This window comes from Mustela erminea, chromosome 9 (genome assembly GCF_009829155.1).
Source record: "Mustela erminea isolate mMusErm1 chromosome 9, mMusErm1.Pri, whole genome shotgun sequence".
In the NCBI taxonomy this organism is placed as follows: domain Eukaryota; kingdom Metazoa; phylum Chordata; class Mammalia; order Carnivora; family Mustelidae; genus Mustela; species Mustela erminea.
Genome location: NC_045622.1, coordinates 41167920 through 41312098, shown reverse-complemented (window position 1 = coordinate 41312098; position 144179 = coordinate 41167920). Strand labels below are relative to the sequence as shown.

The following is a 144179-nucleotide window of genomic DNA, read 5'->3' as shown; positions in this document are numbered from 1 at the left end:
ACAAAAATGTTCTCTGAATTTTCCTACTTGGATTCTGTTAACTCAAGCCTGTAATTTATTATAATATTACATATAAATGTAATAAGCGCGAACATAGTAGGGAGTCATAACATCACCAACATACGAAAGGGAGAAAATGCTGTTTTACTTAGGATACATATGGGGAAATAGGGACTTGAGTAAAAGTCTTGACTTTCAATTAATCTTTCAGGTTACTTCAAATGCATTCCATTAAAAACTGTATGCTGGGGTGCCTGGGTGGCTCAGTGGTTAAAGCCTCTGCTTTCAGCTCAGGTCATGATCCCAGGGTCCTGGGATCGAGCCCCACATTGGGCTCTGCACTTACTGGGGAGCCTACTTCCCCCCCTCTCTCTCCCCGTGCTTCTCTGCCTACTTGTGATCTCTCTCTGTCAAATAAGTAAAATATTTTTTTAAAAACACAACTGTATGCTAGCTGAGATAAAACTTCTAATGTCTATAGAGGAAGAAAGAGGCTAATGATTGAGTTTTGTTTCTGATGCAAGTGACTGTGTCTAAAACTTAGGGAAACAATGACTCAATCTTTTTTTTTTTTTTTTTGAACCACTTATTGAACTGTAATTGACATGTAATTGACTCAGTAATTGAGTTCGGTAAGTTTTGGCCAATGTATACATGTATAAAACACAACCCTACCAGAAAGTTTCCCCCTCCCATTTTTTGCTCTCCTTCCCCTGACCATTCAGGCTGCCCCTTTCTAGGCAACCAGGGATCTGCCTTTTGTCACTGGAGATGAGCTTGCATTTTCTAGATTGTGTATACATACCTCATATAGCTGTTTCTGCCAAGTTGTTTCCACTTAACATTTACTTTGAGATCTGTCTGTGTTGTTATGGGCATAATTTTATTGCTGAAAGCTATTTGATTGAATGGATGCAACAACGTCTAACCACGTACTTGTTAATGCAAATACTGTTTCCAGTTTGAGACAGACCTAAGAACAAAATGGATGAAACCCATGTCTCTGCTTGCTGACAGCATCCAGTTAGAGCTATCCTCTTTTTCCTTCAATTCTCCTTCAAACCTATCAGCCAAAACTCCAGTCCTACAATAGGTTCTCTCTAATACTCTATTCCTCACACCTCCTCAGGGTTCCCCTTGGCATGAGTTTTCCCTCATCGAAAGGAGTTTTAAATGTAACTTGTTCAATTACAAGTGTGTTCCTGGTGGTCTTTAGCTAACATTCCTTTCTAGGGCTTTTTCTGTGTTGTCTAAATTGCCTAATATATTGGCAGAAAGTTGTTCATAATATTTTCTTACTATTTTCATTTAGTATCTGTATAATCAACAGCGATGTTACTGAGTTTACCAAGTTTATTGATCTTCTCCAGGACCAGTAGGTTTTGTGGTTTTTGTTTTGTTTTCTCCATTGTTTTCTGTATAACACTGGTGTCTGTTCATACTATTTTTGTGCTTCTTACTTTGGCTTTAATTTCTTTTTTTTTATTATTATTCTTAAATATGAAGTCACTGATTTGAGACCTTTTTTTCCTAATTGTGGAGGCTGTTAGTGTCAGACATTTATTTTTTTAAGTGTTACTAAATCCTACAGATTTTGGTATGCTGTGTTTTTATTCTAATCAAGCTTAAGCCATTTTCCAATTTTCCTTTACATTTCTTTTTTTTTTTTAATTTTATTTATTTATGTGACACAGAGAGAGATCACAAGTAGGCAGAGAGGCAGGCAAAGACAAAGAGGGGGAGGCAGGCTCTCTGCAAAGCGGAGAGCCCGATGCGGGGCTCAATCCCAGGACCCTGAGATCATGACCTGAGCTGAAGACAGAGGCCCTAACCCACTGAGCCACCCAGGTGCCCCTACATTTCTTTTTTGAATTATAAGTTGTTTAGAAATGTCACTTAGCTTCTAAATAATTGGAGATTTTTCCAAATCTTTGTTATTGGTTTTTAGTGTAATTCCATTATTCTCAGAAAACATACTATGTGGATTTTTATCATTTTAAAGTTGTTTAGATTAATTTTATGGCCTAGAATATGAACTTCCTTGTTAAATGTGCACAATTGAAAAGAATAATCTGCTGTTATTGGGTGCTGTGTTTCTTTTTTTTTTTTAAAGATTATTTATTTATTTATTTGATAGAGATTACAAGTAGGCAGAGAGGCAGGCAGAGAGAGAGGAGGAAGCAGGCTCCCCACTGATTGGAGAGCCTGATATGGGGCTCGATCCCAGGACCCTGGGATCATGACCTGAGCCAAAGGCAGAGGCTTTAACCCACTGAGCCACCCAGGTGCCCTGAGTGCTGTGTTTCTTAAATGTTAATGTGTCATTCATCTTCTACATGTATTTTTAAAGTATAGTTAATATACAATGTTATTAGTTTCAGGTGCACAACATAGAAATTTGACAATTCAATACATTACATAGTGCTCACCACTGTTCAGGATAGTCACCATTTTCTATATCTGTTTATTTCATATCTGTTCTGTCAAATATTGACAAAGGAGTATCAAAATCTCCTACTATAATTGTGGGTTTATTTCCTTTTGCAATTCTATCTGTATTTGCCTCGTGAATTTTGAAGGTCTGTTAGTAGGTGCATAAGTGTTTAGGATCATTATACCCCCTTGGTGAATTGAACATTTTATCTTTCTAAAATAGCCTATTTACCACAATTAAATAATTGGGAAAAAATTATTGAAATGTCCAAAAAGGCAATAAAAAGAAAATAACAAGTTTTAAATTTTTATGATAGGCCAATATATATACTAAAATAATTATCTACCTATCCTTTAAACTTTAGTTCTAAGACATACTTTCTCTGATATAGTAAAAGCCAATCTTGATTTTTTTTTTTTTGGCTTAGCATTATCAAGTTGTTATACCTTTTTTTCATACTTTAATCCTTAACCAATTTATCTTTACACTTAAAGCACATTTCTTATAGGACACATATAGACTAGACTTTTTATTACTATTTTTTAAAAAGATTTTATTTATTTATTTGACAGAGAGATAACAAGTAGGCAGAGAGGCAGGCAGAGAGAGGTGGGGAGAAGCAGGCTCCCCGCTGAGCAGAGAGCCAGATGCTGGGACTCAATCCTAGAACCCTGGGATTGTGACCTGAGCCGAAGGCAGAGGCTTTAACCCACCGAGCCACCCAGGCACCCTATTACTATTTTTATACATTTTATTTTTATGTATATTATAAAACCCATACTACACTGGTATTATTTTTTCTTAAACAGTCAAATACATTTAAAGAGATTTGAACATGAACAATGATCTATTGGTGACCCAAGAACTCTAATCCTGTCTCCTACTTTACTGCCTTAGGTGTATATTTTCTATCTATTTTCTCTCTCACTCCCCATTGCATATAAAATGTAAGCAGGGTATAATGTTGGTGGCTATCTTTCCAGTTTTCACGGGATAAGACCCTTTAGATGGACCCATCATGGAACTAGACAAAGAACGAGCATTGCCCAGAAATACTAGACTTGCAGGTGGTGTCAGGAACTGGGACTTTATTCCTCCATCCTGTAAATCTGTAAAAACACCTCTCTTTCTCTTTGGCTGTCAACATCAATCTCTCTACACCGGTGGTTCTCAAACTTGAGCATGGCCAGAATACAGTCAGGGATTTGTGAAACACAGATTGCTAAGTTTCCAATTGAATAATTCTAGGTTTGGCTTGAGGATTTGCACTTTTCATAAGCTTCCAAGTGATAACAATGCTTTTAGTGGGGTGACCTCACTTTGAAAACCACTTCCCTAGATAGTACTCTAACACATTTTTTTCTGTTTAGAGAAGGAATGAGTAGACTCTTGTTAAGTGTGAAAATCATAAGACTATAGAGAATTTTTTTTGGAAATATAGCTATAGGAAGACTGATGTATATGGATGTTGGGCAGGAAAGAATGGACTATTTGATTATTTGCTGGCATGTTTTTGGTTGTCTAGTATTTGAAACCCTTAGCTCTGTTTGAGGAATATTCCACTCTGTGATAATTCAGGGCTCCGGGATTCTTTTTCACTAGAGAAGCTATAAGGTCTAGACCTTTCTGTTCCCTGACCTTGAAAGCTAGAGCACAGACACATGATCTAAGTGTTTCCATGGTGGGAGTAAAGATGGTCTCCTAAGCAAAGTGCTGCAGAGCAGCATGGTTAGTGTGATCTGTTTCCCTGCTGCTACAGCCATACTATCTTTGCCATTTTACTCCCATGACATAAATTTTGCCATAGTTATGGATGCCCGATTGCCTTGATTTCTGCCCACTTTAACGTTTTTGATATTTTCTTATCTTTCCAGAGATTGTGAGTTATGATTACTTTCCTGTTCAAGTTAGTCCAAGTCAGTGCATATTGCTTGCAAAAAGGAACCTTATTGGTATCAAAGATATAGGTTAGTAGCAATGATGTAGGTTGCAGATGAGCTGCTTCAGTTTTAGTTCATGTTTCTGATTGGCCTTTTAGTTCTTTTGCTTGTATAACTGTTCTAGCTATGACTTCCAATTCTGTTGAATAAAAGTGACCAGAGCAGGCATTCCTGGGCATCTGGGTGGCTCAGTCGGTTAAGCAACCGCCTTCCGCTCAGATCATGATCCCATGGTACTGGGATCAAGCCCTGCACTAGGCGCCATGCTCAGGGTTGGGGGTGGGGAGGAATCTGCTTCTTCTCCCTCTGCTGCTCCACTACTTGTGCTCTCGCTCCCTCTGTGTCAAACAAATAAAAATTAAATCTTTAAAAAAAAAAAAAAAAAGGAGTGGGCATCCTTGTCTTATTCCTGAGATTACAGGAAAAGTTAATCAGCTTTTTGCCATTGAGTAGGACATTAGCTGTAGACCATAAATATGGCCTTTATTATGGTGAGGTATATTCCCTCTGTAGTTACTTTGTTGAGAGTTTTGATCATGAAAGGATTTTTAATTTTATCCAATTATCTTTCTGCACCTATTGAGATTGATCATACAATTTTTATCCTTCATTTTATTAATGAGGTGTATCATGTTGATTGATTTGCAGGTACTGAGCCATCTTTACACCCCGGGAATATATCTCACCTAATTATGATGAATGATCCTTTTAGTGTATTGTTGAATTTGGTTTGCTAATATTTTGTTCAAGATTTTTGCATCTATATTCATCAGGAATATTGGCCTATAGTTTCATTAGTTTTTTGGTGTGACTTTGTCTGATTTTGGTATTAGGGTAACTGTGGCCTCATAGAATCAATTTGGAAGTCTTCTAGCTTTCGAATAGTTTGAAAAGGATAGGTAGTAATTCTTTTCTAAATGTTTGGTAAAATGTACCCATGAAGCCATTTGGGCCTGGACCTTTTGTTTGTTGGGAGTTGGGTTTCTTTTTGTTTTTCTTTTTGTTTTGGTTTTTAACCAATTTAGTTTTTTTGTTTGTTTGTTTTGTTTTGTTTTAAACCAAGTCAGTTTTATTATTAGTCACCAGTCTGTTTAAATTTCTGTTTCTTCAGTCTTGGAAGATAGTATGTTTCTAGAAATGTACCCATTTCTGTTAGGTTGTCTAATTTGTTGGCATGCGATTTTTCATTGTAGTCTCCCATTATCCTTTGTATTTCTGTCATGTTGGTTGTAACTTCTCTTTCATTTCTGATTTTGGTTCCTCTCAATTTTTCTTGAGTATTCTGGCTAAAGATTTATCTGTTCTGTTTATCTTTACAAGAACCAGCCCTAGTTTTATTGAGTCTTTTTTTCTGTGAGTCTTTTTTTTTCTTATTTTTTCTGTGAGTCTTTATTTCATTTATTTCTGCTCTGATATTATTACTTCTTTTGAACAATTTTAGACTTTGTTCTTTCCCTGTTCCTTTGGTGTACGGTTAGATTGTTTATTTGAAATTTTTGTTTCTTGAGGTAGGGCAATAGAGCTATAATCTTCCTGAGTTTTAAACTGTAGTGTTTCTATTTTCATTTGTCTCCAGGTTTTTTATCTCCTCTTTAATTTCTTTGACTCAGTAGTTGTTGAGTAGCATGTTGTTAAGTCTTGACATGATCTTCTTCCAGTTGTCTTGTAATTGATTCCTAGTTTCATACTATCGTGGTTGGAATAGATGATTAATATGATTTCAATCTTTTTACATTTATTGACACTTGTTTTGTGGCCTACCAGGAGATCTATCCTAGAGAATGTTCTATGTGAACATTGAAAAGAAGCTTGAAAAGAACATGTGCTCTGCTGTTTTTGGATGGAAAGTTCTGTATATATCTGTTAAGTCCAATGTGTTATTCAAAAATACTGTTTCTTTACTGATTTCCCATTCAGATGATATCTACATTGATGTAAGTGGGGGTATTAAAGTCCCCCGCTATTCTTGTATTACTGTCAATTTCTTCCTTTATGTCTGTTAATATTTATCTATTGAGATGTTCCAATGTTGGGTGCATAGATATTTACATTGTTTTATCCTCTTGTTAAATTGACCCCCCAACATTATGTTGTGCTCCTCTTTGTCTCTTGTACAGACTTTATTTTAAAATCTGTTTTGTGAGTATTGCTACCCTGGCATTTTTCTGCTTCCATGTGCATGGAATCTCTTTTTCCATCCTTCACTTGTGGTCCGTATATGTCTTAGGTCTTTTGATTGGAGACTTACTCCATTTACATTTAAAGTATCGATAGCTATGTATTTATTGCCATTTGTTAATTGTTTTCTGGCTGTTTTTGTAGTTCTTCTCTGTTCCTTTCTTATCTTTCCTTGTAGTTGAATTAGTTGAATGACTTTCTTTTTTTATTTTTAATTTATTTCTTTTCAGTGTAACAGAATTCATTGTTTATGCACCACACCCAGTGTTCCATGCAATACATGCCCTCCATAATACGCACCACCTGGCTCCCCCAACCTCCTACCCCCCACCCCTTCAAAACCCTCAGATTATTTTTCATAGTCCATAGTCTCTCATGGTTCATTTCCCCTTACAATCTCCCTCAACTCCCTTCTCTCCACCTCCCCATGTCCTCCATGCTATTTGTTATGCCCCACAAATAAGTGAAACCATATGATAATTGACTCTCTCTGCTTGACTTATTTCACTCAGCATAATCTCTTCCAGTCCGGTCCATGTTGCTACAAAAGTTGGGTATTCGTCCTTTCTGATGGAGGCATAATACTCCATAGTGTATATGGACCACATCTTCCTTATCCATTCGTCCATTGAAGGGCATCTTGGTTCTTTTTACAGTTTGGCGACCATGGCCATCGCTGCTATAAACATTGGGATACAGATGGCCCTCTTTTTCACTACATCTGTATCTCTGGGGCAAATACCTAGTTGTGCAATTGCAGGGTCATAGGGAAGCTCTATTTTTAATTTCTTAAGGAATCTCCACACTGTTTTCCAAAGTGGCTGCACCAACTTGCATTCCCACCAACAGTATAAGAGGGTTCCCCTCTCTCCACATCCTCTCCAACACATGTTGTTTCCAGTATTGCTAATTTTGGCCATTCTAACTGGTATAAGATGGTATCTCAATGTGGTTTTAATTTGAATTTCCCTGATGGCTAGTGATGATGAACATTTTTTCGGTGTGTCTGATAGCCATTTGTATGTCCTCATTGGAGAAGTGTCTGTTCATGTCTTCTGCCCATTTTTTGACATGATCATCTGTTTTGTGTAAGTTGAGTTTAAGAAGTTCTTTGTAGATCCTGGATATCAACCTTTTTTCTTTACTGTCATTTGTGAATATATTCTCCCATTCTGTGGGTTGCCTCTTTGTTTTGTTGATTGTTTCCTTTGTTGTGCAGAAGCTTTTGATCTTGATGAAGTCCCAAAAGTTCATTTTTGCTTTTGCTTCCTTTGCCTTTGGAGACATATCTTGAAAGAAGTTGCTGTGGTTGATATCAAAGAGGTTACTACCTATGTTCTCCTCTAGGATTCTGATGGATTCCTGTCTGACGTTGAGGTCTTTTATCCATTTCGAGCTTATCTTTGTGTACAGTGTAAGAGAATGGTCGAGTTTCATTCTTCTACATATAGCTGTCCAGTTTTCCTAGCACCATTTATCAAAGAGACTGTCTTTTTTCCACTGTATATTTTTTCCTGCTATGTTGAAGATTATTTGATCATAGAGTTGAGGGTCCATATCTGGGCTCTCTACTCTGTTCCACTGGTCTATGCGTCTGTTTTTATGCCAGTACCATGCTGTCTTGGTGATCACAGCTTTGTAGTAAAGCTTGAAATCAGGTAACGTGATGCCTCCAGTTTTGTTTTTCGTTTTCAACATTTCCTTAGCAATTCGGGGTCTCTTCTGATTCCATACAAATTTTTGGATTATTTGCTCCAGCTCTTTGAAGAATACCGGTGGAATTTTGATCGGAATGGCATTAAAAGTATAGATTGCTCTAGGCAGTAGAGACATTTTAACAATGTTTATTCTTCCGATCCAAGAGCATGGAATGGTCTTCCATCTTTTTGTGTCTTCTTCAATTTCTTTCCTGAGTGTTCTGTAGTTCCTTGAGTACAGATCCTTTACCTCTTTGGTTAGGTTTATTCCCAGGTATCTTGTGATCCTTGGTGCTATAGTAAATAGGATAGATTCTCTAATTTCCCTTTCTGTATTTTCATTGTTAGTCTATAAGAAAGCAACTGATTTCTGTACATTGACTTTGTATCCTGCCACATTACTGATTGCTGTATGAGTTCTAGTAGTTTGGGGGTGGAGTCTTTTGGGTTTTCCATATAAAGTATCAACAAATTAAAACAACTCCACACACAGGAAAGGAAATAATGAAGATTAGAGCAGAGATCAATGAGATCGAAACTAGAGATACAGTAGAATGTATCAATGAAACTAGAAGCTGGTCTTTTGAAAGAATCAGTAAGATTGATAAGCCATTGGCCACACTAATCCAAAAGAAAAGAGAGAAAGCTCAGATTAATAAAATTATGAATGAAAAGGGAGAGATCACAACTAACACCAAGGAAATAGAAACAATCATCAGAAGTTATTACCAACAGTTATATGCCAATAAGTTAAGAAATCTAGACAAAATGGCTGCATTCCTGGAAAACTATAAACTCCCAAAATTGAACCAGGAAGAAATTGACAACCTGAATAGACTGATATCTAGTAACGAGATTGAAGCAGTGATCAAAAACTTCCCAAAAAAACAAGAGCCCAGGACCTGATGGATTCCCTGGGGAGTTCTACCAGACTTCAAAGAAGAAATAACACCTATTCTCCTGAAGCTGTTTCAAAAAATTGAAGCAGAAGGAAAACTTCCAGACTCTTTTTATGAAGCCAGCATTACCCTGATCCCCAAACCAGGCAAAGACCCCACCAAAAAGGAGAATTTCAGCACAGTATCACTGATGAATATGAATGCTAAGATTCTCAACAAGATCCTAGCAAATAGGATCCAACAGCATATTAAAAAGATTATCCACCATGACCAGGTGGGATTCATCCATGGTTTACAAGGGTGGATCAACATTCGCAAATCAATCAATGTGATAGAACAAATCAATAAGAGAAGAGAGAAGAACCACATGGTCCTCTCAATTGATGCAGAAAAAGCATTTGACAAAATCCAGCATCGGTTCTTGATTAAAATACTTCAAAGTATAGGGATAGAGGGAACATTCCTGAACTTCATAAAATCTATCTATGAAAAACCCACAGCAAATATCATCCTCAATGGGAAAAAGCTCACAGTCTTCCTGTTGAGATCAGGAATACGAAAAGGATACCCACTCTCACCACTCTTGTCCAACATAGTATTAGAAGTCCTAGCCACAGCAATAAGACAACAAAGAGAAATAAAAGGTATCCAAATTGGCAATGAAGAAGTCAAACTGTCTCTCTTCACAGATGACATGATACTTTATATGAATGACTTTCTTTAATGCTTTCTCTTTGTGGGGGGTGTGTGTTTCTGAATCTATTATAAAGTTTTGGTTTGTGGTTACCATGAGGTTCATATATAACATCCTGTGTAGATAGCAGTCTATATTAAGTTAATGGTTGCTTAAGTTTGAACACATGCTAAAGGAGCTACATGTTTACACCCCCCTCTACCTTTTATGTACAGGATATCATATTTTACATATTTTATTTCATGTATCCCTTATCCAACTTTTGTAGCTATTACTAGTAATACTACTTTTGTATTTTAACAGTCATATTAGCTTCATAAATGATCTACTACTTCTACTGTGTGTTTGCTTTTACCAGTGAAATATTTTTCTTCTCATAATTTTCTTCTACTTATAGCCTTTTCTTTTGTAGTTTAACCCATTTAGTGGTGATGAAGTCCTTTACCTTTTGTTTATCTGAGAAACTCCTTATCTCTCCTTTAATTCTGAATGGTAACTTGCTGGGCAGGCTATTCTTGGTTGAAGGATTTTTTCTCTTTCAGCACATTGAATATATCATGCTACTCTCTTATGATCTGCAAAGTTTCTGCTGAAAAAGCAGCTGATGGCTTTATGTGGTTTTCCTTGTTCATAACAATTTGCTTTTCTTTTGCTGCTTTTAGGGTTTTCTCTTTATTTTTAATTTTATTCTAATTTTTTTAAAAGATTTTATTTATTAGGGACAGAGAGAGAGAGAGGGAGGATGAGTGGGGGGGGGGAGGAACACAGGGAGAGGGAGAAGTAGACTCCCCACTGAGCAGGGATCCTAATGTGGGGCTCGACCCCAGGACCCAAAGAACATGACCTGAGGTGAAGGCAGAGGCTTAACCGACTAAGCCACCCAGGTGCCCCAATTTTTCCATTTTGATTATTATGCTTCTTGCTGTGGCCCTTTTTCAGTTCATCTTATTTAGGAACTTCTCTGCTTCCTGAACTTAGTGAATCTTTGTTTCCTTCCTGAGATTAGGGGAGTTTTCAGGTATTCTTTCTTATTTCTGACAATATTTTCTTCTTAGTTGAAATATTATGTTCATGTTTTAGTGTAAGTACTTATATATTTAAGCTTAATTACCCACTTTGTATATACATATTTTGAAATTTATTATTGAAGTATAGCTGACATAAAATGTTATATTAGTTTCAGGTGCACAGCATAGTGATTTGACAATTTTATACATTACTCATTGCTCACCATGATAAGTATCATCACCATCTGTCTCCATATGACATTATTATAATATTAACTGTATTCCTTATGTTGTACTTTTCATCCCTGTGACATATTTTATGACTGGAAGTTTGTACCTCTTAATCCCCTTCACCTGTCTCACTATTCCCCCAACCACTTCTCTTCCAACAACCACCAGTTTGTTCTCTGTTCTTTTGAGTCTGTATGGGCTTTTTGTCTTTTTTTTTTTTTTTTGTGGTTTTCTTGTTTAGGTTTTGTTTTTTTGTTTTGTTTTGTTTGTTTGTTTTTTAGATTTCACATGCAAGTGGAATCATATGATATTTTTTTTCTGACTTATTTCACTTAACGTATTACCTGCTAAGTACATTCATGTTGTCATGAATGGCAAGATCTCATTCATTTTTATGGCTAGTATTGCATTGTACATATATACCACATATTCTTTATCCACTCATCTATCAGTGGATACTTGTCTCCTTATCTTGGCTATTATAAATAATGCTACAATAAACATAGAGATGTGTATATCTCTTCAAGTTACTGTTTGCATTATTTTTGGACAAATTCCAGTAGTGGAATTACTCGATTACATGGTATCTTTATTTTAATTTTTTGAGAAACCTCCATACTGTTTTCCATAATAGTTGCTTCAGTTTGCATTCCTACCCACCAGTACATGAGGGCTCCCTTTACTCCACATTCTCACTAATACTTGTTATTTGTTGTCTTTTATTTATTAGCAATTCACATATGTGAGGTGATATCTCATTGTGGTTTTTATTTCATTTCCCTGAGGATGAGTGATGTAAAGCATCCTTTCATGTGTTTGCTGGCCATTTGTATATTATCTTTGGGAAAATACCTATTTAGGTACTCTGCCCTCCTTTTTTTTTTTTTTTCTTTCTTAGAAATAGGGGAGAGGCAGAGAGAGAGGGAGAAAGAAGTTTATGCTTCGTGAGGAGCCCAGCACAGGGATCCTAAGATCCCTGAAATCATAACTTGAGCCAAAATCAAGAGTTGGATGCTTAACCACCTGAGCCACCCAGGCACCCCGCCCATTTTTAAGCAGTTTTTTGTTTGTTTGTTTGTTTGTTTGTTTTGTTTTTATTATGAGTTAAATCAGTTCTTTATATATTTTGGATATTAACCCCTTGTTGAATAAATCATTTGTGAATATTTTCTCCCACTCAGTAGATTCCCTTTCTGTTTTGTTGGTGATTTCCTTTGCTGTGCAAAACAACTTTTTATTTTGGTGTAGTCCCAATTATTTATTTATTTTTGCTTTTATTTCCTTTGCCTGAAGAGATATATCCGGAAAAATATTGTACAGGTGATATCCAAGGGATTACTGTCTACATTTCATTTTAAGAGTTTTATGGCTTTAGGTCTCACATTTAGGTCTTTAATCTATTTTAAGTTTATTTTCACATATGGTGTAAGAAAGTGGTCTAGCTTTATTCTTTGACATGTAGCGGTCCATCTTTCCCAGTAGTTTCCTACAAGATGATCTTTTCCCCATTGTATATTCTTGCCTCCTTTGTTGTAATTAATTGACTATATAAGTGTGAGTTTATTTCTGAGCTCTCTATCCTGTTCCACTTATCTATGTGCCTATATTTGCACCAATACAAGCCTGTTTGGATTATTATAGCTTTGTAGTATAGTTTGGAAATTTAGGATTGTGATATCTTCAGTTTTGTTCTTTTAGGAAATTGTTTTCATTGTTTAGGTTTTTTTGTGGTTCCATACAAATTTTAGGATTATTCTAGTCTGTAAAATAATGTTTTGCTCTAGGTATTTTCATGGGGATTACATTGAATCTGTAGATTGCTTTGGATAGTATGGGCATTTTTGATATGTTTATTCTTCCAATCCATGAGCATAGTATATCTTTCATTGTTTGTGTTGTTCTTCTTTCTTTCATCAATGTCTTAATTTTCAGAGCACAGGTTTTCAGTTTCTTGGTTAAATTCATTTTTTGGTGTTTTATTGTTGGTATAATTGTAAATGGGATTGTTTACTTAATTTCTCTTTCTGCTACTTTGTTATCAACCTATAGAAATGGGAAATTTTCTGTTTATTGAGTTTGAATCCTATAACTTTACTGAATTTTATTTCAATTTTCATAGATTTTCGGTGAAACTTCAGGGCTTTCTATATAGTATCATGTCATCAGTAAATAGTGAAAGTTTTGCTTCTCCCTTACCAATATGGATGTGTTTTATATCATTTTATTGTCTTACTGCTGTGACTAGGACTTCCAGAGATATGATGAATGAAAGTGGTGAAAGTGGAAATTCTTGTCTTGTTCCTGATCTAAGAAGAATGGTTTTCAGCTTTTCATCATTGAGTACAAAGTTAGCTGTGGGTTTTCATATATGGCCTTCATTATGTTGAGATATGTTCCATCTAAACCCACTTTGTTGAGGGTTTTGTTTTGTTTTGTTTTAATCATAAATAGGTGTTGTATTTTGTCAAATATTTTTCTCCTTCTATTGAGATGATCATATGGTTTTTATCTTTCCTCTTATTAACATGATGGATCACATTGACTGATATGAAGATATGATTCCATCCCTAGAATAAGGCCCACTTGATTGTGGCAAATGATCATTTTAATGTATTATTGAATTCAATTTGCTAATATTTTGTTGAGGATTTTTGCATCTATGCTTATCAGAGATATCTGTCAATAATTTTCTTTTTTGTAGTGTCTTTGTCCTCTTTTGGTATTGGGATAATGCTGGTCTCATAGAATGAATTAGGAAATTCTTCTTTCTCTTCCACTGTTTGTAATATTTTGAGAAGAATAGGTATTAACTCCTCTTTAAATATTGGTAGAATTCACCTGTGAAGCCATCTGATCCTGGATTTTTGTTGGTTTTATTTTTTATTTTGATTACTGATTCAATTTTATTACTAGTAGCTGGACTGTTCAAATTGTCTATTTCTTTCTGATTCAGTGTCAGAAGATTGTGTGTTCCTAGAAATTTATCCTACATATTTATCCAGTTATTGTTTCATTTTTTTCCAAGATTTTATTTTTTATTTGACAGAATGAGATCACAAGTAGGCAGAGAGGCAGGCAGGGGTGGGGAGCATACTTGCCTCTAAGCAGAGAGCCCACTGTGGGGCTTGATCCCAGGACCCTGGGATCATGACCTGAGCCGAAGGCAGAGGTTTAACCCACTAAGCCACCTAGGTGCCCCACTGTTATTGTTTCTTTAAGATTTTTCTCCCACTTTCTTTTCTCCTTCTGGAACCCCTATAATATAAATGTTGCTATGATTGATTTTTGTTGCAGATGTCCTAGTCTGTCTGCATTTTTTAAATGCTTTTTTTTTTCTTTTTGCTGTTCAGCTTAGCTGCTTTCTACTACCATGTCTTCCAGATTGCTGATCTGTTCTTCTGCATCCTTTAATCTGCTGTTGATTTTCTCTAACATATTTTAAATTTTCAGCTATTCTTCAGTTCTGATTGGTTCTTTGTTTTATTTTCTATCTCTCTGAAGTTCTCACTAGGTTCATTCTCTAAAGTCCATAGAGTATCTTTGTGACCATTACATTGAAATTTTTTTCAGGTAGATTGCTTATCTCCATTTCATTTAGTTCTTTTTCTGTGTTTTTATCACATAATTTTATTTGGAACATGTTCTCTGTCTCATTTTGTCTTTCTGTTTTTTTTTTTTTCCTTTGTATTGTATAGTTCCACTACTTCTCTTGGTTTTAAAAGTAGTGACCTTATGTAGAAGGTGTCCAGTGATGCCCTGTAACACAACCCCCCCCCCCATCACCAAAACCAGAAGCTCCAAGGGTGTCCCCTGTGTGGCCTGTGTTTGCCCCCTGTGTGACTCAGCCTCAGCTCTTTGGGTGCACTGGTGGATAGGGCTTGTCCCCTGCATGGCTGACTGAGAAGCCCTGTTGCAGCCGCAGTAAGTGTGTGTGTGTGGGGGTCACCCCTCATCTCATCCCTTCTGTCCACAGTGATCAGCTGCATGTGCTGCTGATGCATGGGTGGAGCAGGCTTTGCTCCTGGCACAGCTAGCTGAAAAGCCCAGCTACAGCTACTGCAGGCACACCAGTGTGTGGGATTAGTTTTTCTCATCCCTTTGGAGGGGAAGCCATCCTAGCTGAGGCCACCTCTCCAGTGTTGCAGGGCAGAAGTCACTATGGAGGGACACCAGTTCTTACTGGAGCTGCCTGCTAGGTGAGGCAGGGCAGGAGCTGTTTGGAGGGGTTGCCTGCTGAGGTAAGCAGATGGGGTGGGGCAGGTCTATAGGGAAATGTCAGGGCAGGCAATTGCTGCTGCTAACTAGGTAAATGGAGAGTGTCCGAACTGGTGCTGCAACCATTGGTTATCTAGGCTGAAGGAGGGCAAGAAAAACGGCACCTGCTAGCACTCCTGTTTCAAGAGAAAGCTCCTGCAGATCCCTGACTCTCTGGCATATGTCCTAAAATTAATCAATAAATTTTCTTTATGTATAACTCAGATGATTTTCAAACTGCTGCTCCAGTGCTGGGTCCTCTGCCAAGGTGTGTCTGTAGGAGGCAGTGACTCAGGATCAGAATACTCTGTCATCTTCCTTCTCTCACGTTTTCTCCCCCCACCCCCCACTTAGGTTCAATTAGCCAGCATATAGTACATCATTAGTTTTTAATGTAGTGTTCAACAATTCATTAGTTGCATAAAACACTCAGTGCTCATCACAATACATGTCTTCCTTAATACCCATCAATTCATCCATCCATGGGCATGCAGTTTGTTTCTGTTTCTTGACTATTGTAAATAATGCTGCCATGATTATGGGGCTGCAGATATCTTTTTGAACTAGTGTTTTCATCTTCATCAAATACTCAGAAGTGGAATTACTGGATCAATATGGTAATTACATTTTTAATTTTTAAGTTGTTTTAAGTATAGTCAACACCCTTTCATTTGGGTCAGATGCTCCCAATGCCTAGAGAGCAAGTATCCAAAGGAAATTTTAAAATGGAATGTAAATAAGAATTATCTCACTCTAAGTTCTGTATTTCTGGATTAGTTTTAAATTTGGTTTCACCAAAACTAACTAAGAAATAGTATAAAATTCATTAGAGCTGATTGTCCACTAGGATAGAGTATCTCTCCTTGGTTGTATTTTGCTTGGGGAAGGGAAGAGATCATGTGTCTCCCGAGGCCAATAAATTGCAAGGACAGTTTTCTCTAAGCAGTACGGAAAACACAATGTTTGGATACTAAGATGTTGTCTTTATAGTAAGCCTGCTCACCACACCCTTTTTCTTCAAAAGATAACAGGCATGACTGGTGTAACAGTTGTGGCATTTATCAATCTTTCCAAGTTTGTTGCAGTTTAGTGCTCTTTAAATTTTTTGGAAGTAAACGTTCTGAGAATGTCTTTTAATTTTTTATGCATCTTGAGTCCAGTTTTACGGATTTAGTTGTAGGGACTTCTACCCTATTCTGCAAGATGTAAGGTACCCTCAGATATTTTGTATCAACATAAAGTAACTTTTATAAAATATCCTAATAGCATTCTTACTTACGAAAAGAGACTTTAAGAAAAAGTAAATAAAATGTCTATGTTGGTTAAAAATTGAGTGTTGTTGAGAGAATGACCTGTGTTTTAAGAGGTAGGGTAGATAGGTTGTTAAAATTTTGGTCTTTGTAAAAGCCAGAGAGCATTCATTGAATCAGTTATTTCACAGTCTCTTGGAACACACCATGGTTCTTTTATCCTTTTGTCTCTTCTCCCCTGGAACTTTTCCTACCTTCTTTCTCTGAGCCAAGGTAATAACTTCACCACTTGGTTATCTGAAAACCTCTTTCACTTACTCATGAACACCCTTGCTTGTGTGGGTCTAAGAAAAAGAAGGCCTTCTACATGAAAGCTAAGGGTACTGAGAAGCCTGGTAAATGTCTAGAAGCCTTTCTCGGGATGGTTTGAGATTTAGAAGAGATGAAGCACTGAGTCCCAAATACTGGCAATGAAACTTAGGAAACTGTAGGATCGAGCTTCATTATGTCTAAGGCTTATAGAATAGTGATCATATTGTCATATTGTCCTTGGTCAGTTTGAGAGGTCAAGAGGAGTTATTTAATAACTGGAATAAAGACATTTTAGTTTTTCCAATAACAATTTCCAATTCCAAAATTGTTGAATACTCCTTTCTTGCTGTTTTACCTTGTTAGGGTCCCTTGGGTGATAGTGTGGAAGAAAGTTAGGAACTTTCTTGGCCATTTACTGTTTACCAAGCCTCTTTCATCTGTAGACAAATGGGTGTGCCACACTTACACTCTCATCGGTATGGCATAGTACCACAGGCCTCCCTTTGGGGGTGTCTGGTTCTTTGTGATGCTGGTGATCTCTGCTGATGTGGTAGTTTCCTGTGTCTCTATGAATTTGGCTTGGATAGGTTTCCTTAGTGTTGCCTTATACTGAAGGGAGGGGAGATTTAAAACTAGATCGAGTGTTTTGGCTGTCACTCTAGAAGTCTGAATTTTGTTTTTAAGTGTAATGGAAAACTTTGAATGATAGTAACAAAATCTGATTGCTACTTTAGGAAGAAAACTCAGCTAAGTCAGAGATGGTCTATGCAGGAGCAACCGTGGAAGCAGAGGCCAGTTAGGGGGCTGATGCAAAGGTCTAGATGAGAGATGATTGCGGCTAAGATTAGAACACTGGTGAAGTGGCTGGATTCAAGCTCCAATTTGATTGCAGAGCCAGTAGAACTTACTGGTGGATTGGATTCAAGTGTGGAAGAAAACAATGAGCATAGTCCCAGAAGTGCACCCAGAATCTACAAGGAAGCCATTAAAACCATTGCTACAGGTGGGAGAACATCTTGGCACTCAGCTGGGTTTAAGAATGAGAATAGTACACAAATGATAAAATCAGAGGGTAGCAACTTCAAAAAAGCATACACAGTGGAATAATGATGCAAAGCAAAGGGTCATCCTTGCTCTCTGACCCCATGAATTATGATGGGACTCATTTCCATTTCCCAATGAAATGGAAATCTGTCTGGTTTTAGGAAAGGGGTATCATCCAGTGAAAACTGGTGTTAGGTAAGATGGAGTAGAGAAAGGGTTAGAAGACAGGTCAAAAATCTAGAGAGAATTATTCTTAATTGAATGATACTGAAGATACCGGATAATAGAGGGTGATAAATGAGGCTGGGTGATGAGAGTGTTGCAAGAAAAAGCACGAGGAGTCCCCTAATCTTAGCATTATTAGGTAAAAGCTGTCATGGAAAATGGGCTGAAGGCACATGTTCATGATAAGGGATGAGAAATGCTGAGAAGGAAAATTTACCTTAAAGGCCAAATAATATACTTATCAGTACCAAGCTTCTGTCTGGAATGTTAGCATCATGGTTACACACATCCTATGTTGATGGGAAGGCCTGGGTGGAGGCCCAGTCTCTGTGGGTCTTTTCTAATGTCTACATTTACTGTTGAGTAGAGTAATTGTGACATCAGAAGAAAATCACCCAATCATGGTTTTCTGCTTTTCTTTTAAAATTTGTTTCCACTTTTATTAGTCTTTTGCACTTTTCTCACCATCATACTTCTTCTACTTCTCACTTGCCTTATAGATCATAGCATACCATACAATGCATTAACATTCTAACATCTTATTTTAAGTTTGAAACTGATTTTTGGCAGTTTTTGCACCCAGAATTTTAGAAATGCTCAACTGGGATGTATCTATTGTCACTAATTATAGTCATCATGATAACTGCCTTTCAGTTGTTTGAAAATGAACCTTGCTATCTGGATAAACAGATCATCCCATCACCTTGTGACATCATTAATGGCATAATGTCCATATCTGTACAATGGACATCTAGGTGATCCCTTTCATGTGAAAGATAAGACAACATCTTCAGACAAAACATGAAATGTGTGGCACAGCTAAACACCATTCCTTCTCTATTAAATCTTAATTATTGGCTGTTCCTTTTCTATTAAATCCTAATTATTGGTATGTTAAAGAATTTATATATACCACTTTATTAGTACATATCACACCTTGTTTTCAAGTCTTACTGTGACCCATTTGATGGAATTTGAGCTTTGAAGATATAAGATTGGCCCTTTTAGCATGTGAGAAGGGGGAGGGAGAAAAGATATAAAAGCAATTTAACCTACTAATGAATTTGTATCCATATTAACAAAAAGCCAAAGACTTGCTGAACCAGCTAACCAGACTTTTTTACAATGGATTGGCAAGATAAAGATTGCAGATACCGCCTGCTGAGGCAGCGACGACCTTCAGAAATAAGGTAATACTGCTTCTTCTTAGAAATATTCACATTTAATTACATATTCGATGTTTACCTTGTCCTTGTATCGTAGGCTTTCTAAAGGCAAAGATCATAGCCAGGGGATTTTTCACAATGACTGGCATACTAGGGCCCCCTCTCAGGTCCCCTCCCTCCTCAGGAGCTTTGTATTATCCATTTGCTATTATTCAGTAAACTTTCTTTGCTGTTTAAAAAAAAAAATGTCTGGCATGCTTTAATCTTTCAGTAAATATTTATTGAAAAAATAATTTTAATTTGGGAAGATCAAGTTGGGAAATAATGCTGATTAATATGCTGATGTCTTCTAGTAGTCAAACTTTAGTTAGCTAAAAAATTGAATTAGGAATATGAAAACAAATTTCTGAAATAAGTTCTTTTCTTAAGCTTCCACCCCCCCCTTTTTTTTTCTATAGGCTCCTTGCTCAGCATGGAGCCCAACACAGGGCTTGAATTTGTAACCCAGAGATTAAGCCTTGAGCTGAGATGAAGAGTCAGACACTTAACCAACTAAGCCATGCAGGCACCCCTCAAATAAGTCCTTTTATTCATTAGTTCCCACCTTCTTTCTCCATCTAGAGATGAGAGAGATGTAGTCAATAGCCAGCAGTCCCTTGTGTGGCAGATAGAAAAAGCTAAGGTTCTGGAGATAAATGATGTAATAGGTCCTCAAAGTAGATGCATAGCATGTTTTTGTGTATACTGATACACAGAATGTCCGATATTGTTTGTTACCCAGAGAGGACCCTTGTCAACCCAATATTTATTTAAATTCCAATATTATTTATTTATTTATTAAAATTCCAATATTTTTAAGTAAAAACAATAATGGATATTCTGGGGAAAATGTTTCTTAAACTCTGAGGAGTGTAGTTACTTCATTGGCTATTGCTTCTGTTTGAATAACTTCATTCTAGTTGGCTATATATGCAGTTGCAGTGTGGGGGGGACTTGTTTTGTTATAAAACTAATATATTTTTGAAGTCATTCGTCTCTAAACTAGAAAATGCTAGAGTCATCAGTTAAAGTATGGTAACGGACTGCGAGAGCTGGGGTCTCTCGAGTTAGGGCTCTTTGGGAATATAAAAGTGTTTTTAAAATCTTTGTTATTGGAGTGTAATCAACATACAGTGTAATATTAGTTACAGGTAAGCAACGTATTTATTCAGTGATTCTCCACTCAGTGCTCACTACAGGAAGTGTAGTCACAGTCGGCTACCATACAGTGTTATTACCATGTTGACCATATTCCCTATGCTGCACTTTTTATCTCTCTAACTTTTTGTATAGCTGGAACTTAGTACCTCTTAATCTCCTTCACCTATTTTGCCCATGATTTCACATATAAGTGAAATCATACGGTATTTGTCTTTCTGTGACTTATTTCACTTATCATAATACCCTCTAAATACATCCATGTCATCACAAATGACAAATTCTTTCTGTAGCCAAGTAATTTCATGGTGTATATATACTACTTTTTATCCATTTATCTCTGGATGGACATTTGGGTTGCTTGCATATCTTGGCTATTCTACAATAAACATAGGGGTGCATGTATCTTTTCAAATTAGTGTTTGAGTTTTCTTCGGGCAAATATCCAGCAGTGAAATTACTGGATCATATGGTATTTCTATTTTCAATTTTTTGGAAACCTCCATCCTGTTTTCCACACTGGCTGCATCAATTTACATTCCCACCAACAGTGAACAAGGGCTCCCTTTTATCCACATCCTTGTCAACACTTGTTATTTTCTGTGTTTTTTATTTTAGCCAGGTTCACAAGTGTGAGGTGATATCTCATTACAGATTTGATTTGCATTTCCCTGATGATAAGTGATGTTGAACATCTTTTCATGTGTCTGTTGGACATCTGTATGTTGTCTTAGGAAAAATGTCTATTCAGGTCCTCTGCCCATTTTGTAATCAGATAATTTTGGGTTTTTGGGATTGAATTACGTATATATATATATATTTTTTTAAAAGATTTTATTTATTTATTTGACAGAGATCACAAGTAGTCAAAGAGGCAGGCAGAGAAAGAGAGGAGGAAGCAGGCTCCCTGCCAAGCAGAGAGCCAGATGTGGGACTCAATCTCGGGATCCTGAGATCATGACCTGATCCGAAGGCAGAAGCTTAACACACTGAGCCACCCAGGTGCCCCTGAATTACATATATTTTTAGATCAATTAGTTTGACTAAAGATAATTTGGTTCAATGTTAACTCTCATGGATTCTACAAAAGTTCCAAGGGAAAATCCATCAAATATATCTAGCAGCAATTATAGTTCACTAGAAATGAATTTAGACTCCTCTAGCAACTTATTAGGACCAAAGAGAGATGCTTTAACTAAGATCATCAAGGCCACAGACAATGCAATAAAGATCGAGAGTATAACCATAGATGTACTGTCCCCTTCATAATTTGCTTAGCAGGCATGTTTGGTTTGGCAGCAAAACTGCTTTTGGTTAGATACAAGGAATTCAGTCATGAATTGCTAAATATTTTCTTTGGGATGAAACAGATGGATGCAGGAGTCCTATTAACAGAGACTACCATTTTGCAAACCTTCCAGACACTTAAAAATATATATTTATTTTAGAGAGCACGTGCACATGCACAAACAGGAAGGGGCAGAGGGAGGAGGAGAGAATCTTAAGCAGAATCCATACTGAGTGTGTTGCCTGATGTGGGGCTTGCTCTCACTTCCTGGAGATCATGACCTGAGCCAAAATCAAGAATCAGATGCTTAACGAACTGAGCCACCCAGGCACCACCCCCTTCTAAATTTTTTTAAAGAGAAATGCTCTATAACTGATAAGGGGATGACAGGGAGGCTGATGTTTGTTGAGAACCTACTGTCCATTATGGCACTAGGCACTTAAAGTGGTTAATCTTACTACTTTGAACCTACACTATTTTAGTAAGGTAGGGGAAAACTCTAGTACAGAAGAAGAAACTGAGAATTACAGAAACTTGATGTCTTGCTCAGGTAGAGATTGACAGAACAACTGAATCCCATCGGATTTTTTATGTTGATATACGGTTAGGGAACTAATGTGGTGCAGTGGAGCAGCCAGGATCAGAAATGCTTCCCGAGTGTGACCAGTTAGGAATTAGGACAGAACTGGGCAACAGGGAAGAAAAAGCAGTATTTAAATACACCTTGCTGCTGAAATTCAAGCAATTCCTGGAATGGGGGTGGCAAAGAGACAGTTCAATAGTGTGAAAATTAATAAAGGGGAATCTCCCTAAAATGGAGAGGGGAGGACAGCGGGGGCGGGGGGGGGGGGGCTCTAATGTTGTACCACTCATGGCCAATTGGAGACCTTAACAGGAATAGGTGTATCTTTCTAGTCCTACTACTTTACTATTCCAGCAGGAATGAAAAAGCTCACAACCCACCCCAACAGCCCAGCCAATGAGATACTGTCACAGTCAGCCAATGAGAAGCCACTATGCTTCAAACTCCCAGTTTACTCCAACAGACTTTTCATTTGCAACAGCAAGTCCTCTTCCTCCCTCTTTGCCCGCCCCCATAAAAGAACCTTCTTCTCCTTTGTTCTCTAGCAGCTTGCGTGTCCCGCCCGAATTGGAGTTTTGTGCAACTCCTCATCAACCCATTTTTGTTCGTGAAATAACTGACAGCTGACTTTTAAGGTTGACATTACTTGGTTAGGAGATATGGGACCCCAAGAAGACCCCCCCAATAACTCCAAGGCTGGTGAGCAAACAGGTGCCAGACCCCAAAGAGCCAATTGAGCTCACTGCTTTATTGCCGACCCTGGAGTTTGAGGGTAAGTTTTCTCCTGGATTGGATCTCTGCTCTTCGTGTTTGTGTTGATCTCTAGGGGCTTTATTTGGAATCTGTGTTAAGGTCTTGTCTCTTCTGAGAGTACTTGATCAGCATTTGGTCTCTTTGGAACTGGACTGTGCCTCTTAGAACTGTGCTGTGCTTTGGTGAGACTCCTTTTTGGAATCCGGATGTTCCTGTTGGAACTGTGCTGTTCAGGAATTTTTCTTTTTGCTCTAGAGAACACTTCTGAAAAAATGGGATTTTAAAATGCTTTGAGGTGGTCCTTCCTTCTGGCACCCCTCCTGTTTAAAACAGAAATTTCTGTTTAAAAACAGAAATCCCTCCTCATGTGCATTTCTAATTAAATGGAGCAACTTAATCACAAGCTTTTTGGGAACTTTAGTGGCCATTATGGGGAACTTATGATGTCTTCAGTCAGAAAGTCCCAGCTAAGCAAAAAACTGAATGGGATGCCTCTTTAATTGGTACCTTGAAGCTTCCAAGTGTTTTTAGGGTTCTAAGTTTGCTTCTTTGTGAAATACTACTTCTGAATTAACTGAGGCAAACAATTGAAAGGGATCAAAATGGCTTCTGAGAACTTTCTTCCCCCTCCCCCTCTGTCTCCAGACATGTGGGCTCCACCTTGTGCACAGGCCCTTCCTCCAGCGGTATTTTCCTCTGTTCCTTTGTGCCTGCCTTTCCTCCTTCTGGCCCCCTCCCCATTCTAATCCTCTTGTTGAATTGCATTTTTCCTCCACATCTCTAATCAGTACTTCCTATCCCAAATGTATTAAAATCTACCCTCTAAAGTTAAGTCTTTGGAGAATCTAACTAAATTTCAAATGTCTTAACATTCCTTGGACTAAGGCTGAATTTTAGGCCATAGTTTCCTAAAGTAACCAAAGACCCCTTTAGGTCTGCTGAAGAATTTAGCATAGTTATTTAAATGTACAACCTAGCTTCTTGATTTTTATCTGTCCACATGCCTGAGAGCCAGGTCAAATACAAGAAAAGATTAGCTCAGTGAGAACATCCTGAAAGGGATTTGGAGAAATAAACCCTAACTTTTGGCAAAATGCTTGAACACTCACAAGAAATGTCCACCAAGCAATTAGAGTGGCTTTTCCTAAGCCTGTTAATTGGAACAAAATTCATGTTTATACACAAAAGCCTGGTGAAACTATCTATTATAGTCAAGTGCAAATAATCTTTAAAGGAAATTCTGGTGTTTGTTTAGTTGTTGAATCCACTTGGGTAGCATTTAATTCTGCTTATTAATGGATTGAAAGAGGCTCTTTCTCTTATAGTTAAAAGGATGATGATGGAATGAGAAACCGTGTGCACTCCAGATTTAGTCAATTTGGCAAACTAGCTTACTCCTATCCCAGATAAGTCACCTATAAGAAAGATGTCTACCAGTCTCAATTTTCAGTTCTGGAAAATTAAGTCTCCTCTACAGAACCAAAAATCCTAGTTTCTGCCATTATTGCAAAGGGCCAGGACATTGGACAAAATAACTTACAAATTTAAGCATACCAGGTGTCATCAGTCCCCAGGCCAGCCTTTCCAATGTCTTCCTAATTCCCAGTAATGGCACTCGGTGGAAATACAGGGGCTCTTCCCAATCCTCCCTCTTAATCTGCTTGGAAAAACCACTCTCCGGGGTTGGGGATCTATTTGTCCTGATTAACCTTGGAGTGGCATGCTCAGTGGTAACCCCACCGCTCTAAAGCAGCTTCTGTTTCCGAGTACTAAGGGTCTTTAATAAACCTCAACAGGTTCCTATCTGTCTGTCTCTCCTTTTGTCTAGGCCCTTTGTGAGATGCACACTCTTCTCCTTAGTTCCTCCAGCCTTACTCATTTATTGGGCCAAGATTGCTTAGAAAATAACCATACTGGAATTTTTCTCCCAAAAGGAAGAAATAATTCTGGAATCTGACAGTAGTAATCTAAGTAGCCAACCAGGGAAATTAAATAACTCTTTGATAGCTCTTATTTACTTTGTTTCTGATATCACTGTGGCTGAATCTGCAGACAGTGAACATTTGTTCTTACTGGATCAGCTACCAGCCTTTTTATGGGCAGGCTTTTCAGATTATATTGGCAGAATCCACAGTGCACTTCCCATCAAGATTCAGATGCATCAGAACTTCTCCTCAGAATTAATAAAGCTTTACTAATCAATTCAATTAATAAACTAACCTATATATAAAGAAGCCCTCTAAGGCATCAGTCACCTAATATAACATTGCAAGGCCCAGGGCCTCATGATCCCCTGAACGAGTCCTTATAATGCCCCTCTTTTACCTGTGAGAGAACCCAATGGCAGAGGATGGAGGTTTGTCCAGGACCTCTGAACAATAAATAACACTGTTATCCCCTGGCACCCTGTTATTCCTAATCCATGCTCTACTGATACCCATTCCCACCGAAAGCAAATTTTTCACTATTGCAGTGCATTTCTTAGTATCCCTATTAATAAGGATAGCCAGTATCTTTTTGCTTTCACTTGGGAAGAGTGGAATTATGCCTGGGCAGTAATGCTCCAGGGTTGTAATTAGTTTTTCCTTTTCACAAAACTCAAAAGCTGATTTGGATAATACAAAGTTTTCTGCAGGCTCTGTTTGTTACAATGCATAGATGATTTGCTTCTCTGCTCCCCTTCTCAAACATCTTTACAGGAAGACAGCATCTGCCAGTTAAAATTTCTGGCCTTACAGGGGCAGAAAGGCTCCAAAGAAAAAATGCAGTTTGCTCAAACTCAGTTTCGATACTTAGAGTATCTGATCTCAGAATAAGGACTACATTTGGATCCAGGTAGGCTCATAGAATCCTGAACTTCCCAAAACCTAAAACTAAGTGCCATTTATGATGTCTCCTTGGACTGGCTGTCTAATGTTGAAATTGGATTCCAAACTTCTCTCTTAAGGCTCAACTTCCATATGTTTTATTTAAAAATGACCCTAATATTTGGAAAGATCATGATGGCATAGTTTTGGGGACCTTAAAGAAAAGCCTAATAAAGCTCCCTGTCTTCAGACATCCTGATTATCAACTTCCCCTTTTCCTCATTGTATGTGAGGGGGAAGGGAATGCCCTTGGAGTACTCACCCCAAAATAGGGGAACATCATCAACCAATAGGGCGTTATAACCAACAATTGGACCCTGTAGCAGGGGGATAACCCCCTTGCCTTAGAGTCATTCCTGCCATTGCCCTTTTGCTTAAGGGCCACTCTGGAGAAATAATCACAGGATCCTCTTTAACCGTCCTGTGTCCTATGTAGCAGAACTCCCTTGCTACCCGTGCCCCACCCCAACAATTCTCATCACACTGAACACTAAGTCAGTTGCCTTGCCTCCTAGGACATCTTCCTGCTAACTGCTACTCATATCATTCTTCTCACTGTAGTAACCTTAGCCCTGCTATTAACCTCTCCGTCATGGATGAGATCCCTCATGATTGCCTAATGCTGACAGATAACTTTTGACTCCCTTTGACAATTTATAGGAAACTCCTCTAACCAATGCATATTTTTCATGGTTTAATGATGGTTTTTCTATAAAGGCTGAAAATGGAGAATATTGTTTGGTGCTTGTCACAACTCCTTTGGAAGTCACCGAGTCCATACTTTTACCTGTGGCTATTTTGGCCTAGCAGGTTTAGTTATGTGCCATGCTTGGGCTTGTACAGCCAAGGGTAGAGTCACAAACATTTATACCAATAGTCGGTATGCCTTTGGAGTAGCTCATGACTTTAGAAGTGCTGTGGAAGCAATGCAGTTTGTTTACCTAAACAATGGGAATAAAATTAAAAATGGCTCCAATGTCCCAAATTTATTAGATGCCATACTATTGCCTGCAGCTCTGCCTATTACTAAGCTTTCTGGGTCTTCCAGACTCAAACTCCTAGAGTCCAAAGGAAACCACCTCACTGATATTTGCAACAAAACACTGTTCTTAAGGAAACCAAGACCAAAACCTGTCATGGTTGAAAGGGATGTTCTCTCAAATGATGAGTTGGGGAAAAAATGACAAGAGTTATTCAATAATTGACACTAGAGAGAGAAAAATAGTGGAAATCTAATAAGTATTGGTTTCATTAAAAAAAGAAAAAAAAAGATAACTCTGGTATAGACCCAACGCTCCTGCCTTTCTAGAAGTCCTAGAATTCCCACTACTTAACATCTCACCATCATTAAACCATTAGCCTACTGATAAAATCGGTCTTTGGGAATATTAGTGGGGAAATATTAAGGCTGCAAACAGTGCCTACATTACTTGTCACACCTGTCTGAAGTATAATCCAAAAAATCCTGTTCACAAACGAACTTTATACAGCTTCCCTGTCTCATGGATATAAATGTCTTTTCATTATTGTGCTTCATTATCTCACTGGACCAAGGCTTTTACCTTGTAGACAGACCAATGCTTATCCTGTGGCTAAAATTCTCTTAGGAAAAGATTATCCCTGGCGTGCCTGGGTGGCTCAGTCAGCTAAGTGTCTGCCTTCAAAGCTCAGGTCATGATCCCAGAGTCCTGGGATCAAGCCCCATGATGTGCTCCCTGCTTAGAGGGAAGCCTGTTTCTCCCTCTCACTGTGCCCTACCCCCTGCTTGCATTTTCTGTTTGTCTCTCTCAAATAAATAAAACCTTGAAAAAAAAATAGAAAAGGTTACCCTCCCTGGGGAACACCCCCTCCCCTTGGAACTTCACAGTGATTAGGGAGGTCATTTAACCAGGCAGATGCTTCAGCAAGTCTGTGTTGTTTGGCCAGTTTTACAGCTTTCATTGTGCATACCATCTTCAGTCCTTGGGGTTGATTAGTTGCACTAACAGCACTAACTGACAAATTTTTTACAGAGTCTCCAGATATTTTGGCTGAAAACATTGCTGTTGGTCTTCTAAATTTCAGATCCACCCACCTTGGGATTCCTAAACTCTCACCCTTTGAGAAAGTCACAGGATATCCTAAGCATTTGGCCCCTGCCTCCTTTGACATGGAGTTGATAGAAGGGGATCTCCTTTAACATTGTTAAAGGCCTAGTTGCTTCTGCTGAAGATAAGCATGATTTTTGGTAGAGCAATCTTTTCACCATGTACTCAAGTACATGGGAGACAGACTTCAAGTACTCTGCAACTTGGAGATTTCATCTATTGAAATAGATACTTCCAGAGAAACTTATCAACCTCACTGGAATGGTCCTTATCAGGAACTGCTAACCAACCCTTGGGCCATCAAAGTCCGGGGAATAGATTCTTGGGCTCATATGACACATCAAAGAAAGCTACGAACCCTGGCTGGATCTGCACACCAGCTGGTGATCTGAAAGTGAAGATTTCCTGGAATTGAAGCAGATGACATTTGATGAGACCACTTTCCCATAAGGTCCAGACCAGGACTGTGTCCCTTTTCCTTACTACTTTCTCTTTTATGAAAAGAAAATGCTCTATATTTCCCAAACTCTTGCAAAAGTGAGAAATGTCTCCTTTTGACAGGACCTTTTGGAAACAGCCTTCTCACAATCCTGAGAGCTTTCTCTGAAGGGTGAGAAGGTCAGAACTCACAGAATTCTTTCATCTGAACCATGACCTGACTCCTGAGTCTTACCCAAATTCATGGTTTCTGAATTTACAACTTTACGTCGATATTATTGATGACACATTTGCTTCAAAACACTTCTTTTGAGATAGTACCATTTTAAAACATCTTTGAAGTGTTAGTTTTGCAACAAGTTCATCAGCTCCTGCTTCATGTTTATACCTGCCCTGTATCTTCCCAAAGGCACTCCATTAATTCTTTCCATGTGCTTTTGTTCACCGGCTTTCATGGTTGCTTTAAGCGGAGACTTCCAGGAAACGTATTACTACAGGCTTGTTTTTGTAAGGGGAACCTTATGTAGGAGAAACTCCCCTAGGTTGGAATAAGTGTCAATAAGCATGTTATTTGGCTACTCTCAGACCTAGGGTACCAGTTGTCCTCTCTTCTACAATTTGAAATTGTCATGCTTTGTATAATTCAAGTGTTGTATTTTGTTCCCGGTCACACTTTTGTAAAAATCAATGTACTCAAAATGGTGATGCTGGTGACTCAGTACTTCAAGATGATTTCCAATGTTTATAACCTTGAGAAGATACAGACTTGAAATGGGAAGTGCCTGAGAGTTCTCTCTCCAAACCTTCCCTGTTACTATAATGTGGCCTTAAGTGGAACATGGGACATAACAACATGGGACTTAGGAAAGGTCCATCCTGGACACAAGGGACAAAAACCACGAAATGTGGAAAACCTGACTTGTAATCATTGATGCTTTTGAGGGAAGGTCTTGATTAAAGGGAGGAAATGTAAATATTAATAAAGATAAACTTCACTCAATGGAGTGGGGAAGCCAGAAGAAGGAAGCTCACCTACCACTCACCACCAATTGGAGATGCCAACAGGAAGAGATATAACTTGCAAGTAGATACCATTTTACTCCCCAGCAGGAGGAATAAAGGTTTTCTCCTCCCCCAGCAACAGCTCAGCCAATGAAAGGCCACTATACTTTAAACTCCATAGTGTACGCTGATGGACTTTTTTTTTTTTTTTAACAACAGCCCTACCAAATACCTCCGGCTTTCCCCTATAAAAGACCAGCGCTCTGCTTTGTTCTCCCCCTTGCCTGTGGCTTTGCTGTAGCCTGCATGTTTGGAATGGTAATTGTCTGCTATTCTTCAACCATTTTTGTTGGTAAAACAGCATAGTTTTATTTTTAAAGTTAACAACTAGTTCTTTAGGAAACCATTAGGGACACATTTCCTTAGCCACCCATTCCATATTCCCCACAGCAGACTGTCCTGGTTACTGCAGAATCAACATTATGGAAGTTGCCTGCCAACAACAAGTCTCTGTCTCCTCCCCTAGCCGGACTTCCTCTTTCCCTTTAAAGCCCCCTCAGGACCAGAGGGGACTGGAGTTGTTTGCTGTGCTTTGGAGGGCAGTACAGCAGCCCCTGCTTTGCAGAAAGCTGCTGATGGGCAGGTACTCACCCCGTCCCCTGCTGTGCCCTCTGTTTGGCCTGCAGGCTAGAGGCTGGCTCTTTCCCGAACACCAAGCTCCGTCCCCAGGGAGTCATGGCTACGTCCAGGGGCCGTCTCTATCTTTGGATGTACTTGGCTGCAGCGCTGGCATCTTTCCTGGCAGGATTTATGGTCGGTAAGTATGAACCCCTTCTCCCCAGTGCAGGGCTGGCACTTCACCCTATCGAGGCTGGGGAGGAAGGAGAGAAAGCAACCCTGGAGGCTGTGTGGGCTCCCTGAGCTCCCTGCGTGTGGCCAACTCCAGGGATTTCAGCCCAACTGGAAACCGAATGGAATGCATTTTGACCTTTTTAATGAAGTGTGACTGAAATTCAAATTCATTAAAGGTTCAGTGAGCTCAGGATACTTGTCAGGAGCTGTTCGGTCAGAGCTATCATTCCCCACAGGCATGAAAAAGGTGGTTTCATTTACAAGCACTATTAATGAGTCAAAACTAGCAAATAATATGAACAGCAGTGCAAAAATTGCCCTTCCTTCATCATTTACTAAATAAATATTTGTGGAATGTTTCTTGTGTGTCAGACGCTGTACTACGAACTAGATCACCCCAAGGAGAAAAAGAAAGTTAGAGTCCCATGCCTTGGTGTAGGAAAATGAAAAGAGTATCTCCTAAAACTAGTTTTAACCAACTCAAAATTACACAGCATAGCAGAATTTGAAGGATTTCTATACTTAATAGGAATATTTTTGTAAAGCTCACCTTGAGCTATTTCTGAAGTAAGGACAATTTTTGGGCTTCTAATTTTTGTAAAGTCAAAAGCAATTATATAAGTATATGGCAAGTATAGATGCATGAATTATCTCCCCTAGGCTGGTTTATTAAGCCTTTGAAAGAAACTACAACTTCACCGCCCTATCATCAAAGTACACGGTGGAAACTCGTATCTGAGATGAAAGCTGAAAATATCAAATCATTTCTTCGGTAAGTTTGTTTTGATGTTTGGTCTTAAAAATGTTGAAAATATCTCAGAGGGAGAAGCATATTACAACTGGTCATATTCACCTGGGTAATCTTTATGTAAAATTATACCATCTCACATTAATTTATGTAGTTCAGAATGTCCCTTTTAACCACTCAGGGTAAAATGTATCTGAATGTTGCAAAAGTGGGTCTTGGGTCTTTCTTTAACTTCATGTACAGAAAAAGGATCTGGTTGCTTTTTAAAGAGATGTTTCAACTTCATGTAACTTTAGACAGCAACTGAATCTTGTTTCTCCCTTATGCCTGCTTTTAATCAGCAATTTTATTTGAAGGTCATTTTGTCAGGAAGACTTAGATGGTTGTAAACTCAGATTTAAAGGAGGGGAGATTAAAGTTTCAGACTGTCTGCCACAAATTAAACCTTTATGCCACATTGCAAATATAAGTAACACAAACTAGACAAAATGAGAGCAAAAGGATCAGTGCAAATCCACCATCCTCTAAGCATGAAAAAGCGTGACATTTCAGGGAAATGATAATGAACTCCTTAAAGGCAGTCACCATGATGTTTGTTTCTATATTCAGACTCTCTCAAAGGAGGGTCATTAAAAGAAACAAAAATAACAACAAACTCAGCTTTATTGAAGTATAATTTATGTAAAAGGAACTGCATCATATAAAACCTTAAGTTTGACAGTATTGATGGATATATAGTAGACTCAGCAAACCAATTCTTGAGTCAGGATACAGAAATTTTACATCATGCCCTTTGCAGTTTATTCCTGTCATTACCTTTAGCCCTACGCATCAACTATCAGTTTTATGTCATTGAGTTTCTCTGCATTTTTTGAGAATTTTATATAAATGGAATCATACAATATGTACTATTCTGTGTCTGTTTTCTATCATTCAGCTAATAATTTTGGAATTCATCAAGGTTGTTGCACATATCAGTTTATTGCTTTTATTGCTGACTAGTATTCCATTGTATGGATATCTTGTAATGTGCAGTTGTTGGACTTTTGGGTTGTTTTTTATTTTTGATGATGATAAACAAAGCTGCTATGAACATGTGTTTATAAGTTTTTGTGTGGACATACATTTTCATTTCTCTTGGAATGGCTGTATTGGATGATAAGCATTATGTTTAGCTTTTTAAGAGAATGTCAAACAGATTTCAAAAGTGGTAACAGTTTTACACTCCTGTGCACTATGCATGAATGCACCAGCTGCAGCACATCCCGGTCAACACTTAGTTTTGTCTGTTGTTTTAGTTGATTTGCATCTTCCGTATAATGAGTGATGTTAAGCATCATCTCCTATGTTTATTGGACATTTGCCCATTTCAAAAAGCATCTGTTCACATATTTTCCTATTTTATTTATTTATTTATTTAAGATTTTATTTATTTGTTTGACAGACAGAGATCACAAGTAGCCAGAGAGGCAGGCAGAGAGAGAAAGAGGAAGGAAGCAGGCTTCCCGCTGAGCAGAGAGCCCAATGCGGGAATTGATCCCAGGACCCTGAGATCATGACCTGAGCAGAAGGCAGGGGCTTTAACCCAGGCACCCCCTATTTTCCTATTTTAAATTGTTTTCTTATTGAGTTGTAGGAGTTCTTTATTTATTCTGAGTACAATTCCTTTGTCGGACATGTATTGTGAATATTTTATTCTGTTCTTTGGCTGGACTTTTTTGTTAGTGGAGTTTTTGAAGTGCAGAAATTTTTAATTTTGGTAAAGTCCAGTTGACCAAGTTTTGATTTTCTTTCTTTCTTTTTTTTTTTTTTTTAAGATTTTATTTATTTATTTGCCAGAGAGAGAGAGCGAGCACACAAGCGGGAGGAGCGGCAGGCTGAGGGAGAAGCAGACTCCACACTGAGCGAGGAGAGTGATGTGGGACTTGATCCCAGGATCCTGGGATCATGACTTGAGCTGAAGGCAGACCCTTAACCAACTGAGCCACCCAGGCGCCCCAATTTTTGTTTTTTTGTTTCATAGTCTATGTTCTATCTCACTTTGGCTATTAGAAGTATGAAGATTTCCTTCTATGTTTTCTTTTAGATTTTTTTTTTTAGAAGTTTTATAACTGTAGCTTGTATTTAGGTCATTGGTCTACTTCAAGTTAATTTTTGTGTATGATATGGTGTAAGAGTTGAAATATTCAATTATTTCTGCAACACTTGTTGAAAAACATTTATTTCCATATTTTATTGCTTTGGCATATTTGTCCAAAGTTACTTGACCATATATGTGTGGCCTGGTTTTGGATTTTTACGTTTTCTTTTATTGATCCATAGATCTCAACACTACATACTGCTGGCTAGTGTAGCTTAATAATAAGTCTGAGAATCCAGGGGAGTTAATCCTATAAACTTTTATTCTCAAAAATTGCTTTGACTACTTTGGGCCATTTGTATTCTACATTAATTTTAGAATCATCTTCTGAATTCCTACAAAAAACCTGGAATTTTTAATAAACTCTTTTACTAAACTCTTTTACTCAACTCTATAGATAAATTTGGAAGACAAGTAACATCTTTAAAATATAGAGTCTGCCAGTCTCTTTTTTTATTTGTCATGGGGGGGGTACTATAGTTTAACTTTTCAACCATGGAGGGACATTTACGATTAGTTTTTGGATATTATGATTAATGTTGCTATTCACATTTATGTACAGGTTTTACATAAGCATAGGTTTTCATTTCTGTGGCATAAATGCCCAAGGATTAAAAACTGCTAAGTTGTGGGCGCCTGGGTGGCTCAGTGGGTTAAGCCGCTGCCTTTGGCTCAGGTCATGATCTCGGGGTCCTGGGATCGAGTCCCGCATTGGGCTCTCTGCTCAGCAGGGAGCCTGCTTCCCTCTCTCTCTCTGCCTGCCTTTCCATCTACTTGTGATTTCTCTCTGTCAAATAAATACATAAAATCTTTAAAAAAAAAACTGCTAAGTTGTATGGTAAATACATTTTTAGTTTTAGAAGAGTTTGCCTGCTTTCCAGTATAAGTGTATTGTTTAGTGTTTTCCATTGACATCATTTTTTTAATTTTACCCCTTCTCACAGGTGCATAGTGATACCTCATTATGGTTTTAAACTGTAGTCCCCTAATAATTAATGATATTGAACATCATTTTATGTGTTTATTCATCATTTGTATACTCTCTTCAGTGAAATGTCTGTTCATGTCTTTGACCTATTTTCTATTTGGATAGTTTTATTTGTTTTTTTTCCTCTTGAGATTTGAGAGTTCTTTATATTTTCTAGATAAGTCTTTTGTCAGCTTTGTGGTATTCAAATATTTTCCCCCTCTCTGTTATTTGTCTCTTCATGTCTTTAACAGAGTTATTTGTAGATTAGAAGTTTTAAATTTTAATGAGGTCCAGTTTATTGCTTTTTCCTTTTATGGATCATGCATTTGGGTTCATATCTAAGAACGCTTAGACTAGATCTCTTTTCCCCTCTCTCCCCTCCACCCTGAAACTTTATAGTTTACATTTTACATGAATTTTGTGATTCATTTAATTTTTGCATAAGACATAATGTGAGGCTGTGGTGCATTATTTTGCCTGTAGATGTCCAATTGCTTTGGCATTATTTGTTGAAAGGCTATTCTTCTATTTAATTGCTTTTCACCTTTGTCAAAGATCGGTGGGCATATTTGTGTGAGTCTATTTCTGGCTTCTCTATTCTGCTCTGTTAATCTGTGTGTCATCTCTCTGCACGTACCACATAGCCTTGATTGTTGAAACCATATAGTAAGGCTTAGTAATGTGTAGAATGATTCCTCTCATCTTGTTTTTCTAAACAATTGTTTTAGCTATTCCATATCCTTTTCCTTTTCATATAAAATATAGACTAAACATATTTACATCTCTGTGGGATTTTGAAAGTATTTGTCTTAATCTTATAGAACAATTCAGGGTACTTGACATTTTTCCTATGTCCAGTCTTCTAATCCATAAACATAGTCTGTTCAGTTATTTAGATCTCCTTTGTTTGCTTTTATAACATTTTGTAATTTTATAGGATGCAGATTCTGGATATGTACTATTCAATTTACATCCAAGTATTTCGTTTTCATTGGAGTGGTTGTAAGTCATATTGTGTATAATTTCAGTTTCTATGTGTTTGTTGTTAATATATAGAAATACTGTTGATTTTTGTGTTGATTTTGTATCCTGTGGCTTGTTTAAATTCACGTCTTTAGGAGTTTCTGGTTGATTCATTGGGATTTTCATGCCATCTTCAAATAGGTACACTTTTATTTCTATCTTTCTAAACTGTATGCATTTTACACTTGGGTTTTTCTGTTTGTCTGATTTTTGTTTGTCTTGTTCTTATTGTGCTGACTGAAATTCCAGTAGTATGTTGAATAGGAATGAGAGTGAGTATCTTTTGTTGTTGTTATTTCTAAGATTAGGGGGAAAACATTCAGAATTTCTTGATTAAGTATGATAATGTTCATAGATTTGTTGTAGGGGACCTATGTGTCTCAGTTGACTGAGCATCTGACTCTTGACTTTGGCTCAGGTCATGATCTTGGGGTCCTGGGGTTGAGCTCTGGTGGGCGTGGGACTCCATGCTCAGTGGGGAATCTGCGTGGGAGTCTCCCTCTTCCTCTTTCTCTCTCCCTCCCTCCATCTCTCCCTCTCTCTACCCGTTTCCGCACCTGTGCTCTCTCTCTCTCCCTTTCAAATAAATAAAAATCTTAAAAAAATTAAAAATTTGTTGTAGATGTTCTTTATCAAGTTAAGAAAACTCCCCTCTATTCCAAGATTGCTAAGCATTTTCTTTTATCCTGAATGGATATTGATATTGTCAAAAGATTATTTTTCCACATCAGTTTCTATGATCATGATTTTTTTTCTTTATCTGGTTTGGAATCTAGTTATTCCTTTACTGATTTTAGGGACATTGGAATCAAATTATATCAAGAAAGGAGTCACAATCTCCAGGAGTATGAAAATGCATATCTTTCCCCATTAATTATGTAAATCTCTGCTTTATATATTATGAAGACCATTGACTAGGCATATACATGTTAATGTTAGTTTTTTTTTTTTTTAAGATTTATTTATTCATTTATTTGACAGACTGAGATCACAAGTAGGCAGAGAGGCAGATAGAGAGGGGGAAGCAGGCTCCTGGCTGTGCAGAGAGATGTGAGGCTCTATTCCAGGACCCTGCGATCACAACCTGAGCCAAAGGCAGAGGCTTTAACCCACTGAGCCACCCGGGTCCCCCTGTTGTTAGGTCTTTAAGACAGACTTTTTTATCTTTATGAAACATCCTTATCTTTGGTAATCGCTATCTTTAAGTCTATTTTATTTGGTAGAAATATTGTCACATCAGCCTCCTTACACTTATGTATACATCGTATATCTTCTTCCATCTACTTTTAATCCATTATTTTCTTCAGAACTTTTCTGTTCACTGTAGAAAATAAGACAATAATTATATAAAGTAGAAATTAAATATCTCAAACCCCACTCTTTTTTAATGTATACAAAATAACTTCTGTCTATAAACACAATACTTTTAAAAAATATGCTAAGATATTAAATATCCATAACCTGTAGATTTCATTTAATGATATAGAAAGGGAAAGCTTAATAGGAGAAGATGCTGGAGGAGTCCTCGTGGGTGATAAGTAGCTTGCTTTCTCTTGTGGAAAAGGAGAATGAAAGAAGTGGTAACAGGGAGACTGAGGTAGATGGGACAACATTTATGTCTCAGAGAAGACCTTGTGCAAAGGTAATAGATGGCCACTGCAGGAGGAAAAGGAGTCTACCAAATGCCGTGGGGCAGAGATTTTTTTTTTTTTTTAAGGGTGGAGAATTTTATATGGAGAGTGGTGGGAAATGAAAATGGAAAGGTGGAAGGGTGGCTCAGATAAAAAAGGGCCCAATATGCTATGCTTGAATGTGAACTTTATAAAAACTCACGATATAGAGAGCCATACAAGGAGTTCAGGCAATTGAATAATATCAGATGAATGATTTCAAATTATCACTATTTCTCAAGGTCAGACAACTATGACTTTCATATTTTAGTCCCAGCATTTAATGACTGACATTATGAGGAAATTATTTAACTATCCTCTCAGTTCCCTTACTTGCAAAATGAGGACAGTGGGAGAAGGGTTGTGAAGGCTGCACGAGGTAACCCAGGTGAAAGTGCCTGGTCGCATGCCTGGGATGTAGTAAGTTCTCAGCAAACGTCTGGTTTCCTTTACTGCCTATCTTGTTTTGGTTGTGTCCTGGTTGGCTAAAAAAACCAATTTATAAAAGTATTCTCTTACTGAAGGGGTGGTGGGGTGGAGAAAGGTGATAAATTATTTTTAAAATATTATTTACCTTCATGTAAAATCAGCCTATATAAAAACAATTTTTGTGAGGTCCCTTAAATGCTGCAACCCATTTATACACAGAACCAAGAGAACATTGCCCTAATTCAGTTCAACAAACCTGTTGTATAATATCTGAATAATCGGCAGCAACTAAGCAGTAGGCAACATAAAAATAAAAAGGTGTGGACTTTTAACTTGAATGAGATCAATAAAAAACAATAAATACAACAACAGTGGAAGTGTACAGTTTAGACTGCCCCGCTGGTCTCTGGCAAACATTATGAACTGCCCTCCCCCCTCTAACACCCAAAGTCTCCCCGCTTACTGATGATCAGCAGGAAGGAGCACCATTCGTATGGAGGCCTGATCTTCTCCCAAGGTGCTTTCTCATACTGCTGACTGCCTGTGTTTACCGTGTTTACCATGGCATATGTTCTTTTCCGGGGGATCATGTTGTGAATATTGTATTTAAACACAATTTTTAAAATGGAATACCTAGAAATTGATATCATTAGCTTTTTAAAAAATCTTTGAGGTAGAAATGATAATACCTAAAGGATGAGTGATGCATCTAGAATAGTACTGAGGCATATTGTCTGAATATAGTCTTTAATTCCCACTTGTATCTTGTTTTCATTGTAGTTCTTTTACAAAGCTCCCTCATCTGGCAGGAACAGAACAAAATTTACTTCTTGCCAAGAAAATCCAAACCCAGTGGAAGAAATTTGGACTGGATTCAGCCAAGTTGGTTCATTATGATGTTCTCCTATCCTACCCTAATGAGACAAATGCCAACTATATATCAATCATGGATGAACATGGAATTGAGGTGATGTGCAATTGTTGGTACTTCTTGTGGTTTATAATCCCTGTTGTTCATGTGAATTGGGATGTAGAGTCAAGTAAAAATAGAAATTGGCTAATAGTGCAGTGGAGCTCATATTTTTTGGAAAACTGATAAGTTGCAAACTAATGATTCAGTGTCTACTATATATTAGGCACAGTGCTAAGTTTTAAAGATGGAATGAAGCCTAGGAACAGGATTCTTTTTACATTAAGTAAGTCAAGGCAGTTGTTGGAACACATCATTTTAAATCAATAAGGTGAGTGTTATGAAGAATATGTTTTGGGATCTTTACACAGAAAAGATTCACCTAGCCCAGTCTGGGACTTAGAGAAGGTTTCCTGAAAGAAAACCTTTCTGATATAAGAGTCATGAAAGATCCTAAGGAGTTAACCACATGAAAAAGCAAAGTAGGGGGCAGGCACTTGGATGACTCAGTTGGTTAAGCCTCTGCCTTTGGCTCAGGTCCTGATCTCAGGTTCCTGCTTCCCCGCCTCTCTCTGCCTGTCTTTTTGCCTCCTTATGATCTCTCTGTGTCAAATAAATAAATCTTAAAAAAAAGAAAAAGCAAAGTAGAAGAATCCAGGCAGAAGAGAAAATAATGGCAAAGGTTTGGAGACCCGTAACTAACTTAGTATTACTGGGGAACTTAAAAATTTTCTGTATTTCAAAAATGTAAAGTACACATTGGGCCACAGTAGGAGATAAACCAGTATATATATTTTGGGGGCAGGTCACAGAATGGCTTATACATTGTCCTAAGGGGCTTAGAATTCAGCTTCAGTCAATGGAAACCATTGACAAGTCCTAAGCAATGGAAGGATGTGACAAGAGAGGCATTATTTAGATAGTTTGGGTCATCTGCAGGTTAGACCTTGATAGACAAGGAGTTCAAATTGGAGTCTTATGAGAACAGTTGGGTGAAAGATGATGAAGCCCTGAATCAGGATGTTAGTAGAAATGAGGAAGAGGGATGATCTAAGAAATAGTTAGGTGGCAATACTAGTGGAAATTCATTCGTGATTGCCTGGAGTAAGGAGATGAAGACAGAGTTCAGGATGACTCTGAAGTATCTGTGGCATGGGCGGCTGCTAGTGATGCTACTAGTAATAGCAAAGAAAGACAAAAAGCAACAGGCCCGGGGTGAAGGATGAGAAATTCAAAGTCGGACGTGTTGAGTCTGGACATCCAAGCTGAAATAATCATCCGGCCCTTGTGTTGGTGGTGATGTCCATATATAAATGTACATAAGTATACATATCTGGAAAGGTGGACATTATAAGCGTACGGACTATGGATAAAATTTGGGGAGTCAGTGAAATCTGATGACAAGAGAGTATAAAATGAGGCAGATCATAGACTGGGGATAAAACACAGGAAATATTTAAATGCATTTGAAAGAAAAGGAGTCCAACAAAGAAAGTTGTAAAGGAATCATTGGAAAAAGAGGAGAATCCTGGGGGTGCCACCTTCACAGCCCTGTTTTTATATGGTAACTCCTAGTCACCTGAGATTGCGTGCATTTGTTGAAGTTGCTACTGCTTTGAAGGCGGTAAGAACAATAAAGCTCTTGCTCATTGTTGCCAGTGGAATTTACCTGATCAGTTACTGAACCTACTGTCAGAATGTTTAGTCTTAAGTGTACACTTGGGGGCATTATTCTTTAATAAAAATCAGGAATATTTTTTTCCAACTTCATGTATTTCAATTTTTGCTAGGTTTTCAATACCTCCTACCTTGAGCCGCCACCTGATGGATATGAGAATGTTACAAATGTTGTTCCACCATATAACGCTTTCTCAGCCCAAGGCATGCCAGAGGTAAAAGGACTTTTTACTTAACTCTTTAAGCCTTCTTTTGTTATTTAAAGCATCTGTAAAGGACTAGAACAAAGGAGATTAGGTAAATCATACTTGCTGATCCATACTTAAAGATTCAGTGCTACAAACACACTTTCTAAAAATAATTTAAGGGGTGCCTGGGTGGCTCAGTGGTTAAAGCCTCTCTGCCTTTGGCTCAGGTCATGATCCCAGGGTCCTAGGATCGAGCCCCCGCATCGGGCTCTCTGCTCAGCTGCCTCTCTCTCTACCTGCCTCTCTGCCTACTTGTGATCTCCGTCTGTCAAATAAATAAATAAAATCTTTAAAAAATAATAATTTAAGAATAAGAAAAAACAAATACATAAAAATCATAGCCTTGTGAAGCAGATGCCACTGTGAAATAACAAGCTGCTGAACACATCTTTAATTTGGTAATGTCAGTAGATGTTTCCACAAGCTATTTTCCTTTGTTCATAGTCTGATTTTGTTACAGGTTTATAGATCATACCACACAAGTGGTATTTAAAAATGAAACATGGGATTTCTTTTTTTTTTTTTTAAATCTCCTTTGTTTCACCTACCACCCACCTTTCTCCCTTCTGGCAACCCTCTGTTTGTTCTCTGTATTTTGAAGTCTGTTTATTTAGATTCAGCATGTAAGTAAAATCATATTTGTCTTTCTCTGACTGACTTCTCTTAGCATAATATCCTTTAGGTCTATCCATGTAGTTGCAAATGGCAAGATCTCATTTTTTTTTCTGGGTAAGTATGTGCACATGTACACAACTCAGTTCTTCCTTATCCGTCAATAGACACTTTGGTAAAGAATGATGCAGTAAACATTAGGGTGCCTATATATTTTTTTGAATTAGTGTTTTTGCATTCTGTGGGTAAGTACCCAGTAGCAGAATTACTGGATCCTATGGTATTTCTATTTTTAAGTTTTTGAGGAACTTCCACACTGTTTTCTACAGTGATCACACCAATTTACATTTCCACTAACATAATGCAAGGATTTTTTCTTCTCTACATCTTTGCCAGCACCTGTTATTTCTTGTCTTTTAGATACAAGCCATTCTGACCCACGTGAGGTGATATTTAATTGTGATTTTGATTTGTGTTTCCTTGATGATTACTAATGTCGAGACTGTTTTCATGTGTCTGTAGCCCATCTGTATATGTTCTTTAGAAAATTGTTCATTTCAGTCTTTTGCCTATTTTAATCAGATTATGGGTGTATATATGTATTTTCTGGTATTGGGCTGTATGAGGTCTTTATATAGTTTGGATATTAACCCCTTATTGGATATATCATTTGCAACTATCTTTCCCCTCTTTAGTTATGTTTGTGGTTTTCTTTACTATGTGAAATCTTTTTATTTTGCTGAAGTCCCAATTGTTTATTTTTGCTTTTGTTTCCCTTGCCCAAGGAGACATATCTAGAAAAAATGTTGTTAAGGCTGAAGTCAAAGAAATTACTCTCCTGTGTTTTCTTTTAGGGGTTTTATGGCTTCAGGACTCCTCTTTAGGGCTTTAATCCATGTTTATTTCTGTGGCTGGTGTAAGAAAGTATCTTGATTTCATTCTTTCACATATAGCTGTCCAATTTTCCTAGTACGATTTATTGTAGAGACTGTCTTTTCCTCACTGTATTTTCTTTCCTCCTTTGTCATAGATTAATTGATTGTGTAAGTGTGGGCTTACTTATGGACATTATTCTGGTCCACTGATCTAGGTCTGTTGTCATGCCAGTACTATGCTGCTTTGATGACTAGAGCTTTGTAGTCTGTCTTGAAATTGGGATTGTGATAACCTCCAGCTTTGTTCTTTCTCATGCGTCCTTTGGCTATTGGAAGTCTTTGGTGGTTCCATACACATTTTAGTATCATTTTTCATAGTCCTATGACAAAGGCTGTTGGTATTTTGATAGGGATTGTGTGGAATCTGTAGATTGCTTTGGGTGGTATGGACACTTTAATGATATTAAATAAATTCCACTCTGTGAGCATGGCATATTTATTTATTTATTTATCTATGCCTTCTTCAATTTCTTTTCTCAGTATTTTTTAATACAGGTCTTTCAGCTCCTTGGTTAAGTTATTCCTAGGCATTTTATTATTATTTTATGATTGTTTAAAACACAGCTGGGATTTTTAAATGATCTCTATTTCCTTTGGTTCAGTACCTGCTGATAATCTCTTCAAAACAGAACACACTGTTTAAAGTGTTACATATTCGCATTTTTTTCTACCTTTTGAAGTATTGAAATATTTTCTAAAAACATACAGAATTAGCACATACCAGTTTTTTAGGCCCAATCTAGGAAAGATAATTTTTGATGATGTGGTATTGTGGATCAAACTTATTCATTGGTTTTCCTTTTAATTATAGCAGTAACCTATATATTTTTAAATTTTTTCTTTTCCTTATAGGGAGATCTTATATATGTGAACTATGCTCGTACTGAAGATTTTTTCAAACTGGAGAGAGAGATGAACATCAATTGCAGTGGAAAGATTGTTATTGCAAGATATGGAAAAATCTTCAGAGGAAATAAAGTATTGTATCACCTCCTTTTCTAGAGAGAAGAGGATTGTGTATATCCTCTAAATGTAAATGATCAGCTTGCATCATGTTTTCCAGAATTACCTCAATTTATATGTATTTAAAAAATCTTCCTATTGGTCATGGTTGCATGGGAAATCTTGCTGTTGTTGTTGTTTTAAGATTTTATTTCTTTATTTGACAGAGAGAAATCATAAGTAGGCAGAGAGGCAGGCAAAGAGAGGAAGGGAAGCAGGCTCCCCGCTGAGCAGAGAGCCGATAAGGGGCTCAATCCCAGGACTCTGGGACAATGACCCAGGAAATCTTGTTTTTATGTTACCTCATACATCTAGAAAGGGAAATTACTTTTATTACAGCAACAAAATTTGCTTTTTAAATTTTTTTGAGGGAAATTTTATGTAAACTGAAAATGAAAGCTCCCCTACATGACCCATTTTATTTGCCCACATGTGATCAATCTTCACAGCTTTTCTTAGACCTAATTCTGTGACATATGAATATAAATATCTTTTTTATATGCTGATTTTACAAATATTATACATTTTTTACAAAGATGCCATCATATACTATATTTAACTTTATTGTCTCACTCAGCAATAATATATAGGTACTCCTCCACATCAAAACACTGAGTGTTGTTGTATAATGTGTGATTAAGACTAGAGGACTCTAGATTATATCCATACACCATAGATTCTGGTCTAGTCTAGGCTCCCTGTTCTATTGATCTTTTACTGTGAGCAAGTTACTTATATTTCTTTGTCAGTGTTTCCTTATACATAAAGTGGGAATGCTAATAATAGCACTGATCTCCTAGAATCCTTATAAAGATTAAATGACTTTATGTTTGGAAGCACTTATGATAGTGCCTGGTACTTAATTGGTAGTTAATTCTATAGAGCTGCTTCCTAAGTAAATATGTTGTTATTTTGGATGGGTGCATAATACTTTGTAGAAGTGATAAGCAGTGTAACCATTCCTATGTTGACAGATGTTTGGCTTGAATTTATTACTATTAAAAATAATTCCATTGTGAACATCTTTGTCCATACCCACTTGAATATTTATATGAAGATTTTTGTAGTATGGATTCCTAGCAATTTAATAGCCAAGTCAACATGTATATTCTTTCAAAATTTTGGAAGGCATCATCTAATTGCCCTTCAAAAAAGTTGTGACAGATTGTTCTCCCATTCATATTGTAGAATGTTTTCTGAATATTGAAGTGTGTTTTAGTTAGCCAAAGCTGATTGTTATCTATCTTTCACTACAATATTTCTGGTAATGGAGACTTCAGAATCTTGCTGGAAAGATTTTCCTATTTGTGGTTAGTTTACATTGTTAGAAAATGTTTACAAAATACAGTCAGCAATTTTTCACACACTCTGTATAGAACTTTAGTTCTACAAGTATTTCTGTGCTGTGCCAGGCTTTGGAGGGTGGGTAGTTAAAAGTGAACAAGACATGGTCCCTTTTCTAAAAACATCCTCAGTCTAGCAAGAGAAAAAGTTATCTTAAAGGTATTTTAAAATACAATGATCCATCCTATCACAGAAATATGTACAAAATAGAAGAGGTAGAAAGAAGGGAGTCATTAATTTTGCAGTTTTGGCCACAATAGGAATGTTTCACAGAAGAGAGAGGAGCTTGCTTGGAGTCGTTAAAATAAATGAGAGCTCTTAGTTCCCCCAGGAGAGAAACTGTAATTAAGGCATAAAGAACTGAATGTGTAGCAGCATCATAAAAAGCAGTGTCTCCAATTCCTTACATTATTAAATTGATTTTCTCTTAGACGAATTAATCATCTGCCAGTTCTCCATTATGGATTGCACATTGCCCCTGCAGGTTAAAAATGCCATGTTAGCAGGAGCCGTAGGAATCATCTTGTACTCAGATCCAGCGGACTACTTTGCCCCTGCAGTACAGCCTTATCCTAAAGGATGGAACCTTCCTGGAACTGCAGTGCAGAGAGGGAATGTGTTAAATTTGAATGGTGCTGGTGACCCACTCACTCCAGGCTATCCGGCTAAAGGTAACCATGAATGGGCCTGCCCTGGTTCACCCATTTTTGCAAAAATACTACTTGCCCTTAGTGAAGACCTAAAAGCGAACATCTATTGAATACCCTTCAAACTGCATACAGTTACAATATTTTGGATTACTATAGCTAAGAATTAAAAAAACACATTTCCCATGTATTACTTTTGTTTCATATTTTCATGAGGTGTGCACATGGAGGGGGAAGCGTCAGTTGGATTTCTCTCTACTTTTAGCAGAGGTGCAGAAACACAGACCCCCATACCCAAAGTAATACTACTTTTACCAAACTAGAACTTTGGTTTTCTGAATTGCTTGGTGATACTATCCTTCTCTAGCTATCATACATTTGTATTATTATTATTATTATTATTATTTTTTTTTTTTGAATACCTGTCAGTTTTGGGGTGTTGTCAAAACTTTTCACATTTCACATGTTAAAACGTCCGTGTAACTGCCTTCACAATTAAGATAATAAACATATTCATTACCCAAAAGTTTTCACTCCTCTCTTTGTAATGCTTTCCTCCAAACCCTTCCTACCCACTTCCTGCCCGTCCCTAGGCACTACTGATCTGCATTCTGTCGGTTTAATTGTTTTAAAAACCATCCATGTTGCTGTCTCTGTCAGTAGTTGATTCCTTTTTATGCCAAGTATTTCCTTGAATGGAGACACTGCAGTTTGTTGTTATTTACTTGTTGATGGACATTTGGATCATTTTTTTAGTTTGGGGACTCATATATAAACCTCTATAACAGTTGTATACAAGCCTTCATATTTACATATGCTTTTATTTCTTCTGGGTAAATATATAGAAATTTGAACGACAGGATAATATGAGAGATGCGTATTTAAATTTCAGAGGGATTTTCGAATTGTTTTCCGAAGCGGTTGTACCTTTTACATTCTAGCAGCAGTGCGGGAGTGTTGCAGTTGCTGTATCCTTGCTACCTTTAGTTTGGTCAGTCGTTTTCATTTTACATTCTAATAGGTATGCTAAACCTTCAAGTTACATTTTTTTCAAAGTTTTGGGGGCTATTCTAGGTCCTTTCCATGTGAATTTTAGAACCAGTTTATTAATTTCCACTGAAAAGTTTCCTGGGAATTTGACTGAGACTGAATTAAATCTGTAGGTCAATTTGGGGAGAATCGACATCTTAAAAAAATAATGAATATTTTGATCTGTGCACGTGGCACGATTCTGTTTACTTAGTCACTCTTTATCTCTGCCTGTTTGCAGTTTCACTGTATGGACTGTGCACATCTTTCTCATTTACCCATATGTGTTTCCTACTTGTATGCTTTTTAATAATATATTTGAAATTTCTATTTCCCTATGTTCAGTGCTAGTAAGTAGAAATAACTTAATTTGTAGAAGAAATACATCAATCTTGTATCCTGCAAACTTGTTGAACTTACTAAATAGTTCTAGTAGGTTTCTATAGATACCATCAGTTTTTACATAGACGACCATGTTTTCTGCAAGTATGTTTTTTTTTTCCCAGTCTGGAGGCCTTTTACTTTTTAAAATGTGTTTGCCTTGGTATACTGGCTAGTATGTCTTATACATTCCTGGAAAAAGGTGTCTTCGGCTATAGGTTTTATTTTAGATTCTTTTTGTCAGATTGGGGGAGTTTACTTCTAATGGACTAAGAGCTTTTGTTTTAGCACATTTATCTAGGACTGTATAATGAATTTTGTCAAATGCTTTTACTGAGTCTTGAGATGATAGTAAGTTGTTACGTTACTTTCATTAAATTATACTAATAGATTTTTGGACGTTAACCCAACCCTCCCAACCTAGGATAAACTCTACTTGGTCACAATGATGAAGTCCCAGAACCTAAGTCAGGTTCAGTGGGGTGAGATTTGGAGCTGACGACTAAAGAAAGAATTCTTAAGCGTCACTGGTGCAAAAGGTGGTTTATTAAAGCACAGGGACAGGACCTGTGGGCAGGAAGAGCTGCTGCCCCGGGTTGTGAGGGTCGGCATGTTATATACCTTGCGGTTGGGGGAATGTGAGGAGAAGGGATGGGAGGTTTCAACAGAGTTCTCACATGCTAGGGAGGGCCTACAAGGTGCGGGGCGGGGGGGCCTTGCCCTTATGGCCTGGTCAATGTCGTCTTTAGGTCAGGCACTAACATCAAGATAGTTGGGAGATTCTTGGTGGGGTATTATGATCCTGCTGCCATTTACATTCCCTTCTACCTCAGCCTCCTCCAGTTTATGGTGGGAGGGAGACATTAGGGCTTCAGGAACCAAGAGTTATTTGCCTCTGGAAATTTGTGCTATTGATAAGGTAACCTCCCTGTTTAGGTCTCTAGGACATCTGTAGAGCAAGGGAGATTCCTGTTCTGCAGGATTGCGATCCCTGCAAGTTAACTGTTTATCATTTTATGGCGGTCAGGGGTGCCTGAGGAATGCCACACATATGGAGGGGAGCGGGTGAAGAGGGGGTGCAAGGCGCCAGCTTCTGTTCTGTCCTCAGCCAGCCTCCTGCTCCCTCATCAACAATGCACTATCCTTTCACGTGCTTTGGTATATTGTTGAGTTTAAAATTTTGTTACGCGTATCTCCTTTTATTCATGAAGGATATTGGCCTGTAGATTGATTTTCTTGTACATGTTGGTCTTATTTTGGTATCAGAGTAATGTTGGCCTTATGCGCTGAGTTGGAAACTATTTCATCTTCATTGTTTTGTAAGAGTTCCGAGAGATTTTGGCCTATAAACATTTGGTAGAATTCCCTAGAAAATCTTGGCCTGCAATTTTGTTTGTAGGCATGTTCTTAACTACAAATTCCATTTTAAAACAGGTATATGGCTATTCAGGTTGTCCATTTATTGTTGAGTGAACTTCGGTAGTTTATGTCTTCAACATATTTAGTCCATTTCATCCAAATTAAACTTGATAGACTTGTTCATAATATTCTCTTGCTGTGTGTGTGCGGGTGTGTGTGCATACACACGTGCATGTGCCGGCACGAGAATGAGATTCTCTTCTTTATTCCTGGTCATGGCAACTTTCTCCCTCCCTCCCTTCCTCCCTTCCCCTAAACTGTCTTGCTGAAGATTTATGAGTTTTATTGATCTTCTCAAAGAATCTGCTTGGATTTTATTCATAATTGCTACCATTTTTCTGTTTCCTATTTCTTATATTTCTGCTCTGATGTTTATTATGTTCTTTCCCTGCTTATTTCTGCTTCATTTTTTTTTCTTCCTATTTTCTACAGGTGGAACCTTGCTGTCATTTGATTGGAATCTTTCTTTGTTTCTAAGCTAGGTGTTTTAGTGCTATACAACTATTTTGGCTGAAAGCCAAAGTCCCAAGGAGGTTGTAATTCTGACAGTACTTTTTAGTCTTCCTTTAAAGAGAATGTTGTATTACCATTTGAATAAGATCTTTATCATTCCCAAGATCTCATAAATTCCCTTTAATTTTTTTTTTTCAGTTATACCTAGTTTCAAAATTTGGGACATAATTTCCAGGCAACTAGTTAACTGAAGCTTCCCTAAGAAGGATTCAAGAGATCCCTGAAGAAATAAAATATTCTTGTAAAATTCAAGAGATTTACATGCCATGTCAAAACAAATTTGGAAATTTATAATCCCCGCAGTTGATTTTACATTAAAATTTGAATGATTTAATTTCTTACTGTTGAATTAAATAGGTCATATTAGATAAAACAATCAGTTTTTTGGGGGAATTTTAAATTTTGATATAATTTCAAACATGTAGTAAATCTGATATAATTTTAACCATGTAGTAAATATAGTAATAAAAGACATTTCTTTATACCCCTTGCCCAGATTTTTCAGATGTTTTCATTTTATACAATTTCTGCAGAGTACACCTTTAGACTTGATGTCAAAGAAGGAGTGGGAATTCCCAAGATCCCTGTGCATCCTATTGGGTATAATGATGCAGAAATATTACTACGGTATGATTTTCTAATTGGATATGATATTTAAGATGTTTTATACTAATGTGTCCATTTTCTTGTCTAAAACCAATGTAATCTAATTATGTTAAAAGTAAAGTCTGTTTGCATACCCGAAACCAATGTTATATGTCACTTATACCTCAAAAACATTTTTTAAAAATTAAGGAAACAAAGTAGGAAAATACTTCCTGAAGTAGGAATAACAGAGTACACCAAGAAATGGCAAGAAACCATTAGTCTCTTACAAGAGAAAGTATCAAGTGCAAAACTGTGTCCAAGATAAAAATACTGACTGGAGATTTTTCAAATAGTTGGATTTTCTTTGATATTCATTTGATGTTTCTACTTGACTTGTATTTTAAAAATATTACAGGGCCCACTACTTATTAGATTTGTGAACTTGGACCAATTACTTAATCTTTCTCTGGTTCAATTTGCTTATCTGTGAATGAGCACAGTAATTGTTTCTCCCTGATAGGGTAATTATGAGGAGGAGATGAGACCAATGCAAGTGTGTAAAGTATCTAGAGTATAGTAAACATTTAAGTAATGTTTGCTAATGTTGCATTCTGTCACTGATTTTTTTTTTTAAAGATTTTATTTATTTATTTGACAGAGAGAGAGATCACAAGTAGGCAGAGAGTCAGGCAGAGAGAGAGAGAGAAGCAGGCTCCCCACTGAGCAAAGAGCCCAACGCGGGGCTCGATCCCAGGACACTGAGATCATGACCTGAGCTGAAGGCAGCAGCCCAATCCACTGAGCCACCCAGGCGCCCTGTCACTGATATTCTTTCACAAATTTCCAGCTTTTGTTTTTTAGATGTCTGTACCAATAAAATTTAATAATTGCTAGGTAATCACCAGCTTCCCTAGAAATTAATTTCTTCTCCTTTACATAGTCATGAATTTCTTATTTTCACTATTTCTTAGATCTAACACTTCCCTACATAAAGTCAAAAATAAGGAAGCTGATGCTTCTCATTTCCACTCCCTATTTTTTTTTTTCTAAGCCCTCTTACCATAAACATATTAAATACTTCATATATTTCAATTTTGGCTCTCTTGATAAAATGTAAGTTCCACCAAAAAAGGGAATATTAATAGTACTTGGCTCAATAAATATTTGTTAAATGTATGAATGAAATATCACATTATCAGCCTCCATGATTTCTTCTAAGAAATTATGATGCTCAGCTTTTTTCTGTTACTTTTATTTTCTCTCAACAGCCACATGGGAGGAATTGCTGTACCTGATGACAGCTGGAAGGGAAGTCTTAATGTGGATTATAACATTGGGCCTGGCTTTGCAGGGCATGATTCCTTCAGGTAATTTTATATTACTTTAATAGACTGGAATAGTTTTCTATGTTTAATGGAAAAATGTCAAGGTAACTTCTTCCAGGTATATTTTGCTTGTCTTTTTCTCATTTTTCATAACGAACAACTGCTCATTTTATTTCACTTAAGAAGTACTTACAGAATGATGTCCTGAATTCTTCTTCCAATAGAGAGATCACAACATTTGTATTATAAAGTCTTAAACATGACTACATTTGAGTTCAGATTTAACATTTTAACTGCCTTTTTTATCCAAAATTTTAAAACAATGTTTCAGATAACCCAGTATTTTAAATGTATAACATTTTCCCTTAAGTTACCTTAAGGGAAGGAGTAAAAGAGAAGAGAGAAAGGAGCTCACGTTGATTGATCACTTGCTGTGCAGTAAGTTAAAATAGGTAAACAGGGAACTGTTGTAAGGCTCAATGCGTTAGCATTGGCCCTGTTGGAGAGAAGTGATCCCAGAATATTTATTCATTGAGCTTGTAAGTTTCCCACTAGATCAAGGCAGGCAGGAAATGCTAGCTGGAGAGATCAGCTTGTGTAGAGATCAATTTGGTAAGATTTAGAACTTTAAGTAGTTTGATTTGCCTGTGGGAGAAAGGGAAATTTAACACTGATAAATCAGTGTTTTGGTTAAGTCTTTTGATTAAGCCCAAATCAGTCAATCAGTCTTGTTTGCTGTAACTTTACATTAACCGTGCAAACTTGGATTCTTACTAATTTTTTTAGTTAAGAATGTTTTTCCAGCACTTTTAAAGTATTAGGAGTTAACTCCTTTTATTTTAAAGGAATTTTAGGAATACTGTAAGTGCTTATTTATCTCTATAACTGAGAACAAAGAGTTACTTTAATATAGAAGTTTTTTATATACAGTAGCAAGAAAACCTAACATACAGAGTGAAAGATAAAGGCCTTTCTGATTTAGAAATGAAACATAATGACACAGAGAACAGAGAAAACATATGGCTTCAGTTCTGTAATTTCAGTTCAGGAGTAAATTCAGAAGCATACAAATCCCTTGGTCTAGATATCAAAATGTTCTCCTTCACCATGGGCACAAAATTCCTAATTGATTTGAGCTCAAAATGGACAAATACACAAATAAAAATCTCTTGTTCACCAAAAAGAGCTTTTAATAATCTATTAGCCCATTTATAGAGATTCTGTCATTTTTCACCCAGATGAACTGTCCAGATTATCATTTCTCACCCAGAAGAGCTCTTGATAATTAATCCATTTACAGAGATTACCAAGTGACAAGACATAAAACCAAATTCCTAACCATTGCTGCCACCAATAGGGAATAATTCACCTGCCATAAGCAAACCAGAAATACAAAACATAAAATCAGTAGGAAAGATAGTATAAAGTTAGAAGTCCACAGAAAGAGAGACAAACCAAGAAATAGACTCTTAATGACAGAGAACAAACTGATGACTACTAGAGGGAAGGCAGGTGGAGGGGATGGGTGTAATAGGTGGTGGGGAGAATAAGAGTATACCTACCATGATGAACACTGAGTAAAGTATAGAACTTCTGAATCACTATATTGTATACCTAAAACTAATACAACACTGTATGTTAACTGTATTGGTGTTGACATTAAACATTTCCTAATTAAAAAGAGATACAGAGTCAGCAGAGTGAAAATTCTGTCACTGCTTTGGTTTAACCTCAGAGCCAAAAGAAGACATGTCTGGGTTTAAGCTACCCATACCTGGTTCTACAAGGTGAATCCATTGTACATCTCAGTGGGACTTCAAAAAATGAACAAATGGTGATTTTTTAAAGTAAAACCATGTTTTTCCTACAAATATAAAATGAACATGTGTCAAAAATTTCATTTAATTCATTAAATAGTAAGGGAACCACAAAGGAATTAAAATTTGTTCAAAGGAGAATTCAATGATGATACCAAAAATATCAGCACATCAAGAATGCTGAAATGGAAGTACTTAATAGCAGAAAACTAGCTTCTTCTACCTTGAAGGAATCCATTATTCACTAGACAGATTGTATATTTCAGTGGATGTGGAATTTCCACAAGTTAATCTTGATCTCTATGGAGTTGTGAAATAGTCTAGTCAAAGACAGTGATAGGCAGAGGTAACTGATGGATGAGCTAAGGCGTTTCTCACTTTTTCCTAACTGGAGTGTATTCATTCATTTTACAAATATTTATTGAGTATTTACTGTAACCCAGGCACTATTCTGCATACTGGGAATTCAGCAGTGAACAAAACAGACAAAATTCCTTCCCTGTGGGAGAGTTCATGTTGTTTGGAACATGATGAGTTTGAAGTGATAACAGGACCAACAGATCCTTTTTTAAAAACTTTTCGAGTCATTAATTCTAGAAACTAGAAAGACAGAAGTATTGCATATGTGGTTGAGCTCCTCTGAGGATCTGAACAGATAATCTATTCATTTAATGACATAATATCAATGATTCAGGGTTTCTTACTGATAAATCTTAGGCTTATTTTTAGAAATATGCTAGAAATCTTTTTGCTTCTTTGCTATTAATTTTTATCTCTCAGCAAAATAAATCCTTAATGTCTTAAAATATAAAAAATACCATTAGTTTTTCTCCAAAGGCACTTTATTGAATATCACACGATTTAAATATGCATTCAGAAGCAAAATATGCTTGGAAAAATCAGTACAGGTTCTGACCACCTCTTAGTTCTTCCACTCATAAATAACCACAAATTAGAAACTGCTGGGCGCCCTCTCTTCCACCGCCCGCCTCCCACATAGATAAAGATTCGTTTTGTTTCCTTGTGAAAATAAGACAGTATTTTCCCATGTCATTTTGGATTCATAGAATGCGAATGACTTTTTTTTTTTCTATTTTAGCCTGACTATATTTTCCCTTTAATTTGGTTAATTGTATTTCATGGGTATTTAAAAGGCTGGCCCAAATCAGAATCAACAGTGATGGATGGATAGAAAGTTTCATTATATAGTTGTCTGGTACATTTTAGCAGGTGCTTTCCCAAATTCCCATTTCCTTCCTGAATTTCCCATTGCTTTTTGGCAGTACTCAGCCAGCTATTTACTTAACAATTACTGACATTCTGCTTCAACAATCTTGCACCAGCAGGCATTAACGTAAATACAAAGACACAATTTAAAAATGCTTCTCTCTCCCTTAAGACATAACTGGCTGCCTTCCTTATTTTTGCACTTTATACAGTGTTTTTAAAAATTTTAGAATGAATACCCAAAACATTTTGAATAAGAGTATTTTGGACTTTAAATATCAACAATATAGCTATGAGGGATGAACAATAAAAATGTCAGTTTTTAAAATCTGACTTTAAGCATGCATAAGTACTTAAGAGTAAAATGCATTAGCCATTTACACATTGCACATAACAAGTGTTAATGATTATTGAATTAGTTTGTGGATATATGGGAATTCATTGTCCTATTATATAATTATCTGTAATTTTGAGATTTTTCATAATAAAATGGTGGAACAAAACTGTTAGATGTAATAATTTATATAAAGTAATTTATTCCCTTTGAAATCCTAGGAAGGTTAGAATGCATGTTCATAACACCAATAAAATTACAAGGATTTACAATGTAATTGGAACGATCAGAGGATCTGTGGAACCTGGTGAGTCTGAATATTTTTAAACACTTCATTTTTACAAAGATTACAAGAGTAAGAGAAAATAAACTTCAGTCAATAATTGATTTTCTTCTCTGATGTGAAACAGCTACATTTGAAAAAAAAAAATTGTACAATGCTAAAAGAAACCCCTATCTTATAGTGTTGATTTTTTTTCCTATGGAGGAAACTCAACCAAAAGGAAGTTTAAGTTAAAAACTTAAATCGCAGGCGCCTGGGTGACTCAATTGGTTGAGTGACTGCATTCAGCTCAGGTCAGGATCCTGGAATTCTGGGATAGAGTCTGCATCCAGCTCCTTGCCTAGCAGGGGGTTTGTTTCTTCCTCTGACCTTCCCCCTCTCATGCTTGCTCTCTCCGTGTCTCTCTCTCAAGTAAACAAATAAATAAATAAATAAAATCTTAAAAAAAAAAAAACCTAAATCACAACTATTTGTAATATATTGAAAAATTGTAGTTCTTCTGAACACATTATTTTCCAGACAGGTATGTTATTCTAGGAGGTCATCGGGACTCCTGGGTGTTTGGAGCTATTGACCCAACCAGTGGAGCTGCTGTTTTGCAAGAAATTGTCCAGAGTTTCGGAAAACTCATGAGCGGAGGTAAATGATGTTTCTTTGGTTGGTGATGACAAAAAGTGACTCACTTAACTGTCCTCTGTTTTTAGATAGGTGTACCTAATTAATGCATGTTAACAATGATTGCAGGCTGGAGACCGAGAAGAACTATCATTTTTGCCAGCTGGGATGCAGAAGAGTTTGGGCTGCTGGGGTCCACAGAATGGGCTGAGGTGAATATGACTACAGGCTTTTGTTATTTTCTTGGTCAGCAGGGAAACAAATACATGTATCTCAGGATAAGCACAGATCCCATTTGAGAAATAGTTTGCTTTTATTTTCACATTAGTTTGGCAAAGCAGAATAACCTCTAAATTACTGGGCCAAAACCAAATTTATTCTTTTCAAAGCATTTTGGTTTCCATTTGCATTTGTTTTGTGAATAAGTAAAATTTGTAAGCTCAGAGAATAAACAAAACTAGCAAGCTTTTCTGACGAGAGGACTGACCTATGTAAAATGGATACAGATCCTTGGAGTTAATTTTCAAGTTTTTAAGTTTTCTTGGAGTTCTACTTAGGAAAAACCTATGATATTCTTGCTTAAGAGAACTAAGGTGACTGTACTTGGGTTGTAATTTTACACTTGTAGATTCCATATAAATTGCAACCATAGCTATATTTCACCATTCTACAAAAGATTATGCTTGATTGTTGAGTAGAAGATAATTTTGTAAATTGTCTTTATAATTTTAGATATTTATTTTTTTCTAAAGGTATGATTGATTTTTATGTTACACTGCCTCCTAATGCTTTAAGTGTCTCTCCTATGCCCCCTTCTTTCATCTTCTTCCCTTAGCCTTCCTATCGAGTAACTAAGTTCTTTAATGTACAAGGTAAGGAAATGCATTTTGTAAAGACATGTGCACTATATAAGCACATAGTCCCCCAGCACCATGCATTTATCTTTTATGAGCTGAGATTTTATAGCATTGTTTTAAAGCATGTCATACACTTCTTATCTAGTTTTTAAAATAAATTCCTCCTGACTCATTTCCTCTTTAAATGATAATGTGAATGAAATAAGTATGGAAGTAAAATCAAACAGTTTCTTGTCTCCTGTCACTTATCCTTATATTCAGTTGACACTGCAAAGTTTTATCATCACATCGGTAATTATGAATATGCATTTTAGAAGTAGACTATTTAGAGAAATCAAATTTCCTTTTAGAAAAGCAAATTCTTTTGAGTGCATGAATATATAAATAGATGTCCCCGTTTCTCTAAATTTAGCAGCTTAAAGTACAATCTAAGATATAAAGTAATAAACATACTTTGCAGTAATTTAATAAATGTGGGTTAGGGACAGTTTCAACACTTTCCAATATTCAACAGCATACTTTCTTTAAATATAGTTAAGGAATCTTCTTTATTTCTACTAAAAATATGTTGCAATGGAAACTCTGACTTTGTATCTGTAATACAGGCAACTGCCATCCAGCCATTGTGGGCAAGTGTAGATGGGGAACAGTCCTCATTTGTGCCCGTAACCACTCACAGCTTTTTTTTTTTTTTATTGTAATATATTTTTTCTTAAATTTAAGTATAGTTGGCAATGTTGTATTAATGTACAAATTGTGGGTTGACAATCTTATACATTATGCAGCTACCATAATATGTGTAGTTACCATCTATCATATAAAGTTCTATTATTGACTATGCTGTACTTTGCATCTTCATGACTTATTACTGAAAATTTGCACTTATTAATTTCTACACCTATTTTGCCCATCTTTCCACTGCCCTCCCTTCTGGCAACCACCAGTTCTCTGTGTTAGCTTTGGTTTGTTCAACAAATATCCCACTTGATCATGATAATTCGTCCTATTAATGTATTGTTGAATTGGGTTTCATAATATTTTGTTGGGAATTTCTGAGTCTGTGTTCATCAGGGATATTAGCCTATTATTATTATTTTTTTTTTTTAGTGTCTTTATCTCATTTTGGTATTGGGGTAAAGCTCGCTTTATAGAATGAATTGGAAGCTTTATTTCCTCTTCTGTGTTTTGGAATAGTTTGAGAAAGAGAGGTATTAACTCTTCATAAATATTTGGTAAAAGTCATCTGTGAAGCCACTGGGCCTGGACTTTTGTTCGTTGGGAGTTTTTTGATTATGGATTCAATTTTGTTACAAGTAATTGGTCCACTTAGATTTTCTATTTCTTCCTGATTCAGTTTTGGAAGATTGTATGTTTCTATAATCTTATGTTTCTTCTAGACCGTCCAGTTTGTTGGTGTATAATTTTTATAGTATTTTAAAATCATTTGTATTCCTGAGGTGTTAGTTTTAACTTTTTTTTCCTGATTTTTACCTGAGTCCTCTTTTCTTGATAAGTCTAATATTTTATCAATGCTGTTTATCTTTTTGAAGAACCTGCTCTCAGTTTCATAGGTATTTTCTCTAAGTTTCCATTTCATTTATTTCTGCTTTGATCTTTATTATTTCTTCTCTCCTTTCACTAATTTTGGGCTTTGTTCTTTATCTAGTTCCTGTAGGTATGAGGTTAAATTGTTTGAGATTTTTCTTATTTATTAAAGTGTAGACCATAATGTATTTCTATAAAACTTTCTTTTTAGAACTGCTTTTGCTGTGCCCCAAAGAATTGAATTATTGTTTCCATTTTCATTTGTCTCCACGTATTTTTTTTATTTCCTCTTTGATTCTTTCATTTACTTACTGGGTGTATGGTAGCATATTGTTGTAACCTCAACATATTAGTGTTTTTGCCAGGTCTTTGTCATTTATTTCTAATCTTATACCATTGTGGTTAGAAAAGATGCTTAAGATGATTTTGGTCTTAAACTTACTGAAATTTGTTTTGTGCACATAACCCGAGATCAAATTTGGAGAAAGTTTCTTGTGCAGTTTTAGAGAAATGTGTGTTCTGCTGTTTTGGGGTGGAATATTCTGTATATAACTGTTAAAGCCATTTGGTCTAATGACTTATTCAAAACCACTTTTTAATAATAGATTATCCAGACCCAAAAATCTATCTATTGCTAGATGTGGGCTTTTAAAATCCTTTAGAATATAACTATTGGTTTCTAACTTTTAATGTCTGTTAACATTAGCTTTATATGTAAGGTGCTTATTTAGTATTATTATATCTTCTTGTTGGATTGATCCCTTTATTCTTCTATAATGTCTTTGTCTTTTAAAGTCTATTTTGTTTGATATAAGTATTGGTACTCCAATTCTCTTTTGCTTCCATTTGCATGGGTATCTTTTTCCTTTCCCTTCTCTTTTTGTCTGTGTGTCTTTTGATCTGAGGTGTCTCTTTTAGACTGCACACAGATAGATTTTGTTTACTTATCCATTCAGTTACTCTGTCTTTTGACTGGAGTACTTGGTCCATTATAGTTAATGTAATCATTCATAGATACTACTCATTGCCATTTTGTTAATTTAATTGTTTTCTGGTGTTTTTTGTAGTTCTCTCTGTTCTTTTGTTCTTCTTCTGACTTCTTCCTTTGTGTTTGATGGTGTTCTTTAGTGTTATACTTAGGTCTCTTTCTCTTTTTGTGTATTATGGATTTGGGGTTACCATAAAGTTCCCATGTATACAGCAATCTATATAAGTTGATGGTTGCTTAGATTTGAACACATTCAAAAGCATTAAACTTTTACCCCCCAAACACAAATTTTATTTATATGATGCCATATTTTGCATATTGCCTACTATTCTAAATATAGTTGATTACTGTTTTCTTTTAACCTTCATATTAGCTTTGTAAGTGATTTATCTACTACCTTTACTAGATGTTTGCTTTTACCAGTGAAATTTTTTCCTTTCATACTTTTTTTCTAGTTGGACCTTTTCTTTTCTACTTAAGGAATTCCCTTAACACTTACAGGGCCAGTTTAGTGGTGATGAATTTCATTAGCTGTTTTTCATCTGTGAAACTCTATCTCTTCCTCAATTCTGAATGGTAAACTTGGTGGGTGGAGTATTCATGGCTATGTTCCCCCAGTGCCCTTTTAGCACATTGAATCGATTTATGGCCTCCCTTCTGGCCTACAAAATTTCTGAGGAAAAATCAGCTCAAAGCCTTATTGAGTTTCCTTTGTATGTAACTGTTTGCTTTTTTCTTGGTGTTTTTAAGATTATAGAAGTTTTCCATTTTAACTATTCTGTCTTGGTGTGGACCTCCTTTGATTCATCTTTTTTTAGGAGTTCCTGGATGTCTGTTTTCTTCTCCAAATTAGGGAAGTTCTGTTATTTCTTCAAGTAAGTTTTCTGCTCCTTCTTTCTTCTTCTGGGAACCCTATAATGCAAAAGTTACTATGTTTAATGTTGTTGCAGAGGTCCCTTAACTTGTCCTCATTTAAAAAAAACTATTTCTTTTGGGTGTTCAGCTTGGTTGCTTTCCAGTACTCTGTCTTCCAGCTCACTGATTTGTTCTGCTTCCTCTACTCTTGTGTGGAATTCCCTCTAGGGTTCTCATTTTAGTTGTATTTTCAGTTCTGGTGGGTTCCTTTTTATACTTTCTCTTTGTTGAAGTCCTTAATGAATTCATCCACTCTTCTCTCAAGTCTGGTGAGCACCATTATGCAGATTACTTTGAATTCCTTCTTAGGTAGATGGCTTATCTTCATTTAGTTCTTTTTCTGAGGTCTTGTTCCTTTGTATGAAACATCTTTCCCTGTCTCCTGACTTTTGTCTGACTTTGTGTTTGTTTCTACATTAGGTGGAACAGGCACCTATCTCAGTCTTGAAGAAGTGGCCTAATGTAACAATGCCCCTGTGTAGACTGTGTGCTTAGTGGCTTTGGCTAGCTGATTGGTGCTGGGTAGGTGCTGGCTGTGGCACTTTGCACAGAGGCACCCTGTCAGGTCAGCTTGAGCTAAAGCAAGAGTAGTTCAGAGGTTCCTAGAGCACTTTGCACCACGGTCCCCTGGAAGGACAGCTGAAAGGGAGGCCAGGGTTTTTGGGGAGCTCCATGTTGTGGCTGCTTTGGTGGGAGGGCTTGGGTGTTGACCCACAGGCCAGGTGTGTGCTTGGGTCACCTTGGTGGAACAGCTGGACCTGGTGTGGGTGAGGGGACCAAGTACCTCTGATCCTCGAAAGAGTTCTAGTAGTTAAGCTCATTTGGCAGACTTCTAGGGTTAGTAAATGAATGTCCTTCACTTAATAGTCTAGTTTCCCTTTGAACTCTGTTTGTTTTTCTGTGACCTAGGGTGGGCAAGTCTGCAAAAGGTTCCCTCAGTCATATCTCTCCCTGCTATAGGTTGTCACATTGTGGTTAGTTGTTCCCAATGTTACTGTGTCTCTGCTGTTCCTACCCTTCTATTTGTGGTCCCTCTATGCTTTTTTGTGCAGAAGCTGTTCAATCAGCTTTCATTATTCTTCAGGAGGAATTGCTCTATATGTAGATGTAGATTTGTTGTCTAGGAACTGAGTTCAGGGTATTTCTGTGCTTCTATCTTGGACCACCTCCTATTATAGCATGTTCCTAAGGTAGCAAGCCAGATAGAAGTAAGAGGCTCTCTCAGCATATTCCCATCTGTGTGACAGTGTTTTCTATCTTTTGTGTGTGTGAGAGTGAGCAAAAACAAGGGGAAGCAGGAGAGAGGTAGAGAGACTGTCCTAATGTCTTTACTTCTTTCCCTGTAGTTTTTTCCAATTACTTTCTTTTATTTCCTCTTTTAATAACAGATAAATGGAAATTCTCTATTTCCTCACTTTTACTTTACTTGGGTATCCAGTCTCAGTATATCTCTCAAACTTCAGTGTATGCAAGGGTTTCCAGGGATACCTTGTAGAAAATACAGATTTCTAGGACTTTCAGAAATTCTTGTTCATTAGGTCTGCAGTGGAGCCCAGAGTCTGGGAGCCTCACCCTATATTCTAATGCAAGAAATCAAGGAACCACACTTTTCTGTGACAATTCCTGCTATTGCTATGAACAGTAGCTATGCAATATTTTTCCTACCGATTTTAACTGCATTAACGTTCTTAATCAGCCAGTTCTCTGCATTTTCTTAGAAATTATGTTCAAAGGCATAGGTGTTTGATTCATAAAGATATTGGTAGACCACTTTTATACTAAGTTGCTTTTTTTTTTTTTTTTTTTTTTTTACATTCCCACAATTGTAAATATTGTGAATTAACTAACAACTTTGCTTCAACTGTAGGAGAATGCAAAAACACTCCAGGAAAGAAGTGTTGCTTATATAAACTCAGATTCATCTATAGAAGGTATATTTTATTTTAGATTATTAAACATCTTTTGAATGTGCAAATTGTAACTAACTTATAAACAAAGATTATTTTCTTCCTGTCCAATTTCTCATTGATACCTTAATTTTCCACTTTACCACAGAGAAAACCATGATTCAAATGAGTCTATGTATGATTCATAACTAAGCTACTGATCCTAATTTCTTTAGTATATTTTCCATTTGCCTATCTTTAATTACTACTTAAAACTCTAGTATTAATTACAGTCTTCCTGTGGAGATATTAAAAAAATTAGGCTAAAATATTTCAGAATACTTTACAGAATATTCCACACAGAAATACTTCCTGTATGTACTGCAACAATTTGAAGCAAGCACAAACTACACACTTCCCTTGGAACCTGACATGTGACATTTGTGTCTCTAGGCTTGCATTTCATGATGTCTAGATAAATGTCAGAGCGTACTTATTACTGAAACTCTATAGTCTCATATCTTGATACTGTTGAATTGGGTAAAAAGGGAATAGACTTATCACTTCATTTGCCAGAGTCCCCCTAAGAAATACCACCCTAAGAATGATGCGAGGGGTTATGGTGGGACTTGCTGCCTCAGCAGCCAAAACCCTCCTATAACTTCCTCTGTTTGAAGTGTACACTTTTTTGCTCCTGAAGAACTATTTCCACCCTATTAAGATTTTATTTACTTGATAGAGATTACAAGTAGTCAGAGAGGCAGGCAGGGAGAGAGGAGGAAGCAGGCTCCCTACTGAGCATAGTGCCCAATGTGGGGCTCAATCCCAGGACCCTGAGACCATGACCTGAGCCGAAGGCAGAGGCTTTAACCCAATGAGCCACCCAGGTGCCCCTCCACTCTTTTCTAATTCCTTGGGAATGATGCCTTCAATTTCAAGTCTACTGTATCTTCTTTATAATTAGAAATAGAGTTCTATTGGAATTTCATTTGGAAGTATTAAAACACACTGTGTTTTATTTCAGGCAATTATACTCTCAGAGTTGACTGTACACCCCTTCTTCACCAGTTGGTGTATAAACTGACAAAAGAGGTAAATAAATCTGTCTTGTTTTCTAATGAATGGGTAAGTGAATAATACCTATTTTCTTAATTAGTAGTGCTTTTTAAACTGGAAAGAGACCTTAATACAGTATTTGTATGACCTAACTATAAGAATAGTATTGCTAGTCTCTTCTAATAGTAGCTATTAATAATTGTGTGCACTGTTGTCATGTTGTAGGTATACAGAGTCATGTGGTAGAGGCATTCTGATAGTACAGTGAGCTGAACTGGAAAAAGCCTTGGGTTCAGGCCCAACAAAGCGAATTTTAGCAGCAAAGATAATAAAAAGACATGGTTACTGAATCCAAATACTTAGTAGTCCAGAGAGGATATATACTCATAAATGAGGAATTATACTTCACTAGAATATTGGATTCTACAAGCAATGGAGAACAATTATGGAATAGAAAATGTGAAATCCTGGGGCAGGTGGGCAGGCATCAGAAGAGGTTTACAGAATATTTAGTGCATGGGCTGTAAAATGGAAGGATATGAAAGAGAGAAGGCATTCTCAGCACAGAACACAATACCTAAAGCAGATGTGAAAATAGGAAAAAAGTATTTCCTGACCTCTGGGTGGCTCAGTGTGACATAAGTGAAAGGTTTTGGTGGAGAGATGGTAAGAAATGGGGCATGACAAACAGGCCAAGTTCAGACATCTGGTGATGGAGAAATTAAAAATCTTTAACAAGGTTATACATTATCATATTTACCCATTAGAAAGATCACTGTCAGTGTATAGATTAAGCTGTAGCAACTCTAACAGCAAAACAAAAATAATAATCATATAGGAATTTTGTAAATATTGATAAAAAAGTATTCTGAGCTCCCTAATGTACTCTAAGTTATATAACCTATTCCCTTAACATCTCTGTATTTCATTTAAATAGTTCATTGTAGAATTACAGAAATATTTCCTTGAAGTATGTGTCACTTTTCTGAAGGTACTATTTTCCTACTTTCCCTTATTATTGTTCTTTTTCCTATTAGTGTCTCTAAAAACTCCTTTTCCCAAAGGAATCCTCTCATTATCCCAACTGGCAACAAATTGGATAGCTCGTGTTCTTGATCCTTTTATTGTAAATGTCCCATAAAAACATCTCCTTTAAAAGCAAGCTGTAAGGAAAATCCTGAGAAAATCCCTTTCAGCATATGCATTTATGCTTTGTGCTGTCCTAGAGAGATGGCTCCTGCCTTTGATGTCAAGGATAAGAATAATTTTAGGGGTGCCTTGGTGGCTTGTTAAGTGTCTGGCTCTTGATTTTGACTCAGGTCATCATTTCAGGGTTGTGAAATTGTGCCATGTCAGGCTCCATGCTGAGAATGGAGCCTGCTTCAGATGCTCTCTTTCCCTCTGCCCCTCCCCCCATGCTTGTGTTCTCTCTTAAAACAAACAAACAAAAAACCAACCATAAGAATGTTAGGGCCAAGAGGGAGAAATTTAGGTCTATGCCCCTTTGTAAAGAGGCAGATGCTTATCTATGGCCACACCAAAACCCAGTAGAAAAAGACTTTTGTATTCTCCTGTGAACCGATCGTTATAATTTTACCAACTCCTAGTATGTGTTAGCATAGTCACATCATGCTGGTAACATGAGAGTCAGATAAGAGTTGTAGACAGGGCAGAGCTTAGAGAGAAGGGCAGCTGACTGATCAAAGAAATGGGGCAAGGTGTTGAAATAATGGAGGAGGGTCAGCACCTATGAAGATGTGTTGATTAGAGACAGAAGTATGATCTCGGGAGACCAGGCTGAAGGGACACCGTTCTGGTTAGTGGTAGATTGAGATGGTGATTCCAGAAAATGAAAGGATTTTTCAGGGAATTCAATCTAAGCAGGATATGGGAGTTGGAGCAGATTCTCAGCTACTGCAAGTTGGTAGAAATGGATTAGAGTAGAACCCGATGAGTTGGCTGAAAATAGAACATCTCTGCAGCTGCAGTGTGCTGGCAGGCAGAGGGATGACTGTGGAGTGCTGGGACTGTTTTTAAGCTAGGGCTTCATGTGCAGTGATAAGGCAACAACCAACTCTGTATAGGGGCAGAGAAAATACCAGAGAACTGATGTTTATATTAAGATGGGGACCATTATTCCCACTTCCACAAGGTGAGAAAACTAGGGCTTCAAGGGGGGAAGCAATACACAAAAGATTAAAAGGCTTCCAGGCTGCATAGGTAGGGTATGCTCCCCACCCCCACTTTTTTTTTTTTTTTTTTTTTTTTTTAAACGAAGAGCCATAACCAGACAAATTACAGGTGGGTATGTGTGGTAATATGGATTTAAAATACATGTTAGCCTTCCAAGTCTGCAATTTTTCCACACATTGCCCTGCTTCAAGTGAAGAATGAAAAGTATGTTTATACTTTTAATGATAGTATAAAAGGTTCATGCAATTTACAGAAGATCTTAGAATTTCCAAATAGAAATCTGAGCTTATACAGAGCTTTTACAACCCATCAAATTCCAACTTTGCAAAAATAAATATAATGTGACTTTCTAAAATGGCAGTACCTCCTTACCCCACCTGCCCTACAAAACCAACTTCAAACTTAGTGTCTTCAGCCTCATCTCCTGCCCTGAGGCCTCTTTTTATAAGTCTTCATGGACAAAAGCAATTTACTAAAGTAAATCCTGTATCTGGTTTGGCCCAGTAACTTACTACTAAAAGAGATCTAAGCTTCCAGAAATCATAGTGATGACATTTGCTGGAACTCTAGTAAAAAGTTTACCAAAAGAAGGAGATTTTATCCCAGGTATAGGGCAAAATTACCATTAGGCAGCCAACAAAAATAAACAAGAATTTGGATTTTTTTTCCTGCCATTTGCTTTTGTTTTTCCATAAAGAACATGACATGTATCCATATAGTGAAAAGCTGATAAACATATGGTCTTATTATTGGCATAAATTTAGTTGCTCCTGGGTCTAATTCACAGTATTCGATTTTTCATTCCAGATCTCTAGCCCAGATGATGGTTTTGAGAGTAAATCTCTTTATGAAAGCTGGTTAGAAAAGGACCCTTCATCTGAAAATATAAACTTTCCTAGGTAAATTACTTGTGTATTTCTTACCATAGGATAAATTATGAATTCCCCTTTGCCCCTTGTTTCTCCAAACATGCAATTCTTAGATGTGTCAACAGTTTGACTAAAGAGAATCCCATAGGATCCTGTTTGTGGCCTTCGATTTGCTAACTGGACAAAATAGCTGTCTTTGAATCTATAAGAGTCTAGTTTTGCAGAGTTTTAGTCAAAGTTATTTTGCCACATTATCAGGTACTATTTTGCATTCTTGAATTAAATTTCAAATATGTTATATATGTTAATAAATCATGTAACTGCAAATGATAATGATGAAGAACAAGAACAGGATTATTTGCTTCTAAAGGGGCATTATAACCACCAGACTGTCTTTACCTGTAATCAATTTAGACTGTTTAAGTATTAATTTTTTTACTTCATATTCATACAACAGCAGCTTTCTTGATTTTTTTGTTTGTTTTGTTTCTCCTGCAGTACTATTTCTAAAAACTAGCAGAGGATGGTAGAGTGTATAGCTTCATTCCATATTCTAAATAAGGGTTGTGAAAGTCTGTTTCCACTATGAAAGTTTCACATGCTTAAAAAAAAAATTACTGGAGTAGAAAAAAAGGTCTGAAAAACATCTAAGGTTGGGGTCGCCTGGCAGCTCTATTGGTTAAGTGTCCACCTTAGGCTTTGGTCATGATCCCAGGGTCCTGGGATAAAGCTATGTCTGTGCCTTACTCAGCAAGAGGTCTAATTCTCCCTCTGCCCCTCTGTGCTCTCTCTCTCTCAAAAATCTTAAAAAAAAAAAAAAAAAAAAAAAAAATCCAGGGTCTAAATTTGGGAGTGTATAGTTACATTCTTAATGCAAATGTAATTTTACTTTCTGCTTTACTCACCATTAAGAATTTTTCTGTTAGTATATATATGTGTGTGCATGTGTATAGTGGTTTTCTTTACTATATGCAAAGAAATCGATTTTAATTAAATTTCTAAATAAGTCACATTTAGATTCTTAAGGATCTTATTTTTTTGTTTTTCTTTATTTTAAATATACTTTAACATGGCAGGGTTTTTTGTTTTTGTTTTTAAGATTTTATTTGAGAGAGAGAGAGAGAAAGCAAGTGGGAAGAGAGGCAGAGGGAGAAGCAGACTCCTGCTGAGCCAGGGACCTGATGGGATGTGGAAACTCCATCCAAGGGTCCAGGGATCATGACCTGAGCCAAAGGCAGACATCTGACTGAGCCACTGAGATGTCCTTCATAGCAGTTTTCTTCCTAGATTATAGTTCTCTGGGAATGATGAAATCTTACTTTTCCCTCTAAATAAATACCATAACATGCTGACAATATTAGAGACTACTGTCTTGGTAGGGAGCCTGCTTCTCCCTCTCCCTCTGCTTACTGCTCCCCTGGCTTGTATACTGTCAAATAAAATCTTTAAAAACAAAACAAAACAAAACAAAAACACTCTATATAGTTCCTAGGTTGCTGTCTTTGGTGGCACTGTTTAACTCCATGTAGTAAAGTATTTTTGTAGTAAAGTACTTTTCCTAATTCCTGTAAATATGCTATGCAATTCCTTGCTTGGTTCACTGTCCCATTTTAACTTCATAATTTTTATTTATTTCTCCATTTGTGTATATTTATTTTCTACATTAGGATCAACAAACTGGGATCTGGAAGTGATTTTGAAGCTTATTTCCAGAGACTTGGAATTGCTTCAGGCAGAGCCCGTTACACTAAGAATAGGGTAAGCCATTGTATTATTTTGGATACACAGCACAACCAACTTGTTAGGAATTTTAAAAAGTCTAGTTTTTTGGCACTAGGTCACATGGCCCAGGAAAAATTCCACGGATAGGGGCTGACTTTATTCCCTTTGTAGATGGACTAGGAATTTGGGTTATTCTGTGTATCTTCTCTGCAGGATTATTCAGTGAAGCAGTAGTTAACAAAGTAATGCCAGATACTTAGCTGGTTATCAGAACCAAGTAGTTCATATCTTTTCTGGTGTAGGTTTTGTTGGAAAGCCTCATTCTTATCTTTTCTTGAGGAAAACAAGCAGGTGAAGAACCTGTCTTGGTTACAGGGGATGCCAGAGTCTTTACTGGTTACAGAGTCTTTATTGTTAGTAACCCCTCCTTACATACCCACTCCTGCCTGTCATCTGAGCCCAGGGCTTCTGACTAGGGAATAAAACAAGTTCCTCATTTTTCAGTTGAATCTTTTTTCTGTTCTGCACTGACTACTTTACACCATTGTCACTCAAACATACTGATGATGTGCAAGTCGTAGGATATGCCAACATATACCATATGTCTGCTTGATTATGTAAAAATTATGTAATAAACTGGGGTGCCTGGGTGGCTCAGTGGGTTAAAGCCTCTGCCTTCGGCTCAGGTCATGATCCCAGGGTCCTGGGATTGAGCCCCGCACTGGGCTCTCTGCTCAGCAGGGAGCCTGCTTCTCCTCCTCCTCTCTCTGCCTGCTTCTGATCTTTGTCTGTCAAATAAATAAATTTAAAAAATCTTAAAAAAAATTATGTAATAAACCAAGGTGAAGATTCCAACAGTAAACTCAGATTAGTCACAGATTTTAGTAATTTTGAAATAACTGCAGTACACCAACATCTTGCTTTTCTAGAATACATACCCCTTGCAAACTGGACTACCCAGAAGATGACTGAGAACAGAGAAGAAAGCAAAAACAGTTCCAAAATAACCCAAAATAAATGCACAAGTCTGTATACTAATACCCATTAAACTTTTTCAAGGCTTATTCACTGATAACCTATTCTGGCATCAATCTGAACAAAGTTATCTAGTTTTTAAGACATTGTAGATTAAAAGCAGAGTATTAGAGACTGACATGGGGGATTCCTTGTAGTGATACTAAAAGCAATAAAAATGTTAACCTTATAGCAAAGTAGCAGATATCAAAAACTAAATTTAGGAAAGGCAGTCCTAAGTCAAAAAATATTTACTTAAAATACCACTATGTAATAATTTATCCTGGTAGACCATACAGTTTGGAAAGGAGACAAGGTACTTAAATATCAAATTCCTAAACATATGTATCTTAGCCAACCAGAACCTTTCGTTTTCAATCAATTGATAATTTTAAACTGTGCTAATATACAGTTTGAGTATGTACTCCTTAATTTCAGTTATCAGAAATACAATAAAGACAATTTTCAGGAAGTATTTTGAATAAAATTACATGAATTATAAAACAACAGTGAAATTTAGACTGGTAAAAAATGATAGTGTTTTAGTTAGATACTAAGTTTATTCTGCTTCATTGTGATAAAACTCAGGGTGCCACAGGATTGTATTTTTCCTGCAATCATTTTTATTATATCAATCCTGTAATTTGAATATTTAATGTTTGTATTTAGTACCTGGTTTTTTCCTCCCCCTTCCCCCCCACCCCTTCCAGAAAACAGATAAATACAGCAGCTACCCGGTATACCACACGATTTATGAGACGTTTGAATTAGTAGAGAATTTTTATGATCCCACATTTAAAAAACAGCTTTCTGTGGCTCAGTTACGAGGAGCCCTGGTTTATGAGCTTGCAGACTCTGAAATCATTCCTTTCAATATTGAAGACTATGCAAAAGCTTTGAAAAACTATGCATCAAGTATCTACAATTTATCTAAGAAACATGATCAACAACTGAGAGACCACGGAGTATCATTTGGTAAGAATGGCTGGGTATTTTATAATCTTTAAGTCAGAGCTTTAAGACAGTCTCCTCTTGTCATCACTGCACACTCTCATCCTAGAATATATACCTGCATCACTTAATTCTTACCTCTGGGAAAAAACCTAAGCACTTTTAAAGAATGTAATTTCATCTGATACTTATAGGATGAATCCATATTGCTAAGTTAATGCTACAGACATTGGTTTATATTTTCATGATGTTGCTGCCTTTAAAAATATTTTTGCCATTAAAAGAACAATACTACAATACAGAGATGAGAAAACCTATTCCACTACATATGTAAGTATCATTATTACTGCATATTATTTGTCTACATGCAGGATTTCTTTTACATGGTTTTAATCAGTTTCATATTTATGTAGCCATTTTGTGGTTACTATTTTATACTGTACCCCTTACAAAGCAGAGATGAAATGGGTCTGAAAGTGGTTACTCAATTCAAATCCTGGCTTTAATATTTAATCACTGCATGATGCTGGGAAAGATACTTGGCCCCTATGGGTGTCAGCTTCCTTAGGAGTGAAACAGTAAAGAATATAACGTGTTTCCAAGACAGCTGTGGGTGACTGACCTGGTTAATACATAGAAACAATGTTATCTACTAGTAGGGTTTTATTTTAACCATTTTAATCTGGGAGTACATGTTCTTAGTATACACCAAAATTATCAAATTTGTATTCAGTGTCTACCATCTACAAGTTCTGTGTTAATTCCTGGGAGATAGAAGGATGTGTGAAAAATAATCATTGCCCTCAAAGAGCACAGAATTTCACGTGAGGGAGAAGACCAAAAGGCCGGGGCCAAGTTGTGATAGGATTATACAGAGAGTACTACAGGAATACAAAAAGTAAGTACAGAGTAGTCAGTAGTGGCTTTTGAATATTACTACATCCAAATTTGTCACCTTCAAAGTTATGATGAGCAGCAGGTACTAAGTTCTAGAGAAAGATGATGCAAAGAAAATTTAGGAAATTGTGTTTATATCAATGATTGGAGAACCTCTGTAATGAAGGGGCAAATAAAAAAAAAAAAGATTAAACTGCAGACATAAGATGGACATTCATGGTTCTTTGGCTATACAGCACCCAGTTCTTGTCCTAGATGCTCTGATTTTTCTTTTAGTGAATTACTTTTTATCAATTCAATTTGGTATCCAACCAAGAGAGGGCACACACTTAAAATGGAATGACTCTCTTTACACAGGTTAAGTAACCTAATCTATCTCTTAATACCCAGCCTTCCCCCCCGCCTCCCAACTGTCAAACTCTCCAACTCATTGGTGACACTCCATCCGGATTAAACACTGATAATCTCCTACCTAACATGCCCTACTCCTTTCCCAATCAAAATTCACCATTAAGTGCCAGGCAAAAACAGGCACTCAAAAAACGTTTTAATGAAGGAATGATGGATGGGATGGATATATAATCTGCACTCCTGGTCTCCAGTTCCTTACTTCCTTCTACCATTACAGCGCACTGTCTTCCTACTAGTCTCCCAAAATTGTTTACGCCAAAGTTATCACTCACCCCTATTACTAAATACCAGGGACACAATTTACTTCTTATCCATCTGGACTGCTGTGGTTCACTGGAAATTTAAAATTCCTTCCTCAATACTTTTCTGTAGCTTCCATAGTACCTATTATTATTTGGTACATGGTTTTAAAAACAACTATACTAATTAGAGCTTAAAGGAAATCTAGGACAAAGAAAGATTTGTATTCTTTATTTTGAATGCACTATTTACTAGCTGTGTGACCTAACAGCTTGTGTCCGGAACAGTAAGTACTCTATCTGTAAAATGAATATTGTCTCCCCTGCTTTACAGATTAATGAAAGGATAGTAATAATTTCTGTTTATGTTCAATTTAGAAAAGATACAAAATAATAGGTAATTGTAATAAAAAGTACACTGAGAACCTTCTCACTTTACTTAGAATCTTTGTAAACTAGAGAAAAGCCTGACCAGAAAAAAACCACCACCTGACCCTATTTCTGTGTCCACGTACTTCAGCTTGTCACAGGCAGACTTTAAACAAGATCTTAAATGCACTCCTTACAAAGAGGGCTTAACACTGTTTTAGTCTATAATATTGCAAAAACATAACTATCTATAGCTGTCTCTAGTATCTAGCATACAGATGTACCAATAGTATGTATTGAATGAGTACATACATGAATGATGCATTTCTGGTAAATTAGGAGTTAAAAGATTTATGTCCTAGACTCCTGGAAGTTATTTCCTGAAGAAACAATTGTCATTTTCTATTTTATATATGTATGAAATTTTTATATACTTTTATATAAAATATATACATACAGTTTCTTTGTTATAATATTTTCTGATAATCTCCATGGATCTGCAGGAAGGCCAACACTGTTTGCCTATCTATTCACTCATACCTGCCTGGAATGGGGACAGCAGGCAAGTGAACATGTGAAATAAGCAGCACTTACGAACTGACCTTCCACTTTTGTATTTTTAAAAGATTCTTTATTTTCTGCTGTGAAGAACTTCTCAGATGCTGCTTCAGATTTTCACAGAAGACTTACACAAGTTAATCTTAATAAGTAAGTTTCAAATGTCAAGCTCTCCATCATTCTGAAAACAGATGTGGTTACTAGAATGAGTCATGTACACTTATACTTGGCTCTACCTCACTGCTCTTGAGGTCTGTGATTCAGCAGCATCAGCATTACCTACGAGCTTGTTAGAATGAGAGTATCAAACGCCTTCCAAGACCCACTCAATTCGAATTCCATACTTTAATAAGATGCTCCAGAATGGTTTTTATTCACACTGAAGTTTGAGAAGCCTTACTCTAAATAGTAGACAAAAACTCATCCCCACAACAAAAGCCAAGGAGGAGAGCTGGGAATTCACAGTTCCACAGGCTTAAGTGCATTTGTAGTATGAATTTCACTATGATCCCAATACTTCCCTGTCCTAATGCAGAATGTTTTTATTGATACAATTGTTGCATTTCACTTAACCACTTGCTTGAAATATAATGAAAAGCTCCTTGAATTGTAGGAAAGCCAGAGAATTTATGTAGCACCCCAGAAAGAGAGCTGGCAGATTCCAAGTGTGAAAGGGGAGTCCTGGCATGCAATACCTCCCATCCTTCTTGTAGAATGAAGCAACTTCCCTTCATTTGTTGCTGTTCAGCATTTATTCGGTGGCACTAAATGGCTTATCAAGAACTTGATAGCACACCCAACCTGCCTTTGCAGGAGGCCGGGCTCTCCTCCTAGAAAGAATTAAAAATGTCTTTCTATTCTTTCTGTGATCTTGAAAAACAAATGAACCACTACCAATAGGTCTTTCTTACTGTAAGTATTAGAAAGATGCCTCTGTTGTCATATATGGTTTACATATGAGGCATTACCATTAATCTGCATTTTCTTAAAACCTACTGATTTTTGAAATTCATTTTTCCATGCCTTATCCTGTATTATTTTAAAATCCAGTTCCATGGTAAGGGTTATAGTTACTTATTTCTTGTTTTCCCAGTCCCATTGCAGTGAGAATCATGAACGACCAACTGATGCTCCTGGAGAGGGCATTCGTCGATCCCCTTGGTTTACCAGGGAGGCAGTTCTATAGGTAAGGAAGCAACAGGTGTTTCACCAAAGGACATTAGCTACTTCTCTGTGACCAAAACCAGCATGCTTTAAACTCTTGCCATCAGATGAACGGAAGGCGAATATGTATGCTATGAGGAACATGGGTAAGGTTATGTAGAGTAGTTGTAAGTTGTAGTATCAGAAAACTTAACTTCATGTTTATTGGTTTGCTGCAGATGTAAATGATAAATGGTAGATGAAAAATAACTCTAAGAAAATCTAAAAGCTATAAAATTTAGAGGGAATCTTAGAGCTTCTGTAATTCAAACTTCTACATTAATCTTTACTATAGCATCTGAGGTAAGTAGCTATTTAGCCTCTGAATCTTCCAGTCCATATGAAGCTTACTACCCTCATGAGGAAGACCACCTCATTTTAAGAAAGGTCTAATGTTAGTTTCCCTCAGAAAGATCTTTTTCTCTGTAAATTTCCTCCCTCTGACCCTGTTCCTTCCTCCCTGTTCAGCTCTTCAAAATCAAATAGGATAAATCTAGGTCTATTTCCATAGAACATTATAGTTTTTTGAAGATGGCTGCCATGTTCTGCTGAAGCAGTATCCTCTTTTTGTATCTGTACCTCTATGCTTTATTTCACTGTCTTGGCCGTGTTTGGACAGTCTCATTTTTCTAGGTACCTCTTAAACTGCAGGTCCTTGGTGAAAATTTGTGAGGCAACTTATCATCAGATACCATGTGCCAGACATAGTTCTGCATGTTAGCTTTCTTATAAATATTAGTTGACTAGTATTAACCTTTAATTATAAGCATAGGCTTTCAGAGCCCAGCTCTGGCTCATACTCAGCAACCTGGGCGAAAGACTGACCTGAATTTCAGGTTCCTCGGCTATAAAAGGAGAGGAGAGTATAACTGCTTTCATCCCATAGACTCAGAGATTTCAGGCAGATTAGCTCAGAGAGGAATGTACTGGTAAGAAGCTATTTTAATAAAGTTATAAACAGTAATAATTCATTATTGATACAAATAAAACAGCCATCGGTTAAGTATGTACATGTCAAATAAAAAGCTGAAAGCAAATCTACATGTTAACCCCCTGTTGCCTGTATTAGTCTATTATTCATAAGCAAAACACCTTTTTCTCAAAATGAATGCAGACTCTACAGAAGCTTGTAGGAGAAAAAGGGACCATGGTCCTTCAGCATTTCCTTCTGTAACCCACACCCAGGCATTTGCTATTCTCTTTAAAGAAAATCGTTTTATATACATGTGTATATATGTATTTTTTCATCTGTATCTAAATTAATGGGACCATACATTTTGCATCTTGCTCTTTTTTCATAACAATTTATCTTAGAGATCTTTCCATGCCAGTATATAGTTTTAGCTCTCTCATCTGGAATATAGTATTGGTTTGGCATGTATGTATAATTTTTAAGTCTCTGTTGACTCTTTAATTCAATTTGTTTTCCCCTCATTTACTTTTAGTAAAGTACTGCCATAGTATGTCCTTGTGCCCTTTTGAACATTTGTTTTTGTATCTATATAATCAGTATGTGGATTTCAGGGTCAAAGAGTAAACACATTCTAAGTAACTGCTACACTGTCCTCCAAAAAGACTGCACTATATTTAAAAACTTATTGGGAATTATTAACTGAATATTAAAGGCTATATTCTAAAGCGAGGGCAGTACCAGATGGTAATGTAGGAAGATCCTGAACTCCCCTCAACCCAGGGACACAATGAAGCTGTAACTATATATGTAACAGTTTCCTCTCAAAAAGACCAGAAGACTAGCTGAGCCACTGCTTCGTATCAAACAAGAAAAAGGCCATACCAAAGAGAGTAGTAGGAAAGTCTGAGAACTAATCATGCCATAAACCCATCTCTAGGTACACAACCCACAATTAGAAGGGAATTTATAAATCCAGAATTTCTCCCTTGAGGAGAAGGGTTCATACCTCAAATAGGGTACACCAACTTTTAAGACTTGCACCTGAGGTTAGCCTCTAAAATATCTGGCTATGGGGCACCAACTACCCAAAGGGCTACAGTGAACAGACCAACAGCTCTTAAAGAGCTTGCATGGACTCACCTGCCACAGGCCAATACAGAAGCAGCCCTCTGAAAAGCAGACTTCATGTGAAAGATTCATTTGGTAGTCTTAATGCATCACCTGGAGGAGGCTGGTGGGTGCCATCTTTGTGTTGTTCTGCTTAACTCCAGAGCACCAGTATCTCCTGAAAGGCAGCTTTTTACCTGTGTCTTGTACTTAGTGTTTACAGCTGCTGGCCAGGGATGCCCTTTAATTGTGTGGCTCTGGAACACATGGGGCTTACTTACATTCCGGAGTCCCATGAGACTGTAACAACTGAAGGCTGTTCTTAGAAGAATTTTTTCTAAGAAAAGCAACTATCTGCTGGTACAGGAGGTTTGGCCTAAGAAGAAAGCTCTATATACTTTTGTTGGGCATCGGTTTTTGCCACTGCTGCCAGGGCACACCTGTCCATTGGCTCTGGGGCCCAGTAAGGTCCTACAAGACTGAAACCAATGGAGAAAGAGGTCTTGAGACAGCAAGAAGCAACAGACCCAAGCAGCTCAGTCTTCCAAGTGACAGAGGTCTAAGTTTAACATCATGGCTACAGCCTGAGGGGCAGGCTGCCACTTGAACACACGTCTAAGCATTAACTATAAACCTTACCAGGGACATCGGAGGGCAGGTGCTATTTTTCGTGTTCTCACTCTTCCTGTTCCAGATAGCAGACTGAAATATAAGCATATTTACTTACCCTGGAGCTTCAGCCTCCTGCAGGGCAGGCCTTCCATCAGGCCCTCTTTTAGAGGCCTATGGCATGTAGGTGGGGGCAGTAACACCTTTGTGCTCCTTCTTATTGCAGCTTGCTGCTATATTCCAGAAAGCAACTTATGTACTCAGTTGGAGCCCCAGTTTTTACTACTGTGTCTGAGGGACACCTCCCTATCATGTGGCTCTGGTGGCCACCCCAGATTGCTTACAGTCCTATAAGGTGGTACATATTTGCATAATATGGAAACCAAACCCTCAGGCAGCAACTTTTAATCACCATGAATTTAAGGCCTGAGATAGTCAAGGGGACAGTGACAAGTCTTGGCACACCCTCAACTACCAAGAGGAGTTATTAAAAAGAGGCTGTTGGAACAATCACAAAATTTGAGAAACAAATGGAGATAGAGCAAGGTTAGATGAAAAGGTTCATCTACTTCGACACTGGGAGAAGTGGCTGTTTGATCTAAGGCATAGAAACTAACACAAAGTTAAAAAAAAATTCAACAGGAATATACCAATGAAAGGTAAAACCACAGAAAAATAGCTTAATGAAACAGAGATAAGTAATCTACCTGATAAAGAGTTCAAAGTATGGCCATAAAGATGCTAACCAAATGTGAAAGAATGGATGAACACACTGAGAAGGTGAAAAAGAAAAGTACCAAAGAGAAGTCATAAAACTGAAGGATACACTTAGAGGGGTTTACAGCAGAAGAGATGAAGCAGAAGAAAGTATCACTGAACTCAGAGATGGGGCACTGGCTTTCACCCAAACAAAGCAAGGGAGGAAAAAACAAAACAGAACACCAAAAGCTTAACGAACTTATAGAAAACATCACTCCCAGTGTAGGGACAGAAGGGGGCTACAACCTGCCCTCACCTAGAGAAGGAAACCAACATCCAGATCCAGGGAACCAAAAGAGATCCACACTAAAACACATTATAATTAAAATTCAAGGACAAGGAATTTTAAAAGCACCAAGAGAATTACTTGTTATGTACAAAAGAATCCCCATAAGATATTCATATTTTTCAGAGGAAACTTTGCAGGCCTGATAGGACTGGCATGATATAGTCAAAGTGCTGAAGAAAAAACTGCAACTAAAAAGAAAAAAAAACTTCCAACTAAGAATATTGTATTCTGCACCATTATCATTCAGGATTGAAGGAGAAAGAGTGTTCCAGACTAACAAAGGCTAAAGGGATTCATCACCACTAGTCATATGAAATGGTAAAGGGAGTTCTTTAAAAGCTTGTGAAGAAAAGGTGCTAATTAGCAACAAGAAAATAGGAGAGTGAAAATTTTACTGATACAGATTATAGTAAAGGCAATATATTAAATAGTATGAAGGGTAATGCAAGAGTTATAAAAGTAAGCATAACTGCAAAAATAAGGGATGCACAGAATTAAGAGGAAGTAAAATGTGACACAGAAAACAAAACGTGGTGATAGGGTTGATATAAGAGTAAGAAGGGAGAGCTTTAGAATGCCTTCAAAGTTAAACTGTACTGTTCATGAAAGTCCACTTTAAATTGTTACATTAGTGTATGTAAGGCTCACAACAGCCACAAACCAAAAGCTACATAGAGGCTTACCTCTGATATACTGCAAGGTAGGTCACAGATATTTGCAATAAAGCAAGTCACATGAAATTCCTGATTTTCTAGTACATATAAAAGCTATGTTTATACTATATTGTAGTCTATTAAGTGTGCAAAGCATTACTAAAAAAAAAAAAAAAAAAAAAAAAAAAAGTACATACCTTAATTTATTGCCCCAAATGCTAACCATCATTTGAGCTTTCAGTGAGTTGCAATCTTGCTGGTGGAGGGTCTTGCCCTGATGTTCATGGCTGGTGATTAGAGTGGCTGTGGCAATTTCTTTAAAGAATACAACCACGAAGTCTGCCACATCAATTGACTATTCTATTTATAAGATTTCTCTGTAGTATGTGATGCTGTTTGATAGACCTTTACCCACAGTACAAGTTATTTCAATATTGGAGTCAATTCTCTCAAACTTAATTAAAAAGCAGCAGCAAGGCTTTATGTAATACTCTAAACCCTTTGCTGCCACTGTTGAAGGCACTGTTCTACCTTCACAGACAGCATCTTCACCAGGTATAGATTCTATATAAAGTAACGACTTTCACTTATCCGTAAACAGCAGCTCTTCATCTGTTAGTTTTATAAGATTGCAACAATTAAAATATAATTACAAAAATTAAGACCAGTATCCCTGAAGAAGAGATGCAAAAATCTTCCATAAAACAGCAAAGTGAATTTAATATATTAAAAAGATCATTCACTATCCTCAAGTTGACTTATTTCAGGGATGCAACTCTTTGAGTATTCACAAATCAATGTAGTATATGACATCAACAAAATAAAAGGTAAAATTCCTATGACCAAATTAATATAGAAGCAGAAAAACCATTTGACAAAATACAACATCTGTTCACGATAAAAATTATCAGTAAGTAAAGTGAGTTTAGAGCCAGGCCATGTAAGACCTACCCCCTTGTACCCTAATACTCATGGTGAAACACTGAAAGCTCTTCCTGTAACATCAGGAACAAGACAAGGATTCCTACTCTTTTATTTAACATAGTCTTGGAAGTTCTAGCTGCAGCAGACAGGAAAAATAAATAAAAGGCATTCACATTGGCAAGGAAGAAATGAAACTATCACTATTTGCAAATGACATGGTAATAAAGAAAACCTAAAAACAACAAAAAATGAGAACCAATGAATTCAGTACAAACACAATGCACAGAAGTCTATTACACTGCTATAGACTACTAATAAAGTAGCAGAAAGAGAAATTAAGCAAACTCCTTTACAACTGTATCAAAAAGTATAAAATACCTGTGAATAAATTTAACTAGAGGTGAAAGATCTGTACTCTGAAAAGTACTAGATAGTTCTAAAATGGAACAATAAAAACAAATGCAATCCCTATTGAATTTCCCACAAAATCAGAGTAAATAATACTCAGGTTTGTATCATAAAAAACATCCCAGACAGCTGAAGCAATTCTTGTGAAACAGCAAAGCTGGAGGTACATACAATCCCAGATTTCAAGATATACTACAAAGTCACAGTAATCAGTATGATACACGCAGAAAAACTGACCCAGAGATTAATGGAATGGAACAGAGAACCCAAAAATAAACCCATGCTCACGCAATTAATAACATACAAAAAAGGCAAGACTGCAGTGGAGTCTCTTCAATAAATGGTGGTGGGAAAACTGGACAGCAACATACAAATGCAATGAACCACTTCCCTACATCAAACAAAAAGCAACTCAAAATGGACTAAATGCCTAAATAAATGTTAAGAGCTAAAAGCATAACACTCCACCAAAAACAAAAAACTCAGCAACACAGGCAGCAATCTCTTATACACTGGCCTTGGCAAAATTTTTCTGGATAGGCCTCCTTGGGCAGGGAAAACAAAAGCAAAAATAAACTTTTGGTAAAATACCAAACTAAAAAGCTTTTGTGCAGCCGAGGAAACCAACAAAATGACAAGCAACCTACTAAATGGGAGGAGGTAACTGCAAATGATAGATCTAATAATGGGTTCATATCTAAGATACAAAAAGCCCCCAATGATCGATTAAAAAAATGGGCAGAGAACCTGAATATATATCTTTCTGAAGAGTACACATGGCCAAGAAACATGAAAAATGTGGTCCCCATCACTAATCATTAGGGAAATGCAAATGAAAACTGAGGTATTACCACCTCACAACTCTAAGGAAGGTTCGCATCAAAAAGCCAAGTGTCAGTGACAATGTGGAGAAAAGGGAACTCTCGTGCACTGTCAGTGGGAATGTAAACTGGTGCAGCCACCAGACAAAACAGTATGGAGGTTCCTTAAGAAATTAAAAATAGCAATCTACATAATCCAATAATCACACTGCTGGGTTTTTACCCAAAAAACCCTGTAAAACACTAAATGTACAAATATATATTTAACTAAATACAAATACATGCATCCTTATTTTACCAAAGTGTTACTTACTACTGCCAACATAAGGATGCAAACTAAATGTCCACTAATAGATGAAATAAAGATGTGGTATACATACAATGAAACATTCCCTAAAAAAGAATGAAATCTTGCCATCTACAACATGGCACCCAACTAAGAGGGTATTATGCTAACTGAAACAAGTCAGAGAAAGACAAATACCATCCAATTTCACTTCAAAACAAATGAACCAAGAAAAGAAACGGTTGGTTGCTAGAGGGGAAGGTGGCAGGAGGGTGGGCAAAATAGGGGATTAAGTGGTTCAGATTCACAGTTATAAATAAGCCACAAGGATTAAAGGTACACCACAGGGAATATAGTCAATAATACTGTAATAACTTTGGTGACAGATGTAACTAGTTACTGCAGTGAGTATTTCTTAATGTATGTAACTATACGTAAACGTAAAACTGTACGTAAAATGTACGTACCCCAAACTAGTAACACTGTATTGTCAAATGTATTCCAAAAAAATAATATAATAAAAGTTTGAAATATTACAAGAGTAACTATAGTTGGAAAAATGGTGTCAAAAGAACTGCTAGATGCAGGTTTGCCATAAACCTTCAATTAAAAAAAAAAAAAACAAAAATGTATCTTTCAAGCACAATAAAATGAGGTAAGCCTGTATTAGATACAAGAAAAGATAAAAATTTAAGCATATGTTCCAACAAACCACAAAGGGCAAGAGGAGGAAAATAAGGAACAAGGAGGAACTACAAAAGAGCAAGAAAACAACTGACAAAATAATATGTACATACATACTGATTATTTTGAATGTAAATGGAATCTGCTCCAATGAAAAGACAGGGTGCCTGAATGTAAACAACAACAACAACAACAAAACAAGAAAGACCTGTCTATATCATGCCTAGAAGGGACTCACTTCAAATGTAAAGATCCATACAGACTAAAGATGAAAGCACAAAGATATCAAATGCAAATGGAAGCCACAGAAAGCAGGGATAGCTATACTGGTATCAGACAAAATACTTTAAAATGAAGACTGTAATAAAAGACAAAGAAGGAAATTACACAATAAAAGGGTCAAACAAGAGGATGCATTTGTAAATATTTATGCACCCATCATCATAAAAGCACCTGAACACATAAATTGAGACCAAAAGAGAAACAGCAGTACAACAGGAGGACTAGAAGGAGACTTTTAATACCACACATCAATAGCTAGCTTCCAAACAAAATAATTACTATGGAGACATTAGTCTTAAATGACGCATTAGACTATGTGAAATGAAAAGATATACACAGAACATTCCATCCAAAAGCAGAACACACATTCTTACAAGTGCATGTGGAATATTCTCTGGGATGGGTCATATGTTATGCCAAAAAAACAAGACTTAATTAATTTAAGAATCCAGCATTTCTTTTGACTACAGGGGTAGGAAACTAGAAATCAATTTACAAGAAAAGTGGAATACTCATAAATAGATGGAAATTAACATTCTACTTACTAAATAGCTAATAGGTTAATGAAATCAAAAGACAAAAAAGATACCTTAAGAAAAATGAAAATGGAAGTAGAACATGCAAAATTTATGGGATGTAATAAAAGCAGTTCTAAGATTGACATTCACCAGCAATGAATACCCAATACCTCAGAAAAAAGCAAAACTCTTAATCAACCTAACACCTACCTCAAAGAAGTAGAAGAATGACAAATAAAGCCCAAATTTAGGAGTAGGAGGAAATAACAAAGAGGAAATCAAGGAAACAGAAATTAAAAAGCCAAAAAAAAAAAGTTCAGTAAGACGAAGAGCTGACGGTCTGAAAAGATGAAATTTATAAACCATTCACTGGATTCACCAAGAAGGGAATGGGCTCAAATAAAGCGAGGAGACACTGTTAACTAATACTATGGGAATAAGTAAGAGACTACTATCAACAATCATCTGTCTGCAAATTGGACAATGTAATAGATATGGACAAACTTCTAGAAACAAATAGCCTTCCAGAACTTATTAATCAAATAGAAAATGTGAATAGAGCAGTTATTAGTGAGGAAATTGAATTAGTAATCATAAACCTCCCAACAAACAAAAGTCCAGGACCAGGTGGCTTCGCTGATGAATTCTACAAAACACTGAAAAAATAATCAGTACCAATTCTTTTCAAATTCTTCCAAAAAAAAAGAGTGAACACTTCCAAACTCATTTTAAAAGGCCAGCATTACCCTCATAGGAAAATCCAATAAGGATGCAAAAGAAAATTACCAGCCAATATGATGAACATAAATCCTCTATAAAACTTAGCAAACCGAATTCAACAATATATTAAAAAGATCACGTACCACAAATGGGATTTATTCAAAGATGGTTTATACAAAGACGGTTCAATATCCACAAATAAATGTTATATACCACACTAACAAAATGAAGGACAAAAGAGTCTTAACAGATTCAGAAAAAGCGTTTGACACAATTCAACATACACTTTATTAAAACTCATCAAAATTATGTAGAAGAAATGTAACTCAATATAATAAAGGGCACGTAAGACAAACCTACAGTTAATATTGTATTTAATGGTAAAAGGCTGAAAGCTTTTCCTCTAAGATCAGGAACAAGACCAGGATGTTTTTCAACACAGTATGGGTAGTCCTAGCCAGAGCAATTAGGCAAGAAAAAACCATCCATACTGGAAGAAGTAAAACCATTGTTATTTGCAGGTGACATTATGTAGAGATAAATCTAAGGAATCCACCAAAAAACTGTTAGAATGAACAAGTTAAATTCAGTGTAAGGTGAAGATACAAAATCAATATACAGAAACTGATTTTATTTCTATTCACTAATAATGGGCTATCAAGAAGAGGAACAAAAAAATAATTCCATTTACAGCTGCATCAAAAAGAACAGAGTATCTAAGAACTTAACCAAGGTGAAAAGCCACAGGACTATTAGATGTCAGTTCAAGGATTCAAACCAGGTTTGTACAAACCTTGTATCTATCTTATACATTTTTTGCTATAGTCTGCCTTTCTAATTCTCCAGTAAAGGACAAATGCAGTGAATGCATAGTCAGATTTCTTTGCTTAAAGTTATACTGTTACATAAGTATTGTAAATCACTTATAGGTCTTCATTTTGGAATAAAAAAAGTGAATGCCAGGAGGAGACACACAGTATTGTTAAGGTGTGGTCTGACAAAAGGGAATGAATAAAAAAGCATATAAAGTGTAATGTATGTATACTCTAGCTCAACCTACCATCTATTTTTTTCTATTAGGCACATCATCTTTGCTCCAAGTAGCCACAACAAATATGCTGGAGAATCATTTCCTGGGATCTATGATGCTATGTTTGATATTGAAAATAAAGAAGACCCTCATTCAGCCTGGACAGAAGTAAAGAAACACATTTCTATTGCAGCCTTTACAATTCAAGCAGCAGCAGGGACTCTGACAGAAGTGTTAGAGTGAGGTCCCAGCCAAGTGGCTAGCCATTTAAAGTGTTACTGAAAGTCTGAGGATAAAACTCTTGATTTTGATAATTCATGATGCCAGAGTATTCTATAATCTTGCTTTTCATGTCATGTTTTGACTTTAGACTTCCATCCTGTCAAAAACAAACACCCCAGTTGTGGGGCAGAAAAACAAAGTAACTGAAAATTCCCTTAAATGTCAAGGAATGTGGGACTTTGGCACATTGCTAGTAAAAATGTAAAATGGTACAACCACTTTGAAAAAGAGTTCATTAATTTTACAAAGTTAAACATACAGTTGACTCTTGAACAACATGGGTCTGAACCGCACACATCCACTTACACGTGAATTTTCTTCTCATAAATATAGTACTGTATATGCATTTTTTCTTGATGATTACATTTTCTTCATTTTTAATTGTTAAGAATACAGCATATAATATACAAAATAGGGGTTAATCAATCTGCTATCAGTAAGGCTTCTCCTCAATAGTAGACTATCAGCTGTTAAATTTTTAGGGAGTTAAAGTTATTCAGATTTTTGACTGCATGGTGGACTGGCACCTGTAACCCTCACATTGTTCAAGGGTCAACTACAGTAACCTTTGCAAGTTATTATTTCAAAAGTTATTTTGTTTTCATCATCTTTAAGAAAAGACAAATGATTATGTGGTACAACAGTGTAATTAAGGATGTTACAGAACATGCCTGAACTATTTCTTAAAAACATCTTCCCCTAAGAATACTTTACCTATGAGACGGTTTATGTAAGCCACCTGGTAACCACAAAGCAAAAACCTAGTGATGAAACCTAAAAAAAGGGGAGACTGAACAAATCACCATGGAAATGCACTTTACAAAGGTAGAATATAGAAAAAGGTACAAAATAGGAAATACAGGAGATACAAGACTAGAAGGCAAACAATAAGATGGTAGTATAAGTAATTATGAATGGACTGATTTCACCAAAGGGCAGAGTGACTGGATGAAAAAGAAAAAAAAAAAAAAAAAGGACCTAACTCCACTCTACAGGAAATTCACTTTAGCTTTCAAGACATACACACACTCAAGTATAGGAATAGAAGAGGATATTCCATGTAGGTGGATACCAAAAAAAGTGGGTGTAGCCATACTTACGCCAGAAAAAAATACACTTCAAGCCCAAAACACTAGCAAGTGTGATAAAAGAAGTCATCACATAATGATAAAGTAACAAAGACGTCAAGAAGAGAGAATGCTCAAAAATATACACACATGCAGCATCAGAGCACCATGATTAAAAAAATTTTACCAGATTTAAATGGAGAAATGAGCAATACATTAATAGGGAACTTTAATACTACTCAATAAATTAATCATGCAGTCAGAAAATCAAAAAGGAAATACTGGAATTGAACCAAAACATATTCCAAAACAAAGTGATTTAGCAGTTATATACAGTAATATTCCATCCAAGAACAGTATAATACACACTTTTCTCAAGGGCATATGAACATTTTCCAGGGCAGATCCTATGACAGGGCACACAACAAATTTCAGCAAACTAAGACTAAAAGTATACCGACTCTCTTTTCTGATCACAGTCGTATAAATTAGACATCAGCAAGAGGAAGCTAGAAAAATCTAGTACATGGGAACTAATAACACACTTCTAAACAGTAAGTCAAAAAATAAAAATGGGAAATTAAAACAAATGAAAAAGGGAATGTGACACATCAAATCTTATGGGATAAAAGCAAAGCAGTCAAGAGTCAAGTTTATAGCATGAAATGCGTTATCCTAAGAAATTACAAAGATCTCGACCTAACTGTACCCCTCTAGGAAATATAAAAAGAATATGCTTACAGGAAGCAGAAGGAAGGAAAGAAAATCAAAGCAGAAAAAATAAAAACCCTATTTCAGAAAAAAACTACCCATAAAACTAAATGCTGGTTCATCAAAGAGATAAAACTGACAAAACTATTAGCCAGACTTCGACAAAGACATAAAATTATAAATGAAAAAGACCATACAAGTGGTACTACAAAATACACAGGATCATAAGAGACACACACACACACAAATGTGAAAAGACAATAATGAGCAAGAGATTGAATCAGTCATTTAAAACCTCCCAGTACAAAAAATAACCCAGGACACCAGAGGGCTTTATCGGCAAGTTCCAATAAACACTCAAAGAATTAGTACCAGTCTTTCTCAAACTCTTCCAAAAATATGAAGTACAGGGAATACTTCCAAACTCAGATTAACAGGCCAGCATTATCCTGGCACCAAAGCCAGATAAGAATACAACAAAAAAGCAGTGTCTGGGTGGCTCAATCAGTTAAACATCCAACTCTTGATTTCAGCTCAGGTCATAATCTCAGGGCTATGAGACTGAGCCCCATGCAGACACTGGGCACAGAGCCTGCTTAAGACTCTCTCCCTCTCCTTCCTAGTCTGCCCACTATTCATTGGTGCGCGTGCTCTCTCCCTAAAAACAAAACCACAAAAAAATGAACTATAAACCACTATTCCTGATAAACATAAACATAAAAATTCTCAACAAAGTATTAGCAAACCAAATTCAAGAACACATAAATTATACACCAGGGCTAGATGAGATTTTTCCCTGGGTTGCAAGGATGATTCAACATACACAAATCAATACATGACTTTTCATCACATTAATGAAATGAAATCACATTAATGTAATGAAAGAAACATCATGATCATCTATGCATTTGACAGAATGCAAAATCCTTCCATGATAACTTTTGGCAGACTGAGTATAGCAGTAACATACCCCAAGGTAATAAAGGCGATGTGTGACAAACCTCCAGCTAACATGATATTCAGCTGAGAAGAACTGAAAGCTTTCCCTCACATCCAAATCAGCAAGAAAGAAGTCAAACTGTCCCATTTGCAGTTATAGGACTTTGTTTACGCCAAATCCCAAAGACAACCAAAACACTGCTGGAACTAATATTTCAGTAAAGTTGAATGACGCATGATCAATGTACAGAAATAAGTTACCTTCCTATACACTAAGGATGAAATACCTGAGAAGAAAATTATCCCATTCACAGCATCACAAAAGATCTATTTAGGAATAAATTTCACCAAGGAAATGAAAGATATACAATGAAAACTAAGACTTAGCTAAAAAATGAAAAGACACAACCAAATGGAAAGACATAATTTGTTAATGGATCTAAAGAATTAGTATTAAAAAGTCCATACTACCCAAAGCCATCTAGAGTCAATGCAATCTCCATCAAAATACCGATGGCATTCCTTACAGAATAGAAAAACAATCTTAAAATCTGTATGAAACCCCAAATTGCCAAAGCACTCTTGAAGGAAAAGAACAATGCTGGAGGTACCACATTCACTGATTTCAAACTATACTACAAAGCAACAGCAATAAAAACAGCATGGTGCCAACACTAAAACAGACATATAGAAAGGGAGCAAAGAGCACCCAATGGGGAAAAGAGGATTCTTCAAAAGATGGGTGTTGGGAAAACTGGATAAACACAATGAAATGAGACTCCTCTTACCACTCACAAAAATCAACCTGAAATGGATCAAAGACTTATACAAAAGACCTTATACTACAAAACTACAGGAAAACATAAAGAAGCAGCTCAACAATGGTCACAGCAGTGTTTGAAATATCCCAAAAGCACACGAAAGTAAAAAAAAAAAAAAAAAAAAAAAAAAAAAAAAAAAAAAAAAAAAGCAACAAAATGAAAAAGCAAGCTATGGAATGGGAGAAAATTTTTGCTAATCAGGTATCTGACAAAGTACTCAAATCCAAGACACATAAAGAACTCCTATAACCGGACACAGAAACACCCAAGAGTCCAAAAACTGGGAAGAACTAAACAGATACTTTCTCAAGACCTCTATCCACATGGTCAACAGGTACAAGAAAAGATGTTTCACTTCAATAACCATCTGGAAAATGCAAATTAAAACCACAGGGAGGGATGCCTGGGTGGCTCAGTCAATTAAGCGTCTGCCTTCGACTCAGGTCATGATCCTGGGATTGGGGTCCTGGAACTAAGTCCTGCATCGGACTCCCTGGTCAGTGGAAGCCTGCTTCTCCCTCTGCCTGCAGCTCCTCTGGCTTGTGTGCAAACACACTCTGACAAGTAAATAAATAAAATCTTTAACACAAAAACCACAAGAAGATATCACCTTATTATATCTTTTCAAATGGCTATCAACAAAAAGACAAACGTAGCAAGGATGCGGAGAAAAGGGAGCCCTTGTGCACTGCTGGAAGGAATATACATTTATACAGCTACTATAGATAACAGTATGGAAGTTCCTTAAAAAAAAGAAATAACTAAAAAACCGTAACATAAAATCTAGTAATTCTACTTCTGGGTATTTATCCAAAGAAAATGAAAACATTAATTCAGAATGACATATGCATACCCATGTTCACTGCAGCACTATTTACAACAGCCAAGATATGGAAAGAACCTGTGTCCATTGACAGATGAATGGATTAAAAAGATGTGATATGTATACACACACACACACACACACACACACATTCACTCATGAGAAAGAAGGATATCCTGTCATTTGTGACAACATGGATGAAGGACTTGGCACATTATACTAAGTGATGTAAGTCAGACAGAGAAAGACAAGTGCAATATGCTGTGACTTATCTGTGGAATTTAGAAAGGCCAAAGTTGTAGAAACAGAAAATAAAATGGTGGTTACCAGGGGACAGAGGTTATGGGATCAAGAACAGATGGAGTTTAAGGGTACAAATTTGTAATACACAGTTAATATGCCTTAGAAATATAATGACCATACAATGAATAAAAACAAGAAATTGTTATTAAATTCATCAAACTTGCTAAGAGATTTGAACTTAATTATTCCAACTTCCAAAAATAATTATCAAATAATTATGTAATGTGATAGAGGTGCTAATTACTACTTCAATGGCAACCATATTACAATATGTAAGTGTATCAAATTCACATGTTGTACACTTTAACAGTCCTTGGAAGCAAACCTGTGTGGTTGGTCAATTACCACCAGCATGAAGAAGTCACTAAAGTGTTTTTGTTAAATGAAGTAATTAAGCAAAGGGATGGCTACAATGCTGAAGATGCTTACAGACTTTTAGATCTTATTAAAAATGTTAATAAAACTTATAAATCTCATACCTATCAAACTCAGTACTTCTTGGAGAGTAACTAAGAAAGCTAAAAATCAGCTAGTCTCAAGGTTATCTGGCAAAGTGTAATATATAAAAAGTAAATCAACCATGTATGCTAGAGATTTCCCTTTGGAAGACGGGCCCTGTAATTTATAACGTAATGTGGTTTTTGATTCATTAAACACTTAGGGTTCAGGTTTTAAAAGTCCCTTCTAATTTGATAGAATATCTTCCCTAACTCTTCACAAATGATAACCCATCCAGTTTTCACATAATTGAAAGAACGAGTCTGTCTGCAAAACACCAATAATTTTAATGTGTTGCTTCTTTCACCCCATTACAGTGCCTATGTACTGTATCTATGTATCTGCTTATGTACACAGAGATGTAGAAAGTTGTTCCAAAGTCCAGGTGACAGTAAGGCCAACTTACAGGCACAAGAGTTTACAAGACAAATTCATTGCCATCACTCTATTACTTTCATTCAGTCCTGCAGACTCCATCCATAATTCTTCTGAATTGCCCACCTGTCCATTAAGGTCCTTATCAAGTATTTCAGTGGCTCCACTGTTCAGTGCAAAAACTAAAAACCCACTATCCTTTCGTGATAATTTGGTCATTTGATACTAAGACTAATAAACAAATGGCAGTTACAATTTTACGTTTTGCATGTTTAGGTGTGTTTAGTGTCATGTTAAAGAGTTTAAGGACTTAGGAATCAAAGTCCCTCAATTTAAAATCTAATTTCACCATTTGCTACTTATGTGACCTGACGCAATGTATGTGGTTTTCCTTTGCCTCTGCTTCTCTATCAGTAAAATATGACTATTAGTATGTAATCATATGGAGGTGTTCAAAAATCAAATGAAAAGCTATTAAAAACACTTAAAGTACTTGGCAACTTCTAGGTGCCAAACTCTTGAACAAAAAAAATAGCTATATAGTTACATCTACAGTCTTGAATTACTTGTAACTAATACCTAAATTCCTAAACCTCAACTCCAAAATCTATGAAGTCTTCTAACCTAATCACTAGTGAATTATGAAGTCTTGATGTTAGACACTTACTTTTCCTGGTTTAAAATTACCTGCTTGAAAAATGGAACTAGAATTCCACCTAACTGAATACCATTGTTCTAATTTTCCTTATCTTGGTATTGGCTTTCTGCTCCCTTAAATTTACTCCTCTCCTCTGCCTCCAACTCAGGCTTTCCTTGCTCATAATTTAAGAAGTTTTATGGTTAGGTGGGAGAAGTGCCCTGGAAGGAATCCTTAAGGTATCAAAACCAGTCCAAGTTGGCCTTCAATATAATGTCTGTAATCTGAGACTAGTCTGTTATTAGAATCTAGCTTTCATTTGTACGGAGCCTTTTCAAGTTTTACACACAATTATAATTTCAAGAAACCCACTAATCCTAATAAACTCAATGCAGTGAATGTTATAATTTGTGGATTTGCTGATACACATAATCTTTACATTCTCTTCCACCTTAAGAATATATCATGCCTAACCAAATTGTTTAATCACTGAACTGACAGAATCAAGCAAGAGATAGTCTGTGGTGAATTTTGTTTTGTCAACCCAGCAGCCTTCTTTCCCCATTCTTCTGGCAAATAACTTTTCTTTCAGTGGCACACACTGCATATTCAGGGTATAAGCCTGAACAATCCCGTACTGGTGCTATGTACCCGTGATTCCACCAATGAGAATGACACTTGATTTCTTTTGACTGTCTTTATCAATACACATAAATTCAACCCTAAGAAAACCAAAAGACAAATGCCAAGTGAGGGACAGTCTACAAAATACCTGACCAGTCAGTACTCCTCAAAACTGTTAGGGTTTTGAAGGAAGTCTGAGAAATTCAAAACCAAGAGGAGCCCAAGAAGACATGATGACTAAATGTAATGTGGCATCCTAGATGGGATCCTGGAACAGAAAAAGACATTAGATAAAAATTAAGGAAATGTGAATAAAGTATGGATTTTAGTTACTAAAATGCATCAACACTGGTTCACTAATTCTAGCAATTTTATCGTACTAACAATTTTTATCTCCTGTAATTTATCAATGTTAATTATAGAAGAAATTGGATATGGAATATATGGGAACTCTCTGTACTATAAAATTTTTCTTTAAATCCAAAACTGTTCTAAAAGAGAAAGTAAATTTAAAAGAAATTAGACTGATAAGAGGTAAAAAAAAAAAAAATGCACACCTAATCACACTTCCATGCTGCTAGTACAAACTTTATTGTACATCAACATTTAATGCAAATTTTTGAGCCTCATTCCCAGAGTTTCTGATTTAGCAGGTCTGAGGTTGGGGACCCAGAACTGGCACTTCTAACAAATTCGGAGATGTTGATCCTGCTGGTCTAGAAATGGTATTTTGCTAGTCACTGGCTTAGCCTAGAAGATGAAAGTCAGAAACCTCAAATGATCCCTTGCTTATTTGTCTTTCCTCTGCTGGCATCTTTCGCTGCAGACACTTTAGATAACTGCTTTAAGCAAGTCTCATACTAAAGGGGAAAGACAGACAAATCTGATGCTGTTTCATTACAGATTTTTCTAACATGCAGATATGAATTCCTATCTGTAAAGCTACATACAGGATACATACCATTATCAAAAAGACAATGGACGCTTGTTTCTGAAACTGAGGATTCTGAAACTTCTTTGGAGGCTGTTGAGAGAAACTAGAGACCTAAGAGTTGTCAAATCACAAATGAAGAGTTTATAATCTAGCTATTATTATAACTAAAACAATCCAGACAAAAGGACTACGTATTTTATTTTATAAACTTATTTTCTAACAAAACATATGAAACTAAAAATTTGTTCCTGGTGACCAAACACAGTGTTACCAATTTTCCATGCTATGTGCTAATGTTTTATGGAAACTATTACTCCAAGTGGCAGACACAAGCAGCACAGAGCAGTTAAAAGCACAGAACACAAAGCCAGGCTATTTGAGCTTAAAATTACTACTACTTATAAACTCACTAGCTCTGACTTGGGTGAGTTATTTAACCTATGCAATCAATCACTTTCCCCATGTGTAATGTAAGGATAGAACCTACCTCACAGAGTTATCATTAGGGGTAAGCTCATATTCATTAAAGTCCTTAAAACAGCGAGTGGCCCATAAGGAGATGGTTGTGGATCTTCTTGATATTTACAAAAGCCAATCAATACGCCAAGCCCTATACTAGAAAATGGCAATATTATGATTGGCCAAAACAGTCAAGGTTAGTCAGTCTACAAGAGTATACAGACATTCACAAATCAATCGTACAAAAAAAATATGAATATCGCACTGTAAACTAAAATAAACATTTGCAGGAAAGGACCACACTATTTTAAAAGCAGTAGCCTTACTATACACATCTAGTTTGATTTGTGGAGGATGACAGGAAAGTATGACAGGTTCACAGATGTTTCCCTCTTCCAGGCTTAATAGTAATCTTACTTCAAGTAGCAAAGTCTTAGAGATATTTTAACAATCCAATCATTTGGGCAATATACCTGCTTGGTCAAAAAAAAAAAAAAAAAAAGGAAACCGAATTATTTTGACATAATTTTTAATCAACATAAAAATGTTTAGGGCTGGAAGTTTTATTTCACTTTAATGGACATTAGAGGTGGCCTACTAAATTGGAAAACTAAGAAAGGTCATTAATTAACATTTAATTAAAACATGCCCCTTTGGAGAAAGTGTTCTTGAAGGAATTAAGAACTATATAAAAACTTAAAATCAAATAGTAACGATGCAGAAGAAAAACACTGCAAGCTCAGTACTTCAGAGATAATGCTATGTGTATAAAACACCCAGGCATTTACACTTAAATAAAAAAGGCAAGTCATGCAACAACTCCAGATAAGTTTAAGTTCCAAGGTACTTAGGCGTTAAGGAAGAAATCAGGTAAAAAAATCAACTGCCTATCGACAGAATTAAAATAAATGAAAGGAAATATTAACAAAACTTAAAAGCAAGCTAGACTTAGCTTGCATTTCAGAACTGATGACACAGATTTATAATACAGGCAAAAGAATAAAAAAAATACCCAATATGAATGCCTATTCAAAATTAATATTCAATGAAACAAACAAAACCCTAATGTTAATGTTCTAACAGACAACTTAAAAATACGCGGTAGTTACTTAAAAAAAAAAAAAAAAAGTACATAACCAAATGCCTTAAAACTGATACCAGAACTCATAAATGAGATTTTTAAAATTTATTTATTGTGGGTGTCATGCAGCTTCAGGCTGGGGAATAGCTGACTTTTTTTTTAAAAAGTAAGGAGTGGCAGAGCAATACCCCGAAGTCACTTTCAATTATTTGCAAGAGCTCTTTAGGTTTTTCTTCACCCTTAAATGGTTAAGGAATTGTCTAAACAAAACGAAACAGGTTACACTTAATAAGAATTAAAATCTCTAGCATAAAATGATAAAATAGATCATTAGTCCTCTGCCAGTATATGGTTACAAGAAGTTACATCACTGACCTATATAGTCATTTCTCTCTATGGTATGTTGATTTCAATTTATATTTTTAATGGTTTACAAGTTACTGGCTGAAATTATTACAACAAAACTAGGGCAGGTTTTAAGAACTACCCTTCAAGTGTTCCACTAAAAAAAGGATGGTCAAAATCAATGTTCTAATTTACGTAGTAATATTGTACCTATTGTACTAATTCTTAGTTTTGCACATGTTCTATGGTCACGTAAGATTTTAATACAAGGCAAAGATTACTATAGGAAGTAAAAACTGCTCTAAGTACTTTTCTTGCAATTCTTCTATAAATCTAAAATTATCTCAAGGTAACAGGTTAAGAAAAATAAAAACTCAACTCTTAGGACCTTACTACCTTTATATTAGCAAAGATACTGAACAAGAAAAAATAGTACTTTCTATTTCCCATGTTGAGTTTGGCTGTCAGATTAGTTACCAAGTGTATAATAAACTTAGTTTTCACTGCTTTGCTATAGTAATTACTTTGAATGCTATGAAAGACAAACATATTTCTAGAGAAACAATACACTTAACATTTTTAATTTTCTTGACAGATAAAGTGACACAAATTCTACTCAACAATAACTGTCCCTTTATGTATGAATCTAAGATAAAAATATTTATATTTTTATTTGGGCAACAAATCAGGTTCATAGGAGTAAGAGAGGAAATAGGATTGGTCACTAATGTAACCACTAATGTAAATGAATACATAAGCTGCAACTTTCGCACACATACACAAAAACACACACAGAGTCAGTGCTTTATAACTAACTCTCAGGTGAATAATCCACTTGCTTTAAATAATAGTTCAACTGCATGTAACAGCTTAAGATATTGCTTAGGGGGAAAAAAGTCTCAAGAAGAAAACATTAAAAAAAGTGTATTAATCACCACCTCAAATCAAATCAAGTATCAACCTCTCCCCTAAACAATATATAATAAGATTTTATGTCTCCAAATGAACCCAAGTCCTTAAATTATGAAAGATAATTTTTAAAAATTTAAATACAACCCCAAGTACTAAAAACTTGTAATATTCTCTTTTGGCCCAGTTGTTCTGAAATGTTTCCATGGTATTTTGTTAAAATACCATGTATCCTGAAAGCCCAGTTGCCAAGTTTTTTATGTCTTTATTTGTAACAGAGCTAAATCCTTTAATAATTACGTAACTACCTTTAGTAGTTATTGGCTAGTTGAGTGAGACATACTCTTTATTAACCTGTACTTCTAAAACTGTAATTATGCAAATTTTCTTTGTAAGAATAAAAGAAAAACACTCAAGGGGCTTGGGAAATAATCATTTTAATCTACATTAGCATAATTCATACCCAAATTTCTTAAGTTTTGCCAAAGTTCTGGCCTTCAAACATTTCTTAATTTTAGTTTTCTTGGTGAGCTCTGCATTGCCTCAAAAAGTAAGCTATCTTTAATGGGTTTAATTAGCATAAACAATCTAAGCCTGTGATACCTGTAGTTAATGAAGTATATACACAATCAACATTGTATCACCTAGAATTGTCAAGCTATTCATGAAAGTCTTAAAAAAAAAAAAAACTTCTAAAAGAATTCAGCTATTTTATTTAACATGTAATAGGTATTTCTCATAAAGAAAAGCTTAAATATTTAGTTTTCTGATACCCTAATGTATTTCCATAAGCCTTTAAGTCTACGGTTCAATACATAAAGGTTCCCATCACGGAGGCCAGATATATAATTTCTCTTTACAAGTAACTAAAGATTTTAAAAGGGTGTAGGCTATAAATCCGATACAATTTAGTCGTAACACCATACAAAGACCTTATAAAATAATCAGGAAAGAGATGTGTACCATTATTGCTTAGTCTTAATAAAATGGCAAATTCTAATCAAATTGATACCCCTCTACTCTTATTTATAATGTTTTCTATACATTTAAATCATAGCGCTTGGCAAGTAATACAGGTACTGATATAATGTTTTAATTCAATTAGTTGTAAACAAATTCCAATTTGTTATTCAATGCATATATTCTCCTTTAACTAGCTACAACACTACCTCAGAATTATTCCTCCTAGAAAAAGTAACCTTCCCAAGGATAAAACAATGCAGAGCTTTATCTCCTCCTTAAAGATTTTCAAGTATTATAGGAACACAAACTCATGAAAAAACTAATTAAAAATCCGACATTCCATCTTGCTTTACTAATTATGGGGTAACAGAAAAGAGATGTGAACAAAACAAATGTTCTTTTACACTTCTCTGCTCAACGTAATATTATATGGAAAAATACTGTAACTATGAGCTACTTTCTAGCTTTTCAAGTAAAGGACCCAACTACAGTTCTGTCGAGTGAGGAGAAATGAATAATCAAACTTAGGTAACTCAAAAAGAAGATGGGAGGCACAGAAAGATAAACTGACTTTGGCTTTTAAGAACCTACCATTGACCCTGAACTGCCAGATTCAACAATGACAGCAACAACAATGACAACACAGCAACAAGAGAGGACAGCAGCAAGCCACCATTTTACCACACAGCTAAGAATTCTGAAATAGGCAATAACTTTCTATCCCTGTCAACTCATTCTGCTGTATCTTTTTTTGGTTTTTCCGGCTTTTTGGTAGCAGGCAGTTCAAGGCTTGCCCATTGCATAGGTTCAGCTTTTCTCATGGTGATCTCAATCTTTGTTGCAGTCATAGTTACATAACTTCGTGTTACATCAATCACCTGCAACACACCAGAGAATGATGGTAAGCCTCGATGTTGTTTTTCAAGTACCAGAGAAAAATACTCGTCTTGTCTATGCTAATAATCACAACTCTGAGCATCTAAGGCCATTTTTATACCCAGATTTAAAGTTTTTAGTAAGAATTAATGGTAAGTTATATTATCTATTTTGTATCATTGATTTCTAAAGTATGGTCTTCTTACTGTACAAACTGTTTATTTTGAAGTAGTAGAAAAAATTCTGGATACTTACACCCCATAATTTCACATTTTGATGAAATTCCTTCTCTCCTTCAAATACAATGTGCACATTTAACTGAAAAAATATACAGAAAGTTAACTGATCAAATCCAAGTTGAAGGAATATTTAAACAATGATTATAAATAAAAAAGATACTGATATAAATCCTTTAAGCTATTTTAACAAACTTCCAATATTGTGTTTTTTTTTTTTTTTTTTTTTAGGAAACCATTAACAGAGAAGAAAAATTAACTGAAGTTTCATATTGAGAACTAGGTACTATATTATTTAATAAAATCTTCTAAGCTACTGTAGTATTTCCAGAATGCTTCAGAAATAATTCTATTTTATATAGAAATTTTCATTTACAAAAGTTTGACAGTAATTTCAAACTACTTTTTCGAATGAAAAAGATTAAAAGAATCTTAAAATTGACCCAGAGTATTTTTTAATACATTAATATAGAGAATCATGTATGAAGACAATTTTTTCTCAAAGATATTTAGTGTACTTACCAATGTACTATTTGCTTCTACTTGGCTAAGTTCTGGAAGTGAATTTTTAGCATACACTGAAATGGTGACTTCACCCCCAGTCTGATGCCAGTCATGTCTACAAGGAACAACTTTTTTCCCCTGTAAAAGAAGAAAACCCTTATGAATTTACAAAGTGCCACATAACCTCTAAAAAAGAGGAATCTGAGTCAAATTATATTAAAAAAAATTACCATGTGCAACTGAGCCCTTAATGTTTTTAAGGGCAAACAATCTCTAAAAGGTTTAAACAGTAAAATACATCACAATACAAATAATCTTTATAATCTTACGGTTGGAGAACACGCTTATTCTTCCATTTGTGTTTTTTCCTTTTAGGGCCATAGCATCACTATACATTGAAAAAAGCAACTTAAAAACTCCTATTAAGTTTTATCCTATTTTAACATTTCTGAAATCCACTAGGCACAGTCATAAAAACATTCTATGAAAACCAAGACATTTGCTTAGTGAATAATCCAGATAACATCTTAACCTCATGCACTGAAATCTTCCACTTATTTTAAGTTGGAAGTTGACGACATGTTGAAATTTCCAGTTTCTACAAGTTGGAACTGACTACTTATAGCAATCTACTATTTGCTGTTATAGAACAGTTTATTTTCCCCTAATAATAAAATGAAGAAAAAAGTGATAATTTGTGGAAGAAATGTTTTGGGTTATTATTACAGAAATAACTATTACCTACTAGTAGAACATTGCTTTATCAAGGACTATTTTGAAAAAAGAGACAAATCGTGATTAGTTTCATAAATTTATGAAAGCAACTTAGTTACATAATGCAGGAAACTGTGAGGCACTACTGTTCTTTTCTTTTTAGTTAACATATAATGTATTATTTGCTTCAGGGGTACAAGTCTGTGATTCATCAGTCTTACACAATTCACAGCGCTCCCCATAGCACATACCCTCCCCAGTGTCCATCCCCCAGCCACCCATCCTTCCCATACCCTCCACTCCAGCAGCCCTCAGTTTGTTTCCTCGGATTAAGAGTCTTTTGTGGTTTGTCTCCCTCTCTGGTTTTGTTGTGTTTCATTTTTCCTTCCCTTCCCCTATGATCCTCTGTCTTGTTTCGAAAATTCCTTATATCACTGAGATCATATGATAATTGAGACACTACTGTTGAAAAAGCAGTATTTACATTTTGGTATAATTATGCTAACTGAATTTAAAACTGTTTGGATCCCTTACATTTTTTTGTCCTTAGCTACTAGCTCAGACACTTAATTCTTGATTAAGTGTATGCATTAAAATATAACAAAAACATTATTTCATCAAGGGTTAGACTCTGAAAATTTCTGCATATAATAAAAAACATTTATTTTTTTAAGCTTAAAACTTTCAAAATTTTGGTCTTTGGAGAAAATACAGAAAGACTTTACTAAGTTTTTTTGCTAATAAAATATTCCTGCAAGTTTTGGGGTAGACAAGTTATTGTAACTTGGAGTATATATTTATAATACCAAAGCATGTTACTAAAAATCAGAAAATATAGAATACTCAAATGCAGAATTGAATGAATCCCTAAAGCAATTTGGAAATTTACAATTGTTCTGTAAGTTAAAAGACACATATAGTGAAAAGGTTCACTGTTAGTGGGGTTGTTACTGCCAATATAGCACATAAAACTAATTTATTATAAAATATGTTGCAAGAGCTAAGGTGCACTTTCTGACAATAAATTGGCTGCCTTCTTAAAATTTAATGGGATTCTGGACACTTATTTGCATAGCCTATGTCTTTTTAAAAAGCTATCCAGTGAAGTAAGGACTAAAGTTTTTCTTGTTTCAATAAAGTACCCTTTAGCAAGCAGAGGCATTCAAGACAATTGGAAAAAGTCAGCCATCCTTCTCTTTGGCCGCTAGATGGAGCGATTTTGCATTGTAAATGGCTGAGTCAAGTTTTAAGAGGCCAGAGGAGAATCCAAAGTCGAAGTGATTAGTAACATGGAAGGAGAAGAAAAATGATTAAAAACAAAAACAAAAACAAAAAACAACAGAACGTGGGGAGAGCCTATGGAATTACAGAAACACACGCTTCAATTCTGGCAGAGGCTTCAGTATTTCACAAAAACCTGCGTATCTGCATCATCACACCTAACGGCCACTTGGATTAAAGGGCAGTGCTCTAGACATTTGACTCAAATTAATTTTAATTTTTAGGCTCATCAAACCTTTATGCAAGAGAGACATTAATTCTGAAGACAGAATAATCTTAAATCTTTAAAAAATGACAGATAACTATATCCCAATGTTATTATGAAAATGCTACTTACAGCATCCTTTTTAGTCCACATGTGCTTCCCTGTTGTACAGCCCTCTTGTGCTAAGAATGTATTGAAATCAGAAGTTTTTCTTCTACAGCAGCTCCAGTATTTCATCCTTTAAATTATCACAGAAAAACTTCAGAAATAAAATCTTACAACTACCACAATGACACTGTGATTTTAAAAGGTAGGTAAGTATGTGTAACTTCAGTATTCTACAGAGAGTCTGAGTTACTAAAAAGAGTTAAAACTATCAGGAAACTAATCATTTTAAAACCAGAAGGGCATTTATTATAGTAGTTCTGGAGCTCCTGAGTAAAGATGCTTAAAACCATCACAAAATTCCAAATCTGCTTTTCACTAATTGCTCACATTCCACTTTCCTCATAAAGTTCCCCAAAAGTGATAATGACCAAAGGTTTTAACAGAGTGAAGACTTTAACATGCTACTGCATTTCTATAAACTACAACACGCATGGAAGAGGGCTCAGCTGAGGGCTGTGGAAAAGTGTGGATTTTCTTGGATGACACAATATTGATGACAGATATTAGTCAGACTCAAAAATTCTAGATGTCCAGCAATGCACAGAGCAGTCCTTCCAACTAAAAACTATCCAGCCCAAATAGAGTATTCCATTGAAAAATAAGAGAATAAGGAAAAACATGCAGTATGAATCACAATGGCCATTTCACTGTAGTAACTGTTTCAGTTTTCTCATATATAAAAAGATAAAACCCACACTCTAGGTTTTTTCTAAAGATTATATAACAATGTAAGTAAAACACTAATAATGCTGCATGGTAAATAATGTTTATAGGCACATTAACTCTTCTAACCTCTACCATGAAGTTTTAATTAGTCATGTATAAGTTACCCTTCATGAAAAATAGGTACTCCAGAATGATATACACAGACTTCTTCTAAACTCTGTGGACCCTGATAAGTCTAAAAGAGAAAAAAGAGGAAAAAATTAGCTTCACATCTCACTGTCCTATTTCACAAACATTTGTAGAACTGGTGACCTCTAAGAACTATGAAAATGCTCAAGAAATAACAATTACCTAAAACATTCATAAATTCACCCCAAGTCATTCCAATAAGGAATGGAAAATGATTCCTTTTTAGATATGGTTAAGTTTTAGTTCCCTGTGAAAAAGGCAAATAGAAAGGCAGGCAATGGGATATATTAAGATGTTTTCACACATTCAGGTATGAGGTCACAATTCAACGTATTTAGGTATTTAAATTTATAGAACAGTATTGAAATCAAGGGACTGGTATTCTCAATGGAAATACAGTTATAGCATGATTTATGTGTACAGGAAACTCTGTGTGGGCATTATGAATTAATAAGCAATTCTGGAAGTTCTATAGTGTTGTTTCTTATCCCTAGGAAGGGTAAAATGAGCTGCAGACCTATAAATATATCCAGGGTTTGTCTGGAAGATCCGGGCCCCAATGCTGCTGTAGGTGAAGGCTCTACAGATGAATTCACAAAAAGTAATGTTAATAAAACACAGATGCAGCCAGCAGTGTATTTTTTACTCTGGTATTTATAGCAACCACCTACAAGTACAGAAAATAAAATTCTGTATATTTACTTTTGGTAAATCCAACGTACTGCCTGTGTATCTCCTAAAGATTCCATAAGCACATAAAAATCAGCTATGTTAGATTCTGAACTTATCACTACTTCTCCCTCAACTCCTACTCTTCTTCCTACTTATGTGATGGCACCATATCCATTCAGTCTCCCAAAGCAAAACTGCTTTCTCCCTCCGTCCATGTTTTCTATCATGAAATCCTGCCAATTTAGCTTGAAAATATGTATCAGTTTAATCTTCTAACCTTCCTCATGATCCCTAGCAGATTTCAGACAATGAGACTGCACTAACAGATTCTAATTCTTTTCTTTGCCTTCCATTTCTGTATTCTAATTAAAACGTGTATCACTCTCTTATAACAGTTGTTTAATTACATCTACCACACACCTTACAGTTACCAGTTCCAGGTGGTTTGTACATTTTAAAAGTGCCTCTATATATGAGAAAATACTCATGGCCTTCATGTAGACAAACTTCTTAAAAAGAATAGAGCACTCGTCAAACAGAATGGACAAATTAGGTTTCATTAAAATTAAACAGCCTTTGTTTTATCAAAAGTCATTATTGAGACAGTGAAAATATACAGTATTTCTCTCTGGTTAAAAATAATAAGAATTCCTAAAACCAAAAAGAAAAGCCAACTGAGAGAAAGAAAAATACATAAAAGATTTCAGACATTTCACAAAAGAGGACATCCAATTGACCGATAAACACCCAGAAAGGTACCCAACCTCATCATCAGGAGCATGCAAACTAAAATCACAATGGCAACACTACGCACTAACAGAATGGCTAAAATATAGAAGACTGATGTTACAAAGTGTTAACCAAGGTGTAGAACAAATGGAATCAGCCCCATATACTGCTGGCTGATGTGTAAAGACGACCATCTTGGAAAACTATGAGGAACTATTTGTTAAAGCTGGACACAGACACACTATCATCTGGCAATTCCATTTCTAGTCATATACCTAATAGAAATGTATCCATGTGTCCCCAAAAGTCAGGCACAAAAATGTTCATAGTAGCATTAAACAAAAATATTTAAAGGACAATCAATAGAAAGGGTAAGTTGATGGGCAACGTTCACACAGCAGCACATTTTAAGACAAAGAAAATGAACAAACTACGGCTACATGCAACAAAGATAACTGTAACACACATTTCATTAAGCCAAGGAAAACAGGAGTGAGAGAGAATCCTGGTCTACAATTCTATTCACCCTAAGCTCAGAAACAGGCAAAACATTGATTAAAAATGTGGTTATATTTGGGAGAAAATAATAAATGGGAGAAGGTGTAAGGAGGGCTCCGCTTTGTGAAAATCCCTTGAGCTATAAATTTACTTACATCTGTATACTTTTCAGTATTACATTTCAATGAAAAAGATCAAATAAGGGCCTCTCTAACCTACAGCAGGTTCTAACTTTTCAGCACTATAAAAGCCTTTAAAGATCTGGTCCCAACAACTTCTCTTTTAATCTCCACACCAACAAATTTTATACATTACAAACAGTTCCTTGTTGGCTGTATACTGCTATCACCTCTGCCTGAGATATCCTTTCTTTTTGCCATTTACAGAATTGGCATTCATGTTTCAAAATCTGTCTGAGATCGTTTCTCTCTGGTCTTCCTGCACTACCCACCATCCCACCTGCACTGTCTCCTCTACCCCAGTATTTAGTTACTCTCTTCTATCTACTACTTCAACCTTACATAATACATTTCCATTTCCAACCCTAAATAAGCAAAGTGATCTCAAACTTAACATGAGGGAAAATTACACACCTGCTCCCCAAAACCTGTTTTCTCCTTCTTGGTTAATGGTGTCATCAGTCACCCAGCTGTTGGAGCCCCATGTCCCCTCCACTTAAAGTTCATTAGCAAGTTCTGCTAATACTGCATCATTTGTCATGAGCCAGGCAGGCACCACTCGAGGCATTTAAGATACAGCAAAGAACAACAACAACAAAATTCTGTCCTTGTAAACCTTACATGAGAGAAGGAAGGGAAGGGAAAGTCAGATCACAAAATATACATGCAAAAGAAGTAGTGTGTTAGAAAGTGATTAGTGTCCTGGAGAAAAGAAGGATAGCTGAGAACGGAGATACTGGAGGGCATGCAATTTCACATGGAGAGGTAGGGGAAACTCACTGAAATGTTTGAGTATATCCCACACTTAACCCCTTCTAAAAAATAAGCTTCCAACCCCACTGCCTGGTCTTTCACAATTGCAACCTAGCTGTTTTTCCCTCCTCTAGTTCCCAGTGCCCCATTACGTATGCCAGATTATCAGCCAAAGAGGTCTTTTTAGAACCCTGCCTTAGAACAAGGAATGTGAGGGCACCTAGGTGGTGCAGATGGTAAGCATCTGCTCTGCCTTTGGCTCAGGACATGATCTCCAGGTCTAGGGATCAAACCCCATATCAGGCTCCCAGCTCAGTGGAGAGTATACTTCTCCCTCTCCTTCTGCTTTTCCCCCCACCTGTGCTCTGTCTCTCTCTCAAATGAATAAATAAAATCTTAAAATAAATAAAGAGAATTCTTCCCATTATCCAAAAAAAAAACCAAAAACCAAAAACCAAAAACCAAAAAACACCCTACACTCTTCACTGTGCCCTATAAGGACTGCCATAATTGCCATAATTGTGTTCCCCAACTTACCTCTACCTTTCATATTTTCCACCCCTGACCAAGCCCCACTGACCTTTCCCATAATTTCATGAAAAGCCAAGCTTTAAAGGCTCTACACATACTGCTCCCCTATCAATTTGGAGGTTTACATAACTCACTGCTTCATTAGATTTCTGATTTAGTGTCACTTACCAAAGGACTTTCCTGACAGCCTTCTTTAACAGTTTTACTGTCCTTATTTATTACATTTTGTCTACCTGAATTCCTAATATTTAATTTATCTATGTGTTATCCTTCTCCCTAAATTGGACTACCAGCTCCACAACAGCAGAAGTTGTTGCTTTACTTGATACTGTATTTCCAGCCCCCCGCCAAGTGTCTGACACACAGTAAGTATTCAGTAAATGCTGACTGAATTAGAATTACTTATTCCATGATTCGGTGAGATATATTTGTCAAAGACCAAGTCTCTTATCCATGTTCACAGTCCTAGACCACAGCACACTGACCAACACGTAATAGGCACTCAAATGTTTGTTGAATTGAATCAGTAAATTGCATCCTCTTCTTCAAAAATTATTTTACTTCCGTAACACAACACAAATTTTATAATATATACCTTTGAACACCCTCCATTTTTACATGAGGTCCCAATCTTAATTTCATCACTGTCCTCTTCTAAAAGAAAGAAAAGAAAATCAAATTAGAAACATTAAAATACTTTAGTATCATTCTTAAATAACCTTCTTCATAAAACAAGTATTTGGAAAAATACTAAAATCTAAAATACACCGAAATTTTAAAACAATTTTGAATTATTAAGTTTTCTAAATGGCCTTTTAGTTAATATATTTAAAAAGCTGATAAGAAATCAATTACTGTGATTAGGTTTTGCCCATGTCCCCAAATGATATATGACACATTTCTATTCTATAATGTAATACAATATCCAAAATCTTAACCCTATCAGAGAGAAATCATGAAATGGGTACTACTTACCTCCATGGTACTGAGTGTAGGTCAGAATATATTGAATATATTTTATATCACACACAACGAAACATTTACAATTATCAAATAAATTGAACAGTTAAAAACTACTGAACCACAGAATAAAAATGTTCAATTAGCAGTTTCTCATTTTAATAAAGACATTATGGAATAAACCACCAATTGATTTTGTGATGTTACTGGTATTCAGAAAAATAAATTCTTTACTATAATGTGCTACCTTTTTATATTTATATTCATTGAACCATACTGCTATCTCTTTTTTATAATTGGTTAATTGTACAGAAAAACCCACAAAATGAAATCTTACCTTTCTTATTTTCTTCATTCCCCGAGGTTAGTTTAAGTTTATCAAGTGCTTGTTTTAGCGAGGCAGCTATTTTTAATTCCAAGTTTGTCATTGGTTCATCTGGGCTGGAGAATTTTAAATTTTATTACTATTGACCTACCAAAATATACATATGTATACACACACACACACACACACATATATTTTTTTTTACTAAAAATACACTAAGAATCTATAAAAACTCAAATGCTTTGTGAATCAAGTTTTTCCTATTAAATAGTATTTTATAAATAATTGCTATACGTAACTATACTTTCAAGTTTTAACAGAAAAATTCTGAAATTATAATACTATGACTCAGGCACCTGGGTGGCTCAGTCAGCCAAGTGTCTGACTCTTGATTTTTTAGATCAGGTCACATCTCAGGGTTGTGAGAGCAAGTTCTAAGTCAGGCTCCATGCTGGGTGTGGAGCCTGTTTGGGATTTTCTCTCTCTCCCTCTGTCCCCCCCATAAATGAATACATAAACAAATATATTAAGGCTCAAATAATCATGTTATTGCCAACATGGCAATTATTAATTAGTATTTATTAAAAATTATTAATCAGTAAGTCTAATGGGAAGTGAAGACCAGGAATCCACATTTGCCAACAAGGAACCATGAAGTACTTTTCATTCCACACCCAAGCAAAATGCTAAGAATACAAATTTTATTTTTTGGGAATATAATTAACAGGCAACAAATAAGTACTAAGGGAATCTATATTCCTACCAGAGGGGATAATTCACTTTGTGTGGACACTGGTTATATACATCCATACATTCAGATAGAATTATACCACAAAGTAATTTCAATAGGGTTAAAAATCAATACCACCCTCCAACACTTCATAATGGTTAAAGTGTTATATGTACACTTTATATAAAGCCATTCAGTAAGTATTAAGAATATCAACAAATGCAACAAAAATAGAAATCCCAAATTATTCAATCCACATCCTTAATGAAAACAACTGATGTACGAAGTATTAACACAGTACATAAAAACCTATATTCCCACAATCTCTACAATACTACCAAATGAATTTACAGAAAAATACTTAGTATCTCTCACTTAAGTAAATTAATAGTCTATTATTTAAAATAAATATTAATTCAGACTGCTAATTATAGTAGACACCACTGTAATACTTACAAATGAGCCATGCCAAAGTTGTCTTTTCCTCAATTTTTTTTTTTTTGGGTAACTGGCAAATTGGCCAGCAAAGCACTTGATAAAGTCGCTCATGATTGTGAGTAGGTGGAGATGGAATAAAAATCAGTTTAAGTAGTTTGGTTAAACAAACAAATTATCAAAAAGTCTCACAGGCCTCTTGTATTGGTCCAGTATTATTCAATATGCTGTAAAATTTATTTAAGATCAATAAAGTAAAAGTCATGAAAACCATTAGGTCCATTATGGGAATAAAAATATCAACTCGAGGGGAGGCCCCTGAGTGGTTCAGATGGTTAAGCGTCTGCCTTCAGTTTATGATCTCCAGGTCCTAGGACTGAGTCCTGCATCGGCCCCCCTGCTCACCAGGAAGCCTGCTTCTCCCTCTCCGTCTCCCCCTGCTTCTGCTCTTTCTCTTTCTCTAATGAATAAATAAAATCTTAAAAAAAAAAAAAATCAACTCAGGCCATATTTGAGGCCAAAAATCATCTAAGTCTTATATTTTGGTTCTAAAGCAATACTCAAATGCAAAATGAAGGAGGCCTGGTTTAACAGTGGCAGCCAGCACCATGTGTGAGACTGTGAAACAGAGTTTAGTTGACCAGAAGGGAAGTATGAAGAATCTGTGTAATTCTACTGAAAAAAGAGCAAATGGTATTTTAAAAGTACTCTAACAGACCTGCCATCTAAATAAAATAAATTTAAAAAATATACACACTTAGTAACAATAAAATGGTTTACTTTAAAATGAAAGTAAATTCTTCTTCACTAGAATTATTTGAAAGGAAACTGAATATCCTTCTCAGGAATATCCTAGATGATTATCAATAAAACAGCAGGGGAATAAAGAGGAAGATGTCTAAAATTCTTTCTCAACTCAAATGGATTCTCTGACAATTCCTTTCTAGAATTTCACTATGCTACAGTGAAAAAGACATGTCAAGTCATAAGGCAGATGTGGGCTCTTCTGCTTTTGACATATTACGATGATATACTGAACAAACATACAGGAGAAGTCTACTGTGTACATGCTCTCAACTTGCAGGGGGGGAAAAATGGAAGGTATACTTAAGGGAAAATCCAAAAGATAACAAGTTGGTGACCTACCAAGTCACTACCTACCATAGTACCATAAATGGTACTAAGCAAAATCATAAAATACCAAGAACAAATGCTATTATCCACTCATGAGAAAAACATACAACCATACAAAGTGTACCTTGGCCTTTTTATTGCTTCTACTGGTTTAGGGGCTTGAATGATGTGCTCCTGAAATTTGGGTTTCAATTCAGAAAGTTCTTTCTTCTCAGTAGTCTTGACTTCAGGTTTGACTGGCTCAGGTGGCTTCTCACTATTATGCCTGCCTTTTGTACAGCCCTGTTAGGAAAGAGAAGAGTTATCCTAGAAACTGTTTCCCGTGCCATAGTAGAAAAATTAGTTTTCTTTATTAATAAATTCTATTGTATGCTTTCTCCACAGACTTATTTTAAGAAACCAAAAACAAAACTCTAAATTTGCAATATTTGTAAATAAGTTCTTACATCTTAATGTATTCTAAAAGAAGCCATTAAATTACACTTCCTAACTATCAGGTTCTCCTATATACACAGCATAAACTTTTTTTTACAGTAAAATTCTGGAAATCTCACACAGAATTCTACAAACTATAAACCCAAAAGGGCCTTTATTTGAGCCCTAATTCTTCTCCTTATTAGCTATTTGACCTTGAGCAAGGGAAAACTTTTTAGTTTCCTCAAAATAGATGGACTGGCACTTAAGATATTTTTTGAAAGGATTAAGTAATATAGAGTAGTTGTCAAATCTGGCAGATGGGTCAAACATGCATTATAACATCCCTGAAATTTTAATTTTAATGGCAAGTCATTTCCTTAACAGTTTTTTCTTTCTTTTTTTTCTTAAGGGTATACAGAATAAATGGTACATCTTGGTGGTATCTTAGATTTGATAAATACCCATTGCCCCTCACTATAAAAACTCCTTAACGTGCACATGTCATTTCCTTCTCGATGTACTTTAAAGACTACTTATATCAAGGACAAACCTAACTGTCAGGTGGCTAATTAGTATCATGAAGCTTTTATCTCTAAAATAGATAAATCCCTTATTTTAAAGGCTGTCAAAGGAGGTGAGCTCCACTTTAAAAAAAAAAGGCTCCATGTGCAAATTAACAGACTACTCAACAGAAGTCCCAAATCAGACTCCTCAAATCTGGAGCTTCCCACTGTTTACACTTTCTCAGGAGTTATTCTAGGAAAAAAAGTTGATACTTACTGCAATGCTTAAAAAATCTGAAAAATCAGTTGTTCTTCTCTTACAGCAAGACCAACCCTATGAAACAGAAAAAAAAAACAACCCTGAAAACTGAATATGCATAGAACATAACCCACGAAAAGTCTACTTGCTCCTACGTCCTGGAATCTGGCAGTGACTTGCACATATATAGATTTCATAGTTGTGAAGTGTTATAAATGAATCAAGTAAAATGATTTTTAGTTTTTGATTAAAAAAAAAGCTAATTAACCAATGTTAAAGGTGATATGTACTTTAATACAGAGAAATAAAAATCGCTTCCTTTTTCCAGACTGGTGTTTGATTTTTAGAAGAGAAACATTTTATAATTTCTAAAGGCATCATATATTTTAAAGGATATGGGGAGTAAGTGAAGTGTTTTACTTTAAAAATCCAGAAAATTAGAGACATTAATGATAATAATTCAGCTTCTAAAGAACTCACTGTAGGTGTACCCCAACAATAAGCATTCCATTTTCAGAACATAGACTGATTAGCGTAGGAACCTAAGAATTGTTAGCTCTTTGAAGGTTAAAGGATCTTATTAGTGACAAGCATAAAAATATAGAAACTGAAATGCTATGTGTGATTACTAAACAAAATATCAAGTGGCTTACCAAAAAATGGCTTTAGGCTGTCATCTGTAATTCCAATGTATCATAAAGAATAAGAAAACAAAAATGCGGCAGTTTCAAGACTTGGGATGTTCCAAATTAGACTAGAGGCTAGGATTTGCACTTCTCCATCTGGGACTCACTGTTTTTCTCAATGTACTATATGAAGAATTTGGTAGTGATTATTTTCACACTATTTTCTTATAAAATTAAAGAAAATGTTAAATATACTGTTATTTAAATTTTCCTTTATTTTGAAATTGAATTCTTTTTACTCTGAATTGAGATATAGATGAAAACCTACTATAACCTTAAAATATAGTATTTAGTTAGCATTGATAATATAGTCATCAGAAAAGTTATTCTGTATGAGAAAAAGCTTTATTGTCTTAATCATAAATAAATAATTACAGCAGATATTCTGGGTATATAGGGATACAGACATAATACGTAATATTTGTTCCCAAATGCCAATCTGCAACCTATGGCAGTCCTCAGTATAAAAGAAAAAAATGAAAAGGGCACCTGCATGGCTTAGTTAAGTGTCTGCCTTTGGCTCAGGCCATGATCCCAGGATCGAGCCCCACATCAGACTCCTTGCTCAGTGGTGAGTCGGCTTCTTCCTCTATTCCTCCCCTAGCTCCCTTTTACTCTCTCTCACAAATAAGTAAATAAAATCTTTTTTAAAAAATGAAAGCTAAATTTAAGTGAGTATAAGGTTGTCATTTCTTTTTTTCTTTTTTTTTTTTTTAAAGATTTTATTTATTTATTTGATAGAGAGAGATCACAAGTAGGCAGAGAGGCAGGCAGAGAGAGAGAGAGGAGGAAGCAGGCTCCCTGCTGAGCAGAGAGCCCGATGCGGGACTCGATCCCAGGACCCTGAGATCATGACCTGAGCCGAAGGCAGCGGCTTAACCCGCTGAGCCACCCAGGCGCCCCAAGGTTGTCATTTCTTAAGAAGAATTGTCTCTTCTCTGTCTATGCCACTTCTAATTTGAATATTAAAATATTCTTCCTTTTGTATATGCCATGTTTAACTTATCTGCCAATAAACTGGAAACAGAAAACATTACACTGATTTACCTATTTGTCCGTCTATGTATTTGTGGTGAAATCCAATAGTATTAGAAAAAACAGGTCCTCAAGAGATATTTATAGAGACAATAACAGCAGGATTCGAAAAGAGACAAAAATACTTCTGAGTGAAGTCCTTAAGATTAATTCAACAGGGTGATTAAAAGTTGGGTAGTAAAAAAAGAGCAATGGGGGCACCTGGGTGGCTCCGTGTGTTAAGCCTCTGCCTTCGGCTCAGGTCATGCTCTCAGGGTCCTGGGATCGAGCCCTGCATCAGGCTCTTTGCTTGGTGGGGAGCCTGCTTCCCCCCATCTCTCTGTCTGCCTCTCTGCCTACTTGTGCTCTCTCTCTGTCAAATAAATAAAATTTTAAAATCTCAAAAAAATAAAATAAAATAAAGAGCAATGGACTGAATGACTAGAAAGTTTGTGACATCGTTACTAGCAGCAGCAAAGTTGAGATGCAGGCTATTTTTGGAATAAGAGTTCACTTTCAAGTGAACTGGTTTGCAGTTGCAAATGAAATGTTCTACAGAAGCTACTGGCACAGAGATGCCGTTTAAGGACCGAAACACATGCACTAAATAAGAGAAAATAGAAAGCTAAAGACAAAGGTGAAATACATCTATGGCTAGGAGACAGTAACATACCATAAGAAAAGAAAGAAAAAGAAAAATATACAGTAAGAAAAACAAACAGAATAAATGACAATTCAGGAAAGATTCCCCTCACTCTTCTGCAAAGGGGAGTATTTCCCAGAACCAGTTTCCATCCCCCCAAAAGTCTGTAAAGCAGCTAAAAAAATGTAAGAAGAGTCAGCTCTGAACTTGCCCTAACAAATGATTGTTCTGTTTCCCACACTTAGAACTAAACAGACTAACATAAACTCGTTATCTGTTTATACATCTTTATTAACACTTGGCTATCTACGGGTTAAATACCAAAAGGGTCCAACTACTCCTTGGAAGGATAATTAGACATTCAAAACGCACCAACAATATTTAAACATGTAAGACTGCTTATGTTCCTAAAACCAAAGTACCAACACATAAAATGACGGCAGCCACACCACAATATTTTCTTCTGAGATAAATGTTACCATATTATCATAACTCATAAAAGATCAATAAACACACCAAGAAAAACATTTTATTATTTCTCTAATTCTCTGAAACACCAAGGAAGTGCAGGTGGAAAACAGGTGGTATCTCAGTTTGGTACCCTTCACTGTTTGTAACAATCTTTCCTAAAATCCAGAGCTGTTCTTATTACACAGTAGCTGTCTGACAGATTAAGAAATTAAAATTCAATACACTTATTTCACTTCCCCTCAAGATTAAAAACAAATGAGTACAGAAAATGAGAGCTGGAATGGAAATAACATAATTTTATAACTGAGAAAGATCTTAAGATCACCATCAACTGTCTTTGCCTTTAATGAAGTATTTGCTTCAAGCAGCACCACAAAACAGTCATTAAGAAAGCAAAAAGTCACAAGCTGAGGAAAAAAAAATTCCATATTACACCTCTCATTTTTTTTTTTTTTTAAAGATTTTCTTTCCTTAAGAAAGAGAGAGCTCAAGAGCGAGAGGGGCAGACTCCCCATGGAGCTGGGAGCCGGATGCAAACTCGATCCCGGGACTCAGGGATCACAACCTCAGCCGAAGGGACTCGCTTAACCAAGTGTGCCACCCAGTTGCCCTATACCTCTAAATTTAACACACAAATATGAATAAAATGAAATATACCAAGTTCTTACCTTTAAGGCATCATGAAAGACTGGAACACCTGGGTGATATGTGCAAGCATCTGGTTAAAAAAAAAGAAAGGAGAAAAAATACACTTTGCTATATGAATTTTTTTAAAAAAAATCATTATTTTTTTCAGATGTTAATATTTAATCCCTTTTCCAAATGCAGGTAATACTCTGCTTTTCCTTAAAAATTCACAAATGCCTGAGTTTTATCCATGGCACACAGCACTTAATATAGTATTGCATTACAATAGCAATAGCTAAACATGTAATTCAGGAGTATGATAGCTGTAGATAAAAATACAGAATAGTCCAAGTGTAACAAATTGTATTCTATTCCTTTAATATTTGTAATACCAAGACTTCAAGCTCTGATTTTGACCATCACCTTCCAATCCTTCCAATTCTATTTACAAAAATACTATCAAACTAAAGCATTCTTAGGTGCACTGATCCACAGATTGCCCAAGAGATTCTCTAAAAAGAAATTTTAGAAGGATATGCTCAAAATTTTAAAAACTGATGTAATATGTAATTGCTAATTTAACTATTGTGGACAGGTATCAATAGTTAGATACAAAACTCATTCAATAGATGTTTAAGTTCTACAGTCTATTTTCAGGGTTGCCACTGATTGTTATTCTTTATCTCCCTACCATTTCCCGTAACACCATCAATTTTCACTAACTCATGCAAATAAGCTTAATACAGTTTGCAATATGAAATATTACATTAAAAAAACCAGATAGTCATAAACAATTATTTTCTGACTGGATACAACTCTGAGCTTAGAAAAAAACAGGTCAGCTCCACATCTGCATGATTTTCTTATATGGGTACTTTGCCCCACCTTTTGTTGTCTGTTTAGCTTTTAATAACCCACAACCACTGATTCCTGCTGTTGCTTAAAATATTCCTGGTACTTACAGAAATCTTCCTACTCCTTTATTAATAGACAGTATGGCTTCCTTAGTAACCAGATATTACATAGATACTATGTTAGGCTAACAGAGTGAGAAAGTGTCAGGTATTTTCATTGTACAGTAACTAAACCCATGGAATAAGAACAAACTATTAATTGAGGGAAGTAATGGAATTAAGAGTGAAAAAAGGAGATTCAAAGTAGAAATGAATATGCAGAGGCATATTAAGTTGAGAACAGAATTAAAAAGAGAACAAATAGAGCATTTTCAAATATTAAATATCATATATCAGAGGCATACATAAAATACATAATGCTTAACAACTGTAAGAGGCATAATTATCATAATGGTCAGTTTGGGCAGAATGGCGGCAGGACTGAATCAGGTCTTAACCCTACAACTAGTAGCAACAAAATTTGACAATCACTGCTTTCAAATATAAGTAACAAGCAGATGGTTATTTTCCTCTCTAGCCTTTATCAGTTTTACCAGTTTTGCTCAAAGTTGTATTTTATGGGTAACATTGTAACAGTTAAGAGCCAAGGGCTTTTCATTCTGGGTCTGACCCTGGCTCAAATACAGGCTCTGCCTCTTAGCAGCTGATTCAGTGTATGTACACACACACCCATATATATATAAAATATACATATGTATGTATATGTGTATAATGTGTATACAATTTAGTCCACATAATATGGACTAAATTGTGAAGTGGTGCTTTTCCCAGAATAACTGTTTAATATGTGAAGATACCAACTTTGTCTTCTTTAAACATTAATTTCACTTGTGTTTCAAAACTAAAACCAGGTATAAGCTTACAAGGATACCTTAGAAGGATACTTTTTGCCCAAAGGTCAAACCTTTCCCATTCCAAACGAACTCTCCTAACCAAGTCCACACTCTACTCTTGGCGCCTACCTTCTACTTTCTATCTCCATTTTCTTAATTTACCACTGAAACAACTTACTCTTAAGTCTCTATCCCCCATTTTGCCAAAGCAATGAAACTTTCCACAACCTTACTGGAGCTCCCTGCTGAATTTAGTATTGATCACACAACCCCTGAATGTCTACTCCTCTCATTTTCCCACTCCAACGCCCATCTCTTTCCTAGGCATAATACACACACACTCTCTCTCACAGACACACAGGCGCGTGCGTGCGCCCACCCACCCACACACACTTGCTGCTGACTTCCAGAAAATGGCTGTATCTCCCTCATAATTTCAGGCTGGTACAGAACATTCTATAACAAACATTTTTACTTTGGGACATTACTGTCCTAAGACAAAGCCTCAGTCTTTCCCTTTACTTAATATTAAAGTAAAATATGGCAGACACTAAGGCAATCTGCTTTTTGCAAAGGTTACCAAAAGCAAAGGCTTTAGGGATGCCTGGGTGGCTCAGTGGGTTAAGCCTCTGCCTTCAGCTCAGGTCATGATCTCAGGGTCCAGGTTGGATCAAGCCCCATCCAGCTCTCTGCTCAGCAGGCAGCCTGCTTCCCCCCTCCCTCTGTCTGCTGCTCTGCCTAGTTGCGATCTCTGTCAAATTAAACCCCCCCACCAAAAAAACACAAAGGCTTTAAAACCTCTTATTCTTCCATTCTGTCATCCACTGAAAGCTCACAATTTTCTCTTTGAATAACTTCATAAAAATGTCAATGATGAAAACATGAATATTGTACAAAGACTGAAAGACCGGATTCAATTTTATCAACTGAATTCTGCCAAGAGTCTTATTTATTTATTTATTTTTCAAGATCTTTCAGGCAGAGAGAGAGGGGGAAACGGACTCCCCGCTGAGCAGAGCCCAATGTGGGGCTGGATCCCAGGAAGCTGGGCGGAAGGCAGAGGCAACCCACTGAGCCACACAAGTGCCCCGAGCCTTATCTTTTTAAATGTCACCAATTCACCTGTGCACCAAGTAAGTCCTTCGGACAGCTCAGAGGTGAAAAAGATTTAAAAAGGCGTAGATTTTCATTTCCTTCACAATGCAGGAACCATGGTGCTACCATGTTGAACCCCGCTTCCCCTTAAAATACATTAACACGCACTTCATAGGGGTGTTGCAAAGATTAAACGAGATGATGTAGTAAGTGATAGATTAATGCCTGGCATATAGAAAACACAATAACTGCTAACTGAATTTGACAAAGTGGGGTCATTTCCCACAATATTCAAGAAATCAACTCACTTTATCCCATTCGCCATTCAAAATTAAAATTCACTGTTCACCTAATCTCATCACTTAACTTTCACTTTACATCCTTAACTGTATACGTAGGAACCATCACTGTATCCTAAAGATGGCACGTTATTAAAATGGGAAAATCACAGAAAAACTACGCAACAAATAAGGCTACTGAGACAAGGGTAACAAATGAACCATCCACCCCGCCAGTTACGTCAAAACTTAGCGTAAAGATACAGAGTAATTTTCCTAACCCAAGACACTTTAAAAAAAAAAGTAACTTTGTAACGGCTGGGTGGACTGAACAAGCAGAAAACAAGACTTACAGGAAAATAAACTTCTACGCTAAGGCAAGGAGCCGGACTTCAACGCTGAAGTCAGTCGGCCCGCTGCCCAACCCTCCCAGCCGTCTGTCTCACTCACCTACACGCGCGCACCTGCCGCTACGCAAGCCCCGCAGCGCCTGGGTAACTTCTGCTCCCCCAAGGAGACGGGGCAGAGGGGGACAGGGAAGGCAGAAAGATATTTAGGTTCCAGGCGAGTGGGCGAGTCAGCGGACGGCCGGGAAACACGTGGGGCCGGGAGATGGGTCCGCGGGGCTGCGCGGCTGCGGGGAGCGGGGAGCGGGTCGGACGCCTCCACCGAGCGCTACGGGTGGGGGCGGGGGGCGAGCGCGGCCCGGAGGGGCCGAGACGGGGCAGGACGACGACCGCTCGCGGGCTGACCCGGGACGCCCTTGGGCCCAAGGGCGTACCCCCGGCTGAGGGGGAGAAGGAAGGAAGGGCTGGCGGCGCGCTTCTCTTACCGTCGGAGTTGTTCTCGGGATCGAAGCGCTGGCCGCAGCCCCGGTTGTAGCACAGCAGGGCCATTTCCTTTCCCCACCGTTCAAGGTCGAGGCCGAACTCAGGCGAGAACAAGTCGGTGCGCGCCCGACCCCACTGCCGCAACCGCGGGTCTGACGGCTGGGGCGGCTGCCGGCTTCCGGAAACGGCCGGTTCCGCTTCAGGAACCTTCGCGAATTTTCCGGTCGCGCAGGCGCAGAGCCGATGGGAAGAGGCGGAGGGAGCGGCGGGAGCGGCGGGAGCCCGGGCCGCCTCGGGGCCGACGTGGGTCGGGCTCCGGAGGCTGGCGGCGGGGTTTGGAGGTGGCGCCGGATATTAGAAGACGAAACACCTTAAAAGCAGAAAGCGATGGCATCCTGGGGACGGACTCTCTCCAGATTTCGTCCCCGGATAGCTCGTGCCGCCCAGCGGCCGCCCCGCCGGCTGGGTCCCAGCGCCGCAGCCGCCTCCGGGTTTTTGAGACCGCCGTGATCGCGGCCTGGCGACCTCGCCTCTCGGCTGTTGCGGAGGGGATGCCGCCCCCTGCAGTGCTGGCGAACCCTCTGCCTAGAAGGCGGTCGCTCGGGAAACGAGCTGAGGAACGGGGACGAAATCTCCCTGGTGCTGAGGTCTCAGTGGTCCTGATCTCTGGAGCGCTGAAGAAATGCACGCCTCGGGGGCAGTTGCGTTAACGGAAGGATGGAGGCCGAATCACTCTGAAAATACAAAGCACTTAAAATCAGGATATCTATCGTATTGATCGAATACAGTGCTAGAAATGGTTACTGTGGCTCTAAGACCCCGGGGAAGATTGGTGCTGTTTCATGTTAGCCTCCATTTGATCGGTTTGCCAATACTTGTTTCTTCAGTGCTGGAAGCGCTAACAAGATTTCATCAAGTGCGTTTTCAAAAAAAAAAAAAAAAAAGCGAGGTATCACACTAACGAGCGCACGCTGAGGGTACCAGCTGCAGCCTGTCTCTTTCCCAAACTTGGGACATTTGAAATAAAAGCAAACACTTCTTAACGACAGGTGTACTGACATTCGTAAAATAGTAATATCCATTGTTCTTTCATAGAAGTAAAAACTTATACAATGTTGCCAGTGATACCAAGTCTGTCAATGAGAGATGGGCTCAAAAATCTTCCCACCCCAATACAAAACACTTTTTTTTATATTCCCTTCTTTTTATACCTAGAACTATTAAATTTTTATGTAGTAATCTCAACATGGATATATACCATATGCTATTTTTCATTTAACCTAACCTGAATACTTTGGTCTCATAATCATTATAAATGAAAACTCAGTTAAATAAATTAGCACTGTGGCCCTTCTTCCTTTCATCTTATCAACTTTATTATATATTGTTTTTCTTACGTTAGATTTACCTCCTAGATAAGTTTTGATAAGTGGCAGTGCTGAGGTAAAGGGCATAAGCCTTTTAAAATAAATTTAAGATTTTAAAGATAAATATAGCCGATAGTTTCCAATAGGTGGTACCAATTTTCAGTTTCACCAGCCATGGCCTGGAAGAACAGGCCATGGAAATTAATCTTACACAGTTAGAAATGGACTGATAAGATGTTTAGAAAGTTTAGGTTGTTTTTAATTTCATGGTCTAAGTGCCCTACTATCACTACAACATTACCAGCATCATTAGTAAACTCTTCCTAATACATTTAATATTTGTCATTTTTTTCCAGCTACATTTTATAATCAAATTAATAAATACCTTGGTAGATAATTCAAAAATGCAGAAATATATTAAAAGCAAACCAATAATTCTACCACCCAACAATAAATACTGAATCACTAAAATAACTAATAAATTTATTTCTAGTCCCCCCCCCCCACTCCCAGCCTGAGCATTTATTTATTGGTATAAATGTTAAACAGAACAAAAAAACAGCAACAAAACCCCCAAAGAATTGAAGTCATAATGTATATGGAAGTTTATATTCCTCTTCTGGGTATTTTAATAAACTACAAAGTTATATATTTTTTAAAAAAAGATTTATTATTTGAGAGAGACAAACAGGGAGCAGGAGCTGGGAGGAGAGGGAGAAGCACCCTCCCAGCTGAGCAGGGAGTCCAATGTGGAGCTCAATCTCAGGACCCCAGGATCATGACCTGAGCTGAAGGTAGGCGCCTAAGCAACTGAATCACCAGGGGCTCCTAAGTCATTTTTTTTTTTAAGATTTTTATTTATTTATTTGACAGAGATCACAAGTAGGCAGAGAGGCAGGCAGAGAGAGAGGAAGGGAAGCAGGCTCCCTGCTGAGCAGAGAGTCTGAGGCAGGGCTCCATCCCAGGACTCTGGGATCATGACCTGAGCTGAAGGCAGAGGCTTACCCCACTGAGCCACCCAGGTGCCCCTTAAGTCATTCTTATTAAGAAAACAGAGACAATACATTCCATTCCATTCAAGCCACAGTACCACTTATCTCCACACTCCATTGCAGACCACACAAATTGTTTGAGAAACTCTCTGGTAGTAACACAGCATAATTTATATAGCCTTTAAATCGAGGTCCCATTCCCTTCCTCCAGAACACACATACTGTTACACAGAATCTTGAGATTTTTTCCATGTTATGAAAACAATGGTATGGAATAGTTAAGCGTGGATCTTTGGATTCAAACCCAGATTCAGATTCTAGCTCTGCAATGTAGTAGCTAATAATCATTTCAGGAAATCCTGGTTTCCATTATAGACTTGAACTGACTATCCTATGGACAGCAGGAAGTCCAATCTCTGGACTTAAGAAGTGATCTTAATTATTTTGATTACTCATGTACTATTGAACATAGACATTTATCTCCCTTTTCAGATCCCACTTAAATTGTGGAGTAAACAAATAAAAGTAAAAAACAACCCCTCCCCCCAGGGGCAAATTTGAATAGGGCATTTCAACAGACAAATTATTTCAACAAATTTTGTTTTGCTTAAATTTTCTTTTTTTTTTTTAAAGAATTTATTTATTTGACAGAGAGAAATCACAAGTAGGCAGAGAGGCAGGCAGAGAGAGGAGGGAAGCAGGCTCCCCGCTGAGCAGAGAGCCCGATGTGGGGCTCAATCCCAGGACCCTGGGATCATGACCTGAGCTGAAGGCAGAGGCTTTAACCCACTGAGCCACCCAGGTGCCCCAATTTTCTTTTCTTTTCTTTTTTTTTTTTTGGTATTAGGAATATTTGTCTTTTTGTTCAAATTTTCCCCTGTATACTAATACCTAATTACCTCTTACTTTTAATTTCTTAGGCTTTCTCACTCTGTCAGATTTAATTGATTTTGAGTTTCAGTTGTTTCCTTGAGGGCAATCAATGAGAGTACTCCTCTTTTCTTCCTCATCCTCTCATTTTGTTTTTTTTCTACGTTTTTAGAAAATGTAGTATTTGCATACAGTCTTTGACCCAGAATCCTAGCTTTATTACTTATTAAATAAATATATTTATTGTTAATTATATGTCAATATATGTATATTTATCAAATCTATCTAAATGTATTTACTTACAATAAATATATTAAGAAATGTTTTCATCCATGTTGTCGCAAATGGCAAGATTTCATTTCTTTTGATGGACTCTGAAAAACAATCTGAGGGTTTTGAAGGGACGGGGGGTGGGAGGTTGGGGTACCAGGTGGTGGGTATTATAGAGGGCATGGATTGCATGGAGCACGGGGTGTGGTGCAAAAATAATGAATACTGTTATGCTGGAAATAAAAAAAAAAAAAAAAAAAAAGAAATGTTTTCACTGGTTACTACTAGTCTTCTACTTTAAGTTTCCTGGCATTCTTGTCAGATGAAGCTTATTTTTTAATAGAGTTGACAGGAATCATTTATGAAAAGTATTCCCTGATCTTTTACATGTCTAAAACACCTTCCTTTAAAGACCTGAAACTTGAAGGAGGACTTGAATGGACATAAAATCCTTATTTCATACTAAGAGCTCAGAATTTACTTATTTCACACTAAGTTCAGAATTTACAAATATTTTTTATATATAACTGAACTGAATTTCTTTTTTTTGTGACCAAGCCTATGTTGAATCAAAGGGAAAAACCTCATTATAGCAGTACCTATTTTCATGTTGCTTCCCTGCAGCAATCAAACTTTTAGAAATGTCCTGAACTTGGGGCACCTTGGTGCCTTAGTCAGTTGAGCATCTGACTCTTGATTTCCACTCAGATGATGATCTCAGGGTCTTCCCCTGTGGAGATCTGTGCTCTGCATGGAGTCTGCTTGAGATACTTTCTCCCTCTGCCACTCCCCTCACTCTTGTGTGCTTTCTCGTTCCTTCTAGAAAAACAAATAAAATTCTTAAAGAGAAAAAAAAAGTCCTGAACTTATTTCACTACTCTGTAAATCAGTATAAATGTCCTACGACAGTACAGTACTGCATATTTTGTAAACGATTCTTCCAAAATTTGGTTACTTTTTTTTTTTCAAAATAAACTGAACATCTTTAGCTGAAATAGTTAATAAATTTGGATTTCTAAAAACCATCAGCTTTTGAAGTCCATAGACTACTGCAACTGAAAAAAAAAATAAAAACAAAAGCAAAGACACCCTAAAGATAAAAAAAGATTACAAATAAGAATTACATTGAAATTTATCCCTATAAAGCAAGGAGGAAATAAAACAACTAATAAGGGGACTAGAGGTGATTATTTTGTATATTAAAAAACATACACTGATGCTTACACTCTAGTGTGCATGCACACAGTTATTTGAAGAGTCCCACTTTTCTAAAGTTACCCCATGTTTGAATTTCTGCTATAGGCAGCAATCCCAATGGAAGTAATTTAGTAAACTGTGAAGTACATTTTCTTCTGATTAAACTCGCATTTATTTATGTTTTTAACTTTTTTTAAAAAAAGATTTTATTTATTTATTTGACAGGCAGAGATCACAAGTAAGCAGAGAGGCAGAGAGAGAGGGGGAAGCAGACTCCCTGCCCAGCAGAGAGCCCGACGTGGGGCTCAATCCCAGGACCCTGAGAGCATGACCTGAGCCAAAGGCCGAGGCTTTAACCCACTGAGCCACCCAGGCGCCTCTTTGTTTTTAACTTTTAATTCCAATCTAAGATAGTGTCCTTGTTAATTTTAATAACCTAAAAAATAGGAGATGAGAATCATATACATTGTGCCTCCCATCTCCGGCCCACCACTTTACTCCAGTCATTGTGGTTGTAACCTGACATCTCATTTCATCTGCATTACATACCTTTCTCTGTCCAGTCCCAGGCTTCTCTGGTGCCAATGTGTTAGATGCTTGTTAGCCTTTCTGATACCTACCAAACTTAGAAGTGGAAGGAGTAAAGTGTATGGTGCAACCCTTGACCAATTCGTGGCTGGGAACTGGTAGATACATGCTTCTGCTTCTGTGCCTCAGGTAGACAATTCTGAAGTATATTCTACAAGTCTTCTTAAAGGAATTAACTGCCAGCTACTAATGATAATAATAATGCTGTTCAATAATTTACCCTAGGAGTCGATTTTTCTTCCCTCTCTTGTCTTTCCAGTTTCCCACTCCTCTCATTTGGAATAATTTTCTAAAATAAACTATTTCCTAAAATAAACTGCAAGCTTTTGTCTCCAGCTCTGCTTTCAGAGAGGACCTAGGCTGAACCAAACTGAAATATGTACATTCTTACTGAATATCTTTTTTAAAATTAAGCCTTCAAAAAATTAAATTCATCATATCTCAGAATTTTATTGAATAAATTCTACTAACAGAAAAAAGAAAAGACAACTTTACAGGCTGAAAGTTTGAAGCTGTTGTCGATTAGGAAGAATTTATTTCCTTGTGCAATTAATTGCTGGCATTTCCATAACATTACATCTCCTTTATTGTCTACAATGCTGGCCTTTCCAAACAATTTCAGTTTTCATTACACTTTGGCTCTTTAGATGGTGCATATGAGTGCCAAATGACTTGTTCAGATTTGAATAACCAAAATTAAAGATTCTGTTGCTGACTCATTTATTTGTAGCTCACTTTTCTGTTATCCTATAAATAGAGGAATAATCACTGGGACTTTCAGTTTCTACAAAATTTTTTATACACGGTCCTGATTTTGGAATATTCTGCACTTCTTTTCTAAAGAGAAAGCCCTTTTTTGTGATAGTTTCTTGTATATCTTCTTTTCTTCCAAACTATAAACTTACACAGTTTGTCTAAGTGGATAACAGATTTTTTTTAAAGAACATTAAGACATACAAATCTGCTTTATATATCCAACTAACATGTAAGATCTTTGAAACAGGGATTTTTGTCTCTTTATTCACTATTACATCCTGAATGTTTAGAACAATGACTCACATAAGATAGGCACTCAATAAGTATTTGTTGAGCAAATTGAATGAATGAATTTGTATGTGCTCAATAGGAAAAGAAATAAAAGGCAATAAAATCAAATTCAAAAGATGGTCAATTACAACCAAATTTTTTCTTTAGCTTGTAGAATTGGGAGAAAAGTGAACAAAATATAAATATAGAAAATAATTCAGAGCTATTTATATTACAATTAGCAAAACAATATTTAAAAATATCAAAGTCAATGTAGACTGAAAAGGTAGTTTGCATGAAAGCAGCAGAAGAAAACCTTTAAGTTGGAATCTATTTCTAAAAAACAACTTAATTATGGTTAATTATGGCTCACCATGTCTCCCAAAACTTAAGCATTGTTGTAAGATATAATCTTTTTTTTGCCACAAGATGGCAGCAAAGACTTATTTTAGAATCACTGGACACCGTTACACCAAATGGTGTCTGTCTTTAAAAGTTACAATGTGTCTCTTAATCTCGCAAAACAAACTGAGGGTTGCTGGGGGGAGGGGGGTTGGGAGAAGGGAGGTGGGATTATGGACACTGGGGAGGGTATGTGCTTTGGTGAGTGCTGTGAAGTGTGTAAACCGGGCGATTCACAGACCTTTACCCCTGGGGATAAAAATATATTATATGTTTATAAAAAATAAAAAAATTTTAAAAATTTAAAAAATTTAAAAAAGTTACAATGTGTGAGGAAAGTCGGGGATACATTTTTATTATTCTTGGGAGGTATCACTTCATTAGAAAGGTTGTATCCTTGGTGCTCAGAGTTTCTGTGACTCTACACATGCTCCTCTCTTTTATACTCTCTGTCTCAATATCATTTTCTTTATATCCCTCCAGATTAATCTTAAATTACAAATCTGAATATGTCACTTAACTAAAAAAACAAAAAACCAAACCAAAACAACAACAACAATAACAACAACAATGAAAAACCTTCGATAATTTCCTAAACCATGTGGAATAAAGAAAAATCTTTTCAGTTTATTCACTCAATCTATTCAGTAACTATATTCTATGCACAAGTTTCTATGATAGGCACTAGGAATAGAAACATGAATAATGCTTGGGCTTTTCATTTTGGGAATTACAAACATGTAAAGACATAGCTGCCACAAAGCACGTACCCGGAGGAAGCTTGATCTGGGGACTGATGAGGTATAAAAAAAAGGGAGGGAGGTGAGAGATGAGTTGGACTGTGGGGCATCACGGTCTGGAATTCAGGGAAAATGTCTGGGCTTCAGAGAGCAGTTTGAGAATCAATACACAAGTATACTCAAAGGGCATATAAATATAACTGACAAATTTTTTCATTGAGTCCCTATTTAAAAATGTATACATTATAATTACAAAAAATATTTAAGAACTATAGAAATGATTAATGTGAAATCCACTCAGAATTAATGTGAAAATTGGGGTGCCTGGGTGGCTCAGTGGGTTAAAGCCTCTGCCTTCTGCTCAGGTCATGATCTCAGGGTCCTGGGATCGAGCCCTGCCTCGGGCTCTCTGCTCAGCAGGGAGCCTGCTTCCCCACCCCACCCCCCCCTCAGCCTACTTGTGATCTCTGTCTGTTAAATAAATAAATAAATCTTAAAAAAAAGGGAGAGCGTTAATGTCAAACTCACCCAGAATATATATATGAATATACAATAGAGAGAAAGAAAGACTTATCTTACATATAAACACAACTTATCTGTGCATACTCTGAACAACTGTCTATGTATATATAAAAGATCATAAATAGGGTCTTAAAACACATCCTGTTTTTGTAACTGCATTTTACTTAATAATAAGTTGAGATGGGGAAACTGGAGGGGGCAGCAAAAGAGACTAAAGAAGACTGGTTATATAAAAGGAAAGGCAAGCTGTGCGAGAATCTAGAGAACGGTGCCACATATGACAAGAACTGAGTGACTTTTAAGAATGGAATAATTTAGTGTCAAGTTCTACAGAATGATTAACTGAGAAGAGAACTAAGAATAATCGATTGGATTTGGCAATTAGTATCCTGGGTGGCGGTAACCTCTGCCAGAATAGCTTTAGCCTGACTGCTATATGACAATGAGGGATGAGAAGCAAGGAAGGGGTGGCAGTTGTGAACTTTTCCTGTGAGAAGATTCAGTTGAAATGGAAGAGATTAAAGCATAAGTATAATTTGTGAAGAAACAGCTAGGTGGACAAAGAGAGGTCTAAAATACGAGACAAATAGGAAATAACTAATAGAACAAGATTCTGGAAATGGTCAGATGTGGTTTAAAAATAAAACTAGGCAAAGTATTTGTTTATACACAGAGGGTATTTCTTTTTTTTAAAGATTTTATTTTCTTAATTTATTTGAGAGGAGAGAGAGAGGGAATTTCAAGCAAACTCCCCACTGAGTGGAGGATCCCACTTGGGGCTTGATCTTATGATGCTGATATCATGACCTGAACCAAAATCAAGAATCAGACATTAAGCAATTGAGCCACCAGGCACCCCCATTTTTGTTTTTGTTTTCCTTTTGAGTATAGTTAAGTTTTTAGGTGCAGAAGTGAAAGTTCTCATTCAAGGGAGTCCTGGGTGGCTCAGTTGGTTAAGAGTCTGCCTTTGGCTCAAGTCATGATCCCAGGTCCCACCGTGGTCTCCCTGCTCAGCGGGGAGTCTGCTTCTCCCTCTTCCTCTCCTCCCCTCTCATGCTCTCTGTCACTATCTCCATCTCTCTCTCTCAAATAAATAAAATCTTAAAAAAATAATGTTCAGGGATTTTTACACTATGGTCTCAACCCTTCACTAATACACTTCATGTGGCTTATACATGAATCAAACTGAATTATTTCCTCTTGCCCTGATATATCCACCCCACAATTTCTTTATTGCTTGTTCACGTCATTCTCTCTTCTCCAATCTCTTCTTATTTAGAGCTTATACATTCGTCAAGGTCCAAAACAAATTATGCTTCTTACTAGAGCTATCCTCACTAAATGATCTAGTTCAAATGTGACTTCTCACTTTCTGGAACTTACAAGTTAGTCAATGTTATCCCCAGTAACACCACCCGTATAGACAGAATACTGGGGAAAAGCAAGGCAAGTATAAATGGGATGGTGGTTGGAGAAGAACATTCCCAGTACATGATCTTTCATGGTCTGACAACATAAGAGAATCTTATAGGTAGTGGAATGGGTTTTTTTTTTGTTTTGTTTTGTTTTTGTTTTGTTTTGTTTTTTGTTTGTTTTTTAAAGATTTAATTTATTTGACAAGAGATCACAAGTAGGCAGAGAGGCAAGCAGAGGAGGAAGCAGGCTCCCTGCTGAGCAGAGAGCTCGATGCAGGGCTCGATCCCAGCTCCTTGGGATCATGACCTGAACTGAACTCAGAGGCTTTAACCCACCACCACGTAGGTACGACGCCTGGGTTCTTTGTTTTAATATGGCTCAGTTTCAGAAAATATATTCAGTTCTCTTAAAATTTAATTCAATTCACTGCTTTTTTAAAACACAAACTTCTCTCCTAATATTAAACATAAGCTGTAAATTAAATTTGATATGTCAGTAGGAAATGTGTAATTTTTGCTTTGTTTCTGTATGTTTCCAAAAAGTGATTTGAAAATTTTATTATAGTGTTTTCATAATGTGAGTTTTTTATCAATATATAAAAAGAATAAAATTAAGAAATATAAAAAGCATTGGATAGTAATATAATAATCAAAAACAAATAACAAGAAGAGCCAGGATTTGGAGTTAGACGACCTGACACTGAGTACAAATGTATGTCACCTCTCTGGTCCACATGCTTTCTAACCTAAAAACACGTTGTTAGGAGTGTCAGTTGAAAACGTGTGAACCACAAAGCTTGTAAAAATATTAAACATTTTTAGAAGCATTCATGTAAAAGGATTTTTATTTAAGAAGATTTATTATCATTACAGTATACAATCCTCTACAGGTTCACAGATTTCTATGTCCATATTGAAACCTTTGCTTCTGATCACTAAGCATGAGTTGACAGTTAAGAGTTCCTCAGCATGGGGCACCTGGGTGGCTCAGTGGGTTAAAGCCTCTGCCTTCAGCTCAGGTCATGGTCCTTAGGGTGCTGGGATTGAGCCCTGCATCGGGTTCTCTGCTCAGCAAGGAGACTGCTTCCCCCTCTCTCTCTACCTGCCTCTCTGCCTACTTGTGATCTCTCTGTCAAATAAATAAATGAAATCTTAAAATAAATAAATAAATAAAAAGAGTTCCTCAGCAGAGTGGCTCAGTTGGCTAAGCATCTGTCTTTAGCTCAGGATATGATCCCAGGGTCCTAGGATCCCTAGCCCGCATTAGGCTCCTTGCTCAGCAGGAGCTCCTTGCTCTGCCTGCCTCTCTCTCTCTCTCTCTGACAAATAAATAAATAAAATCTGAAACAAAACAAAACAAAACAAAACACAATAAAACACACAAAACAAAAACAGAAGAAAAAGAAATTCCTTAACAGGGGCACCTGGAGGGTGCAGTTAGTTAAGCCACCAACTTATTGGCTAAGGTCATCATGTCAGGTTCAGCGTGAAGTCTGCTTGGGACTCTCCCTCTCTGCTCATCTTCCCCACCCCCATCCCATGCTCGTGCACTCTCTTTCTCTAATAAATAAATAAATCTTTTAAAAAAACCAAGTTCCTCAGCAAATGCTTTTGTTAAATGAAGTAATAGGGAATAATTGGTCTTATCTTAAATCCCATTAAAACAGTTTATTTTTCGTTTTAAAAATCAGAAAGTCTGGGAGGAGTCAAGATGGCAGAGAAGTAGCAGGCTGAGACTACTTTAGCTAGCAGAAGATCAGCTAGATAGCTTATCTAAAGATTGCAAACACCTGCAAATCCATCCACAGATCGACAGATCGAAGAGAAGAACAGCAATTCTGGAAACAGAAAAACAACCACTTTCTGAAAGGCAGGACCGGCGGGGAAGTGAATCCAAAGCGACAGGAAGATAGACCCCGGGGGGAGGGGCCGGCTCCCGGCAAGCGGCGGAGCAATGGAGCACAAAATCAGGACTTTTAAAAGTCTGTTCCGCTGAGGGTCATCGCTCCAGAGGCTAAACCGGGGTGAAGCTCACGTGGGGTCAGCGTGGCCTCAGGTCCCGCAGGGTCACAGAAGGATCAAGGTGTCTGAGTGACACAGAGCTTACAGGTATTAGAACTGGGAAGCCGGCTACAGAGACAGAGCCGAGGAGTAAGGTCTCAGCTTGGGGTTACCTTGAACCGGTTGCAGGCTCGGTGAGCTTGGAGCGTGACCGGAGGTCAGGTGGATGGGAGTAACTGGGCGCTGTTCTCTGAGGGCGCACTGAGGAGTGGGACCCCAGGCTCTCAGCTCCTCCGGGCCGGAGACCAGGAGGCCGCCATTTGTATTCCCGTCCTCCAGAACTCTACGGAAATTGCTCAGGGAAAAACAACTCCTGAAAGCAAACCCAAGCGGATTCCTCAGCCCGGCCCCTCGTAAGGGCGGTGCAATTCCGCCTGGGGCAAAGACACTTGAGAATCACTACAACAAGCCCCTCCCCCAGAAGATCAACAAGAAATCCAGCCAAGACCATGTTCACCTACCAAGGAGTGCAGTTTCATTACCAAGGAGAGCAGCAGAATTCCAGAGGAGGAGAAAGCAAAGCATGGAACTTTCTCCCATGGCGTTCTCCCCATGATTCTTTAGTCTTGCAGTTACTTTAATTTTTTTCTTTTTTAGTATTTTTTTTCTCTTCTTCTGCTAAGTTTTTTTTAACTTTTACACTTTTCTTTTTTAACGTTTTTTAACTAGTTTATCTAATATATATATATTTCTTTTTTATACTTTTTCTTTATTTGTTTTCTTTTTTTTAATTGTTTCTTTTCTTTCTTTCTTTCTTTTTTTTTTTTTTTCTTTCTGAACCTCTTTTTATTCCCTTTCTCCCCCTCACGATTTGGGATTGCTTCTGATTTGGTTAAACCATATTTTCCTGGGTTTGTTGCCACCCCATTAGTATTTTACTTGCTCCTTCATATACTCTTATCTGGACAAAATGACAAGGCAGAAAAATTCACCACAAAAAAAAAGAACAACAGACAGTACCGAAGGCTAGGGACCCAATCAATACAGACATTGGTAATATGTCAGATCTAGAGTTCAGAATGACAATTCTCAAGGTTCTAGCCAGGCTTGAAAAAGGCATGGAAGATATTAGGGAAACCCTCTCAGGAGATATAAAAGCCCTTTCTGGAGAAATAAAAGAACTAAAATCTAACAAAGTTGAAATCAAAAAAGCTATTAATGAGGTGCAATAAAAAATGGAGGCTCTCACTGCTAGGATAAATGAGGCAGAAGAGAGAAATAGTGATATAGAAGACCAAATGACAGAGAATAAAGAAGCTGAGAAAATGAGAGACAAACAGCTACTGGACCACGAGGGGAGAATTCGAGAGAAAAGTGACACCATAAGATGAAACAACATTAGAATAATGGGGATTCCAGAAGAAGAGAAAAAGAGAGGGGGAGCAGAAGGTATATGGGAGAGAATTAATGGAGAGAATTTCCCCAATATGGCAAAGGGAACAAGCCTCAAAATCCAGGAGGCACAAGAACCCCACTCAAAATCAACAAGAATAGGTCCATACCCCACCACCTAATAGTAAAATTTACAAGTCTTAGTGACAAAGAGAAAATCCTGAAAGCAGCCAGGGAAAAGAAGTCTGTAACATACAATGGTAAAAATATTCAATTGGCAGCAGACTTATCCACAGAGACCTGGCAGGCCAGAAAGAACTGGCATAATATATTCACACCACTAAATGAGAAAAACATGTAGCCAAGAATATTATATCCAGCTAGGCTATCACTTAAAATAGAAGGAGAGATTAAAAGCTTCCAGGACAAACAAGAACTGAAAGAATTTGCAAACACCAAACCAGCTCTACAGGAAATATTGAAAGGGGTCCACTAAGCAAAGAAAGAGCCTACAAGTGGTAGATCAGAAAGGAACAGAGACAATATGCAGTAACAGTCACCTTACAGGCAATACAATGGCACTAAATTCATATCTCTCAATAGTTACCCTGAATGTTAATGGGCTAAATGCCCCAATCAAAAGTCACGGGGTATCAGATTGGATAAATAAACAAAACCCATTTATATGTTGCCTACAAGAAACTCATTTTAAACCCGAAGACACCTCCAGATTTAACGTGAGGGGGTGGAAAACAATTTACCATGCTAATGGACATCAGAAGAAAGCAGGAGTGGCAATCCTTATATCAGATCAATTCGATTTTAAGCCAAAGACTATAATAAGAGATGAGGAAGGACACTATATCATACTCAAAGGATCTGTCCAACAAGAAGATCAAACAATTTTAAATATCTATGTCCCTAACTGGGGAGAAGCCAACTATATAAACCAATTCATAACAAAATCAAAGAAACACATAAACAGTAATACAATAATAGTAGGGACTTTAACACTCCCCTCACTGAAATGGACAGATCATCCAAGCAAAAGATCAACAAGGAAATAAAGGCCTTAAATGACACACTGGACTAGATGGACATCACAGATATATTCAGAACATTTCATCCCAAAGCAACAGAATACACATTCTTCTCTAGTGCACATGGAACATTCTCCAGAATAGATCACATCCTCCGTCCTAAATCGGGTCTCAACCGGTATCAAAAGATTGGGATCATTCCCTGCATATTTTCAGATCACAATGCTCTGAAGCTAGAACACAACCACAAGAGGAAATTTGGAAAGAACCCAAATACCTGGAGACTAAACAGCATCCTTCTAAAGAATGAATGGGTCAACCGGGAAATTAAAGAAGAATTGAAAAAATTCATGGAAACAAATGATAATGAAAACACAACGGTTCAAAATCTGTGGGACACAACAAAGGCAGTCCTGAGAGGAAAATATATAGCGGTACAAGCCTTTCTCAAGAAACAAGAAAGGTCTCAAGTACACAGCCTAACCCTACACCTAAAGGAGCTGGAGAAAGAACACGAAAGAAACCCTAAACCCAGCAGGAGAAGAGAAATCATAAAGATCAGAGCAGAAATCAATAAAATAGAAACCAAAAAAACAATAGAATAAATCAATGAAACTAGGAGCTGGTTCTTTGAAAGAATTAATAAGATTGATAAACCCCTGGCCAGATTTATCAAAAAGAAAAGAGAAAGGACCCAAATAAATAAAATCATGAATGAAAGAGGAGAGATCACAACTAACACCAAAGAAATACAAACTCTTATAAGAACATATTATGAGCAACTCTACACCAACAAATTTGACAACCTGGAAGAAATGGATGCATTCCTAGAGACATGTAAACTACCACAACTGAACCGGGAAGAAATAGAAAGCCTGAACAGACCCATAACCAGTAAGGAGATTGAAACAGTCATCAAAAATTTTCAAACAAACAAAAGCCCAGGGCCAGACGGCTTCCCAGAGGAATTCCACCAAAGTTTTACAGAAGAACTAATTCCTATTCTTCTGAAACTGTTCCAAAAAATAGAAATGGAAGGAAAACTTGCAAACTCATTTTATGAGGCCAGCATCACCTTGATCCCAAAACCAGATAAGGATCCCATCAAAAAAGAGAGCTATAGACCAATAACCTTGCTGAAAATAGATGCGAAAGTTCTCACTAAAATACTAGCCAATAAGATTCAACAGTACATTAAAAGGATTATTCACCACGACCAAGTGGCATTTATTCCAGGGCTGCAAGGTGGGTTCAACATTCGCAAATCAGTCAATGTGATATAATACATTAATAAAAGAAAGAACGAGAACCATATGATACTCTCAATAGATGCTGGAAAAGCATTTGACAAAGTACAGCATCCCTTCCTGATCGAAACTCTTCAAAGTGTAGGGATAGAGGGCACATACCTCAATATTATCAAAGCCATCTATGAAAAACCCACCGCAAATATCATTCTCAATGGAGAAAAACTGAAAGCTTTTCCGCTAAGGTCAGGAACACGGCAGGCATGTCCGTTATCACCACTGCTATTCAACATAGTACTAGAAGTCCTAGCCTCAGCAATGAGACAACAAAAGGAAATTAAAGGCATCCAAATCGGCAAAGAAGAAGTCAAACTATCACTCTTCGCAGATGATATGATAGTATATGTGGAAAACCCAAAAGACTCCACTCCAAAACTGCTAGAACTTATACAGGAATTCAGTAAAGTGTCAGGATATAAAATCAATGCACAGAAATCAGTTGCATTTCTCTACACCAACAAAAAGACAGGAGAAAGAGAAATTAAGGAGTCAATCCCATTTACAATTGCACCCAAAACTATAAGATACCTAGGAATAAACCTAACCAAAGAGGCTAAGAATCTATACTCAGAAAACTATAAAGTACTCATGAAAGAAATTGAGGAAGACACAAAGAAATGGAAAAGTGTTCCATGCTCCTGGATTGGGAGAATAAATATTGTGAAAATGTCTATGCTACCTAAAGCAATCTACATATTTAATGCAATTCCTATCAAAATTCCATCCATCTTTTTCAAAGAAATGGAACAAATAGCCCTAAGATTTATGTGGAACCAGAAAAGACCTCAAATAAATAGACAAAGGAATATTGAAAAAGAAAGCCAACGTTGGTGGCATCACAATTCCGGACTTCACGCTCTATTACAAAGCTGTCATCATCAAGACAGCATGGTACTGGAACAAAAACAGACACGTAGATCAATGGAACAGAATAGAGAGCCCAGAAATAGGCCCTCAACTCTATGGTCAACTAATCTTCGACAAAGCAGGAAAGAATGTCCAATGGAACAAAGACAGCCTCTTCAATAAATGGTGCTGGGAAAATTGGACGGCCACATGCAGAAAAATGAAATTGGACCATTTCCTTACACCACACACGAAAATAGACTCAAAATGGATAAAGGACCTCAATGTGAGAAAGGAATCCATCAAAATCCTTGAGGAGAACACAGGCAGCAACCTCTTCCACCTCAGCCGTAGCAACACCTTCCTAGGAACATTGCCAAAGGCAAGGGAAGCAAGGACAAAAATGAACTATTGGGGTTTTATCAAGATCAAAAGCCTTTGCACAGCAAAGGAAACAGTTTACAAAACCAAAAGACAACTGACAGAATGGGAGAAGATATTTGCAAACGACTTACCAGATAAAGGGCTAGTGTCCAAAATCTATAAAGAACTCAGCAAACTCAACACCCAAAGAACAAATAATCCAATCAAGAAATGGGCAGAAGACATGAACAGACATTTCTGCAAAGAAGACATCCAGATGGCCAACAGACACATGAAAAAGTGCTCCACATCACTCGGCATCAGGGAAATACAAATCAAAACCACAATGAGATAACACCTCACACCAGTCAGAATGGCTAAAATTAACAAGTCAGGAAATGACAGATGCTGGTGAGGATGCGGAGAAAGGGGAACTCTCCTACACTGTTGGTGGGAATGCAAACCGGTGCAACCACTCTGGAAAACACCATGGAGGTTCCTCAAAATGTTGAAAATAGAACTACCCTATGACCCAGCAATTGCACTACTGGGTATTTACCCTAAAGATACAAATGTAGAGATCCGAAGGGCACGTGCACCCAAATGTTCATAGCAGAAATGTCCACAATAGCCAAACTATGGAAAGAATCTAGATGTCCATCGACAGATGAATGGATAAAGAAGAGGTGGTATACATACACAATGGAATACTATGCAGCCATCCAAAGAAATGAAATCTTGCCATTTGCGACAATGTGGATGGAACTAGAGGGTATCATGCTTAGTGAAATAAGTCAATCGGAGAAAGACAACTGTCATAGGATCTCCCTGATATGAGGAAGTGGAGATGCAACATGGGGGGTTAAGAGGGTAGGAGAAGAATAAATGAAACAAGATGGGATTGGGAGGGAGACACAAACCATAAGTGACTCTTAATCTCACAAAACAAACTGAGGGTTGCTGAGGGGAGGGGGGTTGGGAGAAGGGGGGTGGGGTTATGGATATTGGGGAGGGTATGTGCTATTATGGTGAGTGCGGTGAAGTGTGTAAACCTGGCGATTCACAGACCTGTACCCCTGGGGATAAAAATATATTATATGTTCATAAAAAATAAAAAATTAAAAAACATAAGCAAGAAAAAATATCAGAAAGTCTTAATTACATGTCTTAAATATAAATATGGAATATTTTGATCTATTTTTCTGTCAATGAGTATTGAACTTTAGATTTTGATCCTAAAATCATTTTACCTTTTGTTCATGCATATTAAATATTTTAATCAGATTACCAAACTGAATATTTTTTGGTGCGAAAATATTTGGGGGGAAGTAATAAATATACTTGGGGGACTAGAAGTCATTGTATCAGTTTAATCTATTAATCAATTTTTTCTCCACATTTTTATCATTTTCACTTTAAATTTCCTATTATTTTCATTAATATCATTTTTCTTATTAAGTTTTTAACTAACATTTGATCCATTGATTGTCTTTTGCCTATACAACATATTATCACTTATAATTTATGCTACTGGAATTTTCTTTGGTGATCATTATTTCTACCAAATCCAATGTGCTTGCATCAAATACCTAGAATTTTAGCTATTTACAAATGTTTTTGTCTTGTATATTTGTACCTGTCATGTCATCCAAATCTTAAAGACTAAAAGTTTAGGGGTGCCTGGGTGGATCCGTGGGTTAAAGCCTCTGCTTTCGGCTCAGGTCATGATCCCAGGGTTCTGGGATGGAGCCCAATGTAGGGCTCTCTGCTCAGCGGGGAGCCTGCTTCACCCACTTCCGTGCTTCCCTCTCTGCCTGCTTGTGATCTCTGTCATATAAGCAAATAAAATCTTAAAAAAAAAAAGACTAAAAGTTTATATTCATCTGTTGGCTAATCTTAGAAAAAATATATATAGAACAATTGTTTTCAGATAGTTTAAAACTGAGCTAATGTCCACACCTGGCTTCTTGTACAGATAAACCAATCCTTTCTTATTTTTTTCCATAATCTTGTGTCTTAGCAATGTTTCTACCTGATGCTTAAACTATATTTATAATGCACTTTTTCTTTTCTGAGAATCTGCATACTGAGTCAGTTTAGGAGTTATCATTTAAATAGATATTTAAAAATCATATATTTGGTCTATTATCTGGGGTTCTGAATAACATATGCTTAGGCTTTTTTCCATTTCTTTGAATAATGAAGGTAATACAAATTATTTTGTGAGAAATATTAGTGATAAAATCCTTATGAGGGTGCCTGGGTGGCTGAGTTGGTTAAGCGACTGCCTTTGGCTCAAGTCAATCTTGGAGTCCCAGGATCAACTCCCACATTGGGCTCCCTGCTTGGCAGAGAGTCTGCTTCTCCCTCTGACCCTTGCTCTTCTCGTGCTCCCTCTCTCTCTCTCAAATAAATAAATAAAATCTTAAAAAAAAAAAGGACGAAAAGAAAATCCTCATGAGTTGTTCATGAGATAACTGAATGAGGAATTCATAAAAATCAAAGCAGAATATGTTTGAGAACTAAGGAGAAATAATATTGTAATACAAGAACAGAAGTTTTAAATAAATATAGTTTCACAAAAAATGTTCCAAAACTAAAATCATGCTATGAAATATCTTTCCCATGGGAAGTGTGAACACTTCAGTTATTCAAAACCAGCCTGGAAATAGCATTAAGAAATATACTCTTGGGAGTAATTTTATACAGTGGTTGAGTTGACTAGGAGCCTAATAGGCCTCTACCATATCTACTTGGTATGGCTTAAATAAAATAGCAACTTCTACACAGTATTTGCCATTGGAAAACAGAAATTCAAAAAATAATGTGACCAGTGCAGGTAACATGATTCTTTTAATAAAATACAGTCACATTTTACTGACCTATCAAATAATAGAAGTAATGATGATTTTCAAAGAATTTTGGAAATAAAAAAATGTTATGAAGTGTTGTCAGGCTCTATGATATATTTTCATTCACACATATTACTTCTCTGGAAAAATAATTCTATAAACTGAGAAGTGGAAGAGCAAGGGGGCTAATATAAGGGAAAGGAAAAAATAAATAAGAAGGAAGTGGAAAACCTCTGCTAGGAAATTTAAGGACATCAGATTTTAATGGGACCAGTTCAGAATATATTCTTATTTATAAAAGGAAATCCAGATTTTTCAGCTTCAGATGTGTTAAGAAGTAAATAATTACTGTTTTAATGAAAAAAACCCACCTTTTAAAATCTTTTACTGGTAGCATTGCCATTTTCAAGATCTAAGGTAAAGAATACTTCACTGGTTAAACTTTAGAGTATCTGTTTCATGATGTTTCAGTTCATTTTTCATCATTGGAAATAAGTAAATATGTCTGAAACTAGGTGTACAAACCACAAGTTCGGAAGTCAAGAACAATTTGATCAACATAAATTTCCAAAATAGAGGATTCCATATTTACTACAAACTGACAGTCCAAGGCTCTTCAAAAACACCAAAAGTTAACAAAACAATATCTAAATATATGCATGTTTAAACTTGTCTATCTAAATATGATTTCATACTTTCTAATAATGGTTGAGAACATGGGATCATTTATTTTTTTACATTCATTACTAAATATGACAACAGGAACACTTACCCTGTTTCAGCTTTTTCCATTAAGTAATCCTCACAAGAACAGAGATGGGTACTTTAGTATTCTAAGTTTTCAGATTAGGAAAATGAGACATAAAAGAGTTTATTAACTCACCTCTGTTATGACAGCTGGTAGGTCACAAAGACTTAATTCAAACCCAGACATTCTAAACGCAGAGCTCATATTCTGGGGCTTCGTCTAAAGCATTTAAAATAAGTTTACTTTATAGTATTTGGGTGTTATAGAATTAATACAACAGAGTACTAATATATGTTATTATAGTTGTGTAGTTAATTGCTATTGCCATCTCAGTAAGTGTTCTCTTGTAGCTGAAGTTAAATTCTACTTTCCCTTTTAAATGCCTGATACACTGTCATTATATAACTCTGTGGGTGCCTGATGCATATTTGTTAAGTTATATATTAAAGTTTCACAGAGAAAGTTTCTCAGATAAAAGGGGAAAGGTCAATATTTTAAAGCTGCTTTTATTATTCTATAGAGGAAGTTAAAAAAAAAATTTAAACAGAGCCCTTGGGTGGTTCTGTTGGTTGAGCATCCAACACCTGGTGTCTGCTGGCTCAGGTCATGATCTGAGAAGTGAGATGGAGCCCCAAGGCCTCCAGCTCCGTGCTCAGCGGGGCCATCTCTTCCTCTCTCTCCTCTCTTTCTGCCCCTTCCCAGGCTTGTGCACATTCTCTCTCTCTCTCTCTCTCTCGTTCTCCCGCTCACTCTAAAATAAACAAGTGACTCTTTAAAAAATTTTTATATAAATTCTAATTTTGTGCTGATTGAAGATTCATAAGCAGCTGTAAAAAGATAATACTGAGGCATCTCACGGACCCTTTACATGGTTTCTCCTCACATGGTGATATTTTGTAAAACTATAACACAGATGCCGTGATGAGGAAATTGAGATCAAAACAATCAATTCATTTTCAATTTCCCCAGTTTTACCTGTACTCCTTGCATGCTGTGCATTTGTGTGCCTGTATTTAGTTGTACGCAACTGTGTCTCCCTGTATCAGTTCATGTAACTGCTATGGCAATCAAGGTACAAAACAATTCCATCACTATCCTTTTTTGTTTTTTTTGGGGGGGGGACAGGGAGGGGGAAAGGGAGGGGCAGAGGGAGAGAAAGAAACTTAATTGTAACCCTGAGATCATGACCTGAGCCAAAATCAAGAGTCTGATGTTTAACCAACTGTGCTACCCAGGCTTCCCCATACTGTACCCTCTTAAACACTCTCCAGTTCCTCTGCCTTCCAGAACCATTAATGTGGTCTTTATAGTTTGGCAATTTCTACAATGTCATGAGTGGAATTATGTAACATGAAATCTTTTAGGTTTTTTTTTTTCCTCCACTGAGCACAATTCCCTGGAGACTTATCCATGTTGTTATACATATAAATACTTCATTGTCTTTTATTGATGGGTGGTATTCCGTGGTATGTTTGTGCCACAATTTGTTTAACCTTTCACCGGCCAGAGCAGGGTTTTTTTCAGTTTTCAGCTGTTACAGGTCAAGCTGCTAGGAACATCTTTCTAAAGGTTTTTGTATGAACATAAGTATTCATTTCTCTGGGATAAATGTCCATGAGTGCAACTGCTGGGTCATATAGTAGGTGCACATTTAGCTTACAAGAAAATTGCCAAACTGTTCCACAGTGACTATGCTATTTTACATTCTCACCAGCAATGTAGGAGGGATCCAGTTTCTCTGCATGCTTGCCAGCATTTGGTATTGTCACTATTTTTAATTCAGCAGTATGATAGGTATGTAGTAAGATCTCATTGCAGTTTTAATTTTCACTTCTGTAATGGCAAATCATGTTGAACAGTTCTTCACATGCTATCGGTCTATCCTCTTTGGTGATATATAGATGGCCCATTTTATTATGTCCCTTGGTGACATTATTCTTTTGTCGATTTTCTAACTGGATTACTCTTCATAGTTGAGTTTTGCAAGTTGTTTATATGATCCAGATACTTATTCTTTGTCCTTTTTATAGTCTAGATATTAGTCCTTTGTGTGGTTTACAAATATTTTCTCCTAGACTGTGGTTCATGTCATAAATCTCTTAACAGAATCTTCTCTAGGACAAAAGTTTTAAATTTTGATGAGGTCCAATTTATCCATTTTTCTTTCATGGATTGTGTGTTTCTCTCTAAGTTTCCCAAAGATAATTAAAAATTTTATTAAATTGTTTATATAAATGGGAATTTTTCTCAATGTGTAAGAATAAAATTAAGAAATATTATTTCCGTTTCACAGATGTGGAATGGCTTACAGTAGTGGTTTAAGATAATTGTCACCCCAAATTCATATGTTCCCATTTACTCTTTCCCAACTGCAAAATAGAGTTGGATTTCCTAGGTTGTGAAGAGAGGAAAATAGTTGTAAAAAAATTATTTTTATTTCATCCAGGGGAAAAAATAATGTTAACAAAATGGAATCAGGCAAGAGGAAATTTCATTGAATTGATAAGAGGAAGACTGAACAAGTGGTGAAAGGGGAGGTAGGCTTCATGACTTTGGAAAGGTGTCCTAGTGATATTTCACTGTTCATTTGACAGGCAGGTGTAAGACTCGGTTCTTGTCATATTTTGCAACTAATTGTGGAGTTCAGAAAACTCCAAGCTTCAGTTTCTTATAAAAATAAACTATTGGTCTAAATGAAAAAAAAAAAGAAATATAATAAAAAGCAGTTGGATATTAATATAATCATCATAAACACAATCTGGGCTTGAGTTTTGGTTTATATTTAAGATGGTCTTCAGATAATCTAGAATATATTTACATTAAATATCTTAACATATAAATTAAATCATAGTTTTAAAAAACCTTATAGATAATAATCCCCTAAATATGTCCATAAAACATCATTTAGGAAATGCTGATCTTGAATTTTTCTACTTAAAACCTGGCAGCACAGTCTTGTGAAAATAATATCAGCCTAAACATACCTATGGACTTTGGAAAAAATGGGTCTATGTAATTTATCTACAGTAATGCTTTGGTATAATTATTTTATTCTGAAGGATTCACATAGAATCCTTGTCTTCTAGAATCTGAACTCTAGTTAATACTATAATGTTCTTCTAAAATAGAATGCATTCTGTGTTATTTTTTAGCAAGTGTTCACCGAATACCTACTGCATGCTAATATTGGAAGCGAAAATAAAATTAAGCCTTGGTCCCTGTCCTGGAGCAATTTCTTAACCAGTTTAGGAAATAAAACAGTCACATTAAATTTATAATATCAGTATCAAAAGCTTTTTTCCAGTTCTATTCTAGGATCTTTATTTGTATTAGATCATTCATTCATTCATACAAATAATCTTATAAGGTAGGTATTCTTATTTTCCCTCTTTCACAGAAGTAATTAAAAGGACAGAGAGGGTAAGTAACTTTCCCAAGATCCCACAGCTAAAAAGGGCAGAGTTACCATTGAAACTAGACAGTCTGACTCAGTAGTCTGTGCCTTTAATCTTTCCTCAATACTGTTCTTTAGAAGGGAAATAGTATGAGGTTGGCTGACCAGGGCCAACCTTTGTGTCAATTGATTCCACAAGTTATATTTTCCACCTCATACCCCTTTCCCAATGCAATCAGTAAGTTAACACAACTATTTTTGGAAATGGTAACTGGGGAAATTATTTGGTCATTACAGTGGCCAAATCTGATTACATATGTAGGAAAATTACTACTATGTAAACATCTTTAACTTGATTTTGGGAGTCTCTTTCAGAATGACTGTCCCTTTTTTGGACTCCCCTTGCTGGATTGGTAGAGTCACTGCATTTACCGGGGAGGTTTTATTTCATGACTGGTCATGTTGAAACGTAAAAAGAATCAGGAGAACAGGGCGCCTGGGTGGCTCAGTGGGTTAAGCCGCTGCCTTCGGCTCAGGTCATGATCTCGGGGTCCTGGGATCGAGTCCCGCATCGGGCTCTCTGCTCAGCAGGGAGCCTGCTTCCCTCTCTCACTCTCTGCCTGCCTCTCTGCCTACTTGTGATCTCTGTCTGTCAAATAAATAAATAAAATCTTTAAAAAAAAAAAAAAAAAAAAAAAAATAATCAGGAGAACAATGTATTATGATCAAATAACCCTACTAGAGTTGAAAATTATTTGGTTTATACTGATATATCTTAAAGGGTGTTTCTGTACTCAAGTCAAATTTTAATTATTGATTCTTTTAACATACATGAATTAGTCCAATCAGGGATAAAAGTCTTTTTTTTTTTTTTTTTTTTTAGTTAGTAACTTCAGTAATAATTATTAGCAGGACTAGATGAAATGTTTTTAAGTAAGTGTACTCTTCTTATTGAGTAAAACATTCCAAATATAAAATTCAGTTAACCCTTTTTCAGAGATGACTCAATATTTTGGGTTCTTTCTACCACTAAGTTTAAGCCATTTAATTAACAGCATGTCACTATAATTTTATAATTGCTTATATACCCATAACAACTAAACCATGAAAACCAAAATGTATACTAACTCTTTGCTATTTTACTAATTAACTTAATCAGCAAATTTTAGTGAGGGATGTTTTTATTTGATTTAGAGATGGACTGTCTCCCCACTTTAACATTTTGTAATTAAGGTACACTGTACAATCCATGTTGAAATTTTTTAAAGATAACATCATTTGTTACTGGTTTTTAATGTTGCCATTTTCATTACACTGTTTTTTTTAATTTTGTTTTTGTTTTTTAGTATAATTGACACACAATGTTACATTAACCTCAGGTGTACAACTTAGTGATTTGACAAGTTCAAACATTATGCTATGAATACAAGTATAGCTACCATCTGTCCCATTACCTATTACAATATGATTTACTGTATTCCTTATACTCTGCTTTTTATTCCCCTGACTTACTCTTTCCATAAGTGGAGAACTATATCCCCCTCTCCCCTTCACCCATGTTGCGCAACCCCCAACTCCTTCCCTTGGCAACCTAAGCTTGTTCTCTGTATTTATAGTTTTGATTCTGCGTTTTGTTTATTCATTTTTTTAAAGACTTAATTTATTAGTAGAAACATAAGGAATATATTTGTCTTTCTCATTCTGACTTATTTCACTTAGCAAAATACCCTCTATGTCCATCTATGTTGTCTCAAATGGCATGGTCTCATCCTTTTTTATGGTGGAGTAATATTCCATGGTGTATATATACTATATTTTCCTTGTCCATTCATCTATTGATGGACAATTAGGTTATACCCGTGTCTTGGCTATTGTAAATAAGGCTGCAATAAACATAGGGGTGCATATATCCTTTTGAGTTAGTGTTTTCCTTTTCCTTGGGTAAATACCCAATAGTGGAATTATTGGATCCTGTAGAGTTTCTATTTAGTTTTTTTTTTGTTTGTTTGTTTGTTTTTGTACAACCTCCATACTGTTTTCCACAGAGGCTATACCCACTTACATTTCCAGCAACAGTGCACAAAGGTTTCTTTTTCTCCACATCTTTGCCAACACTTGTTGTTTCTTGTCTTTTTGATTTTAGCCATTTTAACAGGCAGGAGGAGGTGATAGTCTATGGTCATTTTGATTTGCATTTTCCTGATGATGAATGATATTAGCATCTTTTCATTCATTGGCCCTCTGGATGCCTTCTTATTCTGGTCCTCTGGCCAATTTTTAATCATAATCCACACTGAATCCCAAAACTTTGGTAAGGCAGTAAGTTGCCATGTGATCCTCCATACCTGTTGAACGTAACTATTTGTAGGTGACTAATTATCCGTTCAGCTAGGTTACTTGCAAATCAGTAACCAAACAGAAAATTGAATTTTTATTTAATTTAGACCATAATTGCAGCCCAAACTTCATAAAAATTAATACACTGGGATACAACACAAGTGAAAAGACAGAAGAGCATGGCGTAGATCTGCAAGATGAAAATTTATAAATTGAGCAAATATTTGTTGCTGGGGCATTATCTGAACATTTTTAAAGCATCAGCCACATGACTTAGTGTACCTAATTAGAGAAAAATACACAAGAATATAATGATGAGTTTCATTTTCTCATTGAGACATTTGAAAAAGGACTTCTGGTCACACTCCAGACAATGCAATTAAAGACAGGAGAAATTGCCAAATCTCTTGGAAGAGATCACAGAATTTTCGAAGCTAAGAAAGGTTGGTGTGATGATTCATACATCATGAAAATCTATGCCTCAGATACTGAGCATGTAACTTTCAAAGACTTCCAGCTGACTTCCAAGAGAAGCTGTTAACTTCCAGAGATACAGAAGTCTTAAAGGGAGAAAAGGAAACCTTGAATTAAACTAAATAGGAAATGCAGATGAATTCCTGATATTCTTTGATACACCAAAAATTATACAGTCAATCCTAAATGTGCTAAAGCAGTCAGGATCATGAGCACAGAATATATATATACCAGTATTTCTCTGTTATGTAACTGTGTATGCTTGGAAATGATTCAGGAGATTTGGATTGTGAATTACTAAGGACATTTGTATATTCTCCAGGGGAAGGGAGTCATATTACATAGCTAATGTCCAGAGGCCTCTAGCCTATAAATAGGACATCTCAGTTGTCTCCTAAATACAAGTGGTAATTCCAACAATAAGGGCAAGACCTAGAGCAGGAGCTAAAGGAGAAGTGAGAAAGAGATGCCGGGAAGAGAGAAATGAAGAGATGACCTTCAATATTTCTGAGTATGACAGAGGAGACAGCAAAAGGACACTGAAAGAAGGTAAAGCAGAGAGAAGGGAGGGAAAACCCATGGAAAGTGGTATCCCAGGAGGCCAGGAAAAATTTGTCTTTCAAGAAGGAGGGAGTGGCCAACCATTAAATGCTGCTGAGATATTGACTAGGGTTGAAGCTGAAACGTGTCCACTGAATTTAGTTGCTGGTCATTAATGGAAGCTGAAGGAAAGTGGCTTTCGTGGAGTAGGGGGGCAGAAGACAGGATAGACTGGTCTGAGAAGTTAATGGTACACCCAAGTGGAGAATAAAAGTTATTTAACTTTTCTTGTAAGTCTAAATGTGTAGGAGATATGAGCTGAAGGAGCAGTTGGGGGTGAAAGCTTTTTAAGATTTTATTTATTTATTTGACAGAGATCACAAGTAGGCAGAGAGGCAGAGAGAGAGAGAGAGGAGGAAGCAGGCTCCCTGCTGAGCAGAGATCCCAAGTAGGCAGAGAGGCAGAGAGAGAGAGAGAGGAGGAAGCAGGCTCCCTGCTGAGCAGAGATCCCAATGCGGGGCTCGATCCCGGGACCCTGAGACCAGGACCTGAGCCGAAGGCAGAGACTTTAACCCACTGAGCCACCCAGGTGCCCCTGGGGGAAAGCTTTTTTTCTAAAAAAATTTTAGATGAAAGAATTCAAATATAAAGTTATAGGAGAATAGAATTATTCTCTGTGGTTCAAACTGCGAGTTATGACTCATTAGTGCATTGTATCATTAATTTAGTGATTGGGGACCAGCATTAAAGAAAAAAAAAAAAGAAAAGAAGAAAAAATATCAGTGTATCATGCCTCATAGAGTAATGTTAAGAAATTTTGTTCTGGTTATTTGTATAAATTGTCCTCTGCAATCCTCAGTAAGATGTATTTTTTTAAATTCTTTTAAAAAAAATTTTAAAAAATTTTTTATAAACATATAATGTATTTTTATCCCCAGGGGTACAGGTCTGTGAATCGCCAGGTTTACACACTTCACCGCACTCACCATAATAGCACATACCCTCCCCAATATCCATAACCCCACCCCCCCTTCTCCCAACCCCCCTCCCTTCAGCAACCCTCAGTTTGTTTTGTGAGATTAAGAGTCACTTATGGTTTGTGTCTCCCTCCCAATCCCATCTTGTTTCATTTATTCTTCTCCTACCCTCTTAACCCCCCATGTTGCATCTCCACTTCCTCATATCAGGGAGATCCTATGACAGTTGTCTTTCTCCGATTGACTTATTTCACTAAGCATGATACCCTCTAGTTCCATCCACATTGTCGCAAATGGCAAGATTTCATTTCTTTTGATGGCTGCATAGTATTCCATTGTGTATGTATACCACCTCTTCTTTATCCATTCATCTGTCGATGGACATCTAGATTCTTTCCATAGTTTGGCTATTGTGGACATTTCTGCTATGAACATTTGGGTGCACGTGCCCTTCGGATCTCTACATTTGTATCTTTAGGGTAAATACCCAGTAGTGCAATTGCTGGGTCATAGGGTAGTTCTATTTTCAACATTTTGAGGAACCTCCATGGTGTTTTCCAGAGTGGTTGCACCGGCTTGCATTCCCACCAACAGTGTAGGAGAGTTCCCCTTTCTCCGCATCCTCACCAGCATCTGTCATTTCCTGACTTGTTAATTTTAGCCATTCTGACTGGTGTGAGGTGTTATCTCATTGTGGTTTTGATTTGTATTTCCCTGATGCCGAGTGATGTGGAGCACTTTTTCATGTGTCTGTTGGCCATCTGGATGTCTTCTTTGCAGAAATGTCTGTTCATGTCTTCTGCCCATTTCTTGATTGGATTATTTGTTCTTTGGGTGTTGAGTTTGCTGAGTTCTTTATAGATTTTGGACACTAGCCCTTTATCTGGTAAGTCGTTTGCAAATATCTTCTCCCATTCTGTCAGTTGTCTTTTGGTTTTGTAAACTGTTTCCTTTGCTGTGCAAAGGATTTTGATCTTGATAAAACCCCAATAGTTCATTTTTGTCCTTGCTTCCCTTGCCTTTGGCAATGTTCCTAGGAAGGTGTTGCTGTGGCTGAGGTGGAAGAGGTTGCTGCCTGTGTTCTCCTCAAGGATTTTGATGGATTCCTTTCTCACATTGAGGTCCTTTATCCATTTTGAGTCTATTTTCGTGTGTGGTGTAAGGAAACAGTCCAATTTCATTTTTCTGCATGTGGCCGTCCAATTTTCCCAACACCATTTATTGAAGAGGCTGTCTTTGTTCCATTGGACATTCTTTCCTGCTTTGTCGAAGATTAGTTGACCATAGAGTTGAGGGCCTATTTCTGGGCTCTCTATTCTGTTCCATTGATCTACGTGTCTGTTTTTGTTCCAGTACCATGCTGTCTTGATGATGACAGCTTTGTAATAGAGCGTGAAGTCCGGAATTGTGATGCCACCAACGTTGGCTTTCTTTTTCAATATTCCTTTGGCTATTTATTTGAGGTCTTTTCTGGTTCCACATAAATTTTAGGGTTATTTGTTCCATTTCTTTGAAAAAGATGGATGGAATTTTGATAGGAATTGCATTAAATATGTAGATTGCTTTAGGTAGCATAGACATTTTCACAATATTTATTCTTCCAATCCAGGAGCATGGAACACTTCCATTTCTTTGTGTCTTCCTCAATTTCTTTCATGAGTACTTTATAGTTTTCTGAGTATAGATTCTTAGCCTCTTTGGTTAGGTTTATTCCTAGGTATCTTATAGTTTTGGGTGCAATTGTAAATGGGATTGACTCCTTAATTTCTCTTTCTTCTGTCTTGTTGTTGGTGTAGAGAAATGCAACTGATTTCTGTGCATTGATTTTATATCCTGACACTTTACTGAATTCCTGTATAAGTTCTAGCAGTTTTGGAGTGGAGTCTTTTGGGTTTTCCACATATACTATCATATCATCTGCGAAGAGTGATAGTTTGACTTCTTCTTTGCCGATTTGGATGCCTTTAATTTCCTTTTGTTGTCTTATTGCTGAGGCTAGGACTTCTAGTACTATGTTGAATAGCAGTGGTGATAACGGACATGCCTGCCGTGTTCCTGACCTTAGCGGAAAAGCTTTCAGTTTTTCTCCATTGAGAATGATATTTGCGGTGGGTTTTTCATAGATGGCTTTGATAATATTGAGGTATGTGCCCTCTATCCCTACACTTTGAAGAGTTTCGATCAGGAAGGGATGCTGTACTTTGTCAAATGCTTTTCCAGCATCTATTGAGAGTATCATATGGTTCTCGTTCTTTCTTTTATTAATGTATTGTATCACATTGATTGATTTGTGAATGTTGAACCCACCCAGCCCTGGAATAAATGCCACTTGGTCGTGGTGAATAATCCTTTTAATGTACTGTTGAATCTTATTGGCTAGTATTTTAGTGAGAATTTTCGCATCTATTTTCAGCAAGGTTATTGGTCTATAGC

General features: G+C 36.6%; 2 protein-coding genes across 4 annotated transcripts; one reads left to right on the top strand and one right to left on the bottom strand.

The window, feature by feature from the left end:
- The first annotated feature begins 29749 nt into the window (after positions 1-29749).
- LOC116598484 (N-acetylated-alpha-linked acidic dipeptidase 2) lies at positions 29750-83191 on the top strand. 3 transcript variants are annotated; one of them, XM_032357331.1, is made up of 19 exons: positions 29751-30363; positions 31059-31170; positions 38159-38345; positions 40079-40180; positions 42613-42738; positions 44591-44777; positions 48629-48722; positions 49952-50050; positions 53608-53693; positions 54189-54308; positions 54414-54496; positions 60457-60520; positions 61500-61567; positions 64532-64623; positions 66261-66351; positions 68040-68304; positions 70823-70904; positions 71848-71940; positions 82011-83191. In XM_032357331.1, the coding sequence occupies exons 1-19, from the start codon at positions 30282-30284 to the stop codon at positions 82201-82203; spliced, it is 2226 nt and encodes a 741-aa protein (XP_032213222.1). In that variant the 5' UTR covers positions 29751-30281; the 3' UTR covers positions 82204-83191. The 3 variants fall into 3 exon arrangements, 2 of the variants coding, with proteins under 2 accessions (XP_032213222.1, XP_032213223.1); XR_004289084.1 differs by lacking the exons at positions 68040-68304; positions 82011-83191 and having other exon boundaries at positions 29750-30363; positions 71848-71935; XM_032357332.1 differs by lacking the exons at positions 29751-30363; positions 31059-31170; positions 38159-38345; positions 40079-40180; positions 42613-42738 and having other exon boundaries at positions 44641-44777; positions 48592-48722.
- A 6962-nt stretch (positions 83192-90153) lies between these two features.
- CHORDC1 (cysteine and histidine rich domain containing 1) lies at positions 90154-114269 on the bottom strand. Its single transcript, XM_032357028.1, has 11 exons — positions 114089-114269; positions 110178-110227; positions 106714-106770; positions 105641-105798; positions 103230-103333; positions 102528-102586; positions 98546-98616; positions 97680-97785; positions 95366-95485; positions 94863-94925; positions 90154-94609 (listed from the first exon to the last, which is right to left on the bottom strand). The coding sequence occupies exons 1-11, from the start codon at positions 114150-114152 to the stop codon at positions 94463-94465; spliced, it is 999 nt and encodes a 332-aa protein (XP_032212919.1). The 5' UTR covers positions 114153-114269; the 3' UTR covers positions 90154-94462.
- Positions 114270-144179: the final 29910 nt, after the last annotated feature.

Excerpts from the sequence above, each read along its gene's own strand:
- LOC116598484 (XM_032357331.1), top strand. The coding sequence starts at position 30,282 with ATGGCTACGTCCAGGGGCCGTCTCTATCTTTGGATGTACTTGGCTGCA. Across the intron at positions 50,051-53,607 it reads GCAGGGCATGATTCCTTCAG|GAAGGTTAGAATGCATGTTC; the intron begins GTAATTTTATAT and ends TTGAAATCCTAG. Across the intron at positions 60,521-61,499 it reads CTCAGATTCATCTATAGAAG|GCAATTATACTCTCAGAGTT; the intron begins GTATATTTTATT and ends GTTTTATTTCAG.
- CHORDC1 (XM_032357028.1), bottom strand. The coding sequence starts at position 114,152 with ATGGCCCTGCTGTGCTACAACCGGGGCTGCGGCCAGCGCTTCGATCCC. Across the intron at positions 105,799-106,713 it reads CAGATTTTTTAAGCATTGCA|GGCTGTACAAAAGGCAGGCA; the intron begins GTAAGTATCAAC and ends CTTTCCTAACAG. Across the intron at positions 94,926-95,365 it reads TAGAAGCAAATAGTACATTG|TTAAATGTGCACATTGTATT; the intron begins GTAAGTACACTA and ends ATATTTTTTCAG.